General features: G+C 38.1%; 10 protein-coding genes across 16 annotated transcripts in view; 8 read left to right on the top strand and 2 right to left on the bottom strand.

Annotated features, from left to right (window-relative positions):
• Positions 1-11,205, top strand: part of slc6a16a (solute carrier family 6 member 16a) — a 16,270-nt gene extending 5,065 nt beyond the window's left edge. The window contains exons 3-13 of one of the 2 annotated variants that reach the window (XR_014197270.1): positions 258-415; positions 2,297-2,423; positions 3,179-3,354; positions 3,665-3,775; positions 3,883-4,124; positions 4,853-5,033; positions 5,707-5,908; positions 5,994-6,153; positions 6,253-6,415; positions 7,056-11,042; positions 11,081-11,205. Coding sequence is in view for 1 of the 2 variants with exons in the window: in XM_082136633.1 (XP_081992759.1) it covers positions 258-415; positions 2,297-2,423; positions 3,179-3,354; positions 3,665-3,775; positions 3,883-4,124; positions 4,853-5,033; positions 5,707-5,908; positions 5,994-6,153; positions 6,253-6,415; positions 7,056-7,385 (1,850 nt within the window). In the remaining variant the exon portion in view is untranslated. Of the gene's footprint in view, positions 1-257; positions 416-2,296; positions 2,424-3,178; positions 3,355-3,664; positions 3,776-3,882; positions 4,125-4,852; positions 5,034-5,706; positions 5,909-5,993; positions 6,154-6,252; positions 6,416-7,055 lie in introns of both variants that reach the window. The other variant, XM_082136633.1, reaches the window with a different exon arrangement.
• Positions 11,206-12,504: 1,299 nt separating this feature from the next.
• Positions 12,505-44,163, top strand: slc17a7a (solute carrier family 17 member 7a). Its single transcript, XM_082136675.1, has 13 exons — positions 12,505-12,659; positions 33,498-33,750; positions 35,291-35,409; positions 35,834-35,948; positions 36,669-36,756; positions 36,938-37,024; positions 38,490-38,632; positions 38,798-38,947; positions 39,857-39,989; positions 41,685-41,795; positions 42,666-42,793; positions 42,889-42,958; positions 43,095-44,163. The coding sequence occupies exons 1-13, from the start codon at positions 12,598-12,600 to the stop codon at positions 43,382-43,384; spliced, it is 1,749 nt and encodes a 582-aa protein (XP_081992801.1). The 5' UTR covers positions 12,505-12,597; the 3' UTR covers positions 43,385-44,163.
• A 2,161-nt stretch (positions 44,164-46,324) lies between these two features.
• Positions 46,325-51,762, top strand: LOC309506330 (GTPase KRas). Of its 2 annotated transcripts, XR_014208705.1 has the most exons (6): positions 46,325-46,638; positions 47,249-47,360; positions 48,079-48,257; positions 48,663-48,822; positions 50,379-51,657; positions 51,691-51,762. XR_014208705.1 is itself a non-coding variant. In XM_082180186.1 (5 exons), exons 2-5 carry the CDS (start codon positions 47,250-47,252, stop codon positions 50,490-50,492), a joined length of 564 nt encoding a protein of 187 aa, XP_082036312.1. In that variant the 5' UTR covers positions 46,325-46,638; position 47,249; the 3' UTR covers positions 50,493-51,762. The 2 variants fall into 2 exon arrangements, 1 of the variants encoding a protein (XP_082036312.1); XM_082180186.1 differs by having other exon boundaries at positions 50,379-51,762.
• A 674-nt stretch (positions 51,763-52,436) lies between these two features.
• pold1 (polymerase (DNA directed), delta 1, catalytic subunit) lies at positions 52,437-66,372 on the bottom strand. Of its 2 annotated transcripts, none has more exons than XM_082180176.1 (27): positions 66,241-66,372; positions 65,238-65,435; positions 64,124-64,237; positions 63,891-64,031; positions 63,672-63,797; positions 62,933-63,101; positions 62,076-62,190; positions 61,865-61,994; positions 61,297-61,463; positions 60,365-60,469; positions 60,067-60,207; positions 59,860-59,970; positions 59,543-59,734; positions 59,363-59,451; positions 58,430-58,546; positions 58,219-58,332; positions 56,817-56,964; positions 56,641-56,736; positions 56,415-56,552; positions 54,582-54,757; positions 54,229-54,381; positions 53,681-53,783; positions 53,469-53,601; positions 53,142-53,255; positions 52,999-53,051; positions 52,795-52,892; positions 52,437-52,681 (listed from the first exon to the last, which is right to left on the bottom strand). In XM_082180176.1, exons 2-27 carry the CDS (start codon positions 65,422-65,424, stop codon positions 52,594-52,596), a joined length of 3,318 nt encoding a protein of 1,105 aa, XP_082036302.1. In that variant the 5' UTR covers positions 65,425-65,435; positions 66,241-66,372; the 3' UTR covers positions 52,437-52,593. The 2 variants fall into 2 exon arrangements, with proteins under 2 accessions (XP_082036302.1, XP_082036303.1); XM_082180177.1 differs by lacking the exon at positions 66,241-66,372 and adding an exon at positions 65,568-65,764.
• Positions 66,373-67,896: 1,524 nt separating this feature from the next.
• gys1 (glycogen synthase 1 (muscle)) lies at positions 67,897-80,038 on the top strand. 2 transcript variants are annotated; one of them, XM_082177904.1, is made up of 16 exons: positions 67,897-68,016; positions 69,168-69,286; positions 70,330-70,511; positions 71,018-71,209; positions 71,721-71,906; positions 72,588-72,732; positions 72,983-73,100; positions 73,197-73,317; positions 74,484-74,590; positions 75,840-75,899; positions 75,981-76,173; positions 76,276-76,402; positions 77,292-77,387; positions 77,496-77,659; positions 77,832-77,912; positions 78,243-80,038. In XM_082177904.1, the coding sequence occupies exons 2-16, from the start codon at positions 69,169-69,171 to the stop codon at positions 78,453-78,455; spliced, it is 2,103 nt and encodes a 700-aa protein (XP_082034030.1). In that variant the 5' UTR covers positions 67,897-68,016; position 69,168; the 3' UTR covers positions 78,456-80,038. The 2 variants fall into 2 exon arrangements, with proteins under 2 accessions (XP_082034030.1, XP_082034031.1); XM_082177905.1 differs by having other exon boundaries at positions 68,000-68,020.
• On the bottom strand, positions 79,368-82,784 carry aspdh (aspartate dehydrogenase domain containing). 2 transcript variants are annotated; one of them, XM_082177928.1, is made up of 8 exons: positions 82,649-82,784; positions 82,253-82,303; positions 81,730-81,874; positions 81,468-81,552; positions 81,177-81,326; positions 80,778-81,001; positions 80,442-80,581; positions 79,368-80,161 (listed from the first exon to the last, which is right to left on the bottom strand). In XM_082177928.1, exons 2-8 carry the CDS (start codon positions 82,299-82,301, stop codon positions 80,124-80,126), a joined length of 831 nt encoding a protein of 276 aa, XP_082034054.1. In that variant the 5' UTR covers positions 82,302-82,303; positions 82,649-82,784; the 3' UTR covers positions 79,368-80,123. The 2 variants fall into 2 exon arrangements, with proteins under 2 accessions (XP_082034054.1, XP_082034055.1); XM_082177929.1 differs by having other exon boundaries at positions 82,634-82,780.
• Positions 82,785-83,571: 787 nt separating this feature from the next.
• Positions 83,572-86,269, top strand: tmem86b (transmembrane protein 86B). The gene is made up of 3 exons (XM_082145313.1): positions 83,572-83,753; positions 84,202-84,445; positions 85,252-86,269. The coding sequence occupies exons 1-3, from the start codon at positions 83,703-83,705 to the stop codon at positions 85,704-85,706; spliced, it is 750 nt and encodes a 249-aa protein (XP_082001439.1). The 5' UTR covers positions 83,572-83,702; the 3' UTR covers positions 85,707-86,269.
• Positions 86,270-87,133: 864 nt separating this feature from the next.
• Positions 87,134-88,905, top strand: lrrc3cb (leucine rich repeat containing 3Cb). 2 transcript variants are annotated; one of them, XM_082183156.1, is made up of 2 exons: positions 87,134-87,171; positions 87,604-88,905. In XM_082183156.1, exon 2 carries the CDS (start codon positions 87,605-87,607, stop codon positions 88,400-88,402), a length of 798 nt encoding a protein of 265 aa, XP_082039282.1. In that variant the 5' UTR covers positions 87,134-87,171; position 87,604; the 3' UTR covers positions 88,403-88,905. The 2 variants fall into 2 exon arrangements, with proteins under 2 accessions (XP_082039282.1, XP_082039281.1); XM_082183155.1 differs by having other exon boundaries at positions 87,151-87,171; positions 87,564-88,905.
• An 8,693-nt stretch (positions 88,906-97,598) lies between these two features.
• Positions 97,599-100,719, top strand: LOC309474390 (uncharacterized protein). Its single transcript, XM_082136951.1, has 2 exons — positions 97,599-97,699; positions 99,597-100,719. Exon 2 carries the CDS (start codon positions 99,644-99,646, stop codon positions 100,529-100,531), a length of 888 nt encoding a protein of 295 aa, XP_081993077.1. The 5' UTR covers positions 97,599-97,699; positions 99,597-99,643; the 3' UTR covers positions 100,532-100,719.
• A 15,480-nt stretch (positions 100,720-116,199) lies between these two features.
• Positions 116,200-131,994, top strand: stk17al (serine/threonine kinase 17a like). Its single transcript, XM_082162684.1, has 8 exons — positions 116,200-116,316; positions 116,533-116,681; positions 122,473-122,685; positions 126,972-127,116; positions 127,849-127,975; positions 128,272-128,320; positions 129,275-129,454; positions 130,504-131,994. The coding sequence occupies exons 1-8, from the start codon at positions 116,215-116,217 to the stop codon at positions 130,757-130,759; spliced, it is 1,221 nt and encodes a 406-aa protein (XP_082018810.1). The 5' UTR covers positions 116,200-116,214; the 3' UTR covers positions 130,760-131,994.
• The last annotated feature ends 11,787 nt before the right edge of the window (positions 131,995-143,781 follow it).

Raw genomic sequence — 143,781 nt, 5'->3', positions numbered from 1 at the left:
TTAAAACAGCTTTGAAGAAGCACTTTTATATCTTGACATTTGACTCTGACCCAGGAGAGAACTAAATATTAATTGTATGTTGTTGTGTTTGTATTCTCTTTGTTTGGTTTCCTTGATTGCTTTGTACAGCACTTTAAGCTGCCCTTGAGGCAGTAGAAATGTGCTTTATAAAAAACTAAACTAAACTAAACATTGTATGTGTGTGTGTTTGTGAAACTGAATGATTTGTAATGTAATCACACACTCTCTTTCTTCAGGTGCCTTTATGTTATTGTACGTGTTGCTGTTGCTCATTATCGGGGTTCCTCTGTTCTTTATGGAGCTGGCCGCTGGCCAGAGCATCCGTCAGGGCAGCATCGGGGTCTGGAAACACATCTCACCTCGCCTCGCAGGCATTGGCTACTCCAGCTGCATGGTACAACACACATACACTCTCTCTGTATGAGAATTACAAGTATTATTCTATTGCATTATAGCATGGAGCTTATGTTCATATCCATATACAGTACTGTGCAAAAGTCTTAGGCATGTTAATATCCCCCCCCCCAGCCATTAATTGTAATAATCCAGTGAGATTTGTGTATGCACAAGGAGTCTGACAACAGCCAGGATGATCTGATCTCACCATCATCGAGTCCGTCTGTGATTACATGAAGAAACAGAAAACACTGAGACAAACTAAATCCAGAAGAACTGCGGGAACGTCTCAAAGATGCTTGAAGAAACCTTCCTGCAAAGCTACAGTATTAACATGCCTAAGACTTTTGCACAGTACTGTACAGTAGCCTACCGGTCAAAAGTTTGGAAACATTACTATTTTTTATGTTTTTGAAAGTCTCTTATGCTCACCAAGCCTGCATTTATTTGCTAAAAAAATACAGAAAAAAACATTGTAAAATATTATTACAATTAAAATGAATGATTTTCTATTTTAATATACTTTCAAATATAATTTATTTCTGTGATGCAAAGCTTATTTTTCAGCATCATTACTCCAGTCTTCAGTGTCACATGATCCTTCAGAAATCAGTCTAATATGCTGATTTATTATCAATGTTGGAAACAGCATATTTTTGCTGGAACCTGTGATACTTTCTTTAGGATTCATTGATGAATAAAAACTTAATTGTTAAAAAACTTAACTGTTCTTTGAAAAAGAACATAATTTATTCAAAATAGAAATATTTTCTAACAATATAAATCTTTACTATCCCTTTTTATCAATTTAATACATTCTTGCTGAATAAAAGTATTAATTTCTTTAAAAAAAAAGAAATTAATAAAATTACTGACCCCAATCTTTTGAACGGTAGTGTATATTGTTTCAAAAGATTTTTATTTTAAATAAATGCTGTTCTTTTTTTGAAAACTTTTTATTCATCAAAGAATCTATTTATAAAAAATATTAATGTTTCAGGGTGGGTTAGTGAAGAAAGTATATGTCAGTCTTCAAGGTAATTTAACTGAATTTATATAGTCAAAAAGAATAATTGATGACAGTTCAGTATATTTGTTTTACAATGAATCATTATTTAGCATAATTAAGTTTACATAATTTAACATTATGAAGTAGCATTATGAGGTGTAAACCTGGTTCACATCGTTATTTTTATTGCCAGTTTGTTTGTTTTCTTCTGGTGCATACTAGACATTATAACAAAGATGGACAAAAATAGTGTGTTGACATTTTTTCAGAGATATTATTGGTGAGTTTATATTTAAAATGAGCTGAAAGGTATCATGTTTCGTCTGGTGGTTACATGGCACGGGATTTATGAGCTTCAGCTTCTGTAATGCCACAGGCAAAAAAGCCACAAATATTTTGTGGCTGACTCGTAATAAAATTAGACATTTTTAAGAAAATATTTGTATCATGCTGGTTAGAGTTGTCAAAACAGAGGCGTCAGTTTTATTCTGAGACTGCCTTAAAGAACGCAGCCAGCTTTAACTGGCTACAATGGCTACAATCCATACATACATGTTGACGTATATTCTGTGTTTGTAAGGAGGAGTCGTTCCTCTCTGTTTGAGTATAAGAGAATTTCCTGTGAGCATTCGTATGTGTGTGCTTGTATGATAACATTATCAGCTCGTCTGTAAGATCAGATGGCAGAAGTTCTATAATATTGGCATCTTACACAATATGAGAGGATTTATTTATTTATTTATTGCTTTACACAGTAATGGAACAATCAAAGATCTTGACAGTGTGTATTTTTAGGCTTTCTCTCTTTTTGGTTTTTAATCATACACCTATACAGACATGAGATGTCATTGTACTCTTTTTCTCTCTCAGGTTTGTTTCTTTGTGGCCCTGTACTATAATGTGATCATTGCCTGGTCTCTGTTCTATATGGGGAATTCATTCCAGTATCCATTGCCATGGGAACATTGTCCTGTTGATATGATCTCAAACCAGACAGGTATGTTGTTTACATACACAAAATCACTTGGAATCAATTTGGTAAAGAAATTAATACTTTTATTCACCAAGGATCCTGAAAAAAAAGATGATTTCCACAAAAATATGAAGCAGCACAACTATCATCAACATTTATATTAATAAGAAATGTTTCTTGAGCAGCAAATCATCATATCAGAATGATTTCTGAAGGATCATGTGACACTGAAGATTAGAGTAATGATGCTGAAAATTCAGCTTTAATATCACAGGACTATATTACTTAAAAATATATTCAAATAAAAAACGATTATTTTAAATTGTAATAATATTTCACAGTATTACTGTTTTTACTTTGATCAAATAAATGTAGCCTTGGTAAAGGTTCTTTTAAAAACATAAAAAAAAATCTTACCGACCCCAAACTTTTGAACGGTAGTGTAAGTAAAAAAAATTAAAATAAAGGATTAAAGGAACAAAATTCATTAATGAAAACTTCAAGCTTTAAAAACAACAGTAAAACCTGTTGCATTCAAACGTTAGGTGAGGGATTCAATGGAAGAGAACATTTAGTTGTTGCTTAAGTCAGACAGATGCTGAAAGGAAAATTATCCTTCTTTTCAAAATGGTTTTTCTAGTGTCATATAATTAGTTAAGAATGAGCAGTCCACTAGTCAGTTACTCACGCACATCCCTAATTATTACACACTTTGCATATGTTGTGTCTTTGAGATTTACAGTATGTACAGTTGTTTTGATCTCATCTTCCTGTCTTAGTGAAGGAATGTGCCGCAAGCTCTCCTACCTCCTATTTCTGGTTCAGAAAGGCTCTGGATATCTCAGACTCCATAGATGAGTCAGGAGAGTTTAACCCTATCATGACCGGTTGCCTCCTTGCCGCCTGGGCTATAGTGTGTCTCGCAATGATCAAGGGCATCAAGTCTTCTGCCAAGGTACAAAATACAAACACGTTTGATGTTTCTGGTACATATATGTTTGTTACTGAGCTAATGATATTTTCTATCCCCTAACACTCACAAAACTTTTAGCATTTCTACATAGTCAAAAATAAATATTTGTATTGTTTATTAAGCCATTTTCCTCTAGTTTCACTATCCTTGTGAGGTTTTACAATTCTTGAAGGGACATAAAATTGTTTCCAAAATGTTTAAAAAAAAATTAATCAACAGATGTTCTTAGTGAAATCAGTAAATAAAATAAAACATTCTTCCAATTTATGATCTGTCTATTCCTTTTCTCCAGGTGATGTATTTCTCCTCCGTGTTCCCTTACGTTGTGCTGATCTGTTTTCTCATCAGAGGGCTCATGTTGGACGGGGCTTTAGATGGCATCAAATATATGTTTTATCCTAAGGTGACAACAAGAGCTCACATGACTCCCATAAAGTGCAATTTAAAGGCATGTCAAATCATGCTATATTAAAATGTTATAATCATACAGTATTTCTCTGTTTGGATTAGCTGGAGATTTGGGGGGAAGTGCAGGTGTGGCGTCAGGCTGCCACACAGGTGTTTTTTGCACTGGGTCTGGGTTACGGCTCTGTGATTGCTTATTCATCCTACAACCCTGTGCATAACAACTGCCACCGGGACGCCATCATGGTCTCTGCCATCAACTTCATGACCTCAGTATTGGCCTCTCTGGTTGTCTTTGTGGTCCTTGGTTTCAGAGCCAAGAACATTGCTCTGGAATGTGTTGCATCGTAAGTAAGAATCTGTGTTCGCTTTCTTTTGTTTTTGCTTGAAATACGATTGTATTGTATTTTCTCTTATGCTCACCAAGGCTGCCTTTCTTTGATCAAAAATACAGTAAAAATGTGAAATATTACAATTTAAAATAATTTTCTATTGATTTTTTTATGTTTTGAAATGTAATGTATTCCTGTGATGTCAAAGCTGAACTGTCAACATCATTACAGTCTTCAGTGTCACATGATCCTTCAGAAATCATTCTAATATGATGATTAGTGCTCGAGAAACATTTATTATTATTATCAATGTTGAAAACAATTGTGCTGCTTAATGTTTTTGTGGAAACTGATACATTTTATTCAGGATTCTTTGATGAAGTTCTAAAGAACATCTATTTGAAAAGTTAAAAAACTTTTGCAACATTATAAATGTGTTTACTGCCACTTTTGATAAATTTCATACATCCTTGCAATATAAAAGTATTTATTTCTTCAACAACAACAACAACAGCAACAATCTTACTGACTAGAAACGTTTGAACGATAGTGTATTTTACATAGCAGTGATTGTTATATATTGTGTAAGCTTTTCATCCTTCTATTCATCTTCATAATTTTTGTCCCCTCAAACTAAACTGCATATAATAAATCCAGCTAAATGTTACTATAAATTATTCTGTATCAAACTAACGTTTTTATCATTTCTTTATATTTGTATTTTTATTAATGTCACTTTGCAGTAATGTGGCCAGGATGGCAGAAATGTCAACAACAGGTTCATCGCAGCATTGGTGGCCATGGTTCAACATTTCTGACCCCAAATCAGTGTCTCTTCATGACTACAGAGAATGGTACAGCCACTATGGAAGCCTGCTAGGGTCAAATATCACTGACTGTGACCTGGAAAGAGAAATGAGCAAGGTAGGGTTAACATATACACTACCTTTCAAAAGTTTGGGGTCCGTAAGAATTTTAATTTGATTTTTTGGAAAGAAATAAAATAAATCAATACTTTTATTCATCAAGGATGAGTTAAACTGATCAAAAGTAACAGTAAAGACATTTACAATGTTAGAAAATATTCTATTTTAAATAAATGCTGTTCTTTTGAACTTTCTATTCATCAAAGAATGAAAAACAATTTTGTACACAACTGTTTTCAACATTGATAATAATAATGAATGTTTCTTGTGCATCAAGTCATCATATTAGAATGATTTCTGAAGGATCATGTGACACTGAAGACTGGAGTAATGATGCTGAAAATTCAGCTTTGATCACAGGAATAAATTACAGTTTAAAATATATTAAAATAGAAAACAGTCATTTTAAATTGTCTTAATATTTCACAATATTATTGTTTTTTTTATTATTGTTTTTTATCAAATAAATGCAGCCTTGGTGAGCAGAAGATACTTCTTTTAAAAACATAAAAAAATCTTACTGACCCCAAACTTTTGAACGGTAGTGTATGTGTGCGCTTCAGTGTATATTCTATTACATTAGTTAAATGTATCTCACTGTCATAGTGAAATTATTTCTGGTTGTGAGAGTCCATCCATCCATCCATCTATGCTGTTTCTCTTTCTCTCAGGGAGTGGAGGGCACAGGTTTGGCATTTATAGCATTTACAGAAGCGATGTCCTTGTTTCCTGCAAGTCCATTTTGGTCAACTTTGTTCTTTCTCATGCTGCTGAATTTGGGCCTCTCCACCATGTTTGGCACCATGCAGGGGATTCTTACCCCACTCATGGACAACTTCAGAGTGCTGGGGCGCCACAAGACCATGTTGACGGGTACACTCAAATAGACGTGCTAATACTAAAGGATATTGTGCCCTAGCTGTCACGTAACTTGGCTGTATCATTGTATAACATGCAGTGTGTTGCTGTATCCTGGGATTCCTCTTTGGCCTGCTCTTCACTCAAAGAAGTGGCAACTATTTTGTGACCATGTTTGACGATTATTCTGCAACATTGCCATTGATTGTCGTGGTCATCTTTGAAACTTTCAGCGTGGCATGGGTTTACGGTGCTGATCGGTGAGATGAAGTGTGAAATAATTAATTTATTTGCTGATTTAAGTTGTGGGATCAGCTGTGTGTAGTTTTTTTATCCTCATTGTATTTGCTGTTTTGCAGTTTCTTGGATGATGTGGAGGTGATGCTACACTGGCGCCCTCCAGTGGTTTATCGCTATTTGTGGAAGTATGTATGCCTGCTCGGCATGTTGGGACTGCTGGCTGCTAGTCTTCTCCGCATGGTCTTCAAACGGCCCACTTACACAGCCTGGAACCACACCACGGTATTATACAAACTGAGTGCAAAATAAGTTTGGACGCTATGAACTAACTTGTGTGTAAAAAAAAAAGAATGATGACCGTAGATAACTTAAAGGGATAGTAGGCACAAACATGCAAAAAAAAGTTCTGTCATCATTTACTCTTGTCGGTAAAAACCTGTATGACTATGACTAAATTTTTTTTTTTTTAAATGTCTTGGTGTTTTTTTCATGCTTTTTAAAGAAGTCTTGTCTCACATGCTCATCAATGCTGCATTTATTTAATCAATTATACAGTAGAAACAGTAATATTGTGAGATATTATTAAAATGTTTTTATTTGAAAAGATTCTAAAATGAATTTTCAGCATCCATTTCTCCAGGCTTCAGTGTCACATGATCCTTCAGAAATCATTCTAATATGCTGATTTGCTGCTCAGGAGACATTTATCCTTATTAATGTTAAAAACTGTTGTGCTGCTTAATGTTTTAGTGGAACTCTTGATCTTTTTCTTTTTTGGGGGGGGATTCTTTGATGAATAGAAAGTTCAAAAGAACAGCATTTTATTTGAAGAAGAATTTTTTGGTAGTATTATAAATGTCTTTACTGCCACTTTTGATCAATGTAATGTGTCTTTACTGAAAAAAGTATTTCTCTCTGTCAGGGTTCTGAAGCTACCCTCGAGTATCCTGGATGGGCTCTGATCATGCTGTCCATGCTGATCATTACAGCATCTCTCCCGGTGCCCATTGGCTATCTGCTCTCCTTCCTCAGAGGGGGGCGGAGCCTACCAGTGGAGGAGGGTGAAGTTGAGCCTCCAAGAGAGCGATACTCCAAATGCAATTCTGATGAGCCAGAGCCAAATAACCATCACTCCTCAGTGGACGAAGACAGGAATCGGCCCCGGTCCACCTTCCTTCCACTGAGTGCTGAACACTACAGGCTACTCTCGCAACAGGAAGATGGAGAGGAAGAAGAAGACACTGAGGTTTAAGGGAAAAAATTGAGATAAACGGGTGTTTGAGCAGAAAACAACAAGACTATTTATTCATCAGTGTTGGAGTTCTTTAATGGAGTGGAGGGAGACCGACTCCATTTATTCTCATTATGCTAATGAACATTCAATGAAAAATATTTGTCAACTGCGGCACTATTTAACAGGGATACTTTTTGCGAGTGTACCAATCATTGAATTGCTTTGTTCTTGAATCCCTACATGTACTTAGCCTAAGTGAAGTGGCCTGGACCATAAGTGCCTGAATATAATGAATATCCACACTTAATTATATTAATTAATTATACTTAATTATAAGATTACAGATTCTCCAAAGCACAGCAATTACACTCGTCATCTAGAATAAAACATTTGTTTTTACTACAATTTCTTAAGTAAAATAGGTTAGCACTCAGCAATAAGGTCCAATTTGTTAAGTAAGGGTTAATGCCCCGACGAGGTGTCCATTGTCAGGTATTAATGGGCGACGGCCGGTTGCCTCCGCCGAAGTCCATTAATACCTGACAATGGACACCTCGAAGGGCATTAACCCGCTTATACCATGGTCACTAGCCAAATAACACATTTTTTAAACAATAGTTTATATTTTAATTAGTTTTACAATCCAAATCTAAATTTTTTACAAACAATAACTTGGTTTCCCTGGTTACGCCTGACGGTTTATTTAGCAACCGGAGATATTTATAGTCCGCTCAGCTCGTAGAACCCTTCAGTTTACTGCCTGTTGCTATGGTTACTCACAGCTGATGTAGCCAGCGCATTTATTAATTTCGAAGGGTAAACAGTCAGTTTCACCAGAACTCCTTTACTAGGTGGCCTCTATCACTTTTTAATGGACACCCTGCAGCCAATCAGAATCGAGTATTCACCCAGACCATGAGTTAATGCCTCAGGTAATATTTACAATGAGCAATATATTTTTACAGCATTTATTATCCTTTGTTAATGTTAGTTAATAAAACGTTTTAGGTTACGACTGTAACAATGGTTCTCTGAGAAGGGGAACGAGGCACTGCATCTTGGATTGACGCTATGGGGACACCGTCAGCATAACTGGTGAACACACACCGAATTTCATTGGCCAACCAAAGTCCATTACATCATTAGTGGAGAGCCCGTGAATTATAAGAAGGTGCAGAGTAACAAGTCATCAACTTTTTTGTCTGAAGAAGAGATGTAGGCAAGCACAAGGCATGACAATGAGGCGCAGTGTCTCGTTCCCTTTCTCAGGAACCCATGGTTACAGTTGTAACCTGAGACATTCGGTGCGTTCCAATTCGCATACTATCTGTCCTAAATAGTATTCGAAAATATAATTAGTACACCGCAAATCGTAGTATGTTGAAATGAGTGTTCCAAAGATACCTGGATGGTCTACTATTTCCGGTCAGAATCCAAAGTGCAGATCGATGCACACTCTAACGGCTAATATTGCCCACAACCCATCGGGCGTTGGACGAGGATTCGGTTAGAACTACAAACACGAGTGAAAAGTGTTTAAAAAAACTACAGACATGGAGGACCCGCGAGTCCGGCCGTTATGTAGAGAGGTTTAGATAAAGGGGTTTGAGTGATTAATTATCAGTATCTAACCTGACGAAAATTTATTTATTCAATGTTGTCTACATTATATTGCATCTGCAGCGGCATTGTGAACTTTTGTAAAGATACGTTTAGCCATTAACTTTTAAATGCATCATTATATTCAAATTGCAAACACATTAGCAGGGAAGTCCCGGCCTTTACAACCTTCCTCCCTCCCTCGCAGGCCAATTCAGCCCCAAAAATGGCTCAGCTATGACAACCTCTTTTTGCTTGCCACAGCCCCTAGGGAGTATTCGCCAAGGGAGAATATTTTCCCAACTACGACCTTGGGTATTACCACGACTTCTGGGGGGAGAATGCAACCCTTATTCTGGGTTTTTTTGCCATTTTTTTGTATGGCACAATGCAAAAAACTTTCCTCACCCTCCTCAACCACATCTGTCTCTTTCTGGCTGGATGGTGCCAGCAACATGCTATCTGCTGGATCAGATGATGTTATAGATAGCACATCTTGATCTAACAGATTGCTCAAGCCCGTGACTTAAGAATGCAAAAGAGCCATACCTCAGCCAGCTCGGCCTGCGATCCCCACGACTTAAGCTGAAAGCCAAGTATTACAGTCGGCCTCTTATATACTCACAGGCGCTCCGCTAATGACGTCATGGATGTGCTTCAGACACAGGTTACGCTGATGCCGTCCCGATAGCGCCAATCCAAGATGCAGTGTTGAAGTTCCACTTCAAAAGTGAACTGTTTATATTTATGCTACCTCACAGTGCACTAACTAATGTTAACAGATACAACATTTGATCTTAAAAAATGTATTAGTGAATGTTGAGATTAACGTTAACTAAGATTAGTAAATGCTGTAGATGTAGTGTTCATTGGTAGTTCATGATAACTAATGTAGTTACCTAATGTTAACAAATGAAACCTTATTGTAAAGTGTTACTAAAAATAGATGGTGGAAGACTGTTAGATGTTTTAAAAAATATCAGTATTATCCCTATTACTAGAATACTAATATTTTTAAATAATTTTCTCCAAAGAAATGGTACATAGAGGTTAAAAATGTTTCTTTGAGTATGAAACTGTTAGCCATTAACCTTATTAATAAGTTAGTTTTAGCCGGAAATTGGTTGTAATATCAAAAGAAAATCGTATTGTTAATAGAGTTATGGTAAATGTCAAATTATTTCTGACATGAATTAGGTAAATGAATGATTCTAGTATTCAGTGACAGTAAAATGTCATATATATATATATATATATATATATATATATATATATAATTTTTTTGTAAATCCACGTCATAGCATAAACAAACTGACTATCAAATGCCGCAGATTGCACAAATGGTTAAAGCTACTTTGTCAAGGAGGAAGCACAATTCAGCATCACCCAACCATTGGCTCCAAATATCTACGTTTTCATTTTTTTTTTTAGGGTTTTACCCAGCAGCAGCAGGTAAAAACTAGTCCAACACCACATAAATAGTAAAAAACGATTGTGTCATTGTGTCTTTAAGCTAAGGAGTGAGACATTTGCTAAATTACTACCACACATGCTGCAATTTAAAACATAACACTCAATACATGCAATTTTAGCCATGACTCTACAATGGCAAACTATGACTGCACAGGGGTTTGCATTCATATTCAATAACATTGAATTGTACTGTGATATTAGAAGATCAATGTAGAACAGATCAAAATAAATGACTGTTATATGTAGCCTCAGGTTAAATCAGTAGTGTGAACACAAATATAGAAGGCAGCTTCATTACATGTTCCTTTGAAATGTTTTTTTGTTTTTTTGTTTTTTTTGGTAGGAAAGCTCAGAATACATTTGTTCTGTTTCATGCTGACCAGAAAGATTTTAGTCTATATTTTAGACTGATCCACAAGAGAGGTTTTACTCATTAGACTAAAGCTTTTTATTAAATAAAAACAAACTGTTATGCTGTTGATGCTTGGATTTGTATATACAGCAAGGGATGTTTGCATGTTCACTTCCTTTGTGAGGATTCTCTGTGTTCACTTCTGTTGTGATATGACAGTATATACAGTACAGTTTGGATTATGTGTGTGTGTGAGAGAGAGAGAGAGAGAGAGAACAGAGAGAGAGAGAGAGAACAGAGAGAGAGAGAGAGAGAGAGAGAACAAAGATTTTGTAATTACCATTGCAATTTTGTGCCATGCTGAAGAATCACTGTATATCTATTCTATGCCAAATAAAAAGTTCCTTGGTCATATGTGAAAGCACATTATTATATTGATTTAGTTTGACAGCATATAATAATAGAGTAGGCTATAAAATTGAAGATAAAGCTTTAAGTTCAATTCAAATACTTTTCAACAGTTTTCACAGTAAATGTTTATCCAAAGGAACAATATACAGAGAACTGGTCTCAGATCAATATATAAGAACAACCAAAAACAATGTTAAGGGGAAAATGTATATGTATATATATATATATATATATATATATATATATAGGCCTATATATATATATGTAACTCACCTGTACAAAGTGAAACCGTGCAGCTGTTACCTTAGGGAGCTATTTTTACCTGATATAATCCTTAATCTTATCCAAAAAATTACGTTTGTTGGTGTAACCTTACAGACCACATAGAAAGGCTGATTCAGTGTGTTAGTATGTTGTTATTATGAAAATAAGAATTCGACTTGAATAAAACTGGTTGATTTGGCTGGTAGGCTATATGAAGCTATCTGGTAAAACATTTACACTACTCAAATTTGCAAACGTCTCGTAGTAAACGCAAGGTGGCGATAGACTGCTCATAAACTTTCATGCTGAGAAACTACTTTGATTTACAGGTGGAAAACATTTACTAGTTACATGATCAATGTAGGCTATACTATAAGCTATGAAAATATTTGATTGATTATGTACAAATATGTCAATAGATCAGACTCTAAATAAATATGTGCTTTATGATACATCGACTCTCTCAGGGTTTTCTTCAAATACATAGGCTATCACTGTCAGAAATAGGGGTACAGTAGGAGTTCATTTCTGTCCCCCAAGGTACAATCTACACTAACGTACCCCATAAGGCTTATTATTGGACCTCAAGGTACATATATGTACCTTTTTGAGGGTCAAAAAGCATTCAAAGGTACATATGTACCGTTTATTTTAAAGGTTAAGGTACAATATTGTACCCTTGAGGGTACAGCCCCAGTGACAAGCCATTGTACCCCTAAAGGTACAATTATGTAGGCTACTTTATTTTCTGAGAGCGTATAGGCCTATAGGCTTTATGGTTTGATTTATTTTACTTATTTTATGTAATGTGTAGTTATGTGAAATTAATTGCGTAATGGTCTATTCACGATACATTTGATTACAAAAACCATAAAAGTTATTTAATTTGAATGATTTTATCCTATATGTTCATCAAGACCACGGACAGAGAGAGAAAGAAAGAGCGGGGAGGGGGATGCTAGAGGGATAACCAGAGAGAGAGAGAGAGAGAGAGAGAGAGAGAGAGAGAGAGAGAGAGAGAGAGAGAGAGAGAGAGAGAGAGAGAGAGAGAGAGAGAGAGAGAGAGAGAGAGAGAGAGTCAGGCAGGCACACGGGACAGGAGCACACCGGTCGGACTCGGAAGTCGCGAGGATGGAGATCCGTCCGGACCGCTTTAAGGCTCAGGCAGGAAAAACTTTGGGGAAAATACACAGGTGAAGTACCATCTTATTATCCTCAAAGTACGTTTGTAAAAAGAACTTTTCCGTTACTTGTTTTACATTTCTCTCTTGGTTAATAAAGAATAAATAGGCTATTGTCCAGAGGTGATTTTTGTAGAAGCTGAGGTGTTGAAAAACATGGGAATTAAAATGCGTTGAGTTTATGTCTGTGATTGCATCTGACAGCACGTTTAGTAAGGAAAAAATTACTAGTGGAAAGTATAGCCAAGAAGTGATTGTGTTCCCCTTCTCTGTGCGTGTGTATCCTTCTTCAAGATGTCAGGTGCAAACCCTTGTCGTGACTGAATCTGAGTCAAATGTGTTCTTCTTATGTAATCAGTTTGCACGTAATGCATCCACTCTGTACGATTGAGAAGATTGTCCAGATGGATCAGATTAGTTCGCGGCTAACCCGGTGCCACAGACGTCCGATGCGTGGCGTTGGTCGCTTTCTCTCTCACTTTAGTGTCTGTGCGCGTGAGCGAGTTCAGTCATTCTTCCACCTGAGCGTCAGGTAGTCGCGCGCATCACTGCACAGCTCGCGCGTCCCAGGACACACACAAGTTCTGATTCCACGCCCTAGTTGATAAAGCGGAACGCGCGCAGAGAACAGGAAGTCGTTGACCAAATTTGGTCTGCATACGCCATGAGTAGGCTACTACTTCGTAGGCTAAGCGTATTCGATACAAAAGTTCCATACAAAAAGAACAGTAGCCTATATATGGTAGCCTAAGTCGGAGTAAGATGACTTTTCAGAAGTAGGGTATATATAGGCTACATTTCAGACATCTTCGCTTTCAGTAAAACCTACATGTTTGTTGAGTGAAATCATTTAATTTGCATTCATTGCGTTTTCTAATATATTATGACATATCTTCATTTAAAATATGGTCAATTATTCAATATGTAAATATTCATATGCCTTATAAGTAGGCTATATAAGTCATAGAATAATTTGACCTTGCAGATAAATCTATTTTCTCTTTTACTGGATTCTGCTTTGTCTGTCATCGGTTATTTAATTATTCAACTAATAAATTGTCAAAATTAAATTTTAAATTGAATAGCCTACACTTTTTTTTTTTTAAAACATTAAACATAAAGTTGAATTTATTTAATAATAAAGGGGGTACAAATAAAGTTTATTTTAACAACTGAAATGTATTATTTTAAACCTAATTAAGACCAGGAAGTAGGCTATTTTGTCATGGCAGATTTGGTGTTGAACACATTTTGCTGGCGGTGGAGCATTTTAAATACCTTGTTAAATCTTGTTAATTCGATATCTGTCTTAGGCCCAAATTCAGACAGGATGGACTCTCCCAAAGGTCAAAGTACATCCCTTTCAAACAAGTTTGTCTTCTTGGAAAAATGTTTGGTAACCACTAACATCAGCGTTTACTAATAGCCTTCTGAAAATTTGGATTGGATGTATTTTTGAAAGGTTTATATTCTATAAAATAAATAGCATATTTTGTAGCCTAGATTCTTTGCGATGTATAGCCTACACAGTCATTCACTGGTGAAATAAGTTTTAGTGTTAAAGTTTCATGTTCAGTTTAGTGTTAAAACGCATAGGCCTACTCTTTCATGAGATTTTAGGTTGCAACTAAACATTAAAATCCAGCTCCGAAATAGCCCATCAGAAACACACACATATACACACACCCACACACAGCTGTCGGCCCAACAAATCCCTGAACGCCCCCTCCCATCACTTCCTCGTCTCTCGCGCTCACCAGTCAGCTCTGTCCGTCCTCAGCGCGCGAGATCGCGGGATTAAATGAAGGGTAGCACGCGACTCCCGATTTTTTTCGCGATGCGAAAATTCCCTCTGGAGGTGAATTTAATGGAACTTTTTGACTACAACATGCTTTTTTATATTAAAATAATCCATTCCTTTAAGTGTAGTGTGAAACTAAAGGTAGGCTATGGTTTTTGTGCAAAAGTTTGTGTTAAAAGTAAACTGCTGATTTGGATTTCTGACTCTCTACTTTAGTTGTGAGACTCTGTGTCCCTGATAATATTTTAGAGAGAGCATCAGCAGCTGATTAATCATTTAAAGCTCAGCAATGCATCTACTTCTCCTACTGTTTCAGCCTCACAGGCCAGCAAGCAATACACCTCACACCTGCAGTTTTCCCTCTGTCATCCCTACTCCATCCCTCCACCTCAACTCTTCTCATTCTGCCATTCCTCACTGAAGAAAAGATGCTATTTCAGCCCTGTGGAATATACCATTTTTATAAAGTAAATTCTATTAAAACACACTTCTCACTGTTTACTTGGCCATGAACAATGTTCAACAGCCGGTATATTTATTCGCTGTTGGACATTGTTAATATTTTCCTTGGGATTTCTGGCTCATTCTGATTCCAAGAGAAACATTTAGGTAAAAAATAAAAATATGAGTTTTCAGCTAATGGCGGTAAGGTCATTTCTCCTGTACCGTTTTTTACACTCACAGATTTTTATTCTTGTTTGTCGTTTGTATTTTGCATGTTCACTAGGCTGCTTATCTGAAAACATGTGAAGGTCAGGCTGCTAGGATGTATAAGTATGTGTGTGTGTGTGTGTGTGTGTCAGTGTCAGGAGGGGGGAAGTATCTCCCCAGGTGACACGGTCCCACTGAGACCCAATCTGTTCAATAGACGCAGGGGAGGGTCAGAGGAATTTGGCATAAAAATCATAGAACAACACACTGATGGTAGAACAGAAACAAATGTGAAGAGGGGGAGGGGGAGATTTGTGGATCAGTTTTAATCTGTTACCTTTTGTACAATGAATCAGAATCAGAATTTTTCATAAAATTAACCAAAGATCAGAGAGGCAACTAGATTCAGAACACCTCTCCATACATGAAACGACAGTAGAATAGTGAGCCAAGATGTTAAAAGGATGAACAGAACATAGTTGTAGTGATGGTTAAAGAGAGAGAAAGAGAGAGAGGGAGGGTGCTAGAGAGAACTGGGTAGGATTATGTAATTTTTTTTAACTGTTGTGCCTTTATCCTCTTACAGCAAGATTAAATGGGAAAAGTGCATGTATGTCAATGTATGTTTGATGTGTTTGTGTGCGTTTAGTGTCAGCAGAAATCCACACATCTCACCTCTGAACTTAAATACAAATGTGCAACTGTAATGAACTCTTGGAATGTAAACTTGCATCATGGTACGAGATGCAGAAGTGCATGATTTAAAAAAAAAATGTGTCTGTGATTTATCGTCACATTCATCGTAAATAATGATATTGCTGTCCTGCGACATTGTTGAAAGGTGTACATGCTGCAAAAAAGTGAAATATGAAAGTCTGTTTTAAGTCAAACTAAAACTTTAATTTGATTTCTATTTTTTTATAATTTTTATTTTAATATTTTTTAAATATATATATAAAAAAATCATTAAAATATTTATTTAAATAATTGTAATTATAGGTAACCCATTAAGATTATTACATGTGATATAATTTAAAATATTTAACAAAGACATTTTTAAATCAGTATTCAGTGGCTAGTCTGAAACCGTTACTCTCAGAGTTGGTACTTCTTTTGAATAAGCACTTTGTGGCCGTTAAAACAGTATGCTCTATGTATTCGTGTAGTATGAATGTATAGTCTAGATGTTCTACATTCATCATGAATCTTGAATGTTGTCAAAACTCAAAACTTCTCTCCTGTGGCCTCATGGGATAGTAAAGTGTCCATCAGCACTTCAGAATCTCGTCGGAAGTAATAACTTTTCTTATCCGGGGACTTTTCGCCTATACTGTTTTATATGAATACATACTCTTTTCATATAGCCTACTGTTCAACTACTTTCGCCAAGATTCTGAAGGTCATTTTAAGGAGGCCACAGGTGAGCAGTTGTTGTATTCAGCTTTTTTTATAATATTTTTTATTAGATTTCATCTTTATATTTTATATTTTCACTTTAATTTTGTAGTTTCTTGTAGTAATTTTGTTAGTTTTAGTAATTTTAGTACTTTAAGTTGAATGAGAAATTCTGACTTAATTGGCAACTAGCTGAAATCAAATAAGTTTAAGGTTTTTCATATTTAATTTGATTTTGGTTAACGTTTATTTCAAGTGACAAATTTGAGTTTTAATTAATTATAAAACCTCTGGATAGAATATACTTTATAAACGGTCAAAAAGTAAAATCAAATAAAAAAACGGGTAAGCGGCAGTGCTGAAAGTGAACGTGATGTGTGTATACTCAGAGAATCAGAGCATGATGACCTTGATAAAGTCATTTATGTGGAGAGGTTAGGTGTATAATATGTATGTGAGATCAATAAAAACTATTAAACATTTGCTGAGATTGTGCTGTTATGATGGGTATGCAAATGTGTATGTTTTAGAGGTTATGGTAACTTGGTAGTTGGCACCCATGTAAGATATTTATAATATGCTGACATAGAAGTAAATTCTATTGGACAGGATTCTGTGTGCGTGTTTGTGTTTTACCCATATAAAGTGTTTAGCAAAGTCCTTGTACACCCCCTTCTGCGGTACACCTGACTCTTAGATGGCCTACACACACGCGCACACACACACACACACACACACACACACACACATACAGGTCAGCTGGTGTGTCATGAACCGTGGAACGAGATGCAGAAGAGTGCATGATCTGTAATCCTGTTTTTTTGTGTGTGCAATGGTCACATGGTAAGATGCAGATAAAGAGAAAGAGCTCAAATACACCGTGAAATAAATATTAATTACAGCCAACAGTCATTCTCATTAGTAGGTAGCATATGTGCCGCTGTTGGCAGCAATCTGTTTTTAACTAGGTTTAACCTTAATTACACATCTTCCTGAGTGAATGTGTGTGCATTCAATTGTGCACAACCACGCTCCTCCCCTCTCTTTCTCTTTTTCCAACTCTCTTTCTCGTTCCACTCAGTCACTCTTTTTTTTCTTGCTCATATTTATCTCCGGAAGTCTATAATTTCTGTAATCCTAATCTGAGGGTGGAGCTACAGATTAACAGTGGTTAAGAGATGGAAGGGGGAAATTGAAGGGGAGGGACGTCCATGAGTCACGGGTGTGAGAGGTTTTAGTTATAATTGAAACACATTGCTATTTTCCATGAGACACCCTTTTTAGTTTCACATTAAAACACATTATATGGCTGCAGAATGAATATGCTCCCTAACATGTGAACAGACATATGCAGTCATCCACCACTCATTTCACTTCACTTTCTGATTGTATGTTGTTTGAGGTTGAAGGGATTATAAGGGATCTGCTTTTGTAGGAACAGTGACAGAATGAGAGAAATAGAGAGAAAGACGTACAGAGGGAGAGAGACAGAGATTAATATTGTGATACGTGTATATGAGATTTGTGGAGCTCAGAAATAGTTCTCTGTGCTATTTAATTTTATACAACTGTTGTGGGTTTAAAAAACAATATATATATATACATATATATTTATATATACAATACAGAAAAAAAATTGAAATATATTTTAAAGTGTCAAAAATATATGTGGCATATATTCCAAATACATTTAAATATATTTGCATTGTTGTTCACTTATATTTATCATTTTGAAATATATTCTGAAATATAACAAAAATATATGATGTTATGTGTGAAATATATTTACATTTATAACATGTAATGTAAAATATATGACAAAATATATGGTCATAAAATGTTTAGTTTGCTAAAGAAGGGTTGAAAATGTATTTTGATCATAGTAATTCCTCTACCTTTTCCCCTATACACAACAGTAGGCTACCATATTTCACTACTGTATTATGACACACAGCTATAATAAATACTGTACTTACATTTAAATGACTGCAATGTAAAATGACAGATAGTTGCTTTCCTAGGACTGTTAGGCCATATTAGGTGGCACGTTAGATTTATTGTTGTGTTTTATTGACATCTTTCCTGAAGTCATTTAAATATTGAAAATATGCACAATATTTATGATGCAAGTATAACAGTGACACTCCAACAGTGAAGTACACTTAAACAATAGATTTATTCAAAATATATTTCAAATGAAACAATTTGCAAAAGTTAAAACATATATGAACATATATGTTGTTAGTAAACATATTTACATATAAATATATTCACATATTTAACTGAAATGTATTTATTGGGCCAATTTCGAATATTTGCATATATTCCAAAAATATATTTCAAATATATTTATTTTGTGTATGGGACACTCACACATATGTATATACATACATACATATACAGTATACATATATATATATATATATATATATATATATATATATATATAAAGATAGATAGATAGATAGATAGATAGATAGATAGATAGATAGATAGATAGATAGATAGATAGATATTATATAAACTTTACTTTATAGGTACATCTGTTCAACTGCTCGTTAACACAAATTTCTAATCAACTAATCACATGGTAGCAACTTAGGCACCATTGGTCAGGATGATCTGCTGAAGTTCAAACTTTGAGCGTTGCGTGGTTGTTGGTGCCAGATGGGCTGGCCTGAGTGTTTCAGAAACTGCTGATCTGCTGGGATTTTCACGCGCAACCATCAGGGTTCACAGAGAACGGTCTGAAAAAGAGAAAATATCCAGTGAGCGGCAGATCTGTGAGTGAAAATGCCTTGTTGATGGCAGAGGTCAGAGGAGAATGGCCAGAGTGATTCCAGCTGATAGAAAGGCAACAGTAACAGTAACACAGCAAACCTTGAAGCAGAAGGACTACAGCAGCAGAAGATGCACTCCTGTGTCAGCTAAGAATATGAAACTGAGGCTAAAATTTGTCTCACCAAAATTAGACAATAGAGGATTGGAAAAACATTGCCTGGTCTGATGAGTCTTGATTTCTGCTGCGGCATTCAGAGTATCAGAATTTGGCGTAAACAACATAACAGCATGGATCCATCCTGCCTTGTATCAACGGTTCAGACTAGTGCTGGTGTAATGTGGGAGGGATATTTCTTGGCACACTTTGGGCCCCTATTACCAATTGAGCATCGTTTAAACACCTACCTGAGTACTGTTGCTGATCATGTCCATCCTTTTGACAACAGTGTACACATATTCTGATGGCTACTTGCAGGATAACACGCCATGTTCCAAAACTCAAGTCATCTCAAACTGGTTTCTTGAACATGCCAATGAGATCACTATTCTCAAATGGCCTCCACAGTCACCAGATCTCAATCCAATAGAGCACCTTTGGGGATGTGGTGGAATGGAGATTCGCATCATGGATGTGCAGCTGACAAACCTGCAGCAACTGTCTGATGCGATCATGTCAATATGGACCAAAATATCTGAGGAATGTTTCTAGCACCTTGTTGAATCTATGCCATGAAAAATGAAGGCAAAGGTTTCAGAACTGCCTTAAAGGGATAGTTCACTTTGAAAGTAATTTTTGGTAAGTTTTAGCTTACCTCAAGGGCATCCAAGATGTAGGTGTCTTTTTTTCCGCAGTAGTTTCAATTTTGATATTTTTAGGTCAAACCGTTCTTGTCTGTCAGTCATATAATGCAGGTCTATGGTCATTATCTCAAAACACAAGCACAGAGTCCAAATTAAAACAATTCCCCATCGTCCAAATTAAACAATTCCCCATCGTAAGTACACATTGATGGCCTAAGACACGAAACGAGCGGTTTGTGTGAGAAAACGAACAGTATTTATATAGTTTTTAGCTCTTGAACACAGCCACGTCCAAATGTTCTGATCTGATGTGTGCGCAGACTGGTGCATAGATATATACACTAGATGTCGCCTTGTCTACGGCAGTTCATTGGAACGAATGTCTTTAAGGCGACATCTAGTGTATATATCTATGCACCAGTCTGCGCACACATCAGATCAGAACATTTGGACGTGGCTGTGTTCAAGAGCTAAAATCAATGTGCTAAAATCAAAGGCCATCAATGTGTACTTACGATGGGGAATTGTTTAATTTGGACGACGGGGAATTGTTTTAATTTGGACTCTGTGCTTGTGTTTTGAGATAATGACCATAGACCTGCATTATATGACTGTCAGACAAGAACGGTTTGACCTAAAAATATCAAAATTGAAACTACTGCGGAAAAAAAGACACCTACATCTTGGATGCCCTTGAGGTAAGCTAAAACATACCAAAAATTAATTTCAAAGTGAACTATCCCTTTAATTCTTCGTGGCATGCTCAAGAAAGGTCCAGCCCAGTAGGCAACTAGCAAGGTGTACGTGTACCTAATAAAGTGGCCGGTGAGTGTATATGACGGTACTACCATTCAAAAGTGTGGGGTGGATCAGAACATTTAAAAAAAAAAAATTTTGGGAAAGAAGTATCTTTTGCTTACCAAGGCTGCATTTATATATATATATATATATACTCACCTAAAGGATTATTAGAAACACCATACTAATACTGTGTTTGACCCCCTTTCGCCTTCAGAACTGCCTTAATTCTACGTGGCATTGATTCAACAAGGTGCTGAAAGCATTCTTTAGAAATGTTGGCCCATATTGATAGGATAGCATCTTGCAGTTGATGGAGATTTGTGGGATGCACATCCAGGGCACGAAGCTCCCGTTCCACCACATCCCAAAGATGCTCTATTGGGTTGAGATCTGGTGACTGTGGGGGCCATTTTAGTACAGTGAACTCATTGTCATGTTCAAGAAACCAATTTGAAATTATTCAAGCTTTGTGACATGGTGCATTATCCTGCTGGAAGTAGCCATCAGAGGATGGGTACATGGTGGTCATAAAGGGATGGACATGGTCAGAAACAATGCTCAGGTAGGCCGTGGCATTTAAACGATGCCCAATTGGCACTAAGGGGCCTAAAGTGTGCCAAGAAAACATCCCCCACACCATTACACCACCACCATGCACAGTGGTAACAAGGCATGATGGATCCATGTTCTCATTCTGTTTACGCCAAATTCTGACTCTACCATCTGAATGTCTCAACAGAAATCGAGACTCATCAGACCAGGCAACATTTTTCCAGTCTTCCACTGTCCAATTTTGGTGAGCTCGTGCAAATTGTAGCCTCTTTTTCTGGTGGTACCTGGTGGGGTCTTCTGCTGTTGTAGCCCATCCGCCTCAAGGTTGTGCGTTTTGTGGCTTCACAAATGCTTTGCTGCATACCTCGGTTGTAACGAGTGGTTATTTCAGTCAAAGTTGCTCTTCTATCAGCTTGAATCAGTCGGCCCATTCTCCTCTGACCTCTAGCATCAACAAGGCATTTTCGCCCACAGGACTGCCGCATACTGGATGTTTTTCCCTTTTCACACCATTCTTTATAAACCCTAGAAATGGTTGTGCGTGAAAATCCCAGTAACTGAGCAGATTGTGAAATACTCAGACCGGCCCGTCTGGCACCAACAACCATGCCACGCTCAAAATTGCTTAAATCACCTTTCTTTCCCATTCTGACATTCAGTTTGGAGTTCAGGAGATTGTCTTGACCAGGACCACACCCCTAAATGCATTGAAGCAACTGTCATGTGATTGGTTGATTAGATAATTGCATTAATGAGAAATTGAACAGGTGTTCCTAATAATCCTTTAGGTGAGTGTATATATATATATACCAAAAAAACAACAACAAAAAAACTGTAAAAATAGTACAATGTACTGATAAAGCAGAACGATGTAATTATTTCCTGTGATGATGGCAAAGCTGAATCTTCAGCTTCATTACTTCAGTCTTCAGTCACATGAACCTTTAGAAATAACTGATTTGTGACTCAAGAAACATCTACTTATTATGTTGGAAACTTATGTTGGATGCATTTTATAGTAAATAGTAATAGTAAATAGTATTTTTTATACACATATGTATAATTTTTTTTATACATTTATTTATATATATATATATATATATATATATATATATATATGAAGAGTTCAGATGCAAAAGCCTCTAAGTGCCATCTGAAATTTTCTTCTAGAATGATCATTTTTATAAAGCTTGTATATTTAAGTTAAGTAATTTCACTTAAATGACAATAAATAGGTAATTTGCATTGCCATTTAAGTGAAATTATTTAACTTAAATATATGAGCTTGATAAAAATGATCATTCTAGAAGAAAATTTCAGATGGCACTTAGAGGCTTTTGCATCTGAACTCTTCATAAATATATATATATATATATATATATAATTTTTCTTAGCATGATTTGTGAGAATTACATATTTGCAAATACAGCCACACTGAGTATCTATGTAAAGGACAGATTTAATGGTGAGCATCAGATAATCTTGCATTCATTTTATCTGCACATTAAATTCATATATTTATTTTAAGTTTCAGAGCATATGTCTGTGAAAGTGTTTGCTTGTATGCTTGTATGTGTGTTTTTACTGGCTGTAGACGTTACAGACAGGTTGCATATGCAGATGGTCTCTGCTGGACTCCCATGTACTGCTATCCAGTGAGACACTTCATTCTTGTTCCATGTCCTCTCTCCCTCTGTGTCTTCCCTCTGCATCCCACCTGGTTTTAGGAGTGTATGTGATGTAGTTTTGTGACCTATGAGGGTTCCCTAGTGTATGTGACTTCATATCCAAGCTCATGCCTTTTAAAGTTGGCATGAAACAGAAGTTACGATAGTCTTTTCTTCCCTATTCCCTATTATACGGGTGAAACAACTTCACAAAGAAGAAAAATGCAGGGCATTTGGGAAATGATTGGATGGTTGTTGTTTGCTATTGTTGTAAGTAACAGGTTGTCTCGCCCCCGTGCCAGTAAACACTTCATCAGAGAAGAGAAGAGATGTCGCTGAAGTGATTTTGATTAAAGATGACTTTGAGTGTAATAACAGTTCTGATCTGGCTTATAAAATATTTTAATATTCAAAAGTCGAAAGTCAATAATATGGTGCCTTAACACTTAAAGGGGTCATCGGATACAAAATTCACTTTTATATGGTGTTTGCATATAAATGTGTCTTTGCAGTGTGTGGACACAACCACCATACAATGAAAAAAATCCATTTACTCTTTTTTTACTTTACTTTTTTTTTATCCTCAAAAAGCCTAAACACTCTCAATAATCAAGCCTTTGGGAATTTTCTGAGCAATATGATGTCATATTGCTCATGCTCCGCCCACGACCGCTGACGGACTGTCCCGTATTCGCATATTTCTGCCCTCAGCCATTTGTATTCTGTCTGCCAAGGCAGCACTTTACTTGTCTTGTGTCGACATGCCCCATGGAAGAGAGGGGTTGGGGTGAGCAGTTGCTCATTATCATTTAAAGAGACATGCACCGAAACGGGTCGCTGTGAACAGAGCTGTTTTTGAGGAGGTAAAAAGGGTGTTGTTTTACACAACCATTGAGGAATTTTAACTAAAGTATGTTACACACTTTACATGAAGACCCTAAAGATTCATACCAACTTGTGGAAAATGGGCATCCGATGACCCCTTTAAACAGCTGCAGTAGATGACATTTTCCCTATCAGTATCTTTTGGCTTGAGCTGTAGTGGGTAGAGCTCAGGACATGGTTTGACCCTTTAAAGAGACATGAACTATTATCATTGTGTCCTTGAGTAAGACACTTAACCTCAGATTAATCCAAGACTCCTCGTAATATGTGGCCTGAAAGTTGCTTTGGATAAAAGCATTTTTGACCTTTTGGCCCTCTAAGGCCCGGTTTCACAGGGCTTAGATTAAGTAGCTTTTATAAACATGCCTTACAAAAACACATTACTGGTGTGCATCTTGAGACAAAACAATGGTAATGGCATTTTAAGTTATATGTCAGTGCAAGTTTCTTTCATTTAAAAAAGATCAAATATGCATTTAAGTCTGAGACTATAGCTGAAAGGGGTACTATTATGCCCTTTTACGAAGTCTTGATTTTGTTTTTGGTCTGTACAAGAATATGTTTTCATGCTTGATTGTTAAAAAAACACAATATGTTTCACATATTTTAAATCCTCCCCAGTATATGTTTAAACACATCGTTTTCGATGAAGCCCATCTTTCCGAAATACGAAATGTGCTGTGCAGTGTGTTGTGATTGGAAATGCCTAGCGCGTGTTTGGGAAATGTCACACCCCTTCATAATCACAAGCTCTACTCAGATGTAAATATGAACAATGGCGTCAATTTCAAACCAATTCGAGCCTGATTCAGACCCTGACAAGGTTAATGAACAAGAGGATTGTGCTGAACGGATTTCAAGCATGGACTTTACAAGCACGGATTTCACAGGACGTTTCAGAGTGGTGTGTTAAAAAAAAAAAAAAATCGTATAGATACGATGTTATCAACCATTTAATCATATTTGTTGGAAAACTATGTTAATACTAACAGTAATCGATCACAAAATCATGGATAATTTTCCTAAGGGGCGGTGAACAGGCTTACAAAAGCAAGAGCTTACAAAAGCTAAAGTAAACACTACATCAATACTGTAATGTAAGTTAGCAGGCTAGCGGAGGCAAAGCTTTGCCCTTCGTTAACATCATAGCTATCATATAAAGCTTATAATTGGAACTGTTAATAGAAAACACAACTATAAATAATAAGACATACTTACAAGTTGGGATCCATAAACTACAGATTGTCACGATAAAATGGGAATGGCTACGCCTTTCAGGAGAAGCTTTTGTGCGTATAGCCTGCATTGTACTATCTTCTGGAAGCTGTTATCCGTAAAATGTGCTGGGCACAGACATACGTTGAAGTTATAATGTTCAGGAACAGTGTTAAAAACGTACTCGGTTACTAACGTAACCTCGGTTCTCTCTAGAAGAGGGAACGAGTACTGCGTAAGATATCTTACGCTAGGGGAAAATCCTTTTCCGCGAGATATTGAAGCCAAAAATTATCCTTAATTTTGTAATAATGCAAAACGCGTTGCAGCAGCAATGCAGACATAGGCGAGACAGCTCGCGCGCCTATTGGCTGCTCTGCGGCAACTGCAGCAGCCTATCGAGCGAGGCCTGGCGTGACGCCAGACCCAATCAGGGCACTTCGCGCCCGCTGCGTCACGTCCCGCCGAAATGGGCGTGGTCTAGGCCTATAAATATCGCTCGCAGGCAGCTATTATCTGGTTTTTCATCATCGAAGCAACCAGAGCGTGTGCATGCACGGCAAGATACGCAGTACTCGTTCCCTCTTCTAGAGAGAACCGAGGTTACGTTAGTAACCGAGAAAAGATATCTTACGCTAGGGGACCCAATGTAAAACGCCGTGCATGCTGAGATCTGACACCAAAGACCCAAGGGCGAAAGCCCGGGGTACATATAGTGCACAATCACTCAGTGAACTCACAGAGAGTCCGGGAAGAAGGAGGGGTGCAGCCTCACTTTTCCACATAAAGTAGCGTCGAAGGGACGCGAATTTCATCATACAGACAGGGCGGGGTACGGCCTGAACTGATGGGAAAAAATGTGGGTCTTACACAGTTTGCCCAGCTTTAAACTGTCGAACATCGAGCTGTGCTCAGCAAACGCAGCATTCTGAGCTGAACGCATCAGGTCAGATAATACTGGTAGTTTAGACCGACAGCAGCCTGGCCTGCAGGGCGGGAACCTCTAGGTTATAAAACCTTATAAATGTAGACGGGGAGGCCCAGCCTGCCGCCATACAAATATCTTGCAAGGCAATCCCACTTGACCAGGCCCACGAAGAGGCCATGCCTCTCGTGGAATGCGCTCTGACACCCAAAGGGCACTGCATGCCCTTGGAGGCGTATGCCAGCGCTATAGCATCAACTATCCATCTGGATAGGCTCTGTTTCGACGCGGCTAGTCCCTTAGAACGTCCGCTAAACGAAACAAAGAGCTGTTCCGTCTGTCTGAAAACAGACGAGCGAGACACATAAGCTCGTAATGCCCTGACTGGGCAAAGGAGGCTCGCGTCTCTTTCCTCATCAGGGACCGGTAGGGCTGACAGAGAGATAATCTGCGCCCTAAACGGTGTGTTGAGGGATTTTGGAACATAACCGTGCTTAGGTTTGAGTATAACTTTTGAGTCATTGGGCCCAAACTCCATGCACGCCGCGCTCACAGAGAGCGCGTGCAGATCCCCTATGCGCTTCACTGAAGCGAGAGCCAGCAAAAACACTGTTTTGAAAGACAGGTGTTTTAAATCGATTGACTGCAAAGGCTCAAATGGCGCACCTTTCATGGCTTCCAGAACCGTAGAAAAGGTCCCATACGGGGACTGAGGGAGGTCTGGGAGGATTCAGTCTCTTAGCTCCTCTAAGGAAGCGGATGACTAAATCGTTCCTTCCTATTGACTGACCAAGCGTTGTTTCTGAGAACGCTGCTATAGCCGCCACATAAACTTTGAGCGTGGAGGGGGCCCTGCCCCCATCCAACAGCTCTTGTAGGAAGGAAAGCACCTCCGTCACATCACAGTTTGTGGGTGACACACCACGGGCTGTGCACCAGCCCGAAAACACTGACCATTTCGAAGAATAGAGTCGTCTTGTAGACGGAGCTCTAGCCTGCGTGATCGTGTTTAATACTCCTTTAGGGAGTCCAACATGTACCCGTTGATGGCCCAGACATGAAGGGACCATAGTTCCGGGTGAGGATGCCAGATCGAGCCGCGGGCCTGTGAGAGGAGATCTCTCCTCACTGGTACTGGCCACGGGGCAGTACTTGCTAACTGCATCACGGCTGGGAACCAAGGTTGGTTTTTCCAGAACGGTGCTACCAGCAGTACTGAGCATCCTTCTTCCCTGATCCGTTCTATCACCTGAGGCAGGAGAGAGACGGGGGGAAAAGCATAGAGCGGGCGGCGGGGCCACACATGGGACAGCGCGCTCCTGCTCTTGGAGAAAAATTCTTGACAGTGAGCGTTTTCTTGAGACGCAAACAGGTCCACTTTCGCTCTGCCGAATTTCTTCCACAGCAGTTGGACTGTCTGTGGGTGTAGGGACCATTCGCCTGCCGGAACATTGTTCCTGGACAGTCTGTCTGGTCCTATATTCATGATCCCTGGCACGTGCGCTGCTCTGAGCGAGCGCAGGTTGCACTGAGCCCATACTAGGAGGCGTTCTGCCAGCCTGTACAGTTTCTCGGATCTGATGCCGCCCTGGCGATTTATGTAGGACACCACAGACATGTTGTCCGAACGGACCAAGACGTGGTGACCTTTTATTTGGGGACAAAAACGCGTCAGTGCGTTGTCTACTGCCAGCATTTCGAGGCAGTTTATGTGCAGGAGCTTCTCCCGTTCTGACCACTGGCCGAAGAACGGTCTGCCCTCGAGCAGCGCTCCCCATCCCGAGGTGGACGCGTCCGTGGACACCACTTTCACCCTCGAGGAAGTCCCCAGGCTTACACCTGATTGGTACCAGTCGTTCGCTTTCCAGGGTTTCAGAGCTGTAACGCATTTCTGATTGACCCTGAGGCGAAGCAAACCGGGTGCCCACGCTTCGCGTGGGACTCGCGCTTTCAGCCAAAACTGCAGCGGGCGCATGCGTAGCAGACCCAGCTGGAGCACTGACGATGCTGAGGCCATGAGACCTAGCATCTTCTGAAATCTTTTGAGCGGGACAGACGCGCCGCAGCGAAAAGAGTTCGCTGTGCGTCGAATGTCTACCGCGCGCTGTTGTGATAGTCGCGCTATCATGGATAGTGAGTCCAGTTCTGTGCCCAGGAAAGATATTTTCTGACTGGGTGACAGGGAGCTCTTCGCCCAATTGACACTCAGACCCAAATCCTCGAGGTGATCGAGTAAAATGGTCGTGTGTTCTATGAGCACTGCGCGAGATTGCGCTAGAATCAGCCAATCGTCCAAATAGTTCAGCACTCGCATGCCTCTCATTCTGAGGGGTGCGAGCGCCGCGTCCATGCACTTCGTAAATGTACGGGGTGCTAGGGACAAACCGAACGGCAGGACTGTGTACTGATATGCCTGGCCCTCGAAGGCGAATCTCAAATATCGCCTGTGACGTGACGCTATCTGTATTTGAAAATACGCGTCTTTCAGATCTATTGACACAAACCAATCTCCTTGGCGAATCTGCACAAGGATTTGCCTGGTCGTGAGCATCCTGAACTGTCGCTTCACAAGCACTTTGTTCAGCTGCCTTAGATCTAGTATGGGTCTGAGACCCCCGTCTTTTTTCGGTACCAGGAAGTATCTGCTGTATAGCCCTCCCTCGCTCTGATCTTGAGAGAGAGGTTCTATGGCCCCTTTGCTCAATAGTTTCGTCACTTCGGCTCGAAGTAGATGTGCTACTTCTGTTTTTACCGTGGTCTCGACGCGCGCCACATAGCGGCGAGGGCGTCGGCGAAACTGCAGCGAATAGCCTCTTTCTATAATGTTCAGCACCCACTTCGAAACCCCGGGTAGCTTTGCCCATGCGTCTGCATGGATAGCTAGGGGTCGAATACGAAGCGCGCTCCGCTCGCTCAGCGATGGAGAAGCTTCGGTGTGCTGTAACACAAGCGTGTCGCTCGTGACATTTGAGGCATGGGGCGCGCTGATGACAGCGGGCAGATTGCCCGCGCTCGACTCCTCTACGGTGGTTAACCGCGAGGGGGAGGGCTGGGCGGTTCCCGTGGGAACTGTCATGTCTATGTGTGGATGTGGGCGCGGGACAGCGGGCACATTTATCACACTGAAAGCATCGTTCGCTTGCGTGAAGCGAGTGCACGTTGGTTTCGTTTTTACAGAAACCGTGAGACATGCATAACGTGGTGTTAGTGGGCACTGGGTAGTGGGCACGTTCACCATGTTTGAAGCGCAACCGATCTGAGTCGGTTTTATGTGCGCGAGCCCTGTGTGACAGGCTGTGCTTATGTGTAGGGATGGGCACTGGGCAGTGGGCATTCTTACTACACACGAAACACCATCGGCCGTGGCCGGGACACCAGAAAATACACTCTTTTGGGGATTTATCTGGGTAGCCGTGAAAACGGCATTTGTGTGCAGGCAAGCGGGTGACAGAACCGACTTGTTGGCTGCAGAAAACACTGGAACAGTCACATTTTCTGGAACTGGACGAGCGAATAGCTTTGGTGTGAGTCCGGCCGCAGCGGGACTGGAACACCGTCGTTTTCCTAGCTGTGCTAGGACGACTTCGGGGCCTCGGGCTTCACCGTGATCCTAGGTCGCGAGCCGCGTCCTGCGGGGCGGCGACCGGATGAGCGGGAGCGCGGTCTCGCGCTTCTGGCCTGGCGGCGCTGTGAAGTGGAGGCAGTGGACGGTGGCTGTGGCTGTGAGCTCTGAGCAGACGGTTTCGCACGGCCTGCTGCAGAGCTGGAGCGCTTCGGGAGGAAGTGCTTCATGGCCTGAGACGCTTTCTGTACCTCTGCGAATCTCTCCGCGAAATCTTTGACGGAGGATCCAAAGAGGCCTGTGGCGGAAAGCGGGGCGTCGAGGAACGCGGTGCGTTCAGACTCGGCCATTTCCGAGAGCGTCAGCCAGAGATGTCTCTCAGACACAGTGAGAGAAGCCATAGTCCGTCCAATGGCTTGCGCTGCGGACTTAGTAGCACGAAGAGCGAGGTCCGTGGCACTCCTTAAGTCCGGCACACAGATCGCGTCAGGTCCTTCCTCATCCAGCTTACGGAGGAGATCGGCCTGGAAGATCTGGAGCGTTGCCATGGTGTGCAACGCTGACGCAGCTTGCCCGGCGGCGGAGAAAGCGCGGTGGAGCAAGCTCGACGTCGTGCGGCAAGCTTTAGAGGGCAGGGCCGGCTTAGCGCGCCGTCCAGCGGAGGGCGGGCATAAGTGGGCCGCTATCGCCTCTTCAACCGGCGGCAGCGAGAGGTATCCTCTGTTCTTGGCATCGTCAACGGCGGAGAATGCCAAAGAAACAGCAGGACGCACTCTAGCAGAATAGGGGGCGCTCCAGGACTTGGCGACTTCTTCGTGTAACTCAGGAAGAAAAGGCGCCGGTCTGGACACAGGCGAAGCGCGCTCCCCAGGCAGGAAAAATCCATCCAGCCGGTTGTGAGCGGGCTGCTCAGGCGAAGACCACTCGAGGCCGAGGCTCGCCGCGGCCTGTGCGAGTACTCGCATGAGTTCCGTCTCAATAGAAGCTCTCTTGCCTGACGAAGTGCGGGCAGGGGGTGCGGGGTCCTCAGAGCCCGCCCAATCCTCACTGCCTGACGCCAGGATAGAGCAGGAATCATCCTCTCCCAGCAGGGCTTCCTCATCCGCGATATCAACGGAAGCGGCGGCAGACGGCGGCCGCTGTCCGTCAGGAAGCGAAACAGAAGAAGCCGGGGAAGCAAGCGGGCGAACCGGCGAGCTTTGGCGGCTGAGGGAGGGTTCCGGGGCCCGCTGGGCACGGCGCTTTTTACGGCGCGACGCCGCGGCGGGCGGGGGAGCAGTCTCGGTGAAGACGGCTAGGCGAGTCCTCAGAGTCGCCATTGCCATCAGCTCGCAGTGAGGGCATCCGCAGTCAGCGAGCGCGAGAGCTGCATGTTCCTCACCCAGGCAGGAAACGCAGATCACGTGGCGGTCCCCGTCGCTGAGTGTGGCTCTGCACGAGCCGCAGGAAGGCATCTTTAAGAAGACGCTAGCTCTTTTAGAAATGTGCGTCGCGGCGGCGACACACACACACAGAAATACAGTGCAAATAAAAGAGAAGGATATAAGCGCCGGAAAGCGCAGCAGGAAGGCAGGAAGGCGGCGCGGCCAGCGACTTCAGTGACTCGTCCCGCTGAAGGTGCTCTCTCTCGACGGCGCGGCTTCTAATCCAGCTCCAGCGATGCGTGTGCTTCGCTTGAAGGATGAAAAATCAGATAATAGCTGCCTGCGAGCGATATTTATAGGCCTAGACCACGCCCATTTCGGCGGGACGTGACGCAGCGGGCGCGAAGTGCCCTGATTGGGTCTGGCGTCACGCCAGGCCTCGCTCGATAGGCTGCTGCAGTTGCCGCAGAGCAGCCAATAGGCGCGCGAGCTGTCTCGCCTATGTCTGCATTGCTGCTGCAACGCGTTTTGCATTATTACAAAATTAAGGATAATTTTTGGCTTCAATATCTCGCGGAAAAGGATTTTCCCCTAGCGTAAGATATCTTACGCAGTACGAGAGACCTCTCGTAAGAGAACATTCGTCAGCCTTAGGACAAACTTTTTCCGGTGTGTAAAAAGCAGACAACAACTCTTCCTCTTCTCTAAAGCAGCCCATCATGGCCTCACCCCCTTTGTTGTCTGTTCCCGGGGGCGGTGTTAATGTAAGTTTTTAGGGTTTGTGATGTCACCAACCCGGGACGAAGCTCGCTGTAGTCCCTACCAACCGTTTGTTGTAGTCCTTAAAAAGCGATTTCTGTAAAAGAAAATATCTCCCTCTGCATTGAATTTAGAGTGTCGTAACTTTACAGATGTTGTTTATGCTCAAACAGCAACATTACACACTAACTAAAAAGTTAAAAAAGTTAAATCATTATCAAGGACCCCTTTAAAGGGGTCGTTCACCCAAACATTTAAAGGGATACTTTACCGTTTTTTCATATTAAACTATGTTATTCCCTTAACTAAGACGAGTTGATACATACCTCTATCGTCTCAGTGCGTGCACTAAATCCCTCTGTCTTGTGGCGAAACTTTGTTAGCCCAGTTCATTTAATATGGGCCAAGCAGAGAAGCTACCAAACACCTCCACGTTTTCCCTATTTAAATACAGTTACTCGCGAAGTGTAACTCGACCTAGGACGGTGACACAAAACAAAACGTTGCGCTTTTCTAAGCGTGTAAAATGGATAACTATTTTGTATGGCGGAATACCATAGCAAGTGCTTGTAAGCACTTCGACTTGGCGCAGTAATATCTTCACTAGAGGGAGCGGGGGCCGGTGAGAGGATTTTTCACGAGTGAAGATATTACTGCGCCAAGTCGAAGTGCTTACAAGCACTTGCTATGGTATTCCGCCATACAAAATAGTTATCCATTTTACACGCTTAGAAAAGCGCAACGTTTTGTTTTGTGTCACCGTCCTAGGTCGAGTTACACTTCGCGAGTAACTGTATTTAAATAGGGAAAACGTGGAGGTGTTTGGTAGCTTCTCTGCTTGGCCCATATTAAATGAACTGGGCTAACAAAGTTTCGCCGCAAGACAGAGGGATTTAGTGCACGCACTGAGACGATAGAGGTATGTATCAACTCGTCTTAGATAAGGGAATAACATAGTTTAATATGAAAAAACGGTAAAGTATCCCTTTAAATTCTGTCATCATTTACTCACCCTCATGTCGTTCCAAACCCGTAAGACCTTCGTTCACCTTCGTAACACAAATTAAGACATTTTTAATGAAATCCGAGAGCTTTCTGACCCTCCATAGTGCATTTTAATGTCCATTCTCAAAATGGGGGGTGACAGTTAACCATTATTGTTTTTGAAAAATTATTAAAAACATACTAAAGTTTTTTCATGTCATCAAGTAACATCATTTTGTAAAGTTAGGGCTCTTAAAGTTTAATATGTCAAAAAAATATGCTTACCTTGCAAAATTTCACCAAAAACAGTTCACATGGCAGGAGTGATTTTTTTTCTTTTTCTGAAATCCATGTTTGAGGAAGTGTTGTGACAAGTGCTGTTGATTGACACTGTGACATCTAGAGGATTTCTTTTGGCATAACATACCTCAACCAGATGGTAGAGATGGCTCAATCAGCTAGAGTTAAATTAGGTACTCCTCTCAATAAAATATAGTGACTCAAAATGTGCTCAACCATCTGGTCGAGCAAGCAGATAAAGGGTTAAAGCCGTGTCTGTGAAATCAGGGGTATAAGTATTATCACTAATCAGAGACAGTTAATTTGAATATGTGTTTTAATGTTTTTATATAAATTGAGAAAATCTTTGCACACTATTACTTTTACTCAACTTATGTTGGCCTTATACTTTCTGTATCCACATCCAGACTCCTCGAGAAACGTCAGCAGAATGGCGAGACGATCGAGCTGTCAGCAGAAGGTCGCCCGGAGTTGGTGGAGGAGAAGGAGCTTCCCGTCGTGGACTGCACGTGTTTTGGGTTACCTCGCCGTTACATCATCGCCATCCTGTCAGGCCTGGGCTTCTGCATCTCATTCGGCATCCGCTGTAACCTGGGTGTAGCCATCGTCAGCATGGTCAACGACCACACGATTTACTCCGGAAAGAAACCTGTCATAGTGGTCCGTATCAGTGCTGGAATTCAACTTAACAAATAAAGAGCATCCACTCGAGTATAAGAACATTTACATGAAGAGTGGACAGAAGTTAGACATTATTTGAAATCCGAATGACGAAATCTTGGCCATTTGGGTTTTTTAAGGCATTTTATGTTGTTGTTTTTTTAGCATACAAATAAGATGCATTTAGCATGGATAAATACAACACAGATTTTTAAGAAATGATAAGAAAAACAACAAATGTGACCCTGGACCACAAAACCAGTCACAAGTCGCACGGGTATATTTGTGGCAATAGTCAACAATACATTGTATGGGTCAAAATTATCGATTTTTCTTTTATGCCAAAAATCATTAGGATATTAAGTAAAGATCATGTTCCATTAAGATATTTTTGTAAATTTCCTACTGTAAATATAAAAAAAAATATTTTTGTGAGTGAATGCAGCACAATCGCAAACATGAATGTAGAACTTTAAAGGCGATTTTCTCAATGTTTCAATTTTTTTGCACCCTCAGTTTCGGCCAAACATTGTCCTATCCTAACAAACCATACATCAATGGAAAGCTGATTTATCAACGGAAAGCTTATCAATTTAATGTGACTGGATTTGTGGTCCAGGGTCACAAATAGCCTACAGCTAGTTTGATAATGCGATGAAAGATTTCTAGCTTTTAGAATAGAAAGTATAATGTCAATATCTAAATAGGCCTACATTCATACATAAATAAATGCATATCAATTGGGCCCCCTCAAATCCCAGTTTACCATCATTAGCCAGTTAGTTTTGCATCTTAACCCAATTTGCATTGTGAGAGGGGATCGACTTTGCTTAATTCCCTGTAGTATTTCATCAGATAGTGCAGGGATTCACCCAGCAAAGCAATTCAAGCAATTTACCCCCACACAGGGATTTGTTTCAGAAACTGCTCAGAGAAAAAGGATTTGTAGAAAATAAAGGCCCGGTTTCACAGACAAGGCTTAGATTAAGCCAGGATTAGAACTTAGTTCAATTAGGGCATTTAAGTAGCTTTTATAAACTTCCCTTAGAAAAAAATGCATCTTGCATCTTGAGACAAAACAATGACACTGACATATTTTAAGATATGCCAGTGCAAGTTGCTTTCAGTTAAAATGTCTCAAACTTGTATTTCAATCTGGGACTAGGCTTAAACCTTGTCTGTGAAATAATAATAATTAATTATTGTATGCAATTTTTTTTTTTTAACTATTATTATTATTATAATAAAATATGTTTCTTTTATTATATTAGGCTACTTTATCTTTTACTTTTAGTGATTGATTTTACTACTTTATTACTTATTTCTCTCCTTTCTCACATTCCCTACATAATTTTGTTTTTGCAAATGTAACACAGAAATAAAGATGGTTCAGGTTATGTGATGCCTTAAAGAATGATGTGTAATCATTTTCTAATATACAAGCAGTGCACTTTGACTGCAATATTCTCAGCTTTTTGCACAGAATGCTGTCGAATGAACGTTGGATGAGAGGAGTTTGACTTTCTCTTTTTCCTCCCAGGCTGCTCAGTTCACATGGGACCCAGAGACAGTTGGGATGATTCATGGCTCGTTCTTCTGGGGTTACATTGTCACGCAAATCCCCGGAGGATTCATCTGTCAAAAGTTTGCTGCTAATCGGTAATGTGATCAGCAAATTGACATGTTTTTCTCAAGCGTTCTGGAGTTTTATGAATGAAAATTGTGCTATTTTAGTGGGAGGAGTCAGATTGTCAAAATTGGCTTTGAGGGGTTTGAGTCAAAAGTCCAGTTACACAATTGTGAGTTGTCTCTTACATTGACTGTTGTGACAACTTTTCCCATATATATTGCCAAAAGACCAGTTTGTGTTAATTGAAATTCGAAAATGAATTTTGTTTTGACCCTGGTGGAAATTATTAAAAGCTATTTTGTAGTAAAGATTTTAACTTATGGTATATACAGAGATTGACTTTAAAAAATAAAAAATAAACAATCTGAGAAATATTCAGTGGAATGACAAATGACTGGTCCACTGAGATTTTAGCATGATATTTTATTGTGTTGCATGTGTGTTTGGTCTCAGGGTGTTTGGCTTCGCCATTGTGGCCACGTCGACACTGAATATGCTGATCCCATCAGCAGCTAGAGTTCACTACGGGTGTGTTATCATGGTCAGGATCTGCCAGGGCCTTGTGGAGGTATGCCATCTGTGTGCATGCGTGGATTTGTGTGAATCTGATGTAGTCTGTAATATTAGTGTATTACTTATCTAAAAGCATTGCATTATGCTAAGGAAGGTTTTGTTACCATAATGGTAACAAAACCTTCCTTAGCATGATGCAATGCTATATATACATATTGGCTGCGTCCGAAAACTAAAAAAAAGCTGCCATCGGAGGACGCATTTTTAAGGTAGGAAGGCATCAAGACACGTCCAACTCCAATATTAGCATCACTCCCTGTTTCCTGAGATACCTTCATCTGAATGATTTTTAAAGGCAGCATAGATGGATCCTTCGTTGCCTTTGATAACCCACAATCCTGTGCATTCCATTGGTCAGTTGAGCTAGAAAAAGAAAGATGGCATCTGAAAGTTGCGGTTGGTGCTCAGTTTGTGTATAAATGTACGTTTTTGAAGAGTGTTTTCAACTTCTGTAACCTCTAGTGAGAAATCACTATTGTAGTAATTCAATATTTGTTTGGTTCTCACCAATGTACTCTCTATTTTGCTGTAGATTATTAAACTGTTACGCTACCTCAGAAGTCAGTCCGAAATCAGTTTCGTGAGGTGCCTACATGCGCAAAAGCTGCCTGCAGAGTCATTGCCTATAAGGCAGCGAGGCAACAAGTCATCTGCCTAATGCCTGTTTCAAGTTTTCAGATGCAGCCATTAATTCATCTTATTTCTCTACTGAAAGGGCGTTTCATATCCCGCATGTCACGGGATCTGGGCCAAATGGGCTCCACCCCTTGAAAGAAGTCGATTGGCAACAACAGCATTCTGTGGTGAGATGTCAGTCATTTGAATCCATGAAATATATCTTCCGATATTATCAGTAGAATTTAGTTTGTGATTATTTGAACCTTGAATTGAGAACTGTGAAAAGCTGAGATGAATGATAATGTTAATGAATAGTGCTAATAAGAAGAAGCATAAGAACTGTATGTTGATGTCTGTATGTTCTAGGTTCATATGCTGGTGCTGTTGTTGCAATGCCTTTGGCTGGAGTCTTGGTCCAGTACACCGGGTGGTCCTCAGTGTTTTATGTGTACGGTAAGTAGCATACACATGTCATTTTAATTATATATATAATACTATTTAATATACAATTTTTGTTTATTTAATAAATCAAGTGTAAAATAAGTCTTTCTTAACGTGTAGCGGTGATAGCATCGTTAAAGAGACTTTTGTCTGCAAGCAGTGAATCAAAACTCAATGAATGTACACAAAAGTTTTATTTAACTAAATCACTTACAAACACATAACTAGTCCTAACAAACACATACACACAAATCATGCATTCGAAATGGAAAAGTGAAAATGACTGAATGAAACCAAATGGAAACGGGAAGAAATGTCAGTTTAACCATCCTAAAATAACCATCAGTTTTCTTAGTTCTGCACTTTGGTTACACAAGAGTGGTCTACAGCTTTATACTAAACCTCTGTTTAGTTAGTTAAATGTACAACACTTGCACTGCCTTAGCTGTTTAACAAGCTTCCGCATAATCTCAGGAGAAAGTCTTGATAGCTTTTAATGGTTCGATGGTGAAGAAATTGCAATTCTTCCCGGGTTGAGAGAAGGATGTCGAAACTTCAGGGATGTTAGTCTGACTGTTACTGTTGGGAGAGTCCTCTCTCCAGGCCGGGGAGGTTACACATGGCTTGAGCCGGGACAGTGGCCTTTAACTTCTGTGGAGGTCACTCCTCCAGGGGGTCAGTGAGCCAATGGTAACTTAAACTTTCGGAGGGAAAGTTTACGACCCTTTGTCTTCGAGCATGGTATTTTGCATATGTAACTGGATCGGTGTTGATGCAGAAACTATTAAAGATTCTTGTAAAACTAATATATTGCATAGGTATCAACATGTACATGATCATTTAGATCATCAAATACAAATAGACACCAAAAATGGTATAGGTGAGGTTAAATTAACTAGTGGTTCTATCATAAAGCACGCATAAAACAGTATGCAATACAAAATACACTACAGGACTGTAATAATCATACACACAATGTCCTGGAGATATGCATGTTCATGCACAGAAGGTTTTCTATGAATGAATGGGGGAGAATCCTTCTTTATGGGCATTATGGAGTTTTAGTAGGGAAATGGAGTGAGAGTTAACTTTCCACATTTCTTTTGGTCGTAAACCAGTCTTATCTCGCTGGCGTGCCTTTGCTGCCATGGTAACCAGGGGCCTGTTCTATCCTTTTGGTTGGTTTTTGCAGACACCTTTGCACCTTGTTTTGTGGTTAGGTGAGGGGGCTTGCTGGATTATTCATTAAATATAATGAATAATTGTGTGTCTGATTGGTCCAGACACTACATATATCCCAATATTACTGTTTTTACTTTATTTTCGATCAAACAAATACAGCCTTGGTGAGCATAATGACTTTCAGAAACTTTTTTCAAAAACACACCGACCCCGAACCTTTGAACAGTAGTGTGTATATATAATTTTCATTGTACTATATAATAATTCTTATTGCACGTTTCTCTTCGTCTCACAGGAAGTGTTGGGATATTCTGGTATCTCTTCTGGATTTTAGTGTCCTATGAGAGTCCAGCTGCTCACCCAACCATCACACCAGAGGAGAGGAAGTACATTGAGGATGCCATCGGGGAAAGCGCCGGCCTGGTCAACCCCCTGCAGGTACAAACACGGACATTATTTTTCTCTCTTATTCACTCGTCCACCCCTCCCCTTTCCTTCTTTCATACACAGACACTCTAAATCCGCTCTCATTCCTCATCTCTGACTGCTGCGTGCTGCTCTTTTCTGGATATGTTCGACCTCTGGTTTTTCACTACCCTGCAGAAATTTAAGACTCCCTGGCGGCACTTCTTTACCTCCATGCCAGTGTATGCCATCATCGTGGCTAACTTCTGCAGAAGCTGGACCTTCTACCTGCTCCTCATCAGCCAGCCTGCTTACTTCGAGGAGGTGTTCGGCTTTGAAATCAGCAAGGTGAAACACACACTCAAATTAATGAATCAACTGAAGAATTGCAACCACAAAATAAATCAGATCTGTTCTGAAGGCTTGCGGAAAACAGGAAAAAATAATGCCCATTTTGGAGATGGTGGTCTAGTGGGTTAAACCACTGAACTGGTAAATCGAAGGTTGCTGGTTCGATCCCAGCAGTCACCACCAGTGTGTCCTTGAGCAAGACACTTTATTCCACGTTGCTCCAGGGGGATTGTCCCTGTAATAAGTGCACTGTAAGTCGCTTTGGATAAAAGCGTCTGCCAAATGCATAAATGTAAATATAATCAATAAATATATAAGAAAACAACCTAGACTACACTAAATAAAGGTTGAAATGTTTTTGCCAACCATGCGTTTGTGCTGTTTAGAAATTTAGAAGCCAAAACTGTAGAATGGTTGAATTGTCATGTTGATAATTTAGCATATTGTTGGACCCATGCAGGTAATATTAATGGATTTCAATGTTTGATTGGTAACACTATTTTGATGGTCCCTCAGATATTCTACAAACTATAAGTAACTTTGCAACTACAGAACATGTCAACTAGCAGTCATTAGAGTATTAGTAGACTGCCTGCTTAATATCTGCTAACACTTCACTTTGATGGTCCCTCAACAACTTTGCAAGTAAATGTCAACTTATTCTACTAACCCTAACAGTCTACTAATACTCTAAGTTGACATTAAGTTGCAAAGTTACTTATAGTTAGTTGAATATCTAAAGTGGACTATTGAAACAGAGTAACTGTTTGGTTTTGATAGACAGTAAACAGTTTAAGTAACAAATAATAAAAACACTGCTCAAGAACAGGGGAAATTTAAGTTCACACAGATACAATGCAGTATGATGCATCTGGATTAAAATGTTTTGTTCCTTCTGTGGCTCAGGTGGGGATGGTGTCTGCTCTTCCTCATTTAGTGATGACCATCATTGTGCCAATCGGAGGACAGCTGGCCGACTACCTGAGAACACATAATTTAATGACCACAACAAATGTCCGTAAACTCATGAACTGTGGAGGTAAGATATAGACAATAATAACAACAAATAAAATTTCACTCAAACATTAAATTGTTTACTCAACTTCATGTTGTCCCAAACCTGCAGTTTTTTTTTAGCAGTATTATAGGGCCGCATAACAGCATGACATGACCCTGAATAAATACCCATAATATGACAGAATCTCTATTTTTTGGTAAACTTCCCCTTTATAAAAGGACAAAAATATATATACAAAGTAGGTTTGCTACACAAAGTAGAAACTGTTTGTGTGTGAGTTGCCTATTTTGCTTGGTCTGGTCCAGCAATGGCAGCTGGGCCAATAATCACTGAGGCATCAATGCATGACACACTCACTCTCTCACAATCATCTGCATACACAACTGTCATGAACTGCTCCGAGACAAGAAGGTTGAGGATCCAAATGCAGTATTTATTTAGCCTTGGAAAACCCAGACAACTTCCGGCAAATTTAGATTTGCTCTGCAAGTAGTCTGGCAAAGAGCTCATTCAAGCCCATTTCTAATCCGTCGAAATCGCGGCACCAATCAGAAACGTTGGGGCGGGTTTTACACAATTACGATTGGTTTTAGGTCTATCCAATTGCGCCCAGAGGCATTTGAGCGACGTCCGTTGGTGAAGCGCACCAACTTTTAAATTCATTATTATATTCAAATTGCAAACACATGAGGACAGTCTCCATGAAAGATCCACTGGCAGATGAACGTGCTACTACATTTCTCTCCGAAACGGTAGGAAATTAAATTAGATTTAACAGAGGATTTTAACTGTGACACGATGATTGACAGGGCAGTTTACGTGACAGGATGCACGCGACAGATCCGTCCGATAAAGATGACGAAGTAGTATGTCCCAAAGCTTGCCTACTTTTTTGCTACACATTCAAAAGTAAATACCTTTTCTTCACAAAAAGAGTACATACTTTTATGGCATAGTGTAACTTAGGCGAATTGGGACGCAGCATATGGCTTTACACGATGACGATCGCTCTGATTGGTTTTAGGTCTATCCAATTGCGCCCAGAGGCATTTGAGCAACGTCCGTTGGTGACGCACTTTTGGAAATGAGTTATTAATGAAGCTTTGCCAGACCATAACTCAGTTACTACTGAGAATGGTCTGGTTTTAACCAGGCTAGTATTTATTGAACAGGGTAATCCAAAGACGTAATCCAAAGTACAGGCAAGGTCAAACACAGGCAGGCAGTCCATACAAACACAACAAAGCAGGGAACACGGGCAAAAGAGTAATCCGCGGAACAGGCAAGAAATCCAAAACCAAGAGACATGAAACCAGGGAGAACGCTCAGAATTGCAGTGTAACACTAAACAAGACTTCACAGATAATGAATGAGAAAACCAGGCTTATATGGGGTGAGCTAAACAAGAAAATGAGACACAGGTGAATGTGATAATGGATGAAGAGTCCGGGCAGTGAGTTATGGGAAATGTAGTTTATGAGGGAATGACAATAGTCTGATGTGGAGTGCCCTCTGGTGGCTCTCAATGGACACTCCAGCCGGTGACAAACACACAGGGACAGATGCACTACAGCATCCAATAAATGGACGGCACAGAGCTCAGGTATACACAGGTAGACCATGAGCCACAGTAGACCGCGCATGTTCTCTTTAAATGACAGAGAGATGCTTCCTTATTCAATAGACAATACTGTTGTGTGTGTCTGTGTGTTTTAGGGTTTGGCATGGAAGCCACTCTACTCTTGGTTGTTGGTTTCTCACATACCAAAGTGATGGCCATTTCTTTCCTTGTACTGGCTGTTGGCTTCAGTGGATTTGCAATTTCAGGTTAGTAACAGAAAAGAACAAAGACAAACCAAACAAAATAATTCATTTAGCAATACCGTTCAGACGTTTGGCCTCAGTACGATTTTTAAATGTTTTTTTAAAGAAGTCTCTTATGCTCACCAAGGCTGCATTTATTCGATAAAATGTACAGTAAAAACAGTCATATTGTGAAATAATATTACAGTTTAAAATAACTGTTTTCTATTGTAGTGCATTTTGAATGTCTCTTATTCCTGTGACGACAGAGCTGAATTTTCAGCATCATTACTCCAGTCTTCAGTGATCCTTCAGAAATCGAAATAGGCTGATTTGCTGCTCAAGAAACATTTCTTATTATTTGTGTCAATGTTGAAAACATTTGTGCTGCTTGATATTTTTGTAGGATTCTTGATATATATTTTTTCAGGATTCTTTTATTAACAGTAATAGAAATATTTAATATTTATTTAAATATAATTATTTTGTAACATTATAGATGTCTTTACTTTCCATTTTGATCAATTTAATACATCCTTGTTGAATAAAAGTATTAATTTCTTTTTTATTTTCTATTTTTGTGCCACATCCATTGAGGCCAAACATTAACCCTAGGTGTCAGGGATCTTCTGTGGTAGCTTTTTACTTAAAAAAGTAAAAAGGCAATTGTAAGAAGTTACCAAAAATAAAAGTCACATTATGAGATATAAAGTCACATTTACAAAATTTAAAGTTACATTACAAGAAAGAAAGTTACATTGAAATATACCAAGTTGCAATTATGAGAAATCAAGTTGCAATTGTAAGATATAAATTCACAATTTTAAATACTTGTTAAGATAGATGTATGACAAATACTTTTCCAGACTTCCGCTCACATTCTTTCCCTCTCAGGGTTTAATGTGAATCATCTTGACATTGCTCCACGTTACGCCAGTATCCTGATGGGAATCTCCAATGGAGTGGGAACTTTGTCAGGAATGGTGTGTCCTCTCATAGTTGGAGCAATGACCAAACATAAGGTACATACAAATAATATCACACAACCTTCACATGCCAAAAAATATTTGTACTGTTGAATTTATTAATTCTTTATTCATTGTTTATTTGCCTGTAGACACGTGACGAGTGGCAATATGTCTTCCTCATTGCATCACTGGTGCATTATGGGGGTGTGATATTTTATGGTAAGTTGTGTTCAATTAAAGTAACAATGCAAACAAGTCAATATCTCTCTTTCAGTTCACAAATAATGGATATTCTAAATGACTTTTGTCATATCTTTCATAAAATGACGCATAGTTCATTTGAACATGTTCCCAGGGATCTTTGCATCAGGTGAGAAGCAGCCATGGGCGGATGCTGAGAATACTAGTGAGGAGAAGTGTGGCATTCTGGGAGAGGACGAGCTGGCCAATGAAACGGAAGAGCTGTACAGGACTGGCGGGCAGTACGGAGCGATAAACAATCCGCATGCTGGTGGTCCGAATGGGGGAGGAGCTGGCGCTGGGGCAGGATGGGTATCGGATTGGGATAAAACAGAAGAATATGTTCAACCGGTTGGGACAAATAATTATTTATATGGTGGAGAGGGAGAGAGAGAGCTCACATAGTGGGAAGACACATATAAGAGTTGATGGAATAAATATCAATACAGAATAAATAAAGCGAGTGTGTGAGCGAGTGTGTGTGTGTGTGTGTGTGTGTGTGTGTGTGTGTGTGTGTGTGTGTGTGTGTGTGTGTGTGTGTGTGTGTGTGTGTGTGTGTGTGTGTGTGTGTGTGTGTGTGTGTGTGTGTGTGTGTGTGTGTGTGTGTGTGTGTGTGTGTGTGTGTGTGTGAGTGTGTGTGTGAGAGCGAGTGTGTGAGCGAGTGTGTGAGCGAGTGTGTGAGCGAGTGTGTGAGCGAGTGTGTGTGTGTGTGTGTGTGTGTGTGTGTGTGTGTGTGTGTGTGTGTGTGTGTGTGTGTGTGTGTGAGCGAGTGTGTGTGTGTGTGTGTGTGTGTGTGTGTGATTGTGAGTGTGTGTGTGAGTGAGTGAGTGAGTGAGTGAGTGTGTGTGTGTGTGTGTGTGAGTGAGTATGTGTGTGTGTGTGTGTGTGTGTGTGTGTGTGTGTGTGTGTGTGTGTGTGTGTGTGTGTGAGTGAGTAAGTGAGTGAGTGAGTGAGTGTGTGAATGAGTAAAAGAACAAATGCGTTTCCAAACTGATAAGATTATGTGATGATTGTTCTAAGATGTAAGTTTTTTGTGAGTCAGATTGAGAATACAGTGGTGCTCTGTTAATTATATGTTCAGTATTTTAGGCTTCCAGCCAAAATCACTGTAATGCACTTAAAATGACACAGCGATATTAGACATGTTCATGGTTGTCGTGTAAGAGTAAATCAGCTTCTGTGTGTGTGCTCATGGTGAGTGTGTATGTGTGTTTCCTTACTGTGCTCACTTCCTTTTGTTTTATCCAGTGCTTTAAATATGGTAAAAGGGTTCAAGCAAATCTATGGATGTGTAGACATTTATTTGATCTTTGGTTTGTGCACAAATACACAATATTCTTAAAGGGACAGTCACCCAAAAATGTGAATTCTGTCATTAATTACTCTTTCACATGTCATGTGTTTTATATGTTGTTTCTATATATATATATACAATTTCAGGGTGAGCTGTTCCTTTAAACCCTGACTGAATGTGTGTGCGAGTTTAAACGACCCAGATCCTCATCAATGGGTCAGTGCACAAGTGATTTTGTCCTTTTGCGTACTATATTACTCACATACACACATTTTCTCAAGCTTACATGCACACACACTTTCAATAAATCTGTGGGTGAGTCTGTTTTTTTGCATGTTGAAGGTTTACTTGTTTTACTGCCAGGATCATTTAGAGTAATTTATACATTACATTTACATTTATGCATTTGGCAGACGCTTTTATCCAAGATGTACACATGGGAACCCATGATTTTGGCATTGCTGTTGTCATGTTCTGCTGTTTCAGCTACAGGAATGCCAAGAGTCCAAATATATACACATGCACAAACCCAGAAATACACAAAATGTCAGGTGAATTTTAAGGTGAAAGTGCCGAAATTCTGAGATTCTAGATCTGTGTGAGAAATGAATGGAGATCTCAGCATGTATATCCATTTAGAAGCTATTCAATCAGAGTGCAGTATGAGCTTAGGGAACCAATCAGAGAACAGCATTAGGGAATGGAGAGAAGATGATGGTAAATTAGTGACTCTCTGAATCTGACATATAATCGGATGTTATTTTACTTCCTGTGTTTGTATTTTGTTTTTGCGCTTCTTTCCTTAACATTTGATTTGTTTCTTTCTTATTTTGTCTGCCTAAATGTTACTTGACTTGTCATCAAACAACAAAAAGATTTTCAAAAATGAAGAGAAAAAATGTTAGAAAAATATATATAATTGTAAAAAAATGTGTACAAATTGTATATGTGAAAATTCCCTGTGTACAATAAAACGAATTAAATGTATAAACTGTACTATTGTTTTTCATTGCAATAATAACTGATCCAAAAAGATACAACACACTGCTCTAGACAGCAGACTGGGCAATGTGTTTGTATAAATCTGCTTTGTAAAATATGAAAATTCCTATTTTTTTCCCCCATCAGCACCACTCTGATTACTTGCCCACAAACACACTCATCAGGTTTTCTGCTTATACCTTTATTCATCTCTCCTTTCTCCCCTCATGCTCTTCTCCATCCACAGAGGGCATCTGCTGTCCTCTAATCTTTGTCTAAAATCACCAAGATAATCCCTCTTTCCATCTGTCATTCAGATAGGAAGCACAAGAGGGATTTGTGTCGTGTTGACGGTGACATCTAGCGGTTAGAATGAGTCAACTCTAGATAAATAAGAGAGTTTTAGATTTGACCAGATTCAGATTCAAGTAGCTTAATTGTTGGCAAAAGGCGTTACATCGCCAAAGCATAGTTACAGACGTACACACATGTACACACATTAAAAAAAGTTCGATGATATAACAATAAAAGGGAAAAGGCAAAAACAGTATACAATGATTTGTTTTATTACTGTACACAATGATTTTTTTTATTTAGATTATTTTTATTTATTTATTAGATTTTACAAATTGACTACGTTAACCCTTGGTGGTTAATACCTTAATCATTGAGGAAGGCATTAACAACTAAACGATAATACAATTTTTATTATTTGTGAAATGCATTATTTATAAATGCATTGACAGTCAAAAATAGCACTAACTATATATTGTATGTTCTTTTAAGAGCCAAGTGTTCAGCGATAACATTGTAACTGTATTAACGGATCCAGAGAGATTACTGAGACCTTTGATGGTTTGACGTTCATCTCTGGCCTTTTAATATATTAAACGAACCTGATTGGCCCATACTTACGGGGCGGGACATGATGGAGAAATTGGAAAGAGGCATTGCACTGACATTGGTCAATCCTTACTTCCGTTTATTTCTCGCCCAATAGGATTTAAAAACCCGACGGGCCGGGTAAATCTCATTGGTCATCTCCTCCGCTGATCCCACCTCGCTCCTCGCCCTCAATGAATCTGGGAGAGTCTTAGCCGAGAGGAGCTAATGACTCTACGGGCGGATTTATTTGGGTTTTCGTAAAATTTGATTAGAGTGGAGAAACATAGTTGAAATACGAAGCTTCATAGGGGTTTTTTTTCACGGCTGAAGTTCCATCAGCCCGAATAATTTCGTCCTGTCTTCGACTCTCGGGAGAGTTTAGTTTGTCTGGTCGATCGTAATGAGGCTCAGGGGCTAATCCTTGGACTTCATTCAATACTAATTCATCTCGAAGCGCTTCGTTTGGGCGAGCCAAACTGATCTAACAACCACACGCGAGGTAAAATACACAAATAAGCCGATAAATAACTTCTTACCTGTTGATAGCACTTGAGATAAAGGTTAAAAACTGCTGTTGTTTCAGTCTGCTACTTGCCGGCTAAGTAAATTAGATAAGAACTGAGTAAACGTTATCTTCAACCTCAGTCTTTAATGTATTTGAATATGATTTGTTGACATAATGCACCGACTTTAAAATCTCAGTTAACCATCTTATGTAATGTGTATGTATGTTCTTTTCCGCTTTTTAAAGGGACAGTTCACCCAATAATGAAAATTGTGTCATCATTTACCCACCCTCATGTTGATCCAAACCAGTATGACTTTTCTTTCTTCCGTGGAACACAAAAGGCAGAATGACAGCCTAAGTCCCCATTCACTTTCACTGCAGTTGTTTTCCATACAATGAAAGTGAATAGTGGCAGATCTTCTTTTGTGTTCAGCCCTTTAACTCTGCAATGATGTATATAAGTGTACCAGTCAGAGTAGTTAGCTTGTATCACTAAAGGTTATGCTTTTCCCAAGCTGTTGCTGAATAAATCCAGTCAGAATATTTTTGTACCCCCAGTTTCTAACCCCCTTCCCATTCACTTTCTCTCTCTTCCATCCAGAATGACAGAATACAAGCTGGTAGTTGTCGGTGCTGGTGGCGTTGGGAAAAGTGCACTGACCATCCAGCTCATTCAAAATCACTTTGTAGACGAGTATGACCCCACTATTGAGGTAAGAGTTCCCCTTCTTTAAGATTATCTTTTTTTTTTTTTTTTGGCAAAAAGAAATTGACACATATTGATACTATTGTACAGTAGAATGTACCTATGTAATAATATAGTAATAATAATACAATTATGAAACCTTTAAGGAATAATCATGCAATATCTGTTCTAATTTGAACAGTAAACCTCTATTGTTGTGCAGCACTTTGTTTGCCAAAAATAAAAGGAATTGCTTAATTTTCAGTTGATTACATAAATTGGTAATATTTTATGCCGTCATTTGATTACCAAATGTTTTTAATAATAAATTATATAATAAAATAACGCACAACACAGAATTTCTGAAATAAAATAAAGCATTTCATATAGTCCTATTTTTGTAAAAAAAATTATAATAATAACAATAATATAAATTTGTATATAAATATTGATTAGACATCCTTTTTTGATTATTAAAACAATTATTTAAACCATTACAATGGAATCTAGAAAAATGAAAACAGATAACACTGAATTTGGGAAAAATAAAATGGAATTTGAGAAAAAATAAAACGTATTTCATAGGGCCCTAAAATATATATATATTTTTTTTTATTGTATACGTTTCATGAATTTTTCTATTACTAACGTTTAATTTGACCAGTGAATCAGAGTGCAGAAAAATTCACATGGAATTTGAAAAAAAATAACACTGATTTCATTGGGCCCTAATCTATTCCATGCAGGATTCATACAGAAAGCAGGTTGTGATTGACGGGGAGACGTGTTTGCTGGACATCCTGGACACTGCAGGTCAGGAGGAGTACAGTGCCATGAGAGACCAGTATATGAGGACAGGAGAGGGCTTTCTCTGTGTTTTTGCCATCAACAACGCCAAGTCCTTTGAGGACGTACACCTTTACAGGTACATAGTCAAACACATATGGACAAACCAATTAACATCAAGTATATCGGTTACCATCAAACAGTCTTTCAGACTTAATACTCTCATATTATATTTGAGATTTGTGGACTGCATGCTCAAGAGGAATTGGTTGGGTCTGTGTCATCTAACTACCAATAAAGCTTCTTGTTTCCTGAAAACTTAAAATATGATCAATTGGAAAATACTGATTTTTTAGCTAAAAATTCCAGGGTCAGAGATGTCGATTCAGCAGGAAGTCACTACACTGCATTAATGTTCTGACTTCCTTTTTTGTCCCTTGAAGTTAAGTAAGGAAACCAATGTGGCATTAGAGAAGGGCCTAGTTTCAAAAATCAGGCTGTGTGAAAAAAAATAAAATTACCTTGTTTTGTGTTGTTTGTGCAGGGAGCAAATAAACCGTGTCAAAGACAGTGACAATGTCCCAATGGTGCTGGTGGGGAACAAAAGTGACCTGGCTTCACGTACTGTAGAGTCACGTCAAGCTCAAGAGCTCGCCAGAAGTTACGGAGTCCCGTTTGTTGAAACGTCTGCAAAGACGCGACAGGTGGGTGAAGCCGATTTTAAAGTTCAAGGGATGTTTAAATGCACTCCACTGTGCTGCTTTTCCACTGTTATCATATGCAATCATGTGCAAGACAGGTATTTTTGATGGATGTGTGCTTTTGTCGTCGGAGCTGAAATGAGTTCACTGCCAATAGTTTGCCTTTATAAGTTACTCAATATTAACTTTTGTTTATTGAACTGGTGTATAAAATCATTATCACACTCATGGAATGTGCTGTTGATCTGAACACCATCATATCATTCAGAACAACAGCAATATTATGAGGGATTCACACCGAACGCAAAAACCTAAAGACACTTTGTTTTTTTGTTTTTTAAGTTGAACTACCATGTTTTACCACATTTTTAAAACTTTGTAATGCGCGAGACAATGCAAAAGATGTGAGCACAACATACAAACACATCCATGTAGTGTATTTTATTTAGGAAAATAATGGAAAAGCAGCACGGTTGATAGAATGGAAGAATGAATGAATGTTGCTGCATTAGTTATTAGTGGTGGAGAAATATGGCACGCTAATCAAGCACAGTTTGTTAAATTTAGAGGTTCTAAAAGGCTCACCATAACCCAACCCACCAGAAATATGTCAGCAAACCTGAAGTCACACAATGATAGTGATGACAGGACTAGTGTTACTAATACTAATAGGTTTTAAAAAAAAACGAGTACTTTGGGGGGCGGGCCGTGTCCGTCATGGTGGTGATTAAATATTTTAGTTAAAACACTGTTGCGAAAATTAATGTTGACAAATAAAAATATGTCTATCAAAACATGAAAATATGACTAGAAAAATAACACTGCTAGATTACCAATAATGCATCAGTGTTTTCGAAAAAGAAACCTCAACATAATTGGAATAGCTGCATGAGGTGAAGCTAAACAGACACCAGTAAACTGAAGCCTGTTTTATATGACACATCCAATGTATACAAGATGCACAATATAAATGTAGCATTACAGCATTACAGCTTGTATCTGCACAAAAGGACGCAAATGCAAGTGAAAACAAGTGACAGGCTAGCCGGAACTACTCCCGTTGGGGATGCGCTCTTCCCGTAACAACGCGCTGAAACACGGGCTACTAAAGCACAAGGAATTCACAACCTTCTATAGTGTTCACAATTCACATTATAATGTGACGTATATGGCAGATTGGCGCTGCACATCTTGCACTTAACTGTATTTTCATGATCAAAGTGATTCCAGGCATTACTGTGTGCTTTCAAATCCACAGTTTCACTTTATTCTGCCTGTCTAGACGGCATGCTGTGTAACGTCAACCAATAAGACCTCAGGAACCGCCCAAAATGGCGCAATAACCAACCAGAAAAAAAGATATATTTTTTAAAGTCATGGTGATCATCGTTTTCATTATCTATCGTCGCTGTCACGTCCAAGTACCTGAGAACTCGTGCAACAAACTTTTTGACATAAAACCAACACTTTTGTGATTTCTTCTCGGATTGATCGACATGAATCAGCTTGTTGCTATAAAGCACCATTAATTCGAAATCTATCTTGTTTTCTTTTTACAGGGAGTTGAGGAGGCATTTTACTCTCTTGTGCGGGAGATCCGAAGATACAAGGAGACGAACCGCAGCAATAAGAAGAGCAAAAAGCACACACAGAGACGTTGCACTCTTTTATAGCGATACACGCGTCCAGCCTCGCACTGCACCCCCGTGATAGCAATGCACTCAAGGTCACACATACTCACATACACGCATACACTACTGTAGCATCACACATACACACACACATCCTATTTCCTTTTCTTACCGCTCCCTGTGTCTTACACCAACCAGCCTTTGAGGAATAGGAACCTGATTGGCTGCTGTATGTGTTTGTTTGTTTGTTTGTATGTATGTATGTGCGCATGAGACCTCAATGAGAACCATGCAACTGTGGAATTGTTTTGGAAAAGACATATATTGACCTCGCATTATCATATTCGGCTGGAAAATTCAGTCTTAAGTGGACTTGACAACCTTGCGCTGCTGCTTCCTCTTCTGTGCTAAAAAGATCTGACGTATGTCGTAGTTTTACAGTCGTACTTTAGAACCACGACAGCAAGGAACTTTGGCCCTTATAACAAATGAATAAGGTGGTGAAGGGATATACTTTAAGTCAGTAATGGGTAACTATTTTTAAGTAAGCCTTATGTCTCATCTCCAACTGTGTAAGCCGCGTGCTTTTGTTAGCGGTGGTCGGGAATGAGGAAGCTAAGAAGTCCCCTAAAGTTTCTGTGGGCTGTGGGGAAAGCACATTAGAGCAAGTGGTCGCCACATTCAAAACCACTAGCATAATGTTTTGCACACCTTAAAAAGTGTTTCCACCTCACGCATTGTGGGATTTATCCAGCAAAGATCTTCAGTACTTGCTAAAAACGCTGTCATTTCATCATCAAAAGGGGATTTCCATAGTTTTTGCTTTGTCTTTTTGGGGAGTTTGTACAAAAATTTACATTTCATGCATTCATCACCTTCCCAGAATCCATTTCCCCCCAGGTTTCTGTTGTCATGGCTTGGACTAAAACTTAGCTGTCCTTCACTTAATGTAGCCCTTCTATAATTATGAAATGAAAAAAAAATAATAATAATCAAGCTCTCTTCTTTCATTTTTTTAAATTTTTTTTACCAGCAGTATTTCATGGTAAAGTTCTGTATTTTTGTAAAAGTTTTGATTTTGTTTTTCATTACACATACTGGCATTATATTGGACATTACCATTTCATGTATTATGATGAAGTGTGTAAAATGCCAGAGATGTTCCCACCAGTGAAGAGGCTTGGTTGAGGAAGGTGAGAAATTCCCAGTAATAGTTTAGACAGTAATAGTTTTGGTTCAGATTGATGCATTCCCTTTGCCACATTGACATCTGTAGTTATATGTTTTGTGAATAAAGAGACTTTTGGCTAGATGACAGTGTGATTTCCTTAATATTCAAACATCCAATTGTAGTTGAAACTATAACTTCTCAGTTATCATATTTGCTTTATAAAGTGTTACAACAGGTATGTTGTGTTACAACTTTTGTGGTCATACCAGGACAGTTGCATCAGCGTTTCTGAGAATATTCAGAAAAGCTGATGCAACTGCCTTGGTATGACCTGAAGTTAAAACAACAAGGAACTGTGAGCAAGAAATATCTTTTTTGATTTATTATTCCTAATTTAATTTATCCATATGATCTAGGTTGCCTGAGAAAGATTTTTGTTCTGGTATGATCTGTGTGATATTTCAAATACTTGTATGTTACCCTTAATATATCTTGGACTTATGACTGAAACCCAAACATACATGAATGCTATATTAAATATTGGCTAGGGATGATATTTAAATGTTTTGTTCTCTGCTCCGGTTGTAGTTTTTTTCTTTACAAAAGTAGCTTCATGGTAAAGGATCACTATTCTATCTGATGAAATATTATAGAGCAAAGCATTATAAAGAATAATATTGACAATAGAAATGTCCATGACTTGAAGTGATATTATGATTTTAATTAGTTTTTTTATAACTATGACATTTAAAACCTGAATTTGATAAAAAAAAAGAAGTAAAATTACATCTAAGTATAATGTTGAATCAGACAACTTTTTTTTTTTTTACAAAATTGCATTTTATTTATTCAACCACTAAAAAAAAAAAGAATATTCTTTACAATCTGGAGTGTGACGGACTCCTTCACTGAGGTAAGAGGATGAATGAATGTTGAGAAAGCTGAAGGAAAAAAGAAAATAATCCCCGTCCATCACCAGCCAAAACGGGAAACGAGCTTCTCCTGATCGTCTAAATCTTTCTGCACTTTCTTTCTCATGTAAAAGATGGGGCAGTCTCGACTGAAAAAGAGAGAATTTATTATTTAGAACCACTGGTATATCAACTGTACCTACAAAATATATAGTGAATATTCAATATATTGTGTAGGCCTAACGTGCATGTGTGTAAACACCTGGTACAAAGCACGTCTTCATGGAGTGAACCTTGACAGCGCTGACACTGAGTCCACAGGCGAGAGAATTTCTCCTCTAGTGTTGACAGATGAGCAATCTAAAAGACACACATGGACAATCTTCAGCAACAGCAAGAACATCTTTTGCCCCACGTACAAAGATAATTTTGCCAGGATTTGTATATATAAAAAACCAAAACACACCTCTTTCTGATAAAGCTCAGACTCTCTCTTTTTGCAGAAGTCGCATACGGCCGCTGAAGAGGAAAACCATCAGATGTAGAGTTTTGTGATTTGTGGTACTACTGAAGCTCCAGTTTTGCCTAACACACACACTTGATACATACCGTCAGTTTTGAGCACAGCTCTGCAGCCAATGCAAGTGCTTCTTTTCTGAGCGAAAGCCATGAGACCACCGACCCTGGATGTCAAGACCGTCTTACAGCGTGTGTGATCTCCCTCTGAAACAACACAGCAAAAAAACGGCACGGTGAAAGAAATTCTATTTTACCACAGTTTGCAGTTTTATTTGAATGTGATGAGATAAAAAGGCTATATAACACAAAACAATAGAAATTACTTGACTGTACTAAAAACAGTAGTTTCGCAAATCATTTTCATTTCGAGCCGACTTTAAACATCCTGGTTTTGTAGGCTTAATAGATGATACTCACTCAGTAACACACTCTCAGCTTTGCTCTCTCCCAGTATGGGCTCAAAGATGCGCAGTAAAGGCTTGGAAAGCTGCTGCTCCAGGTAGTACTGCGTGTCTATAGGGATGTTGTTCTCCAGCACATAGATGGGGTCCTGAGATACAGGACTCAGCAGTTATAACTACAGTACAGAAAATCAGCCACATCAAAACCCGACAATACACAATACTGACCTCTGATTTCATATATGCCGCCACACCCTTTGCTGCTTTGGTGATGACGTACGGAACTCGATCTCCGAGGTTTGGAGCGCTTCCGGCATCACGCTTCCGCATCCTAAAACCCATGTAGGTGGAAATTGGTTAAATGCGCAATAATTCCATACCTGCAAAGTCTGGTTATCTGAAGGCGGCCCAGTATGTTATGTATAATTGGTTTGAACAAAAACAGGCTGAATGACGTCAGCAAATTCACTCTCGGAATATATGTGGCGCTTATGGGAAAGCAAAAAATACAGTGGCTACACAAAACAGTGCTTCGCTTATACACACTACTTTATAAAGCATCATACAGAGGCACGATGAAAAAAAAAAAAGCCATAAAAAAATGTTCTGAAGACAGTCCCGTTCAGATATACATTTATATAACCCTCCCCCCCACACCAAATACAAACTCCTTGGATTTCCATGTATCATGAGAATAGCCTATTTCAATGTCAGAATGGCGAATTTTGTATGAATTGCAGGTATGAATTAACAGTCAAGATATTAAGAAGACACACCTCTCAGCTAGTTCGACGTGGGCCTGTTTGCCGGCATACTCCTGTGCGGTACGTGTCAGCTCTTTAGTTATGACCAGCTGACTGATGTCAATGCGGTTACACAGAAGGTCAGAGATCACCTCTTTAGCATGGGCTACTGCTCCATCGGGGTCTCTGAAACACAACACACATTATTATTCTTGTGAATTAATGTGCATGTTGGTATATGAATGGTGTTGCCCATTGAACATTAACAAAAAAGGCTTTTAGTAAGGCTTGTAGAGTCATGTCTTCACTATTACGCATGCTAGTATGTGCGTCACTGTTGCGTATATGAGCGCATGGTGGTTTTCTGAGTGTGGCAATGTTTGTACCTGTCAATGAGGATGTTTTGGAGGCATGTATTGATGAGGTTGGCCACTAGAGGGCAGTTGTCTCGTCTGACAGTCTCTATTCCTTTGCAATCCATCTTATCATGATGTTCAGCATCGGAAGAGAAATACAGCCCGGCATACCTCTTTTTATTGATCAACAGATATGGGTAATAAACCTGAAAAATGTGAATGAGACAGAAGTTATTAAGAATAATTAACTTTACAATAAGGTCCCATTAGTTAATGCATTAACTAGCATTAATTAACAACGATTAATGCTTTTGTCACAGTTTTTAATAGTTGATAAAAATACAACTGTTCATTGTTAGTTCATGTTAGCTCAGGTCCATTAAAAAATATGAACAGATACAGCTTTAGATTTTAATACTGTTTTAGTAAATGCTGAAATTAACATTAACTAAGATTAATAATTGCATTTTTCAACGTTAGCTCATGTTAAAGGTGGGGTAAGTGATATTTGAAAAACGCCATTTGGAAGTTAGTCGGACCGACACACAAAACAACAACAAACGTGTAGCCAATCAGTATGACGGTGGAGGAGAGAGAATGAGCAAGAGGGAGATTTGAAGAAAGAGAGATGAGACACAATAAAAAAAGAGAAAAGCTCAGAAGAAATCCCTGGAAAATAAAGGGTCATGTCTGGGCAAGAGCTTTAGGACCCGTGTTAATATTAGAAACGCTGTCCAGAGAGCTAAGTGGAAAGGCCTGAAAACAGACGCAGATGTTGCTTTGATTCGGCTCCACACGTGGGTAACACTGGGTTTGAGTGTATTTGTCTGGAGCTGCTGTGCTGTTGGCAACTAACCACCCACTCTTGTTTGTAATTACTATTGTGTCCTGTACGTACTTTTTTTTTGTGCTTCCTTGTCATTCGTTCATCATCTGCGCTTTATTTTTCGTGAAGCAGTATTTTTGGGGCGCTTCTGCTATGACAAACAGACATCCACTCTTGGATTGCATGCGTAACGGAGGCCAGCTAGTAAGAGTCGCGCTAGTCTCGCGTAGCCAGACCTTCAGACTGATGGCAGAAGGTCTGGACTCTATCACAGCTTTTCTTGGCCAAGAGGACGTTTGACATGTAACGCAACCTATCACAGTTCGCTTTGTTCCGCGTCATGTTTAGGGGTGTGCCAATATAATGTCGATGTCCCTACAATAACAGACCGGCGTGCATCTAATAAATTATTCATTCAAGAACGTTGTGCAAGTTTACTGCAACAATGGAGCGGCGAACTTCACATACTTTTGAAAATCCAGCGTTTAGTTGATCCTGGTAAGCGCTCATTTGTCTCAGTTGTAAACACAATGGCTTTCTTCTTCCACGAGGGGTTTTGGCGTCACGGCATTTGTTTCCAGACGGACCGTTAAAGAACGTGGACATCCTGTAGAATTAAACCAATCAGGTTGCGACTTCGAAACTCCTGAAGTGTTTCCAGAAAAGCGTGCCATATGCATCAGACGTTCAGCCAACGGTCCGAGGCTGAGACTAGAGTCGCGCTGACGACTGCTCGAGAATGCTGTGTTTAGCGTTATTGTTAGTGCACTTGCCTGGCATCCCGGGGGATCGGGATTCGAGACTGACTCGAAGCAGGGCAGTTAGGATTGGAGTGTGAGTTTTGGAGGCGGAGCAATGAAGAGAGGAGTGTGTTTGTTTGGGTTGAGTTCAAATATCAACAATGTCCAACAGCGTTTTTGAAATATCGCTTACCCCACCTTTAACAGATGTAGTTAACTAATGGAACCTTATTATAAAGTGTTACCATAATAACATTAGATGGCATCTGTTACGAAATCTTGGCCTGCTTCCTGTACCTTTTCAAACTCTAATTTGATTGGTGGAACGAAGTGGGAGGAGACCCATTCAGCGGCCTCCCTTCCCAGATTCATTGCTTCCTGCACAGTGGCCACACCTAGTTTCACCATCACAGAGTCTGTGTCTCCATAGACAACCTGAAACACATTATATTTGCATCACTACATATTTTCAGTGCATTGAAACGAAGGCAAAAAAAACAAAAACATTTATGTCATTAAATACCTTTGCATCTGCCTGGTAACCGTTAGAGATTGTGTATCTTGATTCCACAAGCTGTTTGGTCTGTTCAATCATCTGCCTACCAAAGCCTGTGACGCTCTACAGATGAAAGAGAGGAACTTAAAGCATCTCTGTCTAAAGCTGACAGTATTTACCCATGTGTGAGTGCTGAAACTGACCTGTGAGATTTCCAAACAGGGCAGCTTGCCCACCTGAGCCCCAGTGAACCCGTATACTGAGTTCGCACTGATCTTCAAAGCCAACTGCCTTCCGTCCAGCACCTGCTTTTTAAAGGGGTCCGTCTCTTTCTTCAGCTCTGCCTTCGCCCTAGAGGCACAACAAATAATGGGTACAACAATACCTTTTAATAGGGCTGTCATTTTTTCCAAGTTTAACGCATTAAAAATATTTAACGCAATTAACACAGCATATGTTTTTTCCCCCGATCATCCTTTGGCTAGCATTACAATATATGATCACGCTCTGATCATATATGAAATGCTTTTAAACCGTTCCAGTGCGTAGCGATAAGACACAAAAGAAGAACGAGGTGCAGTAACGGTGCGCATCTATGAATCTCCTGTCTGCGTGACACACGACTCGTTCGTCTACTTCAGACAGCATTTGAATGGACAAAAACATACAATCACGCAAAAATGCATGTTTTGTTGAGTATCCTCGCAAGCACAGTCTTAAATGAACGTAAAGTGTTGTGAGAAAATGGGATGCACGTCAGATCTGTCTCATGTGCGGCAGGTCTTAAAGTGACAGCAGCCTAATAAACCTGCTGTAGTGTGTGTTATTAATGTTAATCAAAAAACTAAAGAAAAAAGAAAATCACTCACTCACTACTATTGACTGAATAACTTTTGTAGCTTTAATAAGGATTCATCTATATTTAATTTATAATTTATGCAGACTGAAGTGTTTGATAACTTTATTAAATTTCTGTATATATCCTATACCTGTTAGACCTACCTGAAAATCTTAAAGCACTGTTTACAAGGTTACATGGCTCAGAAACAATAGTTTTTTGTGCATTTTGACAGGCGAAGTAAAATTCTGAACTGGTCTGACTGGGCCATTAGGAAAAATTATTATATATTGAAGGGCATTGGTAAATGTGACATTTATTACAATGGGTTTATGTGAAGGTTGTTTTAAGTTCACTTAAATTAAATGTTGTTATATATATATATATATTGAAATGTTAAAATTGATAGTTTTTCATTTTACTGTAATGCTGAATGGCTATTACGGCTAAAATTGAGTAAAAATATATATTTCATAGAGACATCAGAAGCAGTATTGGTATCAGTGATACTGGCCTTCTTTCATAAAAAGATGCCATTAAACAAATATTTTAAATATAGGCATTTGAAATTATTACAATATAGAAATCTATATAAAAACTTAAATGTTAGGTGCGATTAATCACGCTTAATTACAGAAAAATGTGCAATTAATTAGTAAAAAAAATTTAATCGACTGACAGCACTAATTTTTAATTACACTGAACTATTTGGTATTGAATATAAGACATTTATTTAATCTTCATTTTTTTGTTGTTGAAATGATCACCTTTTCCTGGCGCCCAGCAGGTTTTCCAGGATCTCAGGGAGAAGGCCCTTCCTCACAGAGCTCTTCACAAACAGATCACCAGTGGGGGTCTTGATGAAATCCTCTGGACCCAGACTAAAAACGTATGCACACAAAAAAGTAGTACAGCTTCAATTAGTCACAAAATGGAGAACACCACAATTAAAATGACACACAAACACACTCCTCTCACCCCAGTTTGTCCAACTGGCCCTTCTGCAGGAGAGTAGTGTAACATAAATTGTGAGCCATCATGATGGAGGGATACAGTGAGGAGAAATCCAGAGTTGCTATAGGAACACTGTAATACCTGTAAAAACATACAGTTTTTGCATTGGTGAATCATCTACAAAACCTAAATGTTGCTTCAATTTAGCAACATTACATACTGTAGTACTAACATCCGCGTTAATGTCAAATTTGTTTTTAACTATCAGAAGAAGAAAAAAACGGCAAGAATCTGTTGTCATGCAATAGAAAGTTTTTGTAATAAATAAAGCTCTTTATTAAGTACTTGTATTTATTTACACTAGTGTTAAAAAGTCAGTAAGATTTTTAGAATGTTTTTGAAAGAAATCTCTTATGTTCACCAAGGCTGCATTTATTTGGTACAAATCACAGTAAAAAGGTAATAATTTTAAGTATTGTGTACAATTTAATATAACTGTTTTAATATTTTTTATGTAATTTATTCCTGTGATGTTTTTCAGCATCATTACTCCAGTCTTCAGTGTCACATGATCCTTCAGAAATCATTCTAATATGATGATTTGATGCTCCAGAAACATTTCTTATTGTTATCAATGTTGAAAACAGTTCTGCTGCTCAATGTTTGTGGAAACATAATACAAATGTTCGGGATTCTTTGATGAATAGAAAGTTTCAAATAGAAATCTTTTGTAACAGTATAAATTTCTTTTTTTTCTGTAACGTTCGATCTATTAATACATCCTTGCTGAATGAAAGTTTCTCAACAAAACTCTTGCTGACCTCAAACTTGTGAACAGAAGCGTGTTTAAGTACTTTTTTTATGATTGCTTTTGTTTTTTTTATAGAACTCAAGATATGCAATTTACTTATACTCTGATTTGAGAATGAGAATTTGGTCACAAAAGTGGGTACAAACCCTTTCTCTGGTTCTATGACAGTGGCTCCAGTGTAGTCCTCCCCTCCCTCTGCCCTCACCACTGGCATCACCAGATCCTGCCTCATAGCCTACACAATAAAACAATCATAAAGCCATACACATTAAATGTTGGCTAGGTTTGTTACATTAACATATGTTACAGATAAGACATGCGCAGACCTGTCTCAGGAGCTGTGAAACCACTTTAATCTGCTGTCCGCGAGAGAGCAGGTAAGTCAGGGGCACCCCAGTTACTCTGGCCATTTCCATGTAATTAATGACGCACATCAACTTCTGCAGCAAGCGCAGGGGCAGATAAGCATCCTTCAGACAGTATACAGCCAAACGCCTGCGGGTCTGCTCATTCCCATTCTAATCAAAAATAAGGAGAGAGGAAAGACAAGTTTTCTGAGGGTTTACTGGACTCCAGGTGTCTTAGATGGAGTTGAGGGATCTGATTGGCTATAAGAGTAAAACAGAGATCTGATTGGCTGCACCTGTAGATCTGTGATGATAGAATGCTGCACATCCTCCTTCTGCTCCTGCAGAAAATGGAAACTGACGGCGTTTAGTGTGTAAGAGCGCAGTTTATAATCTCTCAGCAACACCTACAACAGAGAAAAAAAACTTGGTGAGTCACAGCATGAGCGGTCATGAATCAATCTGATGGAACAATGTGAGAGTCTGAGCTTAAGTGTGCATACCTGTAATAAGTCAAGCTGCACACGTCCTTCGATATTCACAGTTTTGTTCTCCCTGCGACCCATCTGTTTGCTCTGGAAGTTGGAGTCTTTCAAAACTGATTTGATGCCCCACACACGACCCAGATATGGGAACATATTCACCTACGGAGACAGAAAGACAAGTGACTCAAATCATCATCCCCTGCCTGAATTATAATAAAAAGCCTTTCTGACATGTGCCATTACTGGGTTTGTTCACTTTCCACCCAAAAAAACTTTTTTTTAAAAATTTGTTTTAAAACATATAAAAACACTGTACCTTTAAGGTGGCTGCTCTGTTGAGGAGGTATGGAAAGTCAAAGTTCTGGATATTGTAGCCAGTGATGATGTCAGGATCCACTGTCCTCATAAACTCAGCCCAACTCTGATATAATCACACATATACATTTATTTACAAATTTGTGAGTATTTGTGTGTATATGTGGGTGTAGATAGACACATTTTTTACAAAATGTAAGACATAATTATAATTCTAACCAAGTAAATAAATATACAGAAAACCAAAACACTTAAGAGTCCAAACAAAATCAGGCCGACGCACAAGCAGCTTTAACATTGAATGAAAACTCAGAGGTCCGAACACAAACAAAATAAATAGGCATTACATAAAAACACGTAACTGAAACGCTATAACAATGTGGCCAATTAGGCTATACCTGACTCACAGTTGCACTTTCTTAGCATTTTAAGAAAAAGGTCAAATACAAGTTTGACAATGATGTAGGGGAAAATAAAGTGAGCTCCGTTTTGCTCACAATGAAGCCGGTCTTCGTGGAAGTTAAACAAGTAGTGCAGGAAGCGCGGTACTAATTTAGCTACCAAACTTGGATATGCGCCTAAAATTAGAGCACAATTGTAGGTTAACAATAACGTTAACAGAGTGAGCGGCCATGTAAAGTATAATGTAAAGTGGCTAACGTTAGGCTACTATGTACGTTTTGTCATGTTTAAGGTCGCATGTCACCTTTTTGTGGTCCATCTCAAAATGTTCCCACAATTTGGATTTTCTGCCCGACATATTACCGCAAGGGCCAGTTGTTTTTTCTTTTTCTGCGACTAACCGACTGATTCAAATTTAGTAGACTTTTAGGGGTAGCCCTGAAGAGGCACAATGTACATTTACGTTTTTAGAGAAAATACACATGTAAACATTTCCATTTAAGTATATTTGGAGAATCTGAGAGTACGTACCTGCAGTAGCTGCCTCTCCTGAGTAAAGCAGAGAATCTGGGAGCCCACTATACTGGAACAGCTCTGTAAGGTGAAGACTGTCCGGATAAACGGCTCCTTCTCTCCCTGACGCTGCACCATAGAGGCGATCTGAATCACAGGGTCGATCTCCGGCTCTGGAAACACACCTGTAACACACAAACAGTTCAGTTAGTTACGCAGCAACATATAATACTTTTATTTGCAGGCAATTACAAGGCCAAGAAGCACACTAATTGCACATGGTGGCAATGACACAATAAGCTGTTTGTTAATGCATTACATAGACAAATGGTTTGGTATATCAAAAATCTCTAAAAAGATGCAGGACAAATATGCAGGAAAAAACAAATTTTTTTGATCATTTGATTTAAAAAAAAACAATTGCAATATGTATATATATAAAAATATTAATAACATTTGATTAAAATTTTATTTATTAAGTAAAAATAATGAAAAGTTTAACTTGTGGGGGTGCTAAAAAGTTTGATTGATCCCAAAATTAGAATAAGCTAAGCTTAAAGAGAAGGTATAATGCCTAAACAAACACCTTTTCTGCCAGCACACTCAATATCAAAGCTCAGGACTCTGAGTGGAGCGATCCTCTGCCATTCTCCTTCAGCTGGATGACTGACCAGATCATTCCATGCCACATCCACCTCATACTGACACAGGGAAACCTGAGAGAGAAATCAGTTAAAGACAATTCAATGGATCACTCTAATACCTTAAGTGACTGTAGTTGTTGTTTTACTTTTTACCTTTCCTGGATATTTTGAATCGGTCTGTCCTTCACTTCTCTCTTCCCTTATCCTGTACTTCCCTTTGGGAAGCTCAATCCAGCAGCAACCGACAACATCACTGTCCACCATGAACCTGCCGTCACATGCACATACATCAGACCTTACGTGCTTTATCAGGTCAAGCAATCAATGTCTACCACACATCACCAGTAGAGCCGCACAATTCTGGATAAATTGAGAATCACGATTTTTTGTTTAAAATAGAGATCGTCTCCAACGATTTTGAACAGACAACTAAATAAAAAAAATGTTTTTAACTTGAGGTTCTATAGACAAAGCATTAATTGCTGCAGTCTATTAAAGTATTATTTACTCACTTGAATTAAACCAATTTTTTTTTATTCAATGACAAAGTGGCTCTCTCGCACTGTATGACGTGGCAGACTAGTTGTCCAGTCCTGTTCCGTTCAAACAGCGTGTGTTTTCTGGGAATGTGGTTGTGAGTCCTGAAAATTGACATTGGCGAGTTTGGTTCTAGAATGCGGTCGTCACTCCGGCTAATAACTGAACTGTGTGTGAACATAACTGTATTAAGGAGTCGAATACAGGACTGACAACCGTATTCTGCTGCTTTGTGAACATGGCCTTGTGAAGCTGTTTAATACCTATAGCCTACAATACAACTGTCCTCTCTGGGTCAACGGCTGCGCCAACGCAGGTTTCAATGTTTGCTGTGATCGTACTTGTCAAAGGCCGTATTGTTGTCATTAAGGAAATAAGATTGCATGTGTGTTTGAATCGAGATCGCGATCTTTTGACGATTAATTGTGCAGCTCTAATCAGTTTCATAAACTTTCAAGTACACACAAACACACCTGATCTCAAAGTCAATGTTGGCTTCAAAAGCCTGGTAGCTCTGGGTGGCAAAACCGGCAAATTTAAAGCCTTGCTCCAGGATACGCTTCGCTGGGGCAACCAGACGTGGCATCGCCATGGTAATGCGCAGAAAGTCATGAGGTCGGTTTCCATGGTAATGATACATACCTTAGTGCAAATATGGAAAAGTCAGTCAGCTACAAACAAGCCAAACAGTTCCAATCTCCATTTACACTACCTTTAAATGTTTGGGGGGACTTAAAAAAAGAAAAAAAAAGAAAAGAAAAACACGATACTTTTATTCAGCAAGGACATGTTAAATTGATCAAAAGTGACAGTAAAGAATGACAAAATGTACCATGGTTTGCACATAAATATTACTGCTACAACATATAATAATAATAATAATAATAATAAGATATTGTTTTCTAAGCAGCAAATCATCATATTAGAATGATTTCTGAAGGATCATGTGACACTGAAGACTGGAGTAATTATGCAAAAAATTCAGCTTTACCATCACAGGAATAAATTACACTTTGAAAATATATAAAAAATAGAAAACAGTTACTTTAAATTGTCATAATATTTCACAATATTACTGTTCCTGTATTTTGATCAAATAAATGAAACATTGGTGAGCAGAAAGACTTCTCTTAAAAACATTTAAAAAATCTTTAAAAAAAAAACTTTGAATTGTAGCGTATATACACACACATTTACACTAAAATGACTTACTTTCTTTTGTGGTGATGTCCACTGCCAGCACAGTGACAGCTATGTTGTCTTTATTGGAGCGCATGTCCTTCAATACAGCAGAATTCAGCTCTCTCTGAAACTCAGCCAAGTGTGCATTTGTAAAACCTGAGAGAGACACAGACACAGTGAGAAATCATGAACGATGTGCTTAACTACATCGCAATGACACTGAGCAGCATCCTGTAATTGGCGGCTCACCGTTGGGGGCAGGAACATAGAAATACGGGGCGAATCCGTGAATGTGGCAGCACACGCTATTTCCACTGTCCGTCACACCAAACATGCGTACTATGGGCACTTTGCCCTGTACCTGCCCAGGCATACCTGCTACCGCAAATCCTAAACACCAGACGACAGCACATTGAGGGAGAGGTCTGGATGAAATCATGAATTTGTGTGTGCGCATCTGTGAGAGAGCATGTGTGTCTCACCCAGGTAGTAATCCAAGTCTATCTGCTGAAAAATGAGTGTGTCTGAGTTTGGTTGAAGAGGCGATGCATGAGGTCGTTTCCAACGTGGATTAAGATCAGCAGAGAATAAGTCACCTGAGTAAAAGAGGGTAGATCATGTCAAGGGTCACCAAGTTATCGAGTAATGTTTGTCCTTGCATATAAAAAACTAAATTTTTATAAAAAAAGAAAATATAAGGAAATATAAGGATATAAGAAAATATATGGAAATATAAGGAAATTAACCATATAATCTAACTATATGATCCAAGGTGCAATACTATGAGTAGAAGCTTTTAAATAGATGTGGGAACCTTGCGTGAAAATTTATTAAATATTTTGTTTTTGTTTTGTCAATTAGTTTATGATTATATATATAGGGGTGTCACAATATATCGCAATACAATAGTGGAACAATATGTTTCGTGGATAGAGACAATCTGAACGGTGTATAGTTCACCCAAAATGAAAATTTCTTTAAGGAAAAAATTTAAGTTTAGAGTTTTAGCGTCAGTACTACTGTACATTAAACTATGAATAATGCTGAACATAATGGATAATAATGCAATGGGGGAATATTTGTGGGTCCTGATAATGCCAAATGTCTTCTGTTACCAGTAGAAGTGGCCTACATTATTTTAAATATATCTAGTCAGTGACAGAGTGCAAGCATAATTCGTCTAAAATAATTCTGTAATTTCAGCTTCAGAACCAGCACCAAATCCAAGCCAATTCATTTCCACTCCCAACGTAATACAAAATATAGCATTTTAATCAACAGTAAATTTTTTGTTAACCTGGCTTTTACCATATGACTTGGAGTATCGTATCGCAATAATACCGTATCGTGAATTCAGTATTGTAATATGTATCAAATCGTGACATGAGGGTATCATTACACCTCAAATATATATATATATATATATATATATATGGTTCATGAATTTACTGTTCTAAGATTAGTATTATGGAATTGGCTTCTTTCTTTCTTTTTGGTTGTACTGTAATTGTATGCATCGGTTGGTATGTTGTTTTGAATATTTTGTAGATAATAATTAATTAAATTCATTAAAAAAAACAGACAAAACATACTCACCCACTGGAATGACATCATGGCCAGCTTGACCCTCCCCTGACTCCACCTCCATATCCATTTCATCAAATAGAGCCAGTTCCTCTTCAAACTGGGAGGGACTATCCTCCCATTCTGTGCTAATTTTCCCCTTCTTGGGCTGTGAAGCCCCGCCCATTCCAGGACCTCCATTGCGCCTTTTAAAGTCCATTCTGAAGCAGCCTTGCAAAAACAATTTCAACTCTTGATAAGCAAATTAAACACTCAAAAACACTTACGAACGTCCTGAAATGACTCTTTAAAATGTTTTCAACTAGTTGAAATAAAAAAAAGCAACAACAACAAAACACTTACAAACGATCACTTCTATCTTGCCAACTGAATATGTGGAATTCAGAATATGTAGGCTATAACAAATGATTTAGAGTATAAAGGAATTTAATAAAGATATAGTACACGCTACATAATTAAACGTCTTAGCTCAACTTCTCAAAGCTAAAGAATAACATCAAAACGTAGAACAATAACATTAAAATGGAGTGCCTGACTACATAATTTACATAAAAGGGGCGGGGCTAATGAAACAGACGTACAGACTTGTGGAGTAACGTTAATTCAACAAGCTGCTTACTATGTGTTTGTTCATGCGGTTCGAGAGTTAGACATGTTATGTTAACGTTACTTATAAAACATTTAGAACCAATTTCTGATGATCTGAGGGTCTTTAGGTTCAGTCAACATAGTTGCTGAAAATCAATGTGCATAAACATTCATATTTCGTTTGCCAAGCATTGTACACGAGTTATAGGCCCATTGTATAACTTTTCACATGCTTATTATTTTACCTATAATTACATTTATAGTTTTAAATAATATACTAGGCGAACTGGACAAACAAGAAACGCAGCAGAACATGTTAACAATATACAAACAATAAAGAGTCAGCTAATTCATGCAACATCGCAAAATGAGCTACATCAGACATAGAGGTGAACTCTAGCCACGGAACAAATACATAATCTTTCACCTTTTATTCCAGCTCGAGCTTTATTACTCCATATATGCAGTAGATAAATCTCCCGCCACTTCACAGTGTTGAATGTCAGTTTCCACCGGACATGGCCAACATCCGTTTTCCCGGTAAAATTGCGTAGGGTCCACGGAGGACTGCTATTGGTCAAAGAGAAGGAAGTGATTCGCCTTCATGGACGACGATAACTGCCATGTTGAGAGGGTCGCCTTCTTCTTCTTGTTGCTATTTTACGGCGGTTGGCATCCAGCTTATTGGTGCATTTCCGCCACCTTCTGCTCCGGAGTGTGAATCAGAAAATAAGTTTACAGACTAAAAATCTTGAGAGGGTCGTGATTAACAAAAGTGATTAAAAACAGATAGATAGATAGATAGATAGATAGATAGATAGATAGATAGATAGATAGATAGATAGATAGATAGATAGATAGATAGATAGATAGATAGATAGATAGATAGATAGATAGATAGATAGATAGATAGATAGATAGATAGATAGATAGATAGATAGATAGATAGATAGATAGATAGATTAGACCTTACAGGTTAAATGCAGTCAAATACTATTTTGTACTTATGGGTATTTTTTTCTTTACATTCGAAGGATGCGGCTGCACGAATAATAAACAAATAATAATCCTTACATAATAACGAATACAAATATTTACCTCTATTTTCCGGAGCCAAAGGGCTTAATTTGGCATGATTGTTTAAAATAAAATGTTGCCAAAGCATCAAAATACGAATTAAAAGCAGTCACAACAAAAAATTAAATGAGGTATCAGCCATGTTAATAAAAATAATAACAACAAAAATTGTACAAAAAAAGTAAAAATAATAATAATACAAATATTTATTTTATGAACAGTTATATTTGTGGCAAGTCCTCTACAAAAAACAGGACTGCCAGTGTTGTGTGTATTTGTGATCTGCTGCATTATCTGCAACATACTTGCTGTTAAGAACTACACTGCCCTTTCAGTTTCAGCTTTTAAGCACTTTATTGGTATGATTGTGTTTACATACAATATTGCCAAATCATTATACACAAAACAAGTAATGACAAGTAAAGGAACTATACAATATTACAATAACATGTATACACATACACACGCACACACACACACACACACACACACACACACACACACACACACACACACACACACACACACACACACACACACACACATATATATATATATTTAAATATATATATATATATTTAAATATATATATATATATATATATATATATATATATATATATATATATAATATATCCGTATACATATTTATTACACATTTTTTAAATACTATTTTATTATATTTTTTGTCATTTATGTACATGGGTCTTTGATTATATTGATCAAGGCAGTAGTTGGTTTCTGAGGATGTGCAGCTGAAAATGCGCACAAAAAGCATAAAAAGCCAACAGCTTAACTTCCTTATGAGTTGTCTAAGGAAATTGTTTAGCCAATCAAAATGATCATTCAGGTAAACGCCTAGTTCTCTGTGGAAGTGTGTGTAGCGACCGTAGACGCTGCTCTTCAGACACCAAGGAGGCGGAGACGGCGTCAGATAAGATACGCCCACATTTTTATGACGTGCCTGGTTGAGTGCGGGCTGTCACGCTGACGGACAGCCAAATTGTCCAACAGACAAGGTGAGTTTGCGCAGGAGACTCCGCCCACTGTCAAATCATCCTCCTGGTGATTGATTTCAGCAGATGCGAAGCTTGCGCCGCTGAGCGAGGAAAAGACGCTACCGCAGGGTGAGTGCATAACAGCTTTTGTGTGTTGTCAGTTTGAAATTAAATGTCCGTGCGTTTTTAAACCCGGAGAGGGAAATTATCTTCTATCTGCAAAGCCCGTGATTACTGTCACGCGCAGTGCTCTTCGTTTACCCGTGTCTAACCCACTTTTGCAGCCAGCTCTCGCCTGGCCAGTCTGTCCTTCCTCAAACGTGCAAGACGAAATGCCGCAACTTGCGACTTTTTTTTATCGTGTCCACCTGTTTATTCTATGCACTCTCACTTTTATGCCCACGAAACACTTAATATGTTGTTTTCTTATGGTGACAATGACGTTCTGCGTTTGACTGTTCCTGTGTGGTCAAAGCGCACGTACCATGTCAGGGCGCGCGCGCACGCACTCAAACCATATGCATCCGAAAGAGACTCGGTGGTAAAATGCCAGTCATAAATAACACTTCAATAAACTATATAGGGGTTTCATAATCCAAGTAGCCATTGCGTGAAGGTGTGTTTATGATGTATGGAGGACCTTTAAGTACCGTTATTTAATTAATTAATCCTGGCTGGGTTTATACTTTATAGGGACTGTAAGCCTCTTCTCTCAATTACTTTCTGTCCTTCTCGTAAAACAGGCCTCATATTGCTCAATGTATGTTGTAATTAGAGGGTGTGTAAGTGATGGTGTGATTGACTGTCCCGGTATTATAGTGTTGAGATGTATGAAAGATCATGCCTAGACTTGAGATGAAGGCATAATGTCACAATTTATTTGTAGACCTCTCCCCTGATCTGAACATGCACTTGCTCATAGTTCTTGCACATGAGAGGATTTTTCAAAATGTGTTTTCATTTGCAAATCTGAGAGAGGAAGAGTCAATGAGCCATGCTGAAAGATGAGTCATTATAATGAAATGCTGTGGATAGAAATTGTTGTAATTTGGGGAAAGTGAGGAAGTGTGTGTGTGTGTGTGTGTGTGTGTGTGTGTGTGTGTGGTGCATGCTTGAAGGTCATACTGATGTAGACAGCTCTTGTGTGTCACATAAGGCTATATGTGTCATTGTATGATGGATATAAGTGACGCATTAGTTTAAATGTCAGGAGTTCAATGTAGATCAGACTAAAAACATGGATAAATGGATTGATATTATCATTGTTTTCCATTACCCAGCATGCCACTGTCACGTAGTTTGTCGGTCACCTCCCTGTCTGGCCTGGAGGACTGGGACGAAGAGTTTGATCGGGAGGATGCCATTCTGTTCGAGATCGCATGGGAGGTCTCTAATAAAGGTGTGCGTGTTTCTTTTCTTGGATATGATGTTTCGTTGCTAATGTATCATCATAGACATTTCAAATCATATCCTCAAAAATCTACACTTCCATTTTAATCAGTAATATTGTGAAATATTGCAGCATCGTTACTTCAAACTTCAGTGTCACATGATCCTTCAGAAATCATTCTAATATGATGATTTGGTGCTCAAGAAACAAACTCTTCTGATTATTAGTATTACCAATGTTGAAAACAGTTGTGCTGCTTTTTGTGGAAACTGATAAAAAAATTAGGTTTCTTTGAAAATAATATTTTTTAACATTATAGTATGATATGTCTTTACTGTCACCTTTGAACAATTTAATGCATCCTTCTGAATACAATTATAAATTACTTTAAAAAACAGAAATACCCCAAACTTCTGAACTGTAGTAAAGTTAGTTAAGATATTTGTATTGTTTTTACACTGACATGTCATGAATGGACTAACAAAAATAAGAGTTTTAGGGTTGTAATATTTGATTGTAACCTTAAATTCAATAAAGGATAAACTGAATAAAGGTTTTTAATCTCCAATAACCAGAGCTGGACTGGTAAACAAACCATACTGTACTTTACATAGCCTATTGCATTTTCCATAGAAAGTGCCAATATATTTGGTTAACACAAAGAGGATTTTGATGCCATACAATACAATGAATTAACCAATAACCCATTTTTTTGAAGAGAGTTATTAGGTAGTCTACAATAATCTACAGTTTTAAAAAGCAGAAACCAGATACTGTTGTTGTTGTCACACCACAAAAACCTATATGCCACATGACTCAAGCGCCAAGCGTTCAAAGACACTGTATCCATCCACATACCATCATGTGACTCTAGTGTTGGTATTTTCTGCACTCTGTGAATATCATATACTATTGACAGCTAGATTAGATAAAGGTCAAGGAGACATTGCGATAGCCGTCGACAACGTCAAGTTTAAAGTGTTGGGTGGCCTTCTCTTTGCGGGACCTAAACATCTATTGAAGGTTATCTAACCACTCTCGTTTTGTTGCAGTTGGCGGCATTTACACGGTGATCCAGACCAAGGCGCGTCTGACCTGCGAGGAATGGGGTGAGAACTACTTTCTAGTTGGCCCGTATATGGAGTCCAATGTCAGGACGCAAGTGGAGCTGATCGAACCCTGTAATGCAGCACTCCGAAGAACCATTGATAAAATGAACAGCAGTGGGTGCAAGGTATACAAATGCACACACATCCTTGCTGGCTAGTTGACGTAATACATATGAAAAAAAGAAAGACAATTTCTAGCTCTGGGTTTGTTCACCTCCTGTTTATCCACATTAATATGTGCACACACATCCCGCAGCCCGTTTTAATCTGCTCTTATCCTCAGTGAAACCCTAAACCTTCATTCTGGAAAGTGTGTGTGTGTGTGTTTTAAAGGTTAAAAGGCTATATCTGTGTCCTATAGCCAGACTGAGGTCTATTTCGGTTCTTTGAGAATTTTTTTTGCATTATTGCCAAGTCACTTTACCATCATCCAAGTTTCTCATAGAAAGTATTAACTAAAGATTGTGATATTTGAATACATTTGGCAAAACTGTATAAAGACAATATCAGCAAGTGTGGTAATCTTGGTAATCAAAATACTGTTTCCATGAATGTTTTAATGAATCATTTCAAATCTTTAGCAAAGTGACAAAGTTTTTGACATCATTCCTTCCTCTGCCTCTTTCTCTAGGTATATTTTGGTCGATGGCTGATTGAAGGCTCTCCATATGTGATTCTGCTGGACGTGGGCTTCACGGCCTGGTCTCTGGACCGCTGGAAGAGTGAATTGTGGGAGAAATGTGGTATTGGTGTGCCCTGGTTCGACAGAGAGGCTAACGATGCTGTTCTCTTTGGCTTCCTCACTGCATGGCTGCTGGGAGAGGTGTGCAGTGTTGTTTTTGTGTATTTATTAATATTTTGAATTACTCGTAGCTTTTATTCTGTATTTTCAGTTTAAGTTGTAGTAATATTGCTTTTCTCATATATTAAGTTTCTATTTAGCTTTAACTTATTTTTATTCAGTTTTAGGACATTTTTTAACTTTCATTTAAGTTTTTAATTTCATTATTTAATCTTTTATATTGTATTATTATATTATTGTATTAATATTTTAATAGTTTTAGTTAACTAACTACACTGGTGTGTGTCATTCTTTTTTTATAATATCTATATGAATATTAATTTTGTTAGTGTAAAGTACATGTTGTTGTTTTTTGCTCAGGAATTTCAACAAAAAAATGTTTAGATATTAAATAACTTATTGTTTTTGGTAACCCAGTGAATTAAATATATATTTTTAAAAGATGCATCATCTTATCTTTTTATTTGGAACATGGACATAAAAAAAGATGTTTAATTCTCATTTATTATGATTATGGTTATGTGTGTTTCAGTATGCAGCTCAGTGTGACGACCCTCCTCACATCGTGGCGCATTTTCATGAGTGGCTGGCAGGTTTGGGGCTTGTCTTATGCAGGCAGCGCCAGTTACCCATAGCAACAATCTTCACCACACACGCCACTCTGCTCGGCCGATACCTGTGTGCCGGGAGCGTCGACTTCTACAACAACCTCGCAGAGGTTTGTTTGTGCAAGAGATTGTGTATTTGTGAATATGTAATATTTCCCCATTACTGTTTATTAATCTAACTTCAGATAGATTTGGTTTTCTTAAGAAAACATTCCATGTTTCAAGCAAATAACAGTTTGACACCAAGAATATTTTCCCTGGTATCCCTAATTTAATAAAGGTGAAATGCATAGTTTCTGTGAGACTAGTGGCACCTAGGGGAATTACAAAAGTTAAGCATATTTTCAAACAACCTTGCAAACGTCCCTTTGTGTGTCATGCCTCCCCAAACCCAAACAGCTGTTACGGGTGCGTGTAGGCATGTCTCAAAAGGTAAAATTAAAAGTAGCGTACTTTCAATAAAAGATCAAACATATTTGGAATACTTTTAGCTGTGTTGCAATGTGTCATGAGTTATCAAATGAGTAGATTAACACTTTGTCTAGAGCAAACGCGAGCGTCTTTAATATACTTTTTAATATACCCATCCAATGTATCTACACTGGGTGCAAGTGTTTTGATGGTGCCTGGGAGGCTCAGTGTTGACACTTTTGGAGAGCTAAACCCATGAATAGCATACTAATACTAGTCAGTAAACAAAAAACTGGGTTAAGAGAAAGTATTTTAACATAAAATTCTTTACCTTTTAAGAAAGTGTTCTGAAGTGTCTCTTGTTATTTCTCCATGTGTAGTTTAATGTGGATAAAGAGGCAGGTGACAGGCAGATCTATCACCGGTACTGTCTGGAGCGTGCAGCAGCCCGCTGTACTCACGTTTTCACCACCGTCTCTCAGATTACCGCCATTGAGGCCGAGTACTTACTAAAGCGGAAACCAGGTGACTTTAGTTTCTTAAAAAGACTATTACACTACATTACTAATGGTGTAATGGCACTGTCAGATGATACCATTTAAAAATGTCATTATGGGCAGATTGATCTGGTATTAGAAGAGATTCTGACCTCATTTTCACTCTGGAGGCTTCTTGATTTAGCTCAGAAATGGAATTTTGTCCAGGAAGCTGCTGTTTTTTTTAACCTATTTTTAACCATTTGCTTACGATATCAACTTTCACTTTTCTCTGTCAGATATTGTGACTCCTAACGGTTTGAATGTGAAGAAGTTCTCAGCCATGCATGAGTTCCAGAACCTCCACGCTCAGAGTAAAGCGCGCATCCAGGAGTTTGTCAGAGGCCATTTCTATGGGTCAGGGTTCATAATAAGCGATATCATATTCACATGTCCATATACGATAACACTCTGTCATACATATGTTTTCTTGTTGTTTTGTGTTCCCTGCAGGCATTTAGATTTTAACCTTGACAAGACGGTGTTTCTTTTTATTGCTGGACGCTATGAATTCTCCAATAAAGGAGCTGATATCTTTCTTGAAGCATTGGCCAGACTTAATTACCTTCTGAGGGCAAGTATTTGTGTTTTAGGGTGTACACTAGAAACGCCACCCACCCAAACCTATGATTTTTCTCTGATTCAGATATCATCACCTGACCTGCACCAGATCGTCACATTACAATTAGCCTATTCTAATTCTCAGTGTTAAGCGTGATGTTATGGTAACATGAAGTACACTGAAGTAGGCTGCTTTTAAATGAACATTAATTTTAAAATAAAAGTTGTTCTTTGTCAAAATTACATTTCCTTTATAGCCTAAAAAGAGGCTTCAAACTTAAATTGGAATGTCACTGTTTCCGTCACTGCACTGTGTGAATCAACTAACCATTCAGAAACGTCCTGTTGCATTCTACATGTTGTCACTTCTTCTTGAGTCTCCATCATTGTCCGATTCCAGTATAAACAAGGCAGAACAGTTTCTGACATTTTAGTGTGTGTCTGTGTGAGGTAATCTGAGCTGCTAACACACAAGCTCTTGAAGCTCCGCCCTCTGTGCCAGGAGCAGCAGCTCATTTGCATTTAAAGGGATGCACACGAAATGACTTGTTTTTACTGACCCTCAAAAAAGGAAAATTTTAACAGGCTGTAAAAAATGATCAGTGGGGTATTTTGAGCTAAAACTTCACAAACGCACTTTGGGGACATCAGAGACTTATTTTACAGATTGTAAAAGTGGCATTATACCACCCCTTTAAGCTTGTGTATATTAGTTAAAATATAAGTTTTAACTTGTGTATATAAGTTATTAAGCGATATCTCATGTACGTTTTTTCATTTGTGTTTTATATAATGACCACTAAGAAGGTGCTCTAGGCATATTTTTTCCTTGATTGGTTTTCCCTGAAGAAATGCACGTTGTTGTTGAAAACAAAAGTAAAAGAGTGGTGCGCGTTCATTGCGTTTTACCGTGAAATGAGAGTTCTGTGTCTTTAATAAAATCAACACAATATAATAATTTATCTCATTCACCCACAATTAATTGGAATGTTATTTTGTATTACTTGGCCCGCCCGACCCGCGGATATAAGAGCGATCCGCGTATCATTAGTGTACACTGTGCATTTGATACATCACAGTACAAAGTACAAACACATACAATTTTATAAAGATGAAGAATCTTTGTTAGAAAAGTTTTAAATGTGACCTTGATTTTAAACATTATTCTTCTGGTTCTAGGTGAATCACAGTGAGGTGACTGTAATAGCATTCTTCATCATGCCTGCTCGTACCAACAACTTCAACGTGGAGACCCTGAAGGGCCAAGCCGTACGGAAACAGCTCTGGTAACCATGACAGCTGCACTGTGAGGACTACTATTGTGAATGACACTGTGTAGCTCAACCTACCTACTTCATATAAACTCCAAAGATCGCCTAGAATGCCGCCACATGTCTTGAAAGCAGTGCTAATGTAATATTATTTATACTGTATTTTTGAATTCGCTTTTGTTTATATATTTTAAATTTTTAGTTTTAGTAATTTTATGTTTTTTTTATAAGTTTGTTTTTATTTCTATTTATCTGTTTATTTGTATTACTTTAACTGAAACTTTTACTTCAGTAAGTTGCTAATGCAACATTTAAAATTTTCCTTAGTTTAAATTTTTCATCTAATATGTATTTTTCATTTTATTTCAGCTTAATTTACAAAAAAATGTAAAAATTGTTTGTTAACAATAGCAATACTGGTCAAGAGCGTCCCAACACAGCTGCCATTCTGCAGTGAAGGATGTATGATGATGTAGAAAGAATTGTATTTAGTTATTCTTAAAATAAACAGTAGTCATAATGTCACCTAGTTTAAAGGAATAGTTCAAATTATAGTTATTTATTAATTCTTTTTCATAAATATAATTATTTACTCATTATCTTTTTGCTCAAAAACATATGTATAGTTTTTTTTCTCTCTCGACGTTTTAGGGTGCTTTCACGCTTGGTTCGATTACCTGGTCCTCTCCCCTTCCCCTGCATATACAAATAATTATATTATTTGTGTCTGAAACGCGATGCGTTTGCGACATCAAAGCAGCAGCTGTTTACCCCTAATGCTTTGTAACGACGACACAGGAGATAGTGGCAAAATGCATAGCGTTGCTCACCTCACTTTTATATTTTGTTTTTTGTACCTTTGGTTACATTTTCAAAGCATCAGCACATAACACTTGCCGCAAACATTCTAAAGAAAGCGGGAGTCCTTTACTGCAGAAGGTGGACAGAAATTAAATTTTCTCTGCTTTTCAGGAAGGTGAGTGAAACCCACACAAACACAGTTTTATCGGGTCATACGACATCAATAGCGGTTCACTTCCGCAATTTAGTACAATTGTGTACCACCGACCAACCTTTTTAATGCGGATTCAGGTACAGTTTGCGGAAAACAGTGTTCGCATCATCCAAACGAACTGAACTCTGACGTCAATCGAACACTGGTGCGCACCAAAATTGCTTGTGTGAAAGCACCCTTAATTTCAGGGGCTCGGGTGGAACGGTGAATGGATTTTGTTGTGATATTGCATCTTTGTTGTATTGTTAGGGACACTGCACAGACTGTGAAGGAGCGCTTTGGGAAGAAACTCTACGAATCACTTTTAGTGTGAGTTGCCTCTTCGACTGCATCAAAAAAGTGTGCGAATGTCTTCTTCGGAGTGACATTGCTCTCTTTTTTTGTTCTCAGAGGGCAGTTGCCTGATGTGTCTAAGATGTTAGATAAAGAGGACTTCACCATAATGAAGCGTGCCATCTTCGCCACCCAACGACAGTGTCTGCCCCCCGTCTGCACTCACAACATGCTGGAGGACAGCAGTGACCCCATCCTCAACTGCATCCGCCGCATTGGCCTCTTCAACACCTCTCAGGACCGAGTCAAGGTACACAGACACACTGTATATAATTAAAGGCTCACTAATTGATTTGTTTTTCTGTGGGAAGAATACTGAATAGACTTTTAAAGACTGCTATTCTTCTGCTAGGTGATTTTCCATCCAGAGTTTCTCTCCTCAACTTCTCCTCTCCTGCCGATGGACTACGAGGAGTTTGTGAGAGGCTGCCACCTTGGAGTATTTCCATCTTACTATGAGCCCTGGGGATACACACCAGGTATAACTACACACACTCCTATATGTACACTACTGGTCAAAGGTTTGGGGTCAACATTTTATTTTTTGAAAGAAATGAATACTTTAATATGATCTAAAGTGATACTGAAGACATTTTTTGAATTTTGAAAAATACTTTTTTTCAAATAAATGCTGTTCTTTTGATCTTTCTATTCATCAAAGAATCCTGAAAAAGTGTTACTTTACAAAAAAAATTGGAAAGAAATGTTTCTTGAACAGCAGATCAGCATATTAGAATGAATCTTACAATTTTTTTTATAAAATAATATTTCACTGTATTATTGTTTTTACTGTATTTTTGATCAAATAAATGCAGCCTTGGTAAGGAAAAGAGACTTCTTTCAAAAACATGAAAGCACTTGGGAGCACTTCGACTCGACGCAGTAAAAGTCACGTTGGTTCTCATGACAGAAGTGAGAGGGAGAGGATTTTTCAGGAGTGATGATATTACTGCGGCGAGTCGAAGTGCTCCCAAGTGCTATTCCGCCATACATTATAGTTATCCTTTTTACCCGCTTAGAAAAGCGCCACGTTTTATTTTGTGTCACCATACTTGGTCGTGTAACTACTCGTGTAACTGTATTTAAATAGGGAAAACGTGGAGGTGTTTGGTCGCTTCTAACTTAATCTCTGTTTGGTCCCTAATGAATGAACTGGGCTAAGCTAAGTGCTATCAAAGTGTCGCCGCGCGCCAGAGCGATTGAGTGCACGCACTGAGACGAGAGAGATATGTATCAACTCGTCTTAGTTAAGGGAATAACATAGTTTAATATGAAAAAACGGTGGAGTGTTCCTTTAACGGTAGTGTATGAACTAATTAAATGTGTATTAATAACTGCCACTCAACACTGAACACATCTCTCTCCCAGCTGAGTGTACAGTGATGGGTATCCCATCGATCTCCACTAACCTGTCTGGATTTGGCTGTTTCATGGAGGAGCACATTGCTGACCCATCAGCTTACGGTGAGAGCTCTACATTTATGGTGGAAAAGATAAGATTATTTTTTTTTCTTCAAAGTCTCATTTTTGTTTGAATCAGTTTTATTTGGTTCTTAATTCCCTTTCTCTCAGGTATCTATATTCTGGATCGGCGGTATCGTGGGGTGGATGAGTCCTGTAATCAGCTGACGTCTTTCCTGTTTCAGTTCTGTCAGCAGAGCCGCAGGCAGAGGATCATTCAAAGGAACCGAACCGAGCGCCTCAGTGACCTGCTAGACTGGAGATATCTGGGCAGGGTAAGAGACCACACACACACACACGCATGCACTCAATGAATTGCTTTTCCCAAGTTCATACCACCCAGGACTGTCAGCCACAAGATGTGTCCAAATAACTGTATATGCATCAAAACAATAAAGCTAACAGGTTATTGTTCTTGAACTAATATAATATGTTTTTATTTCTTAGTATTACATTTCTGCCCGTCATATGGCTTTAGCGAAAGCTTTCCCGGACACATACATGTATGAGCCTCAAGAACCCACTTCAGTAAGTTAAAACGATGACTTAAGTTTATAAGTCTTAAATTTAATTATCTAGACCAGTGGTTCTCAACCTGAACTCTCAACCCGGACGTCTCAACCTCAGCAGATGTTCAAGGGGGACTTTGGCAGAAATTGAGTGTAAAAAATATTTTTTATAATGCTTTTCAAGCTAGTTACAAACAACTAGACAAGTCATGGGGCTTTTGAATACTGTTGTGGACAATGGAGTCAAAAAGGTTGAAAACCACTGACTGCTCTAGACAGATCTGGTTAATGTCTGTGAGCTAAGACGTAGATATTTGTTCACATTTATTATTTTATTCACGTAATCCAGGCCACAGGCTTCCGTTACCCGCGACCTGCCTCTGTGCCCCCTTCTCCTGCCCACTCGCTTCACTCGTCTCCTCATCACAGTGAGGGTGAGGATGAGGAGGAACCGTATGACGAAGATCTAGAAGCAGAGAAAGACCGGGTCAACATCCGCCAACCGCTTAATGTACCGAACCGAAATAAGAATCATACAGTCGGTCTCCCTGAGAAAAACTAAAACACAGCCCTACATACATGCATACATACACAAACTGTAGCTCATACTGTGAGGCACTTATATATATATATATATATATATATATATATATACACACACACACACACACTCTTTAAACACAATAACACTCCCCTAAAAGTGAACGTAATGCCTGCAAACAGTGTTTTTTGCATGTTGGTTTTCTGAAGAGAAATAAATAAGATATTTAAGTATATGGTGAGCCATAGTTTGTGAAGATTTCACTGGTGTCTTTTATACAAGGCCTATTACAAAAACAACTGAGAGCAAAGATTTAGTAGTAGCTAGAGTTATTCAGATGGATTCCTATGGATTCATACCAAACTGACCTCCAGCTGTGTGTCTGTGATGCCGGTCTTAAAGGGATAGTTCACCCAAAAAAACTACGCAAGTCGGTTAGTCTTCCACCGTAAATCGATGCGTACGGCTGTCTGCCGGAAGCTAGTTATTTTAGTCGATAAAGTTTTAAATATGGATATTTTTCTTACACGAACACATCGCTTCACCTCAGCAATTTGGAGCACTTTTATGATGGATAGATGCACTTTTATGGACTTCAAAACATAACATAAATGGCCATTCACTGCCATTATAACGCTTGGAAGAGCCAGTAAATTTTTTTTATATAACTCAGATTGTGTTCGTCTGAAAGAAGAATGTCATATACACCAGGATGACTCGAGGGTGAGTAAATCATGGGGTAATTTTCATTTTTGTGTGAACTAACCCTTTAAGCAGACATTCAAATGGCCACTGTGAAAAGTTAAGAAGATACAAATGAAAGTGTTAATTATAAGTCTTCCCATGATAAACTAATTGAGATGAAGAACATATTTGTTACAAGCATTTATTTTAAAGAGACCTTTATAAGTAATGAGAGCCTCATCAATTCGGAAAGGAAAGGTTAAAAAAATTAATTATTTATACAGTTCCAAACCTGTACGAATTTCTTCTGTGGACCACAAAAGAAGAATGTTCACGCTGCTCTTTTATAAAGAAAATGAACGAGTCAAGGTTCAATATATAAACATAAAAATATAATGAAAATGGTCCATACGGCTCACTGTCTTCTAAAGTCATACAAGATCTTTGTATTAAGAACAGACCCAAATTGAATCTGTTATTTACTGAAAATCATGCTTTGACAGTCATTATTACTATTCACTTTTATTGTGATAATTTCAAAGAGCTAAACTTCTCCATTTGTGTTTCATGAAAGCAAGAAATTCATACATGTTTCAAAAGACTTGAGTATGAGTAAAAGATGACAGTGTACCGTTATCCGAAACATTCTTGCAATTCTTTACTCACAGCCAGATTTCCCTTTGCAGTATTATGTACTCTCAAAAACATAGTGAGTATCCAGCTATTATCATTATTATTATTATTATTATTAAAGAACATATTAAAGAATCACAAGCAAGTAATGAAGCAGAAGCTAATCTGCCAAACGAATGCACTGGAGGATCATTGATACTGTAATAAACACACAAGCACTGTTTAAATTTGTCATGTCTGTCACGGCTGTACAACTGAGATTAAAGTCTACAACATTATTGACATGACGACAGTTTTTTTTTTTTTTTTTTCATCATGTGCAACTGTTATTCTTCGGTAAACTTGTACACTTTCTGCAGTAATCCACTGTTGTCAACACAGATATACCCTCCCTCCATGACCCTTGCAGACTGGAAAAAAAGACAACATAATTCAGATATAATGTAACAAGACAGAGATAATAAGATATGAGATAAGAGATGTTATGTAATCGCATATATTAATGTATCTTTTCATTTTCAAACTTTAGCTGGACACAAAGAAAAGATGGTTACAAAAGAATGCAAAAGTTCATGGAATTTTTTTTTATGGCTATATTATCTGTGTAAACCAGATTTGGCTCAGGATGTTCAGCACATACTGTGTTTTTTGGCTATATGCACTCCATCTGTCTTTCTTATGCAAACATACCCAGTAAGCTGCTCCAGAAGGAATTGTATGTGGCATTTCCTGTTACAGCTCCCAGTTTGGCGGGGTTCTGTCTTACCGTTTTCACTGAGAACCCATCTGGACCTATTACCTCAACCTCCACAATATGGTAGTCTGCTAATCTGGAGAGAAGGGCAAGAAGAGAAGCTCATACTCAAGGTTAGGGATTTGAACAAAACCCAAACCTGAAGTATAGTATTTTTTTTACTTTTGCCAGTGAACAACTACTTAGCAACATGCTGAAAAGTCTAGGTATGGAGGCAGCTTTATTGTGTTTTATGAGGAATGAAACATTTTGAGGACCAGTTGGGAACTCACGCAGTGTCTGAAACGATTTCTCCAGTAACCCCATGGAAGCCCAACTTTGATGCGGCTATGGCCGCAGCTGCCATCGTGTTCACATTGTTGGGGGCTATGGGGCAGAGCTCTGCTACTGAGCCATGGTACAAGACCCGCCTCCCCTCTCCCTCCGTCCAATCAGAGAGCAGGCCACCAGTCAGTCGAAAGCAAGAGGGATGTTTAGACATTCGGATGGAAAGAGCCTACGAGAGAGACATTTGAAAACTACTTAATATATTTTTTAATGTGAGAGGGACAATAAAACTTAAGTTGAACTTTAGCTGTTAACTTTGCTGACCACCTGTTGAATATAAATATTTTTTATGAGCAATCATATTCAAATTTGTACAGTAAATAATTATAATAAAATGGTCTCACCCGCAATGTTCCGCTGTCGTTCATTTTTTGAATATCTTGGCCACCCCATAATGCACCACTGGGCACATAAAGTGTTTTCCCATGTTGTTTTGCAGCAGTGCGGAGCTCGTGCTCAAGCTGGGTGTCGGAGAGAGCCGAAGGGCTGCCCACCTGAGGGAGGGAAAAACTTGATCAGAGATGGTTCTATAACAATTACATAACCAACACAGCTTGTAATCATTATGAAATTAATGTAAATAATATGGAAAGCAAGATTTCAGGTGATAATATAGAGGTAAATAGTAGAGTTACCAGGAAATGAGCGTGTGACAGAAACCTGACCCCAAACTCTTTAACTATATGTGGATGACACACCTCCACTATTACATCAGTTACTCTGAAACACACCAAACACACACAAAAACACTTAAGTGCTATGTTTTGCTCTCCCGTTTACATTTAAATAAATAAGGTGAATTCAGGTTGATTGGGACACTTTTTGCCATTGATATGACTGGAGAAAAGTGCCCCCATGCAACATGCACGTGCATACAAACATATTTGCAATGTTTACCTGCGTGTGAAATCTGAGAGGTCATGTAGAATGAGCTCTTTGGGCAACGAATCTTTAAGTTTGTCTGGATTTCGGTTCCAAACGAATGCTAATTGCAGCCCCGCTTTAGGCCCTTCCCTTTGGATCTTCTCAACAAGAAACTGTCCTGAATGTAGAGAGAAAGATGAAATACAAGCTTCATGGTTTGACAGAACATTAACTGATACTGAACATGAGTAATCGCAGCTCTTCCACACTTCTCGACCAATACATTTTCATGATATTTTAGTGGTTTGTGGTGTGGACAGATTCACTAATGAATCAAAAGTCCCAGAATCTTTTCGATGACAAAATATATGGTTATATGATTAACTGAGAAAATGGCCTAAAGATGTTATATTTAAAAATATAAAAGGAAGTATAGACTATAAAAATTGTTATTTTGTCAAAGGTAATATGCAATATTTTAAGTGCAAATTAAATAAATCAATGTGTAATACACTGTAGGGAAAGTTGAAACAGAAGTTTTCACTGGAGAACTCACCTAAATGTCCATATCCCACAATTCCAACCATTAAGGATCTATCAGCCATATCTACAAAGTGAGAAAAGAGATTCAGAACCATAATAGCATATAGAATGTTTAATCTCCAGAGTTTGTCTGCTAAACGTAGTTTAAGGGAGCTATTTTTTACCCACAACTGTATAACAACAGTGTAGTCTATTTTGTAACTTCTGAAACATGGAAACAGCATGTAGGCCAAGAAGATTTGCTTATATTGCATGTATATTCCCCACACATGCTCTTGATTAAAACTTTGGCCACTCCCCCTTTTCATTTTCTCCAATGTCACCGTCCAACTGTAGATATTCTCCTTTATCTCTAACACACTGATCTCAATCGCTCTTCTCAACCTTTACTTACCTGCTTAATCCTTACCTTTTCTCTATTTTCACTCTCTCTTTCTTCCCGATGTTCGTCGATCTCTTGTTTCGCTGTTTAAACTTGAGAGATTGTTGGATAGAGCTGGTTAAAGTTCATGTTAATGATTAGACTTTGTGTGTGAATCCATTGGCGTTTGGATATTTTAAAGGAGCACTGTAATATTATTTATGGTAGAAACGGGGATCCTGAACCCAGACCGACTTCATTAAGTTGCCATGCCATCTATAGGAACACTTAAAACATCTTATTAACAAGTGTAGGACAAAAATGTTATTAGTCACCCATACAGTATTTATAGGCTATATATATATGTGATTGTCATATATATACATTTTTTCCCCATTTTTTTCTTTTTTGCATCATAACTCTGCGGCTCCGTGGCGCCGTCATATGGGTGACCATGTGGAAAAATTTAAATATCTCCAGCAGTTTTGATTATGCAGTTAAAACCACTACCATCAGAGAAGCTAATAATCAATAATAACGAAAAAGAATTAGAATGACAATGATTATTATAATAATTACAGTAGGCTACTTTGGATAATTGTTTATACCAACCTAAATATATAAAAATGTAAATAAAAAGTTTCTTCAGAGTGTTTCTCCTCACTCTGACATCTACAAACACAACAGAAAAGCTGATAAAATGAATAAAATAAGCTGAAAAGACAGAAATCAAAGTGAGAAAGATCATTTTCTATAATTATTAATAATAATAAAAAATGATCTTCCTGAACTTGTGTCTCAATCATCAAACCTTTGCTCTTACTGATGATGTCACTACAGGGTAATAGGCCATAATGCAGAGAGAAGAGGGAGAGACAGGCACAGAAAGAAGGAGAGAGAGTGAGGGGTGTACTTTGTTTATGACAGAACAATCTGACAGATAACACATCCCTCATAATGGTCCAAAGTCCAGACCTACCCCAGCCAATGAAACACACTGGTATACATAGTTCACAGAGACATTACAGATCTCCCAGTTGTGGAATACGTGGCCCACATCTGAGAACGGTGTGTGTGTGACTGTTTAGGCCAGCAGAGAGAGATGGACATCCTGGAAACAAATGCCTTTGACCGCAGACAACGCAGAAACACGGTAATCACAAAAAACACACACACACACACACACACACACACACACACACACACACACACACACACACCTGCACACAAATACAGACACCAGACACAAATACAGATACAGATTTATCTGTAATTTATTTAATAAATTATAAATAAAAATAAATTTAATAAATTACATTATGTGTGTGTAATTTATCAGACACAAATTTATCAGACACAGATACAGTTTGTGGGATTCACAAACTTCCAGTTTAAATATTTAGATCCCCATTTAGTCACAATTATTTGTATAGTATTATGGCTTCACACTCATATCATGTTTTCATTTCCTCATAACAAAGATATTTGCATTTAATGTTTAGTAAAAAACATTGTGAGACTGTTAGAATTCTTTTTAGAGCAGAATGTGCAGACTGTGTGTTTTTATAACTGATGCCTGCACTGTTTTCATTCTTTTCCAGTGCTGTGTACTGTTTCTCTACCTCCTGCCTTTTTTTGCATCCTGCACATTATACTTCTATTTGTGGATCCCAGACTCCGCCCCCTCTCTTCTGGCTGCTGGAATAAAGGCTGCTCCCATCCTCTCGTTGGTCCTCCTGGTGTTCAGCTATAATGGGGGGCGGAGTCTAATGGGTGTGGCCGGAGGCTTGCTGCTCTCAGCGGGCGGAGACTGTTGCCTTATTTGGCCAGAACTTTTTATTCATGGTAAAATGTATTTCTTTCTGTCCCATATCTTATCTTAAGACTATCAGGGTTAATGACACAAAATTTACCAAGAACATGCCCAGGCCATATTTCACCCTAATATCCGTAATATCCCAATATGTATATATATATACATATTGGGATATTACGGATATTATTTTCATGGCAGTTAGGCACAATTTCTCCATAAAAACTGTCATCACCATAATGCAAAATAGTACTAAAATGTTCGATTTTTTTAAATTGTAAAGCATTAATACAACGTGATACTAATTTGTTCAGTCTTTTTTTTTACTTGATATATACACCGTATTTGTAAGTAGCCTACTGTAATCACAGTAATGAGAATAAAATGATAATTACCATTCAGAATTATGGAACTTGCAATTTTTTTTTATTACAATGTTTTAATTACTATACATTTATTTCCATTTTAATATAGAATTAATCACAATTATCCACAGCAGTGTTATTTTAACATCAGTTTGTGTTTAATCTAATTTTAGTTCAAGTTTTTGTAATTTTGTTGTGTGATTTTGTCTTTTTATTATTATTATTATATTAAAAAAATAAGTCTATATCTTTTATTCATTTTTATTTCATTTTTAATTATTTAAGTAGCCTATATCAGGTAAAGGAAAATTAGAAATCTTTCCTTGGCAACTAGCTAAACAAATAAGTAAATATTTAATTTGATTTTGATTGACATTTATTTTACTTCAAGTAACAGAAATATTTTTGTATTGTTTTAGTTAATTACAATAACCCTGCTTCACAGTCCAATCTCTTTCTGTTTTCTTTTTCAGGAATGAGCTGTTTTGCTCTGGCCCACTTGCTTTACTCTTTCTCCTTCCTGTCATCACGATATTCTGCAATATCTTCATCTTTCTCATTCTATATCCTCTACCTCCCACTGTGGTTGATCGGCGGCGGACTTTATGTTTACCTGGTGCCCTTCCTACGGCTTGATCCAGAAGCTGATGTCCTCGTCCCAGCCATAGGGGGTTACGTGCTGCTCATTGTCATCATGGCTACACTGGCTGTTCGTACGCGGCGGCCGCTCGTCCTGCTGGGGAGTCTGGTCTTCATGGCTTCTGACCTCACAATTGCACTGACAAAGTTCAATGTCTTTGATATAGAATACGAAAGGCACATTATTATGACAACATACTACCTGGCACAGCTGATGATTGCACTGGGTGATGTGAAGGCAGTGCTGGAGGAGGATGCTGATGATATCCACAAGTGGAAGAGATCATAAAACTGCTGTGAACTCAGGGTATTGGTTCAGTGATGCCACACAAACACTACTTTGTGTATCATCATCATCACTGAAAAGGGTTGATTACGGTATAAAATGGGACCTATTTGAATAAACCTGTGTCTGTTTCGCAGTAAATCCACAACTATTGTGTGTGGACATGACTTGCCCTAAATATCTGGAATATTACACAGTCTGCCCTTCTAGTTTCACTGCAGCAGATGTAAACTCCTCACAACAGAGACTCTGCACTGATATGAACTGTTTTGATTCAATTTAAATTTATTAAATCAAGTTTTATTTTGTCCAACAACACAAATATTTATGCTCAGATGCTCCACATTGAAATTATGCTATTTCTATAGAGCAGAGATGAGTTTGTGATACTTAAACAGAAAATAAAGGAGGTGATATCACAGTGTGTCACATATATGTATTCATTGAGTGATTCATGAAACTTTTGTTATCTAGTTGCTGGCAAAAGACAAATGTAAAAAAAATTAAAAATAAAACTTTTTTTTTCATATGTAATGAAAATATCAGTAGGCATACAGATTAAAATCTCATGGAATACTTTTGTGTTTTATAACTTACTTTTGTGGCATACAATGGGACCTGAGACCACTTTTAAATGAAATTTAAAATGAAAGCAATAGTGAGACATACTAGGTTTTTTATTTATTTAATTCAGCTATTATTAGGCTAATTGTTAATAGTTTATATAAGAGATTTTTTTATTTTTTTTATTATTGAGCCGAAGCTTTCCTCACACATGAAAACCGACAGATGGCGCTATAAGTGAACGGGGGGAACATCTGTCGATGATGTTTGACCTTACTTGACGCAGCACACGATACATTAGTGTCAAATCACTGCAGTTCACTTTACAAGTTATTTATTAATACTTTTATGAAATAAATGTTACTTATTATATAATATAAACAGTAAACTGAACATTTAGGATCTTATTAGGCTAAAATGTATTTCAGTAAACTGAACATTTACGATCTTATTAGGCTAAAATGTATTTCATAATAGTATTAATAAATCACTTGTAAAGTGAACTGCAGTGATTTGACTGTGCTGCGTCAAGTAAGGTCAAACACCATCGACAGATGTTCCCCGTTAACTTATAGCGCCATCTGTCGGTTATCTTCAGTTATGTGTGAGGAAAGCTTCGGTATTCCAAAACCACACACACACGCACACACACACACTAACCAGAACTGAGGGAGAGATGGGAACAGAGAGGCTTTTCTACGATCAAGTTGCTCTTCAAGACAGGAATGGACTCGTATCCGTTTCATTTGTGAATAATGCCGATGGAATCATCACATGCGTTGTTTTGGTGATGAAGAGACGTTCACATTCCGAGGGACAGAGGATATCAGTCAAAATGAGTCAGATAGGCAAATTGTGAACAACAACATACAACATTGTTACGAATTCTCATCTTTTCTCTCAGGTAAACAGCCTATTTTACATGTTTTCCCCATTAAGTTCCCAAGCTTATCCAAACCATTTTTATTGAATTTATGGATTGTTATAGGTATACATTAACGGACTTGAGGAGCGATTAGTGGTGTATTTAAAAAAATTATTATCTGATCCCCCCCAAAATAGAGAAGGCATAAATTATATCTATCAACCGTTTTCTGTTATTATATCCAACTCGTTCCTCTACATCTGAAGAACACAGAAGTTTATGCCCTAACAAACTAGCAGTTTCTTGGTGGTAATTAACCTAACAAGTGCCCATTCATCCTCAAAATAACTCCACAATCAGCAAGCATAATGATAGCAGGGTGTCAGTTGTAATGACTTGTTATTTTCTTCCTGTTTCCTGTTTGTTTTGAGCTGATGTGCTCTTCCTCCTCCTGATGTTCGGGACTGTCAGTATGCCTATGGGCTGTCAAGCTGTGGCCAGCTGCCTTTCTCTCACTTTAACCCTCCTCCTCCTCCACGTCTTGGATGTGTGTCTGAGCCACCAAGCAGAAATCGGATGCCCAGAGGACTGTGCCTGCTCGGAGAGTGTCGACGGCGGGCTGGTGGTCCGTTGTAGTGACATGCACCTGATTGCAGTGCCACGTGACCTTCCGAACACTACACAGCATCTATACCTAGACAACAACCTGCTGCTTACCATACCATCTGATGCCTTTATAGGGCTCCCACTACTGTTCAAATTAGATCTTTCACACAACAGGTTGGCCTACCTGGAGCCTGGAGCCTTTCAAGACCTTGCAGACTCGTTGAGCAGCCTGGATCTTTCTTCTAACCAGCTGGAGACCCTGGACCCCAAGGCGTTCGGCGACCTCAGAGCCCAGACTAACCTCTCTCATAACCCCTGGCTGTGTGACTGTCGTCTGCAGCTGGCTATGCCACAGCTGCTCTTGGATCCCTCCTCCTTCACTGAGGTGGTGTGCAACACTTCTGAACCTGAAGCGCTGGAGGCTCAAGGTATGCCCTTCATTCTGGTGGCGACTGATCTTGACTTCTGCACAGCAATCCAGAGGACCACTGATGTGGCTATGCTCATAACTATGTTTGGCTGGTTTACAATGGTTATATCCTATTTAGTTTGCTATGTAAAGCACAACCAAGAAGATGCAATTCGCCACCTCGAGTATCTCAAGTCTCTGCCCAACAGGCAGGGCAGATATGAGGAGTCATTGACACTTAACACCAGGCTGTAACACATTTATGAATAACAGGGCTAAAATTACATACCTAGTTATCACACTGGTTTTTCTTTTTCTTTTTATGTTTCTGTATAAAAGATCTAAATAAAAAACAACCAAATACAGAGAGAACGTGACAGTAAAGGATTTATATGATGTTACAAAAGATTTCTATTTCAAATAAATGGTGTTCTTTTGAACTTGATATTCATCAAAGAAATGTATTCAGAAAGAAAGCAGTTAATTTAAAGTGTTATAATATTTCACAGTATTGCTGTTTTTATTGTGTTTTTCGTCAAATAAATGCTGGATTGGTGAGCATAAGAGAATTAATACAAAATCTTAGTGACCCCAAACTTTTGAACAATAGTGTAAATCACTCTTTTAAATGTCATCATATTTGAAAGATGTTAATAATCCAGTGTAATAAAAATTTTAAATTAAAAAGTGATTGCCATTATTTATAGAAATATGAACAATCTGAGCAATTAAAAACAACTGAGAATGTGATATATTGAGACTTGGTAACCATTTCTTTGGGACACAAGACCAATTGAAAATATGTTACTGCCCGGATCAAAAGCATTTTATTTTATTTATTAAAATAGGGTTCCTGAGGTTAAAGAATGTGCCTTTCAAAATGGGACACACATGTTGTACATACAGTATATTAGATTTGAGCCCATCGTGGGTTTTTGTGAGACTCCAATAACAATGAGATTATGTGCAGGACCTTTATCATACTGTATCTATTGAAATAGAAATACTGATACTGTATTGAAATAGAAATACTGATCTGGGCTTTGGTTGCAAAATTATGCAGGCCCATATGACTTGAATTACTCCTAAGATGTCTACTTTTAACAAGTAGCGAGAGTTGGATTCAGATTACACCTAATAACTACACAACATTTGCACTCAAAATTAAACTATCTTATACAGACGGAAGAGCTTGAACCCTTCAGTCTTCAGATGTACAGCAGTTCGGGCCTGGTAGGCATGATGGACCAGCACCTGCTCCCCATCAGTGGCATCTGCTTCTAATATTAATGTTTGAATATGTTTATTAAGGTCTTCATGATTTTTTAGACCCAGTAGCTGAGTCTTTCTGAATGGTTTATGTCTCTGCTTTACTAATCAGCTGCTTTAGTGATTCACAATTTTATTGTCAATTATTGACAGCAAGAGCTCAGGTGCCCAGTGTTATGAATTTCCATTCATATATGAATCAACTGCTGTATTAATGTGCTTTAAAGGGGTCATGAACTGCATTTTTGGAAAAAAGTTTTATAATGTTCTTTGAGGTCCACTTATGATGTTAGCAAGATGTTTACACAAAAAACATCCTAATTTAGAAGTAATTTAGCTATTTTCTATCCTATTTTTGACCTCTTCCTTTGAAACACTCAGTTTTGATAGGTGTGCCGCAACGCTCACTGCTATGATTGGGTATTTCAACATCCCCGCCATTACACATGTGGAATTGTTTTGAAAACTTCTGATGCTAAAAAATGGCAATCAGTGAGTTTGAACCCAAATCAGAAGAAAACGAACCTATACACCAAGGATTAATTATCTGTATTTATAGTTGTTTGTTATTGTGGATTTGTAAGGTAGTATTGTATTTTATTACATTATATTAGTGTTGAAACAAAGACGCTACAGAAAAGTGTTTATCTCATTATAGTTGAAACATTTGCCAACTGATACATTAATGCACATTACATAGCCTAAGCTTTTTATCGGCAAATAACTTGTAGTTAATGCAGTTATAGTTGACAGGATAACTTACAGTGTTTCGTGTAAACTAATTATGAATGAATGACCATTGTTCGTTCTTATATTCATCTATCATCAAAATTTGCAGTAAATTAAACGTACAGTATGGAATTTTTCGCCACTAGGGGTCGCTAACCAATTTACAATAACAAAGGCGTAGTTTGATGACGCAACATTTGCTAAGAATTATGGATCTTGTCGTCAACGTCAAGCCGACCGATCTAATCTATGGATCTAATAATGTTTATGGATGACTGAATACATCGATGCTTTTATCATGACTGTGATATGAAGCAGTTCGGGATTGCTAAGAGACAGCTATCAGCTCCACACGCGACGCGAGTCCCGCATTAGGAATATGGACATTTCATTCTACCGAACTAACGTTACACGCGAGTGCAGAATTACTACTCACAGTCACAGGTCAGTTTATTAGGCAAATTAAACTTGTGAGGTAACGCAGCGTTGTTTCACTTGGTCTAACATTACACTATCACACTAAACTGCATTTGAATGTGTTGAAATGTATGTGTTAGTTTGTCTGTATGAGTCTAGCAGTAAGCTATATCAACATTAGAATAACATATAGATCATATTCTAACATTTCATCATGTTGAGCTATATAACATTGATTAGTTTTATGTAAATGTGCTCACCTGTTTAATAAAGTAACGTTACGTGTAGAAGCGGTCGAAGTCTCGGACGTGGAGCTCTCGTTTATATACTGTCTATGGGAGCTCTAGGCATCTCGAAAACACAGCGCTGATATTGATTCTCGTTTTAGTTCTCCTTTTGTATCCAAAGTCTGCTTGCCATGGTCCATAATGTTTGAACGAAACAACAACAGCGTGCAAATAGACATTGCGAACTACCGTCAGTCGCTTTGGTTACTATCAGAGGGCTCTGGTTCATAGCTCTGGTTGCCATGGCAGTACGAGCGGAAACCAGGGACAACGCGGATATGACGCCATTGACGGCGACAAAACGGAAATAAAGAAACGGGACGTTTCTCGAATTAAATTACAAATTTCTCCTGGTTTGAAAGTTGTTGGAAACAGTCGGGATAATGTAAGTACACAACTAAAAAATATATATAACATAGATATAGTGATTTTTGCTATTTTTAAAGCAAAAAAGTTACATATTGTGGCTTTAAAAGTAAAGTGAGCACATATCAAATGATCTGTATCAGACAAAGCAATAGTGACATTTATTGCGATTATATAGTTGATACTCTTTATTAATGGACCATGGTGAACATATTTAGACAGTTGAACCCTGTTTTGTTTTCAGACCATTTAATACAACTTTAAAAAAAGTCTCTCTTTTTTTGCTCTATGCACGAATGGTGCTGACGTATTTCCGGTAGAATCTCAGCCAGCGTCTTTACTTCCGCATAGCGCCTTCTATAGCGAAGAGTACTAGTGGCAAAACGTTCATAAAATTCGGACACAACGATTTTAGAAACCGATTCGCTAGTCGGATTTTGCTAGCCTAGAAATCTAGACGCACCCTAGCGGTAGCAAAATTTATTTTGCAGCCAGGGTAGTCTAGCAACTCTCCGTTGACTTTCGAGCTGGAAAAACCAAACTCTAGTCAGGCCAATCAAATCGTGTATAGAGTCGGTGGGTGGGCTTAACATAATGATGACAGAGTTGTGACGGTTCCGTGTGAATGCCCTGCTACTTGAAAACAAAGAATGGCTGCTGCTGGCGAACAGCTGTCTTTCGAAACGGCTTTGGCCACGACTCTGGAGGGCTTGGAGTTAAGCTTTTCTTTGAGAAAAGAACAAAGAACGGCACTTAAGTTATTCTTAAAAAAGATGTGTTCGTAGTTTTGCCGACCAGATACTGCAAAAGTTTAATCTACTAGCTCCACTGGTGGGAAAACGCTCTGGTTGGTTGTAGCGCTATCCTATTGTGTGCAGAGGGAATTTGAAAGACAACCATTTATCCCGCCCCTCGGATTGAGCCGTGCCCATGATGAGTTGCCAGACCTAACATCTTGATGTAGGGCTGGCTTGCCAGGCTAGGATTTTGCATGATATGAGAGAATACTCACCCTCAAAGTTGTCGATGTAGCTCGAAAGCCTTCTCTTTCTTACTCTTAGGTGTGACAGCTAACTGCCTCACAGTATTGTTAACATCATTCACGTTAACCGCTGGAAGTTGTTGTAAACAGCGAGTGTAATTTGCCATTATCTCCAACGAATGCAAAAACGGCTTCCGACGCAGCACCGGATGTAACTGGGCGGGTTGAGACAAAACGCGGAAGCGATCGTGTATAGAGCAAGGGGGTAAGCCAGCACCCGGAAAGCGTACCGTCCATGGGGGCCGCCATTGGCTGGCAAGCCATCACCTGCTGTTAACATTCCATTGACTCCCATTCATTTTGGCGTCACTTTGACAGCGAATAACTTTACATCTGAGGCGTTTAAAGACTCCATTTGTCCATTATTTATTTCTAAAGAAACACGACAATGTATAAAAGGCTCCATTTCCTTGTATCTTACGCTATGGCCCCATAGAAGCCGTTTTTGTAAAAAATAGGCTAACAATTGCGTCATAGCCACGCGACTCTCTGTTGCACAGTAGAGACATTACCGTGTCGACAGGAGGAGAAGCTCGTAGGCAATCGGGGGGACGTGGAGGCATAAAGTCCGATAAAATCAAGGGAGAAGCCCATAGAGAGTCATAAAGTTACTCCTGCTCCTAGCTCATGGATAGCTCCTACTCACACTCTCCGTCTCTGCAAGATTCGGAAAGGAATGATTCAGATTTCTCTTGGCACAGCTACTAGAAGACTTACAACTGTCAGACAGGTTGCTCACGTCACATCTACGTTGTCAAGTTCAGTTTGAGTCTGCGCAGTACGCTCAGCCATCAGGAAGTGAGTGCTTCTAATTGACTTCACTTTTCTCCGTTGAAGTCTATGGGGTCGCTGTGTCCATTTCTTTTACTCTCTATGGCATAGAGCCTGTTGCGACAAGAACAGATTTGGACTTCCCCATCACTAACTGTGACATGATGTGCATACCCAACATGCGAATCAGTGGGAGGGGCTAAAGAGGCAATGATGTAGAAGTAGGCATTGATCTTCTGCAGAGGTGGTCTTTCGTCAAACTATGACATCATACTGAGACAAAATCCAAAACAAGTTGGTTTGAGAGCTTGGTTTTTAAATAAATGCTGTTTTTGGAGTAATGAGGAAGTTTTGAGTTCTGAAACTTATTGGATATTTTTATAGTACAATAACCTCTTAAAGGTAGGGTAGGCAATTTCGGAGTGGCTAGCAATATCAAGTTAGCTTGGAAAACATGAGATCCCACCTTCCTTTCAGAGTGCTTTCCAAAAGCCACGCCTTCATCAAAACACATGAATGCACACAGCAGAGTCTGGAAAGCTCCACGAGAGAAACGCATAAATGCGAGTCTGAGGACTTGAACAGCTCCACCTGGTAGAACATCACGGGTTGCTATCTCGTAATTACGGTTACGACATGGCGTGAACGCAGCATAAGCTTGTTGTTTTGGTTCAGGAGGAACTGTAAAAGGCTGTTGTTGTTTGTTTATGGCTCTCGGTGACTGACATCTGTCTACAACTCTGCATAGACTTATTAGGACCAAATTCAATGATTGGATGACCATTTTTTGGTGCTGAGACTTTAACAGAAAATACATATTTTAATATTTAGGTCACTCCTATTATTGATTTCTACCAGGATGTGAAGTGAGTTTTATCCAGTATAACAAAAGTGTTTATAAAACAAATGGCCTATCCTTCCTTTAAATATCAAAAGTGAAAATTTGATTTCTCTGTTAATGATTAACTTATCAGCCACAAATTCCTATTTTGTAACATCTGAAACAAGCTGTGCTCAGCATAGGTCTTGGTGGTTTGTGGCAGATCAGATGCCGCTTTTTGACCATTTACTGCTCATGACTTTGTGAAAGTGTGGCTATAGTGGCAAAAATGTGCACAGTCTCAAGCTTTTGAGTAATACATTTTTTTTTTATTCGCTTTGGTACTATTTTCACAAGTTAGGTGTACATTTTCCAAACTCTTAGTGCTAATATCACAACAGATCATCAAAAGTGCACTTTTTTCAAACATTTCATCATGTTTTCAATTGTGTTAGTACAATACACAAAATCACAAAGTATCCTTTTCACAACACAAAATAAGTGTTTCATTCACAGTCACTGCCTTTCATAAAGCTCTTACTATCAAACTTTTGATTTGCATCTCTTCTTGTTCAGTTTAATACATTTGTCTATTATTTAATCCAACTGATCTTAATGGTTAATCAACTTGTTTGCAATTTCTGATATGAAATATCGCAATTTTTTGAGAAGAACTGTGAAATCAAGTTTCTATAGGATCCCACAGGCCGGGAATAAAATGTTATCAAACATATTTCTGATACTTTTGTTTGGAAGTTTAGTTTCTTTGAAATCGCAACCTTCAACTAAAAGTAATGGGAGACACCATGGTGGGGGGATTATGAATTGAAAGATATCCTTTGATTAAACATAATGATAGTGTTGGGGATAGCTTTAATCATGGAACTGAATGTGTTCTGACTACAGGTTATATCATACTTGAGACAGAAACTCTCATGTGATATAAACCATCCTCTGCAATTGACTAAATGAAGCACAGAGCAGATACCGTTCTCCATCCAATCCTTTTTATACAGTGATTTGTTTCTTATTGTGATATATCTATTATTCCATATTGGGGTTTTGTGTGGTGTAAAATTATGGTTGTAAGAGCTTCCAGTACAACAAGACTTGCTGATGAAACTGGGATAGTTTGATAGGGAGACGATGTGGAGTGAAATCAAATCTAAGTAAAAATTGTATCCCTCCCACTTTAAAAAAAAATTCTCTGGGGATATGAAACAAAAATGTATTGTTATTAAGAAAATATTTGTATTAACCAGTTAATTTTAAGGGTTCCATTTATAAAATCAAATGGCTTGTAGACCTCCATCTTTGACATTTTTCATTGCTCTTTTAATGTGATTAACTTGCTTTCTCCAGATATAATGAAAATTTACCTGTTTCAATTTTTAACCACTTTATTTGGTCTTGCTAATGAGTATCCAGGGTAGATAGATACCGCTTGATAAACTATCCATTTTGGTTTAAAAAAATTATTCCCAATAAACTAATACTGTATATCTCAATAATCATAAGTTTGGATTGGCATTTATTAATTACTTTCCACAGATTCACATTTTCACATTAATGAAATCTTTATATATATTCCTAAATATTTCACTGTGGATTTTATAGGGATGTTATAGGCCTCGGTTAACTGACATTGATGAATTGGCATGACTATTGGCAATGACTATTTCAAAACTGTGACAAATGGCTTGTTTTTCATTCTTTTTCTATGTGCCGTCTGACAATACAGATTCAAAACAAAAGTTGTAAAACAAAAGGTAGCCTATTTCCCATTGAAAACAAAAACTGAATATGAAATGAGATAAATTATTAAATCTGCAGTTTTGTTTAATTTGTTCATCTGTTTTTTAGCATGCAAATGTACAGGTATTGCTATCTGTTCAAACTTGATATACTGAGACTTGGTCACCATTTCTTTAGGACACACAATTGAAAATTTGAAAGCTTTTTTTAGGACTCCTAGGTTAAAGAATGTCTCTTTCAAAATTCACATGTTCTACATACAGTAGATTCGATTTTTTTGTGAGACTAATAACCCTGAGATTATTTACTCTTAATGGAATTCAGGGAAATTCCATGTTCCTCTGACTTTTTAAATGGTTTTATATGTCTGTGCTTTACTGATCAGATGCAAGTGATTCACACAAATGTTTTATAAATGTTTTATAGGAGCCGTATTATGCATTTGCATACATATGTATACTGTATATGATTGAACTGCTATTAATTTGTATTAAATTGTCTTTTAGGAAGTCGATAAACTGAAACTCCTGATCATGTTTTTTTTATTTTTTTATATATATATCTAAAACCCGCTGTGCTTAAGCATACAAATTTATGTGGTGTGTGGTAGATCAGATGACAATTTTCTGTATTCTTCGGGACTTTCCATTGTTCAGGACTTTCCATAAAAATGATAATGCTGTGTCATCTGTCTACACACCAAAAAAAATTTAGATGATCAATAAATTAGGACAACACATGTTTTTACATTGCTTTAACTTTAACAAAATAAGTTAAGCAATTTTCAACTTTTTTTATACGTTATACAAGATTCAACTCATTCTTTAAGTCAGTTTAATGTAATTTGAGTTGAAATGACTTAAACATCCAAGTTGATTGTACTTAAAATTTAAGGCAGCAACTTTTTTTTTTTACAGTGTACAGACATAAAAAAAAAAAAATTAAGAAATGAGACTTCAATTTTATGATGATTTTAATTCCTTTTTTATGTAAAGCACTTTGAATTACCATTGTGCATTAAATGTGCTATATAAATATACTTGCCTTGCCTATGTATGTTATTTGATACTGTACAATATTTATACTGTATGTTTGCTCTATTTTTCTGGACTTTAGCCTATACTCTTCCCCACTTTCTCTTTATTATCCTAAAAGTGAGAAAAGTGATAGATTTTTAACAGAATTTAAAAAGTGCTTTACCACTATGTATAATCTATTACTCTTGAATGTTTTAATGTGTTAATTAGGCCTATAGTAAAACATTAGTTATAATCATTTACTATAGAATTCATAAAAATACACCTTAATTTTATGCAGAATTCTTGTTAGCGGGCAGAACAGACAAATAAAAAGGAACAATAAATTCAATAAATAGGAAAAATTTACTAAATGCACATCAAAACCAGGTAAAGAGAAGATTTTTTACTTTCAAATCACTTTCGTCCTTGGAAAATGTACATGGCTTGGTTTCAGTCAAATGGATTTGCATTGACAATGAGTGATGTCAGCGTACTTCTTGTGTACTTATGGGACAGGTAAGAACGTTCCTGTGTTCCCACTGGCAAAAAGGATGATACATTTTAAGGGTGAATGAAGCAAAAATCATCAAATGTGATATAAAACCACAGCTTTACAAAAAAAAAAAAAAAAACCTTATGACAAAAAATACTGTGGTCTTTTAAGTCACAGTGAGTTTTTGGTGATTTTTCCCCCAGCCCATTCTTTTATTGGAAAAAGTTAGTATCACATGCAAATTTATGACCAAGGTTGAATCACTATATATTTTGTTTTGATTTTGCACATTGAATTAGCATTGATATTGCGTCCTTGTTTCTTACTTTTCAACATGAGTTGTGGAAATGTATTTTGTTAACCTTTTCACAACTATGTAGCACTTGATTATTGAACCATTGAAACGGCAACTGAAATTACTTCAACCACATTTCAATGTTGATGGTCAGTCATGTGCCGGCTGGGTTGAGAAATAAGTTGGTTAATGATGAAATAACAAGGGGAGGAGAAGCTGGTTATAGGATATATAAATAAGAGATCCTACATCTGTCTTCTACAACACACAAGATCCAGGTCCTTTACTGGTAGGTTGGTAATGTATTGATCTGAATGTAATCAAATTTGACTTGAGCTGAATAATGGCACCATTGCCTTCTGTTGAGGTGCTTTTATAACTGAATTGATAAAAAAAAAAAAAAAAAAAAAAACTTTTCTTTGACATTGAAATAACATTGACATTGTTATGGAACTGAAATGAACTAAACTGAACTGAATAATGACACTGTTGTCTTCTGTATAGCAAATTGAAGTAATTTCATAATTGATCATTTTTTCAACATTAACACTGTTTGCTGTTTATAAATCTGAAGCTGAGGTTCTATATACTGTAAATGTCATGAATGCTCAGAGACAAGAAGATCGATCCAAATGCAGCTTTATTAAATAAGGGAAATCCAAATTCGTCAACCAGTAAACAGGCAGTGGTCAAGGCAGGCGGCAATAAACAGAGTCCAATAAACAGTCCAGGGTCAAAACAGAAAACAAACACGGAATAAACGCTCGGAAATGCAGACTGACAGTACAACAAGACTTCGCAGTGAGTGAATGAATGAACATGGTATAAATAGACAGACTAACAGGATGAGACAGGTGAATACAATCAGTGAATGAGGTACAGGTGAATGTGATCAGTGATAAGTGATGATGAGTCCAGGCAGTGAGTTATGGGAATTGTAGTTTGTGAGTGAATAGGAGAGTCTTATGTGGAGTGCCCTCTGGTGGCTCTCAAGGGCACTCCAGCTGGTGATCGTTACAGTAAATAAGTGTGACTTGACTTGATCTGAACATATTTATTACAACAAAAATTTAACATTTAGTATTTTCCTACCTTGAGTTACTTTAAAGAAAATATATTAATATATGTAAATTGTAAATATTGTCATTGCATTAAAACTTCTGGGGCCCTATCTTGCACCCAGCGCAATTGACTTTGAACACCGACGCATGTATCATTCCTATTTTGCACCCGCTCACAGCGGACTTTTCCCTCCTCAGACGCACGTCGGTTAACTAAGAAATACACTTGCGCTCCCCAGGGCGGTTCAGCGCAAAGAGGAGGCGTGTTCCGGCGCAAACGTTCCCTCATGCTATTTTACAGGTTTAGAAAACAATTCCGCCACTAACCGAAAAAAAATAGTTTAAAGTCAGTGGCGCGTTGCGCATGTTATTCATATGCTATTTTAAGGGCATATGCTTGGCCATAATCAATGTAGCGTGTGCACAACGCGCATATTTGATTCTCTCATCTACACAGAAGCAGCAGTTTTCATTTTTGCAAATCATTCATTATTACGATAGATAGATAGATAGATAGATAGATAGATAGATAGATAGATAGATAGATAGATAGATAGATAGATAGATAGATAGTTTATTATAAAAGCATACATCTAGCTTACACATTTACCCAAATTATCATACGCCTGTTTAACCGAAGCTAATTTGGGTGTGTTTCTCCATCCCCAATGTCACTTCTCTGTGTTTTTTACGGCCCTGACGAGAACGTTGGTCTCCTCGGCTGTGAACCGCTGCTGGCGCGCGCCTGGCAAATCCGCCGTTATGATAGCAATCCGCTATAGAACAAGCGCGCCTGCTCTTAAAGGGAATGTGAGATGACGCTCTGATTGGTTTATTTCACGTCCAAACCACACCTATGAATAATGAAGCTACTTCAGACCAACCCATTTTAGATTTGCGTCGGGCGCAAGAGTCATTTATCCCGCCGGGAAAATAGCAACAGCGCCCAAGACCCGCCCACAAAGTTACTTGCGTTTCGCGCTTGATACTTGCATTTCAGATCGTCAAAATAGGGCCCCTGAAGTTCTTGTATAAGAAATATTATGCATGTATACAGAATTTATGTAGTTTTCTTATTGCTGCATAAAGCAATAAATAATTCAAGTTCCCTTTCTTTTTTTGCAGAAAGTTAACCTACTTCTTAAGTGCCGAAAAATTCTGAAGAAACTAAAATGGCAAATGAACATCTAATAACAAAGCTCGGTGTTTCAACCTCTAAGGACGATGAGGAAATACTTGGAGCTCAAGGTTATCAGCTCATCAATGTTGACATCAGTGGAGGTAATTGTAGCCACCGGGTCTTTCTTTGGTACAAGAAAGAGTGTGGCATGAGACCTGTGACCAGGATTCAGTTTTCATTCTTAAATGAAATGAGCAAAGGTCTTGATAGCGCTGGGTATGAGAAGATCGAAAAGAATCTGAATACAGTAGTTGGCGGAAGGGTCATCAATCTCTGGTACTTCTACGGCAACTCTGAATTTGACATTCCTATTGTGAACCTCGAGGTGAGCAAAGATGCCAAAGAAGAGCCTGCTCTTCTGCAAGACGGCTGGGAGAGACTGGGCTGTGAACTGAACCGTGGGGCGCCGAATAACCTCATCTACCTGTGGGTGAAGAGAGAGAAGCCGAGCTACATCTGTGAGATCGCAGCAACTTCTGACTTCAATTCTGACAAGCAAAAGTTTGATCTGGGCTTCACTCGTGTGGATGAAGACACCAATCGTGGTGCTGGTGGAGACTATGTCTACCTCTGGTATCGTCGCACAACCGATAAGAGCAAAGCTCTCACTGCTCTTAATGTATCCACTGACTTCCAGGAGAATGTAAGGATTCAGAATGAAGGCTTCAAAAAGGTCAGTGTAAATCTCAATGCCGGAACCACTGGAAACGATGTCTACGTATGGCACCTGAACGAAGGATGTGAATCGCAGATCAAAGTCATGGTTCTACTGATGAACTCTGACGCCTGTCAGGTGTACCAGAAAGCTGGTGTCAACTTTGTTAACAAAAATCTCAACGAGGGCAACAGAGGCCAGAAAATGTACATAGCATACCAATAGCGCTCTAGCTTAAATAATCAAATTTGTGCCACTATATGGCAACTGTAAGCACAATTACTGAAAATCGTAATGTTATTTAAAAGCATATTGTCACTGAGGGTTTTGTAATACACTCACACACAATTCAAGTGGCTTTTGTGATTTTGTTATAATTCATTATGAAATAAAGCATTTTTAACCACAACAAATGTTTGGTGAGGTTTTTACATTTGTGTGCCTGTCTTTGGAACATAAAATGTCAATATGCATGTTCACTCATAATATACACATATTTCAGGGTCATAATGCTCAAGGACAAAACAAAAAAGGTGAATCTTCTCTTTGTTTGGTGCTGTTGTTTACTATAAGACCAAGTGCTTAGATACTAATACTATTCCACATTCATAATTGATGGTTACAGGTGAAGTGCAAATGTAAAAGGTAAAAAAAAAATGTGTGCCCATTAGGAACTTGACCCCACCTTGCACTACATTGACTGTAAGTGTACTGTGAGCAACTTTGGATATAAAAATATCTACAAAATTACAAATATCCTCCTAAAACTCTTATAATTTCTCAGGTCACTGCCCATTATGTCCACTAAGTGGAGTAATCACTTTACTTTTGAGTTCATGTCTTTGTGATGAGAACAAAACATGGCAATCCAAAAAGAGTCACAAAGTTACAAAGAGCTGCACATGCCATGCTATTATAAAGCATTTTTTTCTTTTAGCCATTATTCATCTTTGTCGCGCACACACACACACACACACACACACACACACACACACACACACACACACACACACACACACACACACACACACACACACACACTTTGTGTTTTCATATGGGATATTTTTATACTGTACAAATTGTTTATTCTACCCCCTATACCCCTAAACCCATCACATAAAACTTTCTTCATTTTTACATTTTCAAAAAACATCACTTAGTATCATTTATAAGCTGTTTTCCTCATTGGGGCCCAACAAATTTCCCCACAAGAACAAGGATTTTGGATATCGTCATCATTGACATTTTGTCCAATGTAGGGTTTACCTGAACCACACACGTATATGAATAAAGTGTAATTCAGTCCTGGTCAGACATATTCTGCTGCTGGCATATTCTATTTAAATCGCAACTTGCTCTCCTTTTCTTGTCCCCGAGAGAAATATAGACCTTTTGTTGAAGTTTCTGTACTGTTATGTAACAGGCTCATGGCCTGGTTTTAAAAGCATCTTCTGTGCTGCTGCTGGGAGTTGCTCAAAGTGGAATTTCCTGCCATTTTGCAGTGTTCTCTCAGTATGTCTGAGATCAGATTGGCAGCTGTCCCGCTGTGCTCGGGACAGATAAGAAAAGTTTTCAGACAGCAATCAGCTGCAGGTTACAGCACAAAACAATGGCGAAATCACCACAGTGATGTGAAGCGGTGATAGTGCATTTATGTGGGGCTACTGGGGCAAATAAAGGCATGCACTGTATGTATTTTGTTTTTTCATAGAATTTTATCAAGTAGACTAAAATTCAAATTTTATCAAGTTTGTGCTCATGTGACAACCACTCGTCCAGAAAAGCATGATGGTATAGTTCACATACTGGCATCTTGTCTGATTAAAACAGAAATTCTAAGAAATTATCAGATGTGGTACAAAAGACAACAGTTTACTTTGATAATGCTCTTGCAACTTATAATAACTGCCTCGTCAGATGCTTTCCAACAGAAAACATTTGCTTCATAAACCACAGAGTGAAACAAAACAAACGTGTGTTTTGCATCTGAGTAGCCTATATGTGTACCTGCAGACTATGAGGGATGCCGCAGTGATCAGGTTATGCAGATACCTCTGGGTTGTTTGCCACTTGTTAGATAACATCTCACACTTGTTTTTACACCTGGAACTGTGAGAGATCAGATTAACACACATAGACACAGAGCAATACCGGTTGTGTACTGCATTTGACAGTGTGTTGATGTGATGTAGAGCTGATTTCCTGAGTTTAGGGATGATGGGAAGGACTGAAAGTAAAAAGCAAGGGGATGAAAAATTCATCAGTAATACACTGAAGCAGGGGCCTCAATTTAGCAAACCCAACTAACAGGAGTATACACTTGCTGACAAAGCAGAGGAGGTGTGTGTGTGTGTGTGTGTGTGTGTGTGTGTGTGTGTGTGTGTGTGTGTGTGTGTGTGTGTGTGTGTGTGTGTGTGTGTGTGTGTGTGTGTGTGTGTGTGTGTGTGTGTGTGTGTGTGTGTGTGTGTGTGTGTGTGTGTGTGTGTGTGTGTGTGTGTGTGTGTGTGTGCTTGGAAATCCTCCAGTGTTGCATTTTTCCAGCATTTGTCAGCACAGGGCAAGTGTGGGTTTCTCTGGTAAAGTCATCAGGGTGAGACCACATGAGATAGAAGAATTTTGTCCTGACCAGGTAATGTTTTTGTGTGTGCGAGACGAGTACATGTCGGCATAAAAACTTAAAGTCCAACAGAGAAAAAAGGTGTAAAAATGTTACCTTTGGTACAAAGATGTCCTTTTAAAGGTACAAGCTGTTGTGTCCCTAAAGGTACAATTCAAAATAAAATAAATTCTGTACAACAGAAGAAAACTTGCTTTCATTTATAATATATATATTGTTTTGTTTAAGCTATTAAGTACACTTTTCTCTATTATATTAACTAACATACAGTTTCAATTTTTTTTTCCCCCTATTACAAATTATTTTCAGGATGCAGTTTAAAGGGTTAGTTCACCCAAAAATGAAAATTCTGTCATTACTTACTCACCCACATGTCGTTCCAAACCCGCAAGACATTCGTCCATCTTCGAAACACAAATAAAGATAGGCTTTTAATCACATATATAAACATCATACAAACATCACATTTAAACCTCATTGATTCTCGCACGTCAAGCAAGCCTGCTTGAGCTTCCGTTTACCAGATGTGTGTGTCGATGAATGTTTATGTGAATTAAAAAAAATTGCTCAATTCACATGGATTAGTTTATGAACTAACCCTTTAAGTAAAAAAAAAAAAAAAAAAAGTGGTTTTCCCTTTTACTTTAATGACAGTTTTTTTATCATAAAACCATCTGTCTCAGACTTTTGGAGTCCCCTGTGTGTATTAAACCAAATGTACAAAAATATACAGAATGTTTGTAGAAGAGAGGTGGTGCTTAAGGATTTAGCCTGATAATACAAAGGTCGCAGGTTCAATTCTTGGTAAGGACATCCATGAACTGTGAATTATGCCTTGTTTTATCTCTGTACCCTTGAGCAAAGCAATTAGAAATGTTATAAAATCCATCTGCTCAATGCCAAGTAGGTTTTCAGCCCTTCGGACAGTTTTACCATCCAACAGTAATGGAAAACACCAAGACTTTGAGAATATAATGACAGAGTCACATCACTTTCCCTCCTCCATTTCACCTCAGTGATTAGAGTAAAACCAAAACAAAAAACTGTTCCACAGAAATCCTAGACAATGCTCTCTTTTGTGGTTTGGTCAGGCTAGCCCTAAACAATCAACCTAAGTTTTGTTATTTGTTCCTTTCTTGTGTTTACACAATCTGACCAGGAATTTACGACCCACTGTACAAGGTCAAAGGTTTTCTCATTGGTTAACCACTTGACCCGGCGGTCACCATCACATTGACATACTTCATACTTTGTGTATATTTGTGAGTGTTTGTGCGTTCTTTCAGTGAGTTTGGTCTGTGGGAAGGAGTGTCCACGTCATCCATTACCATTAAAGTCATGACCTCGTACCCCTGAGACGTTTCGGAATTCGGCACATCCACTCCGCGCATGTGTGTGTGGAAAGAGCTTGAGAAGTGTGCTGTGGGAACTGTCTTCCACTAAGCAGCCAAAAAGAACTTCTTATTTTCCTTCCTTGCCTCGGCACAAGGAACATCCACTTCCTGCCTCTCTCCTAGTGCAAACTGCTGTTTACTGATGCATGTTTGTGTGTCTGCGTCTCTAGGACAATAAACTTCCACTGTTTACACTGTAAACATAAAGTTTAACTTAAAAAATAAAGTGTTTGTTAAAATTGTAAAATTTTACATTTAGTTAACTCAAATATCCACTTAGTATAATTTCACATTTCAAGTTGAATAAATTTAAACATTTTAAGGCAGCACGAGTACTTTGTTAAGTTGAAACAATATTTTTTTTTACAGTGTATGCATCACCATTCATGAAGAAGCATCAAGTATATACCAGATCAAAAATGAAAACATTTAAAAGGGTCTCTATGAATCCCAAACAGGGAGCTCAGAGAGTACTAGAACTTATTTAACTAAAGGAAAGAAGCTAAATCCAGAGCAAAAGAAAGAGAGACAAGACAACTTTATGCTAAAAATAGAAGCTGGGTCGGTCCCAGACACCTTGATGATGATACATGAGCGATGGCATGTGACCCTTCAGGTTTGGGTCTTGAAAATGGTCTCACTTTCAACCGTTTTTTTTTTTTTTTTTTTTTTTAGCTCTCAACTACTTTAAATCTATACTGAAACTGTTCATTTGTGAGCTCACTGAACCGTGTTACCTTTCTTTTTCTCACATCTCATTTTTGTTCCGAATTCATTCTAATATTTACTTTTACAAGAAAGCAATTCTTTTTGACTGGGTGACAAAACTGAAAATACTAAAAGTAATTACTTAGGCCATCTGAAATATTTCAACAATCTGACTAATCCTAAGACAACATGACATCATTTTTCTCACACCAGTACTGTGAAACCTGTGTGTTTATGGTATGTTTCTCAAGTTTTATGCAACAACAGGTATGGCATGTATGGCTCCTGCTTTCTCAACGTCTTTTGTTTCCATAGCAGACCTGCTTTACAAAGGAACAGTCGTGAAATACTTCATTCCAGCTATTACATTCTTATACTGGTCTTGTTGTCTAAATGTTTCTAGACAGCTATTTTAAAAATGCATTCATTGTTGTGTAATGTCACTTGACTACATCCTTAACGTACTGTACCACAAAGGTTTCATTCTTTCAGTGCAATGAAGTGAAAGAATTTTTATCCTCTTATAATGTACATTTTCATTCTCTGCTCTACAAACTCTACAAACACTATATACTTTAAGTATATAGCCTAGTACTGGGTCATGCTAACCAGCCAAACCTTGACCTCTTAGTTAAATCTACATTTAACAATCTTCTGAATCAAATCTGAATCAAATTCCTCTTTAATGTGCTTACATAAATATATACCTTGTAGATCATTGTGTTTTAATGTGGCAGTGTGATGTTGTGCATGTTAGAGAAACCCTAGACAAAAGGTTAAATTACTAAAAGACAATAGCATAACCTCAGGCTGCCTTGTCCCGGTTGCAAAGACCTCAATCTTTTTGTTTTACATTGTGTGTTACAAGAATAATTAAGAGAAATCCCAGTGCTACATACTGAAATGTCTACATTGAGGAATTCATGCTCCCCTTGAGTCATGAACTCAGCTAAAAATTGTGGTTGTTGTATGAATAGGGTACAGGAGATTGAAACTACTTGAGTCTAATTTCAGATGAAATGGGAGACTGTGAGAATGACTGTTATATTATAAATTCTCTAGATCCATCATGTCGTAAATGCAAATGTGCTCTGCAGGGTGAGTGATTTTCCATTCCTCTCTTTCCTTTATTCATTCCTGCCGAGGAGCAGATCGGTGGAAAGAGACTCAACACAGTCGCTACCCTGTTTCAGGTTTTACTTACTTTGCTTTTTTGTCTTTGTTTCTACTGGCATTAATGCTGTATGGATGATAGCAGCTATGTGATTGAGTATTTGGTTTCCCTAAATATTAATGTTGCCTCCAAAGCTGAGCTTGCGGTTTTTTCTTATGCGTCAACATGGTTGACTAGTATTTCTAGCCCCCTGGTGACAAACACAGAGGCTAGCACAACTTTCACACAAAGACAAATTCTTGCCTTTTTGGAATATTAAAGGTGAACTAAGTAACTTTTTTACCTTAACCGAACAGCTTCGGAGTCATTGGAATAGTTATATGACTTTTTTCGGGTTGAATGGTGGTCGTCTCGCACCCCCCCAAGCGCCTGTGAGCTGTAAAACCAACCTTGCAACTTTGGGCAGGCGGGCCGCCGGCCTCAGCGGCAGGAAGTATCACGTGAAATCAGGTCTCGCGATGTAATGAATTGCTTTACGGCAAAAAAATCTGCAAAAATTCTGTCGTTATTGCGCTCCCTCACGCTGTTCGAACTCGAATGAAGAAGACGTTTTAAAGAATGTCCGATCTGCTTTGATGTCGTTGATCTACTAGCCTCTGGTCTGAGAGTCGCCAATGAGTTTTTCGACAGTGTTGTCAAATATCTATTCCAAAGCTGTAGGGGGAGCTCTATAGAGAAACCTGCGAGCAAAAAGCGAGAATACAGCAAATAAATTCCCGAAACTGCATAGCCCTGCTTTAAGGTCTAACTTCTGTGGCATTACGTGCAATGTCTGACAAAAAAATAAAAAAAATAAACATTATCCTGTACAAACTATATATTTTCTGAAGTAAATGTGAGTGGTGCTTCCCTGCAAACCTCATCACCATATGTTTGGGTGGTTGTTAGGGCGTTGCTATGGTGGCCTAACCCTCAGTAAGCTTCATGAACATGTCTCATTCATGTCCGTAGCACGAATGGTTGGATAATAAGAGAAATATGATGGCATATGCTTGCGTTAAGGAGGACTGTAAGAGACAAGATTTAAGAGAACCAATAAAACAGCATTTAAATCATCACCTTGTTTAAATGCACCATGTTTCAAATGTATATGGAGAAGGGCTGGTGAGCGATAATGTTAGGTTAAGTTATCACTTATCAGGTCAGTGAGATAAGTTCCATATTTATGGATATATTGTTTTCCCTGTTTGAGCTGTTTTTGACGTACTTTAGTTTCTATTTCAATCCCTTTCAGTTAGAAAATACCTTCCAGCCCAGTGGTGAAATACATTTTCCCAAAATAAGAATGAACACCACATAGGGAACTAATTAAGGGGGAAAAATTATGACATTGGACTTTTTTTCTGAACGGATGTACGTGCCTCCTGAGCATCAGATCACATATGTTCGCTGATAGCAGTTTATAGCATCTTTTTGCTGAAGTAGGACGTGCTGTGTCGCATGGCCCCTGAGCACTGGACAAATTCCTGACTAAAGAGTTTAGAGGATATGACCTCTTCTCCATCATTGACAATAATTGCATAATAACATCTGCTTTCTCTGTACCATGTTTAGATGCGTTCCCTTCCCACAACAGTAAGGAGCACGCCATGACTTACATGTAAGTATGTTAGGCTAGATACAGAGTGAGTAATTGCCTCAATTGGGAATGTCCCAGCAAGGTGAATTCCCTCTTTGGTTGCAATTCCTTGCATGCCAGGCCCAAGGAATGGACACCACCTTTGGACTTTCTTTAAATGTGGCACCTTTTGTCTTTGAGGGTTTCTTCAAGAGGAAATAGCTCCTTATGAGTATTTGTTGATGTCATGCTGCCTTAAAACGGGTGTGTCGTTACTCTAAACAGCCTCTCCAACAATTGTGAGATTACAACTCAAGTTTCAGGGAAAAGCAATGGCCTGAGCAATGAGACTACATACAGACGTGATTGTGTGTGTTAGACAGACACACCTCTCCTGTGAGCGTCTTAACACCTCAGGGTACAAAGGGTACAATTTCTGTGCTTCAAATGAATCCCCCAAAATAGTCTCTGACCCAAAATATCAGTGGCCTGAATTCATACCAAATCACTGACCCGAATTTGCTTAATTGAAGGATGCTTGGTTGTTTAAAAAGATGAACTCTTAGTTTGCAGGGATGAAAATGCCCTGTCAGTACAGATGCATGAAGTTTATTTAACTGCGATGTTTCACACAAAAGCTGTTCGTTTATCTTTTGTTTTGTTTCTTTTAATCTATAATTTTTGTTTAATACTAACGTACAGTATAGGAAAATTAAGATTTGTAGATTAAATCCAACATATTGAATTAAATGGCATTAAATTAATACAAATTTAATAGGTAAGAATTAAATAAAACACTAAACTATAACTTGTGTCAAACAGCTTCTTTTCAGTTGCAGCTCAGATTGTTTCATATGTATTTTTTTTATTAGCAAAACATTACTAAGTGCATCTTTAAAGTATACTGTGATCTTCCAGCTATAAAAGTGCTCAAATATTGGTGAACGTGAGTTGTGACTGTGATGTGGTCTGCCAGTTGTGTCCTCTGAGAACCCCAGATAAATGCATGTCTCCACACAGTGTCTTTATCATGCTGTGAGACATTTCTTGTCGTGTGGTTTTCCTGTCATGCAAATCACCCAGCCATGCAGAGTGACATCTGAGGGGACAGATGGTCTGGCTATTTAGACAATAGCATATGAGAAAGGGTGTTTTTGAACATCTGTGAAAAATCAATACGGAAAATGTTCTTATATTAATCCAGTACATTGGGCCATATATCTGTACAAACTTGCCTGTGGCTAATGATGCTTTCTCTTCTTTCCCTGTCTTATTCACTCTTTTCAGGTTTGCAAAATGTCACATTTGATATCTTTATTTGATCTATCAACTCTCTAAGGCAAGAGTCAACATCTCTCCTTCTTTCTCATTCAGAGTAAAACTGCCAATATGAATGAGTCAATTGTGTGGTTTGACAGTTAGCTCTCAGCAAAATTCATATCTTGGTTTTTTCCACACACACACTCAAAAAAATGCTGCAGCCACTGTGTGAGCATATCAGCGTGCTGTGAATGACTGGAAATCATTACATATAGGCCAATGAAGCCCACACACCACTAACATCAGCATTACAAATTATTATTGAGATGAAAGACAATAGTTTGCATATGAAACACAGTGTTTGAAACACAAATAAGGCATATGGGCCTCTCTTATCTTTTGATGAGGATATGTTTATAATTGAGCTTTAAATTAAGCTTCTGACATTTTAAATGCATGGGAGGAGAAAATGTTTGCCATATATCTTTTGTTGTTGACATCAATGGCTGTGATTAAAAATGCAAAATAATTTAGCATACTTTGGCTTATGCATAAATTGAATTGTATAATATAATATAAAATTGTATAATGAATATATTTCAGTGTTTATTTTTAAGGACATTATATGCTTCTTTTTTTTTTAAGATAAGTCAAAGTAATTTTTCTACTGTGTTGGTTCATCACTTACCCCTGGTTTCACAGACAAGGTTTAGGCCTAGTCCCACATTAAAGTGCATGTTTGAGCTGTTTTAACTGAAAGCAACTTGCACTGACAGATCTTAAAATGTGTCTCAAGATGCACACCAGTAATGTTTGTAAAAGCTACTGAAATGACCTAATTGAACTACAGTAAGGCCTAATCCTGGCCTAATCTAAACCCTGTCAGTGAAACCAGACCTTGATGTCACAGTTGTTCATTACTATGTAAAATGTGCATCCAGAAGTAAAACCAGTTGCCAGTTTAGTCTCTTTTGTAATTTGATTGTGTGTCTGTGAGCAGCATGAAAACTGTGGGAGAGATGAAGAGAAATAAAAAAGGAGGGGGAAAAAAGAAAACCAATATTATCCGAGTCTTTAAAAAGCTACCAAAAAGCCCAGATGTCTGTGAGGCAAAAACACACGCTCAAAGTCACATTCAGAGTGTTTTACGACTCAATTTAAATGCAGACAACAGTTATATTCTTGAAGTGTATTTCTCATTGGGGAAACCCCTGATGATTTTTTTCATATGTGGGCCAGTTTATGTGGAGCCATTACTTTTGAACCCTGCCGTCTGGTTGGATGCCTTTACAAATGAGGTTTTAAGATGAAGGAACATTATACTTGAAGGTTTTCCCTCTCTCGATTTCAGACGAGACCCTTAGGAGAAGGCGCAGAGCATGGGAGCACTGTTTAGCTCCCTGTCAGAGTCTGCACAGGAAATCTAGGAAATTCCTGACAGAGATGCGGAAATCCGTCCGCTGTGTGGGGAGTTGTGTTATGCACACAGCACACACACACTTACACACACTCAAATACAAATACTTCTGTGTGAGGTTGGACACAGATCCAGTAGGATTTTAAAGGATTTTGCTATTGTGTGTACCGAATGTGGAGATATTCAGTTAAGTTATTCAGCTAAACAAAGGTTCATCACATCAAGTCATTCTGAAAAACTTGGTGTATGCCTGTGACTACCTATATATTTCAATATGTTATGTAAACAGTTTTTCAGATTTTCCATATGTGCCCATGCCTCACAAAATTGTTTTTAATTTAATCACATTTTTTTGCAGCTTAAATAATTCAGAAATCTAAACTCCAAACGCTGAAAGTACTGCTGGGTCCAAACCACAAAACCCTCACTGGCAAGTTCACTGGAAGCCTCTTTAACCCCAGAAATCATGTGAGCCCCTTTAATTCTTTTTCGCCTGAGCTTTAAAAGTCTAACGTCACTTTTAATATTGTGGGAACAAAAGTTTTTTAAGCTAAATCATTGCTGAAAAGCCTCTGTTCAAAGGATTGAAGTTGGTGAGAATTTTTTAAGCTTTTGAAAGAATTATCTTATGCTCTCCAAGGCTGTTTTTCTTTATAAAACAGTAATGGTTGCAACCATATTAAGGAATATTATTACAATAAAAAAAAATATTTAAATAGATTTTATTCCTGTGATGTCAAAGCTGAATTTTCAGCATCATTACTCACTGCAGTGTCACATAATCCTTCAGAAAGTAATCTGATATGATGATTTGCTGCTCAAGAAACATTCCTTATTATTATCAATGTTGAAAACAGTTGTGCTGCTTAATGTTTTTGTGGAAACCGTGATACGTTTTTTCAGGATTCCTTGTTGAATATAAAGTTCAAAGTTCAGCATTTATTTGAAATGTACTTAAAGGGATAGCTCACCCAAAAATGAAAATTAGCCCATGGTTTACTCACCCTCAAGTCATCCTAGGTGTATATGACATTCTTCTTTCAGACGAACACAATCGGAATTATATAAAAAAAATGTCCTGGCTCTTCCAAGCTTTATAATGGCAGTGAATGGCCGTGAAAGTGCATCCATCCATCATAAAAGTGCTCGACACGGATCTGTGGGGGTTAATAAAGGTCTTCTGAAGTGAAGTGATGTGTTCATGTAAAAAAAAATCCATATTTAAAACTTTATCGACTAAAATAACATTTTTTTTAAATAAATCAAAATGTATTCGTCTGAAAGAAGAATGTCAAATACACCTAGGATGACTTAAGGGTGAGTAAACCATGGGCTAATTTTCCTTTTTAGGTGAACTATCCCTTTAATGTGTCCATGACTTAAAGAAAGATGAATATGATATAAGATTGTACGATACAATATAAAGATAAATATGATTTAAAGTTTCAATTATGAGAAATAAAGTCACAACTTTGACCAAATAAAGTCACAATGAGAGGCACAAATAGCATTTTATTTTTGTTTTAGTGGTGTAAATGGGCTTCCAGAGTCAACACCATGTATAGTAAAGCATTACAAAACATAATTACCCTCTTCATTACAATACTGTACATATTTTGGCTTTATATGGAAGAACTGATGTTGAATGACATCCACTGGAATCTTTTTTAAAGCATGTACGCATGTGTTTCAAAACATTGTTCCTCCTCTATTGTATGAATCTTTTGTGTCTGTTCTAATCACATTCTTAACTTCGCTACCAATACAATGATGATTCTGCAACAATAAACACACAAGATTTTTTTGTTTGACCTACTGTGACATTAATACCTTCCGTGTATCTAGAGTGTTTTGAACAAATTGTTCTCAGCTGCATGTAAGCGTGCATGTGCGTGCGCTCATCTCTGTGAATGTTGCACACAACAGCAGGATGTGGACAAATCTGTCTCATGCTGCTACCTGTCGAACTGTTTCATCTTTTTTTCTTTACACGATAGCTTGCATTCGACTGTTCTGTATTTTTTGATGTTTCCTCCCACACAGCGGTGAGCTTCTGGTTGATTGCTCTCAGTACGAATCAGAAAGTTGAGCGCTCTGTTGTCAGTAACTTTTATCATTATGAGAGATAACTAGGATTTTATGATTCTGAAATGATGTCATTTGCCTTACACCTCCAAACTCGATTAAAAAAAGTCCCATGATTTGTCACGAGTCGTTACTGGAGCTTTATATTAAAACAGAAATGTTACTTAAATGTGCAATACGAGATTTTAAGTCCCATTCAAACTCTACAGAATACACAAAATTGTAATGTCGAATAAAAACACAGGTTTGGCATTTCATCAAGATTATATAGACCATTAAATAGGTTTCTGTTCAGAGAACATTGTATTTTAAAAACTGGCATTGATGTTGTGCTTGCACGCGTATTCAATAACTAAAGCAAAAGGTTTAGTGTCAACCTCGAGAAACAGCTCCAGTGAAATCTTGTGTGTGAATGTATAACGGGGTTGTAGGTTGGCTTTAAACAGAAGGCTTTTGTGCTCTTTTAGTGCAGGGACACCAGACACTGCAAAAGTAGCCTACAAGAAGGTGTAGCTGTAAAAAAAAGAAGAAAAAAGAAAAGAAATAATAAACAAAAAATTCCTCACTATAGAAAATGGAATTCTCCAGATTCAGACTGACACCGAAATGTATGAAGAACAGAGTGTAAATTGCTTCTGTATGTGCACCTGAAGTGTCCTTTATATTATATACCAAGGTCCAAATGCTTTGAGAATCAATGATTAGATCACAATTGAGTTTAAACCTGAAAATAAACCTTTTTAAGTTTGAATATATGTATATTACATTAATTATATATATATATATACAGTGCTATGCATAAGTTTAGACACCCATGCTAAAGTTGACTAAAAAGAGGAATAAAAAATCATCTTTTGGAAATTGAACTTAATGCCTTAATTAAAAAAAATTGGAAAAATCCAACCTTTAAGGACACCAATTTTCTTTGTGAATGAATAATGTATCGTAAATAAATAAATGTTCTTCCTTAAAATACAGGATGCATAAGTCTGGACACCCCTATGTTAAATTCCCATAGAGGCAGGCAGATTTTTATTTTGAAAGGCCAGTTACTTCATGGATCCAGAATACTATGCATCCTGATAAAGTTCCCTTGGCCTTTGGAATTAAAATAGCCCCACATCATCACATAGCCTTCACCATACCTAGAGATCGTCATGGTTTTATTTCAGTTAGCCTAATAGCTGGTTTGATTTGCATTGAGAGATGATCTTATGGAAAGTACTCCATGTATGTACATTTTATATATATAATGTATAGAATTCATATTAATGTTAATATACTGTTCTTAAAATTAAAGTTACACTATGCAACTTTTGGCCCATAGCGGTTAAAAAACGACATTCATTTTGCAGAAGAACATTGTTTTGGTGGTGCTTTGGATCTGCGTGACTGAACAGAAAACGAAAAAAAGTTACATGGTGTACCTTTAACATTAATGTTAATGGTTATTTTAATAATATTTATATTAGTGTTAATATTAATATGAATATTGATGTTAATATTTAAGGGTAATCAAATAAGTTAATTTATAAGTACATTTTTGACATTGATCATGTGAACTCGTTGTATGGAGGGTCAAATGTTCTTGCTTCTGAGCACGAGATGGATCATTCTCAAATCTGGAGAACATGATCATCATTAAATCAAAATGACTTTTCCCCAAGAATCTTTCATGCTTTCTAACATGCTTAACCTAATGACTGAGCAATGACGATTAAACCTCAGTTCTCTCTCTCATTCGGATTTATTTTGTTTTTGGTTCCTTTGTTTTCATGCCAATGGATTAACTGAAAAATGATAGGCCTGTAGAGAACATCTAGTGCCTGTCTGCTTCAATGCACTATGTCAGACCTCCTTGTCATATAGCAACAGTCTGGAATCCCCACAAACAGACACACGCATGCATGACAAAAGGTGTTTGCTCAGCTCAGGCGTCACAATTTTGTGTCCCCTTGTGACCTTTCTAACTAATGTGCACACACACATGAATGGATAGCAAGGCCAAAAATGCAGCCAGAAGCTCCCTGTTTTGCCAAAGCAGCCAGTGAAGAGAAAGAGAAAGAGAGTGAATGCTCAGTCAAGGTACATTGGTCCTGTAGAGCAAAACAAAGCAGAGATTCCATCAGGCATTTCCCGGAGTATAATTTAAGCAGTCAGATGTCCCAGCAGAGCAGTCAGAGGTGTGTGCTCTGCTGGCACAGGACCCCCATCTTTACTTCGACAGCCAAACAATTTCTGAATTGGGTAAGAAAAACAAGCTTAATTCAATTGGTTTACTCCCTGAAACCGACCTTATTATCTTACACAATTTTGCTTCTCAAGTAGGTTTATCTTGTTTTAAGGATGTTTAAACATTTTTTAAAAAAAGAAGAAGACTTGAACTAAAACTTGAAGTAACAGGTCAAGCAAATGAGCCTTACATAAGCTATTCCCTGAGAGGCAGACAAACAAATGCAGGAATGCCCTTTTCTCATTAAACTCAATCTTCTTCCCATTCCATTCTCTCTTGCTCTCTTACTTCTATTTATGCTGTCACACGGCCACATGGCTCTTTGGTTTTAAACTGATCACACATTTGTGGTTTGAAGAAACACAATCTGGACTGCAGCAGATGAACACACTGAAAACAGAAATGAAATCCATCCATCCATCCATCATAGTCTGCTCTGTATTACCTGGATACCAAAACTGTTTATGAAAGTTATTTCACACACACATACACACACACACACACACACAGAGTGAATGTGGCAACATCAATTAAATCTGTCTTTTAGTTGACTGAATTGGGTTTTAGACAACGTAACAAGCAAGTCACCTAGAGAAAGTATGAAACTAAAAACAGAGATTAGTGGCAGCAGGGAGTGAGAGAGGGTGAGGTTTGAAGCCAGCTGGTATGACAGGAATCCTGACACTCATTAGGTAATTGGTTTTGGCAGATACCAAAAACCTGTGTGTGTGTGTGTGTGTGTGTGTGTGTGTGTGTGTGTGTGTGTGTGTGTGTGTGTGTGTGTGTGTGTGTGTGTGTGTCAAAGTATGAGGCAAGTCAAGGTAGGGCACTGTGTGTTTGGTTGCCATGTGACAACAAGGGAATCAACAGACTTTGAGATGAGTGAACAAATTTAAAAAGAAAGTTTTTTTGCAATGGGAAAGTCAGTGTGCAATGGGAGAGGAGGGGAGAAAAATAAGTTTTAGTGCTAATTTTCTCACAAAGCAATAGATAAATAAACATGGGGCCAAAATATATTTGAATCATATTACTATTTGTTGTAGAGGCTATATAATTAAAAAAATGTCATATAAAATAAATATGTTTTCCAAAATGTAGTTGAAACCAACCTTCAAATGTCAATATATATATATATATATGGATGATGTTTTGTATTTTACAATATACAAAGAATGACTAAATATATTTACCTGGAAAAATAAATAACTAAAATATTCTAAATAGCCCTACATGTATATAAATGTATTTTACATATTTTCATGTATATTTGTGCTATATTTTTTATGGGTGTATCAGTACATAGGTATTTTCCCGATTTGTGCTTTGAATTATTATTATTATTTCATTTATCTTCTCATTTCACAGGGCCACATAATTCACTTCACTTTCTGAATGCCATGACCGCGCCCATTTCACAAATGCTACGCTCCCATTGGCCGCCTCTTTAAGGGCGGGGTTTGTGATGAGCCTTGTGCTTGGGAATGTTTGTCCGCATTCTCAAACTGAGTTACCGCTGCTTGGACGTTGGCATACGGGTGATCTGTCGCGGTTCTTAGCAAGTTCTGTGAGTTTTTGGGGAAACTGTACAGTAGCTTTAGAACATTTGCACCACATCGAACGCTGTGATAAACCTGTAGTGGCAAGGCAATATTTCACAAGAAATATTGCCTCTGCAACAATTAATTTCTCTAAGCATCATCATTTTTTCCCACCGCAATTGGCTTGAATAGAGCTCTGTGATAGTGACCTGATGGACTAAAGCTTTATATTTCTACTCCAGAGAACGCAAGGTATTATCCCGCAGCAAGACTGTAACGGAAAAAAAAGCACAATGATGAACAGGAACGGAATGGTCACAAAGATTCGCACGCGGATAAGGACCGACCCCTTCAAGAACAACTATGATCTGGTCGGCAGAGAGCTTGGCAGGTAAAAAAAAAAACATTGTGGAGTATCTGCTGTTTAAACGAACTATCGTGTTTAAAAGATAAAAATGTGTAGAAGGCATGCAGTCATATCCCCGCAGGCAGTTTCACAAACTTGGGAACCGGTGTGAGAATTAATTGGGGGAGTGAATCACCGCCAGCTGGAAGCCAAAATAGGTTTGTTTGGCTCCCGCACGTGTAATCTGAGGATCAACTGGATGGATGTTTAGCCCTTATTGTAGCTTGTCAATACTGTAAACGACATATGTACGACATAATACTGACATGCATTTATGAAAAAAACGAAAATGTTTCTCACGCACTTCTACACCTTTGCGTTTACTATAACGGGACCGTTCTAGTTCGCCTCGTTTACCTGCAGCGTAGACCAGCAGGTGAAGCAATCAGGTGAATTAGTAGTGTTTCCTTCAAAAACCAATCGTTGTCGTTCACTTACATGCATGCATGTTTTTGTTCACCAAGTTTTGTGAAGCACATAATTGCTTTAGTGAATTTTTCCACTCTGCAAAAATAACGCAAATCAAAGAGAGAATCACTGAGCAAATCAGTGTTATAAATCAATTCTTAATGAAGAGTTGTATTAACCTGAAGGTGTTATTTGGAATTTAACTATTATTATTATAATTTTTTTTTTTTTGCATCTCTTTGTGGTTACTTGTGTGGGAAAAGCTTAGGATGTTTGTTTTAGTCAATCGATAGACACAAATTTTGCTATTCGGTCGTGAACGAATAGGTTGAATAAAAGATTCAATGACTCGATCATTACACACAAATTGGCTTGTCGCCACCTACTGGTAACAATATAATGCGTAGAAAAGGGACACTGAACGAATCATACTGAATTGCTTAGTGAATGGATTCAAAATATTCTATCCATCGTGATAAATCAATCAAAAGTGAACTCTGAACCACTTAACATTCTTATTGGCATTTTCCAGGGGTGCCCCTCATGCCTGAGAATAAGACTTAGATCCTTTCAGTGTGTTTTCTCAAGGAAACAAAGAATTTAGAACATGTTAATTCAGAGCCGCACGGGGCCCATGTGTGATGGATATAGCGCTGCTTGCCGTGACATTGTTCTTTAACGCTCCACTGACTAATTATAGACAAGATGGTATCGTTTGACCACTCAGATTTGTTTTCTCTTGGACAGATGTGTTCATTTAGAGTTAAACGCATGCTGTGCTTGTTGACAATTGCATGGTCTGTATCTGCTGCCTTTAGGTGAACTCTTTCCAAGTTGCTGGATTTTAATTCTCACTGCCGTTCCGCATCATTTAACCCAATTTGATGGGTAATTTGTGGATTGGGTTGTAAAATGTCTCGATTTGGACTGGATTTAGTTGGCATTTGGTTCTCTCTGAAACGTTTTATGTTTGGCTCCCCACTACAAGAGATGTGAGGATCCTAATGCGTGAGGATTCTAAGGCATGAGTAAATCCCAAGTTTTTCCTGTAATTAAAGTGCACAAAACACTTTGCATGAGTCACAAGGCAAGCTGCTTACCATAGTGGTGAATTGAATGAGCATTGGAGGAATGCAGATGTTGGTGGATATTGATGTTGAGATTAGGTAGGCAGAAGGCGGCGGTCACACAGATATCTTGCATTCTTTCAGCGTAACCTAATCTGATTTCATCCCTTCTTTTTCTTTATCATATATTGACCTACATTGTTTTTATGTAAACATGTGACAGTTGCTTTGCAGCAAAGATATTTACACTGAGCTCAGCGGGTCAGAAAAACACCTGCAAATTAAGAAAACATCTTCATCAGTTTCATGCATGTCTCAGCCGGGTTCGTCACTTATTGGGGTCGTCTGGAAACGTTTCCGTTGTGGTCTGTGCTATTTGCAGCGCGTTTCTGTATTTGGTTGTGTTGTGAAACTGAGTTTTCTGAAAAGATGTTTTCTTAATTTGCGGGTGTTTTTCTATTTGCGTTTTTCTTCAGTTGCAGCACGTTGAACTCTCTCGGCCACCGTAGTTTAAACGAAAATCTTTTTTTAGTGAAAGGCCAGCTTTTAAATTCATTCTTTAGCACTCCCGATGACCATAACATGCATGTTGGCCTAGATTTGACTTTTAGTATGTGCACACACTTCCACACATCCCACTGGAGTCAGTGGAGTACAACGTAGACTGTAAAATGTTCCTTCTGTGTTGCTGAATGTACTCGTTTTACTGAATGGCTAAACCATCTGGCCCTGCTGTCAGCACTCCATTGATTTGATACAAAACTCCAACAGCAATTTCTGTGTTATTCAGCTAGATCAAATCCAAAGTTTGTTCCCAGACAACTTGTTTGTTTATTTGGAGGATCAGTTTAGTTATGTCGTGTTTAGGTCAGTTTCCATTTCCAGTCATTTTCAGATTTATAACAGTGGTGCTTCTCATTTAATGCTTTTGTGTACCCAAAGTCGGCACTGACGTGGAAATGGACAGTGTGAGAGAACAAAATGCGGGGATGCTGAAATCCACCAAATAAACTTGTCCGTTCCACTTGAATATCTGCCAGTTACCCATCATACAGTGTAGTGGATGTCCCAGTTCATTAAAGTTCTTATGAGTTGTGTCCCAATTCGGTGAGATTAGAGGGTATTTTTAAGCATATCATCTTTGGAGCTCCTCCAGAGTATCCAAAAATGGCTTTAACCCCAACCTTCAAAATCCCATCTCAAATCATGCACCAAAATATAATCTATTTGAGGAACTTCATCCACACATGCCTTCATAAACGCATCATCAGTCCTAGCACCCCTTTTTCAGAAGCTTTTCATCGACTTCATTCATGTTTTCTCAGCTATTTTTTTTTCATGAAACTTGACACTTTTTGTTTTGTTTTTTTTCTCTCTCTGTGCGGCTGTTTTGTTAATCTGCACTTTTTATCCTCAGGAAACCAATAAAGTTCATGAGTTCAGCTAAGAATCAGTGATCCTCTATCCGAGGTGGTCTGAGTGAGGAATGTTCTACTGCAGAATTCTGGGATGCTGACTGAGCCTTCTGCCATACCAGTAGCAGACAGGCCAGCTGTGCATGTGTTGCAGTCTTTCACTTAATAATGGGGTTGTATGATTTCCCTTTAATAACGGATTGAGATTGTATATATCTTAGTGTCTAAATGGTCTTGTGTTTGTGTCTTCATGCACACGTGCATGATTTTGGTCTTTAAATGTTTATCCATTCTTTGACTCTCAAAAGTAGACATGTTTCTACCATCTGGGCATAAGAATGAAACCGAGAAATGGAGACAGACAGACAGTGAAAGAGAAGATGGTGTGATTTTACACAGGAAGTTTAACCTCCAGTATATGGGTCATCTATAAAAATGAATGTACATTTCCTACCCTTTGAGAGTAATTGTTTTAGATTGAGTCTGACCATATTTATAAGTAGAGAAAATGGATGTTTCAAAGTATTATGGGATTTTGATTTCTTATTCATCTTTGGTGCTTTGTGGAGTGATGAACAAAGTTGAATTTTATTGTGAGGGAGGGTGTAAAACCGAAAAACTTTATTTGTGTATTTATGTATTTTTATGAATTTATATATAGTTTGATGGCTCCTGACCCTTCAGACCTGCTCTTGTACACCCCTCTGAGAAAGAGGGCAAAAGAAATGTGAGCTTGGCAGAATTATGGCAGCTAAGTGATGCCCTTTGACCTTGTTACCTCTCAGTCTAATGCTTTATGGTTGTGTTTGTAATTCAGAAATTGTACACTTAATGTCTGGAGAGTTCAAAAAAAAATTGTTCACAACAATTTCCTCACGTGCTGAACTAATGAACAACAGGGTTGTTCTGGGAGTTGGCATCATCACATGCGGTTCTTGGGCTCCATTTGAACTCTGTATTGTGACTGTTCTGAGCTCAGACGCTGGAACGTGCTCGCTTCACCTCGACCCTGCCAACCACACTCACGTTTAGCAGGAAAACCACTACAACGCTGGCAGTGGATGGATTTTGGCTTGTGCTCTTGGGAATTTTCAGAGGATTTTAAGTGTTCTGCAATCATGGGAATTGTTAACAGCAAGACCAAACAACAAAAGCTTTTTAAACACCCCATGAAATTAAAGTTAATTTTCTGTGGCCAGAAAAATATAATTTATATTTAGTAGATGGAGATATTAAAATAGTCTTTTTCTTGTAGGAAAGTTGGCCAATATATTGCAATTTACGAATCATTCATGTTCTCTACAATGTGTTCCCTCCCCTGCCTATTTGTTTTTGTTGTTTGTTTAGTTTATGCATGCGTTTTTTTTTTCAATAAATTATTTTTGTGTATATATTTGTTTTATTCAGATTTTTTTTTAAAGGGTTAAGTCCTTCATAAGTCCTTCCCTGACTTTGTTCAGCAGCAAATGTCAACACAGGAAGGACTGCTTCGCTTGGGCATTTCATTAGGTCTTTGACATGACAACTGGAAGCTCCATCCTGGATGTTTTATTGTCCACCTGCGTTTTTGCGTGTTCGTGTCAAACTTTTAAGTAGGGTGTTAATGGAGACGTAGATTGGAAGAGACAAGCAGTGGATAGAGGAGAGGTCACTGGGGGGCTGTATTTTGTTTGTTAGTGCCGTGTTTGGTCATTGGCTGAACTAGACGGTGGCAGGAGTGGACACCATTGACTCTCAATAGAGGAGTGTTGGAAGAGTGGGTGGTCTGTCTGTTAGGGTCCCTACCACACACACAAACTGGTGTCTCTTAATGATATGGCCTGGAGAGGAGGTGTGGTTAAGAGCCATTTGTCCTTCTCGCAGTCAAACAAGAGAATGCCTACGCTGACAGGCCTGTTCTTTCTGTGTGTGCAGCACCCTGTGTGTCTTTTGACTGATAGATGAGGCGTTGGGAGGTCAGATGAGAGAGGCGGCAGGAAATCAGTGTGAATGAGCCTGTGTGTGTGTGTGTGTGTGTAAGAGGCCTTGGACAGCTCCAACTGTCAGTCTTATCATTTAGGTGTCAGGCTCTCGTTAAAAACGAAGGAGGAGGGAGGGAGTGAGTGATCATGAAAATTGTGAAATTGACGGGTTAAGAAAGAATACAAGGATGTTCTACTTTGCATGTAGTAAACATCACATATTTTTTGCTTCCTTATGTTGGCCAAACCTGTAGGCTGTTATTTATCAGTAGAAAAGAATTTAAGAATCTTCTTGCAGCTTTTTGACATTGCGTCAGATCATGACCATCAGCTGTTAAGCTCAAAAAAAGACTGAAAAATGTGATAAAAGTAGTCCGTATGACTTGCACATTAACGTCATGCATTTGAAAATAAAGACAATATTTATTTTTGAACACTTCCTCGTAAAAGTGGATTTGACTGTGTCAAAGATTCACAGTTTTTAAAAAATGACAGATCAGTGACTTATCAGTCTGCAACACTCTGCAAGACTGCAACCACGTCTTATCACCATGCTAACTTTATGAACCAGTTTTATAAGTTTAGTACCCTCTAATATTTTATAAACGTAAATTATAATTTATTATACATGTATATTTCATATTTTTAAATGTATTAAACTAAACATTTAATTGCTTTTTTCTAAAATCAATTATTTAAATAAAAAATAAAACGTAATAAATTATGCAATTAAATGTAATATAAATATTAAATATACAGATGTGCAATTGTTCTGGAGCGCGGTGTAATAAAAGCTCATGTTTAATAGAACAACGTGAATGTCATCATTCAAAGTGTTTATATTTTGATTTCCTCTTCTCATTCCCTAAACATTCCCCAAGCTGTTTATTGAATCACTCTTGTGTGTATGTTTGTGTGCACGCAGGGGCAAGTTTGCAGTAGTGAAGAAGTGTGTGGAGAAGACTACTGGCAAGGAGCATGCTGCAAAGTTCCTGAGGAAAAGGCGTAAGGGTCAGGACTGCCGCAGCGACATTCTGAACGAGATCGCAGTGCTGGAGTCAGCGGAGACGAGTCCCTATGTGGTGGCACTGCACGAGGTCTATGAGACCACCACAGAGATCATCCTCGTATTAGAGTGGTAAGACACATAATCGCAGTTATGTAGTGACATTCCCTGACCGTGAAAGCTAAGCGTAATGCGGAGTGTTTTATGATGGCTTGGACGTTGTGCACTGTAATTTTGTTATTCCAAGTCACCAGGGCTTTTGAAGATTAGAATTAGAGGCATAAAGTAATGGCCCAACGGGCAAATCAAAAAAATGATATTTTTTTTCATAACTCTGTTGTTTGGAAGCGTTTATATTTGGAGCTTGTGTTTGTCTGTACCTTTCTGTTACCACAGACCACATTGAGCTAGTTCTTTCTTAGCTGAGTGAGCTGAAAGTTCCATTACAATAACACGCACACACAAAAAAAAGAATAAATGTATCATTTCCCAAGTGAGAATGTGGTGTTCTTGCGTTTGCCCCTTGTGAAATGTCAAATCCGAATGCTTCTCAGCCCAAGGAGAGGGCAATTTTTTTCTGACCAATCTGCAACTGCCAATCTGTTTCCTTTGCCTTGTCATTTTCTGCTTAAGTTCAGCAGGCCTGACCAAAAAATGACATGCTATGTGAGTTTCACAGCTTTTAATATAAAGCATTGATAACCTAAATTCACCTCATTACTCCCCTACAAGATTACTTTAGCCAAAAATAAAAACAGCTATGATTTACACACCCTTACATTTCTCCAAACCCATATGGCTTTCATTGTGGAACACTAAATGAGAAGGTTTTTAAAGCTTCAAAACACCAGTCCCGATTCATTGTGATTAAATGGAAAAGAGCAACCTGCACGTTCTTCAAAATTTCTGCTTTTGTGTAAAATAAAAACTTGATATGGGTTTGGAACAACATTTCTTCCCAAAACAACATTTGAAAACAAATTATTCATTTAACACTTGGGCTTACTGTGTATTATCAGCTGAAGTGTAATCACACTATTTGAGCTTTTCCTGTAACACAGTAGCTGATAAAGTTCACTAATGAGGAGGAAATGACAGGTCGTTAAGTTTGAAATGCTTTTCGTAAGCTTTATCATTTGAATCTCCCTTGTTTTTTTTTCCCTTAATTTTTTGAAGGCATTTCATGGTTTTTCCCCCGACTGTCTTATTGCAAATTCTGCATAAAATCAACTGCCTGTTTTTTGCGCATTGTGTGCATTGATCTGTATAGCGAGGCAGGATGCTGACGTGTCGAATGACGTAGGTTTTGAGAATTGGTCGATTACATCTGCTGTCTCTCAAAGGTAACTTGCCACAAAAAAAAAAAAAAAAAAATCAGCCCACTTGCTCGACACTGCTAAGCAACTTCCTCTGTAGAGACAGCTGTATATCAATCTATCACATGCAAACACATTGTGTGTGTAGACAACCTGTGGAGTAAGTTTACCTTATAAGGAAGGTAACGCTTGTGTTTTAGTTGTTGTGCAAGCGCAGTTAAGGTCTGCGTGAAGTCATGGTCTAGTTTGTCTGTTTACACATTATATATAGGCATAATTATAGTATTTATACATAAATAAATAAACACAAAAATCCCATTTATGTTTCTATATAAATTAATTACATATTTATCATAAAATATTGTAATATAAAAAAAATGGCCTGACTTTTCTCTTATTTTGCATGCATGCGTGTCAGTGCTTTTGTGTTAGAACAGTATGTCTGGTTTGGTAGGGTAACTGTTTTTGCCCTGGTTTTCTGTTGTTAGTTAAATCCTTAAACTTGATTGTTGGAAGGTTTAGCAGTAGACACCAGTTAAACCGAAGAGAGACAGACAGAGAGAGACACTTCAATTTCCATTTCCTGTGGCTTTTCTTCTAAAAGCAGAGCTGCGACGTACTCGCACTTGCATGTGCAATGCATCACCACATCCTCTGTTGTCAGAAACAAACTGAATTCTCGCCATTCTCTGCCATTTAAAGTTAAAACCCATGCTATTGTAAGACTGACAATAAAAAAGGTCATAATTACATTTACCAAACATTCAGACACCCCACACAAATTTTGAGGTCAAATTCCAGCACCGACTCTTACATGAATGCACTAGCCACTGCTTTTTCTAAGGCCACTCATCAAGTTACAGGCCTAACTAGAAGTCAAGCAGCCAGGAAGAGGGTATAATGCAGTGTTTTTAGATTCTTCTTGTTTTGACTATTGTTTGTACTTTTAAGCAGTCTACATTTACATTGAAGGATCTAGTCACCAGAATAGAGATTTTAGGTCTTGTTTTGGGCCATAAAAACACGCTAGCATCCACCTACAACACCATAGCTGAGTTTCACTCGGAAGTGATGGTCCTTGGAAAATGTGAAACATTAGTTGAGTTACTCTGTGTGGTAATGTTTTTCATTCTTTAAACGAAACAAAATGGGGCCCTCCCTTAGTCCAGTGTTTGACATCTTTCTAGGAAAGCTCTTATGTAAGTCTCTTTGTTGCAAGTGTTCCTCTTCATCACCTGCTTCTTCATTTTCCTCATCTGCTTGATCAAAAGCCCTCAGAAGTCTGAAATGGACCGTTCAGTGGTGGCTTAAGTCCTTTTGACAGATGCAGATTTACAGAGATGCCTCTGTTAACCCCCCCCCTTCAATAAAGCCAGAGAGACAAGACATCTGGCATTTATGGAGATTTGACAGCTTTTGCTTTTTGAGATAGTTTGAGCAACATGGAAAGGTTTTTTTTGTTGTTGTTTTTAAGACATTGAGCATTATGCTTCATTTGCTGTGGGGATTTTCTGATCTTCCCATACAAAATAATTATTAGTACCAATACCAGATTATCCATAAATTAAGGGATTATCAAGGGATATCATCCTTAAAACCCCTTAATTTATGGTGTATTGGTAGTAATAATTGTTTATATCTTCGTTACACAACTAATGGAGCTTTTTCACTAGAGCTTTTGTTTTGGACTGTTTGTCGAATTTGTTTCCAGTTGGTTGGTGCGAAAACAGTTTTCTAAGCTTAGCTGCAGTCCACAGTAGGTATGTATCCAAGCCATCCTAAATCATAGAAGTGAATCACGATTTTCTACAAATGTGTTTCTTAGTTACTTGAAGATAAATTTCCGTTGGAGCGCATTCTTCGCATATTTTGCAAGATGCTTCAAGTCAGAGTACTAGTTCTCATCCTCTCATGAGAGGGGAACGGTGCTCTTGGTGGTCTTGGGTTGCAGATGAGCATATTTTTGTCCTCCTTTCTGTTCCAGAAAAGGAAGTTTATTTGAGTAACGAATCTTTGCCTTTGCTCCACATTCTCATGGCTTAAAACCTCTGAGTAAACTTGCAATTCTTCTGTCAAGCGTTCAGTCTTGGTTTTCATCATCTAATTTACAAGAGCAGCAGCCGTTTGATCAGGTGAAGTGTATGAAAATGGGACATCAACATCCACCAGCCTGTAAGCGTGTGATTTACTCAACCACTGCTCTTCTTGGGTCAATCATAAATCTGCGTCAGTCCACAGAGCCACTTCATAGATGCTTAAAATGTTCTGTCTCACACGCACTACGAAACCAAAACATGTTTTTTTCCATCCATGAAAGGCAGTGAGGATTTGATCCCTGCACATGTGAGCATTAACAGACCTCTTTGGGTTGTTTTTCTGATGTTACTTTAGAAGACGCTGACTTCGGGGGAATTTAGAGTGGAGGGTTTATTCTATTAGAGTGAAGAGCGTAAGTTTTTGTGATGTTTGATTTAAAGGGGGCTGAAAGGTTCCCAATATCCCAGTGTCCTCACTTTATAAGCCTCTTGTGGCTCATCTGATAAGCGATACCCAGAATCCCTTATTTATACAGCTGGATTCAACTGTTATGTAATAGACACCACACAAACGAATGCATACAGACTCTACACTGTAGGTGAAAAGCATGTACATGAGTGTCTATGGGAGAGAGCGTTTGTGTGCGGCCTGAAATTCACTACACATGGTCCTGATTTTCTTTCATCGCCCAAAGGAGTATCCGCCTGCAAATCCTCATGGTCATGGTAACCCTCGCCACGGTTACGCAAGGATGAAGTTCCACCCCCTTTGCTGTTACCCAGAAGTCTCCTCTAACTTTATAATTGGGCCTCTCCAAGAAGATGGCTAATTATGTATAGAAATGAGCGCAAACACCTGGCATCGGTACACCACCCACATAGAGTGGTTTGAACCACGTAACCTGTGTACTACTGATTTCAGGGTGAATTATTTTATTTTTATTTTTTTGAGGTCATAAATGCTGATATCAGATGGGACAATGACACATCTCAATTAGGGCATGTAATATGTGAGCGTAAAATTTGAGATCTAAATTTTAACACACTCGCAATCTTTGTCTTTCAGTGCTGCAGGAGGTGAAATTTTTAACCAGTGTGTTGCCGATAATGATGAGGCCTTCACAGAGAAAGATGTCATCCGATTGGCCAGGCAGATTCTGATGGGTGTGGCCTGTCTCCATCAAAACAACGTAGTTCATTTGGACCTTAAGGTGAGTGTTAGGCATTGTACTATGTACATGTTCGTGTTTTGCACGTTGATCATAACGATGTAACTTAGACTCCCTTACATGGTCTAAAACGTGACTGCTTCCCCTTTATTGTCATTTGAAGTGGTGTGTGTGAACTCAAATATATTAATTTTCACAGTAATTAACTTGCTTTTATAATGTCTGTGTATTTGGGTGTAACAAAAAGTAGGATGAGTAGGATTTGAATTTTTTTTGGTTTAACATTTATTGCGTAACAACATGGTGGAGGTTGGCAAAAATGTTAGATAACATTTGCAGAAGTAATGCGACTAAATTACTTATGATAGAGTTCTTCTTTAAGATAATTAACCAGACCTGTTTAAACACTGTTTACTGATGGCACCCACTGGTTCAAACTAATTGTAATGTTACTAATTTCATTAAGTATGCCTATCCTGGTGTCAAAGTTTTTAAACTGCTCTAATCTGGCATCACACATGCTAGTTTTGTGCAGTATTGAAGTTTGTTTGATGTCAGTGAACTTATGTGTGTACTTGGTTGAAACTGTTTGATAAATGGTGTTAATGGGGCGTTAAAGAAGGGTACTGTTCACATGCAACCTGGATCCATTTAAAAAGTAATTAAATAAAAGATTAGTTCTAGTATGTTTTTTTTGTTTGTTTTCCTATCTGAAGTGTATCTGAAGTGTTATTCAGTGTTTCCTTTCACTCACACTCGTAATGTCTTCTCCAGCCTCAGAACATCCTGTTGACGAGTGCTCAGCCTCTGGGTGACATCCGCATCGTCGATTTTGGCCTGTCTCGGCGGGTGGACAGCGTGACGGAGGTACGGGAGATCCTAGGCACTCCCGAATATGTGGGTGAGTCTGACATCCCTCATTTGCAAACCTCAAACCCTCCCATGCACGGCATAACTACTGCAAAACCAGATACAGAGTAAAGGTGAAGACTTGTCAGCTCAGTATAGTGAAGAAGAGGGGTAGAATGAAAGCTTGTGTAGGAGTAGTGAAACTTCACGTGATCGAAACCTCAGTTATTGAAAATCTGTAGAAAGATCAAAGATGAAACGGTGTGTCAGCAGGATGTTTTTCACATTTGTATGGGAGTGTTTTTGGTATGTGAAGGGTTACGAGACATTTGTTTCTCTTTCCTTCAGCTCCTGAGATCCTGGACTATGAGCCCATCAGCACAGCTACTGACATGTGGTAAGTTGAGCTTATTGAGTGTCCAGAGTCCAGGTGTTTGTGTGTGAGAGAGAGTATCTGTTCATGGTATTTGACACACATATGAATGTTATATAAAGGCAATTTAACGTTGTGACGACTTCTAGATAAATGAACCTGTAAAAGCAGATATAAGTTCCTTGAAGTATTTCTGTAATCCAGTAGTACGATAAGTGTCAGTGTTATCAGCATGGTAAAGTCAATGTGTTCAATCTGTTACCAATCCACTGAAAATCTAGAACAGTCTCTAGAACGTTTATACTCATTTACTGGATGGAAAAGGTGGTCGTCTCACACAGTCTCCATTTCCTGCATCATTCTGCTGTTTAAACAACATACAGTTTCCTATCTCTCATAATTAGGCAAGCAATATTACTTTTGGTCATTTAAGTATTTAGAACAAACCTCTAAAGCTCAAGTATGAGCAAAAATATAAATGTAAACATAAATAAAAATGATTCTTGCCTTAGGTCAAGAGTTTAGGTCTTGCCTTGTTTTAAGGTCATGAGGTCAATTTAATTAGTGAACCATCTTCCATATTGACATACATCTGTGTGACACTGATTATTGAAAGAAAAAGGGCAGGACTTGTTCTATCTGTTGGTTGTTGATTGGATCGAGGCAGATGTGAATACAAGTTCGCAGTCGATTTATAAGATTTAAGCAAACATGCTTGAACCAGCCCAAGCTGGTTTGCTGGTCTTAGCTGTTTTAAGTTTGTCTCCCAGCCTGACCAGCTGAGAAATGGCCAAAATCCATCTAAAACCAGCCGAATCAGGCTAGGAGACCAACTAAAACCAACTTGGGCTGGTTAATTTGTCATTTTTAGGTTTACGATTACTCTCAGGTGATGAAATGGGTGAAATGAAATGGTCAAGTCAAATTTGATGGTGTGTTTTTCCTCCATACTGATGTGTTGCTGCTTTACCCCTACAGGAGCATTGGGGTACTGACTTACGTGATGCTGACAGGCGAGTCACCTTTTTTGGGAGAAGAAAAGCAGGAGACCTTCCTGAACATCTCCCAGGTCAACGTGGACTACTCGCAGGACGTCTTTCAGGGCATCTCTGACATCGCCGTGGATTTCATCCAGTCACTGCTCCTCAAAAACCCCAGGTAGGGGAAGTTGGCTGCTATTCGTCAGTGTGGAGGTGGAATGACAGTGTCCCGCTCCAGTCTTGTTTAGGCAAACTTGCATAACCTGATTGATATAGTGGCTTTAGTTGGCTCTGCCCCAGACATGTAATCTCATGCTTCAATCTCTCATTAAAGCGTAATGGCCTCTTGGTTTAGAATATACAGTGAAATGATCCTTGCAGTCTTACTGGTTTCCCACATCCCTGGGCTCTTTTGCTACAACTGATGAATGGTGGAAGCTTTTTTTGGGGTCCGTTGGTGTAACTAATTGCAGTCCAGACCTGCCGCTATCATGGCTCTGTGGGAACTGATAGTAGCACAGTCTCTGATCCAGGACCATAATCTGCACCCCATAAAATTTAATGCTTGTAGATCATCGGCACTGAGAAAGCAGGAGAGGAAAATGGAGAGCTTAAAGCTATGTGGAAAAATTCCTTGGTGTGTGAGTAATTGGGAAAGGAAAAAATCCTGGGAACCTAAACGATAGTCCTTCATATTTGCAGAACTGATGGAGAAACCAAATGAGAACTTTTAATGTGCTTTAATCATTGTACAAATAAGCACATTCTTTTATATGTTTTCACCACAGGGCTAAATCTGCAGTTTTTGCTCAGTGAGCAAAGTGCATGTATATTTTATTTTAATTTAATTAATAAATTCTTTATTTTTCTCATTTATTATTTAGTTTATTTCTGGAAAATAATATAAATATACCTGTCTATTATTTTGATTTATTGTATTTAAAAAATGTTCCCTATACTTATTTAATCATAAATAAACTTCTATTTTATTCATTCATAGGCTTATTCTGTTTAATTTATTTATACATATACTTGTTTTTCTTTTCCTGGCAAAACATTTCTCCCAATATTAGCACAGTGTCATTTCAGTTTTGTGTGCCAGAATGTGACTTGATCGACACATCAACACTGTCTATCACCAGTCCTGAGATGCATGTTGTACAATCACACAGACACAAACACACACAAAATCTGTCTGAGTGTTTAACAGTCTTTTTTTCTCTCTAGAAAACGAGCAACTGTGGAACAGTGTTTAAATCATCCCTGGTTAAGGGTCGACCCTCATCACCACGCTGTTGACGAGCAAGAAGCCAGCCAATCCGAATCAGAGCCTGAGAGTCCCGTCCCTTCCCCAGAACTTGTTGTCATCCCTTCATATCCCACCTGCCCAGGCCAGGGGGAGCTGAAGACCGGACGGGACACTTTCATTTTCACAGAGGCGTTTCCATCCCGTCCAGAGATACAACAAGAGCTCATGTGTTAAGTGACAGACACGATTGCCCAATCGGAGGGCCTCTGTGTTAACGACCGAAAGACTCATCTGAACTGGAACCGGTGCGGCCTAGTTTGGACTGGACAGCGGCGGTCTACTCAAGTGTTTGCAGCACCTTTTGTATGTGCGTGTGAAGTCTTTGTGTTGTCTTGTGTAGGATACGTGAATGCGAGTCAACCTCCCTTATGACCACAGAGGTGTGCGCGTGTCTACAACAGATCTGAATTAGATTTTATAAGCCCTTAATAAAGCATACTTAAGCTCTTGGTCAAGGTTCTTAACTCATCATCAGTGCACAGCAACAAACCGTTTATACGTTTAGAGTGGACTGAACCTTTTCTGCTGTCTGTACTGTGTCGGAGTCTCCCCAGGAAGCGCCTGCTGCCTTGTAGGAAGGAAATGGAAAGCTCTGAATCGACTGATGTTTTATTTATCACCGCTGTTCATTGGATCGTTTTATGAAATGAAAAAGACGCTACTGCTTTCTTCAGAACAGTAGATTTGACATCATTCTGCTTCTTTATAAGTGGCATCTGCATTTTAAAGAACTGATTCAGAGACTACTTTTGTTCTAGCACTTTTTGGTAAAAAAAAAAAAAAAATGTATACTCAAGTTTCTCAACCACATTTAAGTAGTTCAAGATGGCACGGTCATACATATCCACAACCACTGTTTGTTTGGTTTCTCACACCATTTTTCCGTACCACTTTTTCTGTTATTCATAAGTTTGCTATAATTGCACAAATGTACCATTGTATCTTGTATCGTTGTTTTGTTTTCGAGGGGCATTGTTTGCCTTGTTAATATATTCTGTATGTTGTTGTGTCTGGTAGGGCATCATGGGTATCGTGAGGTAAATTGTCGTCAGTGATGGAGTGGGGCTTATAACTGAGGGCCACTCAGAAGGTTTTCTGGGATTTGTGCGTTTCAGACAGTTGTGGGAGATGTTTGCATTTTGAAAAGATAGCACAACGTAACAAAAGGCTTTGATAATTATATATATTTTTTATTTTAAAAAAGAATGTAAAAAAAAAAAACTATTTTTCTACAGTTGTGGTATTTTATGATTAATGAAAAAATAAATTGTAATATTTAGTGTTTTTTGTTTTGTTTTTTTAACCAGTTGTGCTTAAAGTTTGCACTTGTGTCCAGTCGGACTACTTATATGTATTATTGGCATGCCTGGCAAGATATTGAAGAAAATAAATGATCATTTTTTATTAAACTTATGAAGAATCTTGTTTGCTTACCTTTTAATATGTTCTAATATACACCGTTCAAAAGCTTGGGGTTGGTAAGATTTTGTTTTTGTAAAAAGTCTCTTATGCTCAAGGCTGCATATATTTGATAAAATTCAGTAAAAACGGTAATATTGTGAAATATAATTTTTTTTAAATAATTTAATCCTGTTATGGTAAAGCTGTCTTTTCAGCATCATTACTCCAGTCTAATATGCTGATTTGCTGCTCAAGAAATGTAAAATGATTAGTTGTGCTGCTTCATTTGAGCATTTATTTGAAAAAGAACAGTGTAAAAGTCTTGTCATTCATAATCTATTTAATGTGTCCTTGTTGATTTCGTTTACATTTTTCAAAAAAACCCACAACTTTTAGTGCTTTCAGTACTATATATATATATATATATATACACACACACAGTATATAGATGTGTATATTCAAAAACTCAGCCATATCAAAAGTTTAATAGATTTACTTTTGTAATAGTTAATGTTTTCATAATAGTTTATTTGTTGTAGAAACATACATGATGCATTCTTGATAGATTAACAAAAGAAAGTGTACAAAATGTTCCTTTATTGGACTAACACTAAGGCATCAAGTTTCCACATACCAACCAGCAAGGTTGCAGGAAAATATGAAATACTTTTCCTCCATGTAGTCTTCCTAACCCTGTGAGACTGAGGTAACCATTTGAAATGACTTTGTGAGAAAAATCCATCATTTTCTTTGAAAGGTGGGATTCTCTTTGCCAGTGTTCCCTCAGAATGAGGCAGTAGTTTCTGCAATTGGATGCCAAGCTTACTATCACTATTAGTTGAGACATGAACTCGGCTTACCCTGAAGCATCTGGCATGCTTTAAACAATTGTTGGAAAGGGAAAATGTATAATATTAATTAACTTTTTTTTCTGTAAATTTGCTTTGACGTATATTCTGCTTGTCATATTGAATGAACTCACTCTTATGCGCATCTCTCAGTCACAGGTTGTATACAATGGGTACTTTGGAAAAATCATAATCGCAAAAAAAAACAAAACAATGGGTACTTTGGAAGTACATAGAAAAAATAGTGCTGTTTACTCTGACGTTCTACCGAACTCTCTTGAAAGCTATAATTTTCTTTACAGTAACATGTGCCTTTTACTCTAAATATTCAAATACGCGAACAGGAAATGCCAGTCTGTGTTTAAGAAGAGAGCATGTTCCTGCATTCCTCAAACACACACACACAGGTTAGACAACATTGACATCTGCCAATAATTCTTGTTTTAATGTGTTCTTCCTCTGCATGTTAGCATTCTTCCTGCACACGCACATACACACTCCCACCCTGATCTCTGGAGTACCCGTTTCCCAGGGGAATTAGAGGAACGCATTGCTGTTTTTCAGATGAACTGATTCTCTTTCCTTTCCTATCCTTTCTTTTCATTCCTTCTGTTTCTGTCTTCACCTTCCAACAATGCTGCATTACTTCTACTCACTCCCAATTTAATGGTGGCCAATATTATATTGATATAATGACAGTATGCATTATACAGATATATACATAAAAGTGTTGAAATGACATGCTGAAAATGTACTGCTTTTTCATTATAAAAACACTTAGTTATTAAAAAAACACTTAGAATAAAATGTTCAATGGGGTTCAATCTGGACTCAATTTTAAAGAATCCTTTATGACAACAAGGTTCTATAAGGAATGTCATGTTTAAAGGGTTATTTCTTTTTTTCCCCTATACTGATTAATTGTTTACGAGCTGTTTAATTAATCAAATTGAATTAAAATGGATAGCTAATTAAAATGAATTAAAAAACTAAATCCATAAAATGATCCCATAATGGGAGATGGTCCTATGAAGGTTCTATGAAGTGCTGCAGAACACTTAAAGTGTATTTTCCTTAAAGTTAAAGGAATTGTCTATCTTTGATACTGATGAAACGAGCCGCTCTGCAACGATTGGCCGCCCTGAGTTTGTTTAATCTCTGAAACTTTCCTCAGTTTCCCTGCCCTCCATCATACTGTGACATGATTATGGTGCAACTGAAACTCATTCTGAAATGTCATCTCTAATCTCATCCTCCGATTCCCCACAGCAGAGGGCCGCAGTAACAAGGAAAATTCCGGAAAGGGATCAGGAATTCAAAACATATGGGAACAAAGAGGAATCTCATAATATCCATCAGATCAGTGGTCTGAGTCACTCACCTTTGGAGTTACATAACCTGTGGATGCCAGAAGGGCATTATGAAGCGGATGAAGCATAACCTTTTTGACAAGTTCTGAAACATAGACAAAATAGTCTGTCGGTTTGGCAGGTAATGTTCTCAATCGCAGGTTTAAATACTTTGGTACAAACAAAACAAGCTAGATCAGTGCTTTAGCTTTTTATTTTATTTTATTATATCATATAATAATAATAAGGTGTCAAACCTGTCAGGAATAATTCAGCCAAAAATAAATATTCTCTCATTATTTTCTCACTATAAGTATATAACACAAAATAATTTGTATCACTCTTTTCCATGCATTAACAATGTTCACATGATAATTTTGGATGAGAAACAAACTGAAATTTTATTATTCTCTGATAATCTGCCATAACCTGTTAATGCACAAGTGTATCCTATGCGGAAGTCTTTCTTGTAGAAAAACCTGAAGCATGTATAGATTCTCCTCCCCTTTCACAATCATTTTAATTTATGTTTTACGTTGCAGTTTAAATATACATACATCTAACATATTTTAACAGGGCATCTTGCTTTATTAATATTGATTATGATAACCAAACTTTAACATTATGAGGGCAGATCCCTTGAGCGCAGCTGATGACGCTTTGAAGTGATGCTTGAGTGATCAAGAATATTCCAATATACAAATAGTCTAAGCTTTCATTCCTCCGTCTTCATTTTCTTTCCTTGCAAGAAATGAGAAGTACCCTCTTACTTCAGCAATAAAAGCAAAAACAAAATAAATTTAAACACAAATGTGATGTTTATCTTAAGTTATTTTTGCTTATTAGTAGGGGTGTAAGGATACCCTCATGTCACGACTCGATACATATCACGATACTGAACTCACAATACAATATTATTGCGATGCTCCAAGAAATATGATAAAAGGTTAACAAAAAATGTACTGTTGATTAAACTATTACATTTGATATTACATTGTGGGTGTAAATGAATAGGCTTGAACTTGGTGCTGGAAACCCAATGCACAGGACAATGGTGACACCAGAATAAAAAATATTCATGATTCTGAAGCTGAAAACAGAATAATTTCAACTAATAAGCTTGCACTCTTTCACTGATATATTTAAAATAATGTAGGCCACTTTTTACTTGTAACAAAAGACATTTGGCATTATCAGGACCCACAAATATCCCCCCATTGCATTATTATACATCATATTCATCATTATATGGCAGTTTAATGTCTTACTGACACTAAAACTCTGAAACTTGAATTTTTTTCTCACACAGTAATTTTAATTTTGGGTGAACTATACACAATACATATTGTCACTATCCACGATACATATTGTTGCATTTTTGTATTGCGATATATTGTGACACAATATATTGTTTCACCCCTAATTATTAGTATGGTTGCATTGGATCATCGAAGGCCAGCAACAAAGACATTGGTTAATACATTTATTTGTGTTATTTAACATATTTCATTATTGCAGGTTTGCGTAATATTCTGAGTTTGGATTTCACTGTTTTTATTCATTTTGAGGAATACTGAATCTGTTTTTGTGCAAGTGGGATGAGCAAATGCAAACTCACTTTTAGTCTAGAACTACAATAAGCATCATACACAGCGCACACATCGCGCACATTGTGATTTGATTAGTAAAGCGTTACTTTACTAGTTACTTAAAAAGTAATCTGATTACATAACTCAAGTTACTTGTAATGTGTTAACTTGAAAACTGACTATAACAATACATATTAACTATATTTTAGTGTCCACAACAACGAACAGTAGTGCCATGTTCATTATAAGCACTGTTTATTGTCATCTGCCGCTTGAAATGTTTGAGTCCTTTAAAGTTGTGTGGATTCTGTTTGGCTGTCAATGTTCGTTCATCAGCAAGAAAAAGTTATTCTGAAAATGATTCCAATGAAATTGTTCCACTATGTCGTCATTGTTACAGCTGTGTGGTGTGGACTTCCCTGTTCTCATATTAGAACGATTATTAAAATGTTACAGTTATAGATATAGTTTGCATTCTTGGTGTAAGAGGCCGTGAGAGCGGATGGATCGAGGATGAGTAAATAATGACAGATAATCAATTAATGAATAATGAATTTGCCTATGCAATCTCCTGCTTTCTCTTTGTCTCCCTTGACTTTTTGTGACAGTATGATAAGCCTCCTTTCTCACCGTCTCATTTTTAACCTCTGTGACTTTCCCTGGAGGCAGAGGCGAACTCTTGCATAACCAGGACATTCCTTTACGCCTCTGACCCGATTAGAGCTCATTAAGGTGAGACTCACAGTGGAAAAGGAACAAGAGCGAGAAGTGATCATGGTGATGATCACATTAATGAGCACTGAAAGATGAAAGGTGGGAGCCATCTCTGCTTCAAGTGTTCATGATGTATGTGTGTGTGAGAGTGTCCTTTGTCATGCATGAGGCAATGAATGTTTCAAATTACTTTTCACAGGGTAATATATCATATATCTTGATGGAATATAATGTTTTCTCTAGCCACTGCCTTAAGTTCATCCTGTTTGACATCCTCCCTTTCAGATCACTTAATTCTAAAAAAACAAAACAAAAGAAATTGTGTGTTGTATGCTGCATGTCCTTTCATAACACTGAATATTCTCACCATCCAAACTATCAACTTATTTCATGCTCTGTTTATGGAGCATTTACTCCGTCGAGTGCAGAAAACAACTTCATGCAGGGCTCAACAATATTTTTTTCTGATGGTTTGTTGGATATGTAAATTGACAATTTTGTAATTTACTCCGCCACAAAAAATCTAAATGTTATGTGCTATATTGTTATACTGTATGTATGCATTTCCATTATACTGGGACAGTTGAATGCTTGATTCTGATAACAGTGCTGTTCTTGGAGCAGATAAACTTACAGTTTCGCTATTAGTAGACGCTGCTGCCGAACACTGTTAAGAGACACACAAACTCAGGTAATTCACATACACTAAATCTCTCTCTCTCTCTCTCTCTCTCTCTCTCTCTCTCTCTCTCTCTCTAATAACGGCATTAACAGCATTAGTCTGCTATCAGTGGCTCAAGCCTCCGTTACTAGCTCTAAAATGACGTTTTGGAATTAGCAACGGAGGGTTTGGGATTAAATGCATTAGAAATTAGTTCAACACACATGATCATTTTAAAAACCTGACAAATGTCTTGAAATCATTTGAATTATTGAAAAATAATGCACAGCCGAGGTGTAACGTCATGGCCGCATTACCTCCTCGGTTGTGCATTATTTTTCTAATAATTCAGCAGCCCGGAATCAATTATTCCTTACTTAAATGTTATATGGTTTGTTTTATGGTTGAAAAAATTCTTTTAGGATTTAATTAGCATAATATCAAGAAAGAATACAGCTGTAATATAACTGCATGGCAGAAAATGCAATTGGTAATTCATATGGACATATCATTTTATTATATCAATCATGAAATGTCAAATTAATGTATTATGTAAGAAATTTCTGCCATATGTGTTTTGACTAATGGTTTAGTAATTTGTTGTATGGTTGCCCACATAAACAGGTTCCTCTCCAGATCTGTTTCCAGTTAAGCTATTTAATTACTCTTGGGAGTGGGAAGAGGTTTTTATTGTTTTCTATATTTTGTAAGTGCTGTAAAATTTAATTTAATGTCTCATATGTCATGCTTTTTTGAAAAAGTAAAGCTTTTAACATCATCAATCTGCAAATTTTTTATCTTCTATTATCAGCAAAACGGTTTGTGTGAAGTTTAATTGAAAATATATAATGAATGTCATATTTATTATAACGGTTTTTGTTTTTTGTTGCTTGAATGACAGCAGTACTTGAAATTCACGCTTGTGTGAAAACTGATGATCATGTTCTTCAGCATGATCCAAAGAACATCTTGTTCAGTTCTTCAATGGAAGCAAGAACATCTGACCTGAATTCACATGCTCAAAGTCACACATTACTTTACTTAAACATGACTTTCGTGAAATACTTCTTATTCAGTTTACATCATAATCTTTCTCTGTTTTTAAAACCCGAAACTTGTTTCTATTTCCAAGTTTATGTTGTGTTAATTGTGTTTTGTCCCCGGAGGCACAACCACGTTTTCCCACAAAACGCAGCTATTTTGGTCATTCTCAGCTATTTATTCTACGTTCTAGAAAAATGTCTTAGAAAAGATCAAAACACACTTGAATTATAGACTTTCTGCCTGTTTCCTTGCAATTTTCTTTATCACAAAGTAATATTTGTTTTTCTTCCTCTGTAAGAGCGAGCAGATACACATAGGCCTAGGTCATAGGAATCTAGATCATCATTTCAGGGTCATGCCTGAGAGAATCCATGTGTGTGTTTATGTTCCGTTATATCTGATCTATTTTCTATGGGATCATGCTGTGTGTCTGCATGCAGGATGAAGAATTAAAGGTATGCTCTCTCTTTAACAGCTGCTTTATCAGTACATCAAAATGGATCTGAATTACTCCATTTCTGCAGGAATTCAAGCTTCCTTTGAGGTTATGCAATTCATTTTATGGTTTTTTGATGTGTGTGCGGTTGTGTTTGTCTGTGTTTTTAAAGAATTGGTGGATTTGAGAGTTTCTGCCAGTTTTTCACATTTCGTTGAATACTTCTCATTGTAATCAACTAAATCTTTCACCATTAAAAAAATAAACGGACATGTTCCTATTATGAGAACAATGGAAAGGGGATGGCAGGTCATAATGATGTGTGTGAGAAACAATGTTATCACTGAGGCAGGGTCACTCAAAAGGCTGATAGGAAAAGGTGTATCCCAATTGATTACCTCAGACCACCTCTTACTCCAGAATTACCTTGAGTACAGCATTAATCATAATCAGGCCACGCCCACTCATTTGCTAAACCTTTCCTCTCAGTTTTTATTTAATTTAATTTTTTACATACAGGAGCGATGAACTAGAGAAGCTGGCTTTTGGCCATAAAATACTAGATGTCCATGATTTAACTGTCAATGTCAAGCAGAATGGATGGAAAGAATCTATATGAGGATATATGCGCATATATGAAACCTATATGCAGTTTATATGCACATATATGCTGCATATATACAGCATATATGCACATATATGATAATATATATGCTGCATATATGCGTATATATGCCACATATAGGCATAATTGAGGTGCATATATGTGCATATACAGGCCATATAGGTCTCCTGTATAGGCTAGCCTATAAATATTCTTTTTTTATTCAACATTTTAAAAAACATTTTTCTTCGATTATGTTCCTTGAAAACAAGGCCTAAATATTGATTAAGTTTATTGATGCAGTTTAGTTTAACAAGACCACAATTTCATGTTCTACACTCCAAAGTATTATGAAGTAAATTGGTATAGGCCTAATAATAATAACGACTTAAACGTCTGGTAATGTGGGATGTATGACTAGTTTTTCCTGCCTTTTACAAAGTTGACAAGTGTATAATGCCTAGTGTTTTAAAATCAGTACAGATTTTAAAAGTTGCGTAATGTGTTCCAGCCTTAAATGAAGCTTTAAGAAGCAGCAAATAACATCAATATTTGCATACAGAGACGAAGTGGGTCGCAATAGACATGTGAATGAGGGAACACAATCTTTTCCCCATTCTCGCAGGCTTTCGTCTCGTTCCATCAGTCTGCTGGAGAATTTCACATTAATGGAGTTTATTTATTTAAAGCTCTTGAAAGTGAGCCCGTAGAATCCAATAGCCTATACTGCTTTATCGAAAGGGAGATCATCTGTACTCTGTTCCAGCCCATAGAAAACACAACAATAACCAGAAAATTCTTGTGTGTGTGCTGGAGGTGTGTGTGTCCATAAATAACTATTATCTTGTCTTCTTCAGTTGATCAATCCTTTGATTAAATTAGGACATACTCTAGTGGTTATTCGGTTGAAATATGAGCGACCTAAGGTGAAGTAAGATACAGCCCTTAGACTAAACTTGTCTCCAGTGGGCACTAAATCACGACTAAGTTTGAAAAACAGATCAATGGAACTGTGTGCCTTCGAGCGAGGAATGTGAGAAGGAAGCACATTTTAAACATCTCAAATGCGCGCTCTGGCTCTTGCTCTTGGCCTGTCAATCATAAGGATGTTGAAGAACAGCATGTACAATCCAGTTGATGAGTGTAATGTAATGAATGTTATAGACTTTTTAATAGCAGGGCATGATGTCATTATGGAACATGCCAATAAACAGCCCATTGGGCCTGGGGGGGGGGTTTGTAAAAATTAAATAAAAAACTTAATTTTTAAGAGTATGACAGTAACTAGAATATATGACACTGGTACACTCGTAAAAATAAAGGTTATTTATTGGCATCAGCCATCATGGTTCCTCGAAAACCTTTAAAGGATTTTTTTCTAAAATCTTTCTTAAAGGGATAGTTCACCCAAAAAATTCAATCTGTCATAATTTACTCACCCTCATGTTATTCCAAACAATAATAATAATTCGTGTTATTATAGTTTCTTTCTTCTTCTGTTGAACACAAAAGAAGATATTTTGATGAATGTTGGTAACTAATCAAACGGTTTACAGACGTCATTGACTTCCATAGTATTTATGTGGCTACCTTCAACTGTCTTTGTGGAACTAAAGATGGTTCTTATGGCATCAAAAAATGCTAAAAATGCTTGAAATCTTTTTATTGAAGAGTGAAACTGAGGTTCTAGGTAAATCTAAAGCAACAAAATGTGCAACTCTTACACAAACCGGCTGTACCTCATGCTTCTGTCACATGGGAACCATCAAATTAGATCAAAGAGCCTGAGGTAATGTTATGAAACCAGAGGCTTTTGCAATAAGAAGTGCACGCAGTCTCTTGTGGGACAGCACATTGACACCTTTCTCAAAGCATGCAACTGAAAAGGCACACAATTTTAGTTTTTACCCCTAAAAACAGTAGGATGGTATTTTCAACCTTGTTTGGTCTACTTCTGTGTGTTATTATGCTTCCCGGGGCCTTTGTACTGTACAAATAAACACCACAGCACACTAGCACAAGTTTCTCTGAGGTTTCTTGAGCTGTATTAACCTCCTGTGCCTTTTTGTGTTTATATTATTGCTTATTTATAAGATAAGTCAAAGGCATGCTCACATTTTGTTCATGAAGAGGAATTTATATGTGAAAAAGCCATAAAAACCTTCATAATAATAATAAATTTATAAGAAAACATAAAACAGGCAAAAAAGTTGGCAAGAGAGTAGAGCTTCTGGCAGTTAGGGAAATTATATCTCACTATAATTCAAAGACAAAATAATCTCAATGTCAGTTAAGTGAAATATAACTTGTGAAAAACCTCACAGACAGGAAGCCTGTTCATGCAGCCTGAAGCGGTTTTTGCACGGTTCATTTCCCTGCAGTCAAGGTGTTTTCTTTGCACTTCATATAGGTTATTTCTTTTTTAATGGACTTCAAAATTTCACATTACACTCTGTATCTTGGGAAATATATGATAAGTCCTGGCTCTATCTAAGAATAAAATGCTTTTGTTCAGGCACCACAGTTAAATTTGTATCTAGTTATTGGCCAGTGAGATAGCATCAAACCAGAACTCAAGTGTCCTCCTTTTAAAGTTGTTGTTAGCAAAACTAGTATAGAGCAACTATTTTTTGATAACCAACGAGTCTCTAAAACATCTAAGTGTGTTTTCATTTTCACAGCCCCTCAGGTAGGATGACGTTGTAGTTTCTTGGCCTGTGCTAATGTGTTGTTCATTAGTGCCTCTTGGTGGTTTGAGGGTGTAGTAGCCTACATATGCCTTCAGTAGCCTCTAGGTCGCGCTTTATCTGTTAAAAGCACATGCTCTCTGCACTCGAAATAAAGAAAGTTGCAGTCATATTATGTTCCCTAATAAATTTTGAAAGCATTTAACAAAGGAGTGTCATCGTAATAAATAATCATCCTTTATAACTCCTCACACTTGTGTAGCTATTTTGCGCTAATGTCTCTAACTCAACAGTTAATTAAACCTTAACTCTAAGGTCTAGAAGTCCCAATATAGGCCTACGTATAGTTGGGAATGTACAGAACAGAAATAGGCCTACGTGTTTACATAATAAAACCATTATATGCCATAAAAACAACACCACGTTCAAACACATATAGGCCTACTAAACAATATGAATGCCCACACATGCTGCAGATCTATATGAATGAATAGTTTTTATTATTGTGTCTTGCATACTACTGTATGCCCAGCCCTAATGGGCTTGTAAGACACCAATATCACCAACAAAAAAACCAGTTGTAAGACAGTAGGCACAACATACATGAACTTATTTAAATAAACAAGTCTGCCGCCGCATCCAGGCTTTTCAAACAAAAGTAGCCAATTTAAACACATTAAAATTAAACAACCATTTCATCTTGTCGTCATCACTAATCCAGAACATTTCAGGCTTTTTAACAAACAATTCACCAAATAATACATTTCTAAAATCATCATAACATGGACAATATAACACAAAATGAGTTTCATTTTCAACCTCTCCTAACTCACACAGTCTACAAAGTCTGTCCTCTTCAGGAGTTTGAGTGAACCTGCCAGTTTCTAAGGCCAAGGGAAGGATGCCGGTTCGCAGCTGAGCCACCAAAGATCGTCGGTTCCTTGTCAAGTTAGCCTTTACATACAACTCTGTTTCATATACATCTTTAATTTGAAAGTAAGTCCTTAGCTTTGGCTTCGCCATAATCCCAATCAGCCATTTATGTTTAAAATTTGACATCAAATTGGATCTGATATTATTGACGCTACAAGGCAAAGAATTACAGAATACGTACTGGAGTTGTACATCAGCAAAAACAGTCTGAAGCTCTATAAACACTTCCTTCATAGAAGAGTATATAGAAGCCAGCGAGGACAGTATTCCATATGGTGAACGCTTTTTTTGTTTTTTTGCAACCAACAGATATCACTAGTCATAGCCTGCCCTGCACTAACAAACACACTTGAGGCCTCAAGTCACATGTTGAGGAGGATCATGACTACTGAGAAATGATCTGTAACCCTATATATGTGCACTTGTAAGATGCCCTCTCATCATTTATGGATAAAAATAAAAATAAATGTATGTCCTGGTTGCTCTTTTCCAAGCAGTTACAATTAATGAGGGATTAGAACTTCAAAAAGCATTCAACAGCACCATTACAGTATAGGCCTACCCTAAAATAGTCCATGCTACTTGTGAACTGTATATGTATCTTCTGAAGCCATATCGTTTGGATGAGAAACAGACTGACATTTATGGCTGATATAACCTAGAAACTGTTGCGACAGATCAGTGGGATAAAGACGGATCATTACGAATTAAGGAGTTCATGAATCATATTGGTTTTGTGAACCAGATAAACATATTAATTACATATATGCATTGTATTAAAAGAAGTTTGGAGAATGGATGGATATTAGCCTATATTTTTCTTCTTTTTTTGCTGTAAGCAAGAAAGAATGTTGCATAGGTTTGGAATGACAGAGTGAGTAAATGATGACAGAATTTTATTTATTTATTTCTTGTTTTAAGTTAATCCTT

This window comes from Leuciscus leuciscus, assembly GCF_965113295.1.
Source record: "Leuciscus leuciscus genome assembly, chromosome: 1".
Taxonomy (NCBI): domain Eukaryota; kingdom Metazoa; phylum Chordata; class Actinopteri; order Cypriniformes; family Leuciscidae; genus Leuciscus; species Leuciscus leuciscus.
Note: the sequence above shows the minus strand (reverse complement) of the source record. Positions and strands in the feature narration are given on the sequence as shown.

Coding starts and splice junctions, on each gene's coding strand:
- slc17a7a (XM_082136675.1), top strand. CDS start 12,598: ATGGAGATCCGTCCGGACCGCTTTAAGGCTCAGGCAGGAAAAACTTTG. Junction 35,949..36,668: donor TCTGCCAGGGCCTTGTGGAG/GTATGCCATCTG, acceptor CTCTACTGAAAG/GGCGTTTCATATCCCGCATG. Junction 42,794..42,888: donor GAGCAATGACCAAACATAAG/GTACATACAAAT, acceptor ATTTGCCTGTAG/ACACGTGACGAGTGGCAATA.
- LOC309506330 (XM_082180186.1), top strand. CDS start 47,250: ATGACAGAATACAAGCTGGTAGTTGTCGGTGCTGGTGGCGTTGGGAAA. Junction 48,258..48,662: donor GAGGACGTACACCTTTACAG/GTACATAGTCAA, acceptor TTGTTTGTGCAG/GGAGCAAATAAACCGTGTCA. Junction 48,823..50,378: donor CGTCTGCAAAGACGCGACAG/GTGGGTGAAGCC, acceptor TTCTTTTTACAG/GGAGTTGAGGAGGCATTTTA.
- pold1 (XM_082180176.1), bottom strand. CDS start 65,424: ATGGACTTTAAAAGGCGCAATGGAGGTCCTGGAATGGGCGGGGCTTCA. Junction 63,798..63,890: donor CTATGTTCCTGCCCCCAACG/GTGAGCCGCCAA, acceptor TGTCTCTCTCAG/GTTTTACAAATGCACACTTG. Junction 58,333..58,429: donor GGCCAGTTGGACAAACTGGG/GTGAGAGGAGTG, acceptor ATACGTTTTTAG/TCTGGGTCCAGAGGATTTCA.
- gys1 (XM_082177904.1), top strand. CDS start 69,169: ATGCCACTGTCACGTAGTTTGTCGGTCACCTCCCTGTCTGGCCTGGAG. Junction 72,733..72,982: donor CTTACTAAAGCGGAAACCAG/GTGACTTTAGTT, acceptor TTTCTCTGTCAG/ATATTGTGACTCCTAACGGT. Junction 75,900..75,980: donor CTCTACGAATCACTTTTAGT/GTGAGTTGCCTC, acceptor TTTTGTTCTCAG/AGGGCAGTTGCCTGATGTGT.
- aspdh (XM_082177928.1), bottom strand. CDS start 82,301: ATGGCTGATAGATCCTTAATGGTTGGAATTGTGGGATATGGACATTTA. Junction 81,002..81,176: donor ACGACAGCGGAACATTGCGG/GTGAGACCATTT, acceptor TCTCTCTCGTAG/GCTCTTTCCATCCGAATGTC. Junction 80,162..80,441: donor CTTCTGGAGCAGCTTACTGG/GTATGTTTGCAT, acceptor CTTTTTTTCCAG/TCTGCAAGGGTCATGGAGGG.
- tmem86b (XM_082145313.1), top strand. CDS start 83,703: ATGGACATCCTGGAAACAAATGCCTTTGACCGCAGACAACGCAGAAAC. Junction 83,754..84,201: donor GCAGACAACGCAGAAACACG/GTAATCACAAAA, acceptor ATTCTTTTCCAG/TGCTGTGTACTGTTTCTCTA. Junction 84,446..85,251: donor GCCAGAACTTTTTATTCATG/GTAAAATGTATT, acceptor TTTCTTTTTCAG/GAATGAGCTGTTTTGCTCTG.
- lrrc3cb (XM_082183155.1), top strand. CDS start 87,587: ATGTTCGGGACTGTCAGTATGCCTATGGGCTGTCAAGCTGTGGCCAGC.
- LOC309474390 (XM_082136951.1), top strand. CDS start 99,644: ATGGCAAATGAACATCTAATAACAAAGCTCGGTGTTTCAACCTCTAAG.
- stk17al (XM_082162684.1), top strand. CDS start 116,215: ATGAGCCTTGTGCTTGGGAATGTTTGTCCGCATTCTCAAACTGAGTTA. Junction 116,317..116,532: donor CGCGGTTCTTAGCAAGTTCT/GTGAGTTTTTGG, acceptor TTTCTACTCCAG/AGAACGCAAGGTATTATCCC. Junction 127,976..128,271: donor AGGCACTCCCGAATATGTGG/GTGAGTCTGACA, acceptor TCTTTCCTTCAG/CTCCTGAGATCCTGGACTAT.